Source organism: Ostrinia furnacalis, unplaced genomic scaffold (genome assembly GCF_004193835.3).
Source record: "Ostrinia furnacalis isolate ACB-3 unplaced genomic scaffold, ASM419383v2 OfSCF3663, whole genome shotgun sequence".
Classification (NCBI taxonomy): domain Eukaryota; kingdom Metazoa; phylum Arthropoda; class Insecta; order Lepidoptera; family Crambidae; genus Ostrinia; species Ostrinia furnacalis.
The window spans coordinates 101,784-228,778 of record NW_021133902.1 but is presented as its reverse complement, the minus strand read 5'-3'; the positions used below and the strand labels follow the sequence as shown (position 1 = coordinate 228,778).

Genomic DNA, 126,995 nt, shown 5'->3' with positions numbered 1-126,995 from the left:
CTAGACACCGGAATTTCTGTTCACAGTAGTAGGGAAAAGGGTTGGCGAAGAACAAAAAATGTGTCTTATTTCCTTACAGTTAAGTACCATTTTAAACATGTTTATCTTCATCAACTAAAATGTTGCCAAGTCAAAGCATCAGACAAGTATGTATTACCAGGCCTGTTCATCTCCGCGAGTTTACATCGAAAACAAAACACGCACGATGGCCCACCTACAGGATACTATTCGACAAGGCCTCACATACGAGCGAACATTGACTCACGCACGCGTATTCTTGTGTATGATGGAAGAAAATAAAGATAATGGTGTACTAAATACTGTGCAGTATTTAACTGCCTAAATAACAATAAAAACGTAGTATGTACTTTTTTAAGTTGCCTCAAGACACTGAGAGGTAAATAAGTAGTTAATATTATTCATGATAATTCATGCTAAATCATGTATTTCCTCCGCCATTTTCCGCAGTTTGGCACCTCACGTCACATCATTTTACCGAAGTCAGCCCTATAGCTTCGGCGCATGCCGATCACTGACGTTTGTCAACAAAATGGTGCTTGACTCTTGAGTCAGGCTGAATTACACCATATTGTTATTGATATTGAGCATACATTTTTTTAAATACCTTCGCGAAGTAAAACTTCTGTACGTAGTACTTATTATTATTCTGTGGTATTACCTAAAATGCCACCTAGTTTAGCTTGATGCGCCGGTCGTTAGTTTTTCACTTTCAGGAAATATGTTACCTAATAAAGTATTAGGTATTGCTTATTAAAAGCAAATTTAAATAAAATGGTTAAAACCAAAAATATATAACTATAAGAGAATGTTCGTATCTACGAGAGAAAAGAAAATGTTCATACAATAGATAAGAGAACTTTCGTCCTTCAGAAAATTTTAGAGCAAAACTAGTCATAAAAATTAGTTGGAAATATGTTTTTAACGGCCCACTATTTCTTTGATATGATTTATATCAGTAAAGCTAAAATGAAAGTAATTTCCCACCTTTTCTTCGATATATTCTTAATATTAGCGAAAATTCCATATCAAATGGAATAATAATATTGTACACACGAGAGATTGATTGCCCTCGCTCTATTTAACTCGACAGGCTTCCCTGGCCAGAAGGTTACCCCGTAAGTTGATATCTATATTTTCGGCTACAGCTTTCTCTCTCGCCCACGCCGAGATTCTGGCATTAGCGAGAGTGACAGATGGAATCGAAAAATCGGAAATCGCATTGAAGAGTAGTCCCCCGGGATAGGTGGAACTCTAATAACTCCCAACTGACGGCGCCGGATTGACGCAAACACGAATACATCTAAAAAAAGAACAATCTGACTCAAGTACTCAATCTAATCGATTTCTAGATTGGAAGGTTACCTAATACTTATACCAACCAAAGAAGAAAAAGTAGTTAGCATCGATATTTATAAAAGTTTTTACGATATTGTGCCTTGTAGACCTGTTCCCCCTTATTACAAAAAAATAAACCGGGGGCGAATACTGGTTTAAAATGACATTTCCATACTAAATGTCAATTTATACCAGAGTCTAACTTTTTGTAATAAAGGGGGTTGAGTTTAAACCTCGTCATTTAAATTAATAATAAATTATGGTATAGTAATTATAAAAGTGTTTGAATTAAAATAAAATACTTGTAATGTCTATAAATTATGGTGTAATGCGTCGTAGCGCTGCTAACGCTACGATTCGTAGTCGTAGTCAATTGTAGCACGGCTCTACATTGCGCATGATTCACTTCACTTAACTTTTCTTCACTGTTGTTATTACTTTGAAAGTACTATTAAATAAATAGTTGTTTTAAAATATAAATATTCGTTTCAGCTGCTTAAAACTGAAAATCACAAAAAAAACATATAAACATAGATAAATAAATTATTAAGCTGACTGTTGAGTATTTCTGTTTGTATTTAAATAAAATGTTGTTTTTGTGGTGCAAAATAATATTTTTTTCTTTAATAGGAAACGAAAAGCCGAGAGAGAACAGCTATTAATTTTCTTCATTTTCTTCATTATAAAGTAGAACTCGTCTAAAATTGAACAACAAATATAAATGTCCGACTCGCTCCGAACTTCTGATCCTAATGTATTGTAATTAATTCGGAAAGTCAAAGCATCTGCCTGAATGCAATGCAGCCAAATGCATACAACTTGTATTTATACACTAAGTTTTACAAGCAAGCATACTGCACAAAATCATTAAAATGCAGAACCTACGTTATTAAAACTTCTCTAAAGTCTGTATTTCTAGGCATGCAAAGTTTAACAATACGTACTATCAGACTCAGACCAATTTGGGTGAATAAAGGTTTGATGTTCTATAAAGGACAGAAAAATGGGACCTGAACCCGACCTGAATGACCTGACCTACGTCATTGAAAATCTTTGTATTCATGTCATATTATTACTACGGGTTTATCGGCAAGTTTATTTTTATTAGAATGTCAGATGAACTGAAAACCTTTAACTTTGGTGTAAACTAAATATTTTTTTCATTTAAATGATACAATATTACATTTACATTACTTTGAAATTATAACACAAAGTTAAATAAGTACTTCCAAAAAGCCTTTCGGCGAGCCGTATTTGTATACCTAAGTACATTAATATTCGTTTACCTGTTTCGTCTCAGGCAAAACATACTTAGGCGTATTTCTTCCAGAGCCAATAACGTGAAAACATGATTTCATTTAACTCGGCCTTGGAGACGTTATTTCGATTATCCTTTGATCTTCCATCCCGGCTCCATGGCTGGTGCTCGAGCGAGCCCGCGAGTCTCGATTCGTCGGGAGTAATCGAATTAAGGGGTAGGCTCATAGAGCACGGGTTGGTGAGCGATGGGCCGAGTGATGGCGCGTTTAAACGCTCGGCGCGCATGATCGATCACCGAGCGAACGCATGGTGCTTTCAACTTGTAACAATAATCTTCAAAGACGGTTACAGCCAGCCGAATAATCGATTTGACGATATGCGTTTGATAAAAGTTTGACCTAGTATGGAGACTGGAGATCAACTCGGAAACTGATGGAAACTGTACTGGATTGGGTTCATGTAATATACGGCTTCTGCGGTGAAAAGGTTCAACTAACATTTATACATAGTTTTCTCAAATAATTTTTCGTACGTTAGGCGGGTTTTATTTCAGAAAACAGATAATTAAAAAGGAATGACGTAGCATTTGTTGACACGTTATTGCATGTGTGAACGTCTGCAATCGCCAACACATGTAAGTGCGCCGCTCGTGTCGACTTCTTATTTCGCTCTGCCCGACGAACCGCATAAATTACCGCTTTCCTGCGACTCGTTGAATGTTTCTTTTATTTTTACTTTTTGTGTTAAGACCGCCGGCTTAATTTATGGCGGGCCACAATGTAAAACTACAAGGATTCCTTTCGCGTTGTTTCACTGACGTAAGTTCACGTCACCATCCCAAAATTGGAGTAAGCCTATAAAGCCGTATTAATAGTTAAAGCTCAAGGGCTATGTCATCATAATAAAATGCAAATTGACACAGATTTAATCCGGACTTATACCGCTGAGCCCAATAACTGTTAATAATCCGGACGGGTGGCGCCTGCCCCGCGTTCCGATCCCGACCCGACCGCTCACATAATGACAACATTTAGCTTTGCTAATTTTCTATTTTAGTTTGCCGTGCCGTGATACAGCTATGGCAACGTGTTCGTGGACTTTTTTTTAAATATTTGGAATTGGGAAACAGGGTTGCCTATTAGTATGTAAAAACATTCCAATCTATCAATGGTAGAGTTTATTAGTAGCCTTTCTAACATTTTTTGTTCTAAATTATTAATGTAAGGTACCTTACCTACATGCCAGATCTATCTGCCAGTCAGTGTGATTTCAATGTTAAAGTAGGTACTTCTATATGGTCTACATCTGAACACTAATCTTACTACGGTTACGACGTAATTTAATACAAGAAATATTGCATTCTAGGAAGAGTTTATTAATTTAATTAATGCCATTTCAATATCATACGTAAGGTAACATTTTGGTTAAATACTACAGAATATTTGACTTGCCATCGCGGGCTAAGCCGTGACGTCGGGAAGGGGTTAGAAAAAATTAAATGTAAATGAATACGTTATCTTGGATGGAGGATTACGTTCTTTAATCCTATTAGCCCGACTCGTTAATAAGCCCGGCATAACATCTCATGCAGCAATTATTCAAATCACTGCTTATAGTTTCAAATTAACTTTTCTAAATGGATCCCGAATGGGAGCGGTCTCTGTGTATGTTTATTTAACGTGCAAGTTATTTAGTTAGAAAGTGGGCCGCCTCCGTATCGGGTATATAAGCCTGCTAATTAAACTTTTTTAATCTGAGCAGTGGGAGCAAGGTGTCGACGGCTCGAGGCCACTCGCTCTCATCGCGATAGCTCTTTCTCGATTTAAGGATCTCGGGCAAGCCCTCTGATAAGCCCCAGATTTAGCGTTGAGCGAATTTGTTCGGGTAATTTACTTTCCGAGTTGTGAAGACAATAAAAGTTGGCTGAGGCTTTACTTTTGAGTAGCTTTATTTGTTTGTATAATGAAGACTTATTACACAAGTGAGATGTTTCTTCTGGTAACAAAGAACATAAATAACTCAAGGATGATCACTGGCACTGATAAAGTTACAGGCAATTTAAAGCGAGTCGCTTGCCAGCATATAACTGAAATAGGATACCTGTGCTGGTAATGTTGATTTATGGTTTTAATTGAATACATACCAGAACGCAACCATGAATACGGTAAGAATTCAAGGAACTTTACAATGACATCATACTTAATTTATGTAACGTATGTATGTAGGCAAGTATGACGGCAAGGATTAAAACTGCTTAAGTTGTGAACACACTTACCTACATAGGTAATTGTTAACTGCCAAACAGTAACATAGAACTTTTGATTGCTGCGAAACTAGAAAATAATAGCTAACCAAGCAATATCTACGTTTGTTCCAGTCCGAAACCGTAATACGAATAGCAGAACAAATAAAATAACAAACAAATAGCTTACATGAGTTTCGCATTACTAAAACGGTTGATTGATGATTTATTCAGTGGACCATGATAGCAGAACATGATACTTAGTTATCGACCAATCAATAACAGATATTAATATACCGAACTAGTAACTTAACTCTGACAGATATGTAATAACTTAAACTTAGTTACATGTCGTGTAAACGTGGAGGGAAACATGAACGTTAATTGAATAATAACTAAGGCGCAATTCGCGCATGTACCTCAAGTCGGGGTGCGTCAGATTTCGTCAATGACGTATCTACTAACTATACAGGGTGCAAAGTTATAGTAAGGTGTGCATAAAATCAAAAAGGGAACTTAGATTAACCTTTTTGATCGAAAATCAAAAGGTTATATAACTACATCCATTTTTCATTGCACTTTGACATAATGCGCCAAAGTGCTAAAGCAGTTGTAGCTATAGGTGCGAAAAGTTTAAATACATAAAATATAATTCCCTTATTGTGGTGTATGAAACTACGCATAGAAGTAATAAACGGTCTTATCATCTAGATATTAAGACCTATTAAAGCATAAAAAGAAGAATATTAGTTCATTCACTGGGTATACTTTTGTAATGTATAAGTACTTAGTGTTATCAAACTGTCACTTCCACCCTGTATGCCACGCCGTTGGAGATGCTTGTCACGCCGATCGCGACTGTCATCCAGGCTCATCCATCAACCCTTCCGACCCGTAGTAGGTATAAAAATACTAAGCACATGATATTACACGAGCATGCGTCCCACTATCCATTGATCTTCACTGCCAATATCTCCATTGAGATTTTCTGTAATAAACTTGAAGGGATATTCCTAAGTAAGTATACTATAACTAGCTTTATAGGAAAATGTCAAAGCTTCAACATTTTTATGCTCTATTTGGTTAACAATATAGGGCAACCTATAACATCATATGTTATGAACGTCAGAATAAAATGGCTCCTTATCTTTTAGAGCTAACAGCACTTCTAAATCCAACTAGTGCGAGAAGAAGGCGCCAATACAAATAGTCACTACTAGTGTGCTACTAGTTGCACTTAGCAAACAAGTAAGTGAACCAATTAATTGTATACTTAACTGACCTCGCATTCTTTTTAGTGTCTTGATAATGTAGTCTAGAACTTATAAAAAACAGTTTATAGATAAGTAGGTATAGTTCATAGATTTACACAGATACAACGTGATCTCCTTTTAAGTTAAATTATCAATAGTTAAACTTATACAAATTGATAACTATGTAATTTTATGGATTGATGATAGTATTATTCAATAAAAATGATAATTTCGTTCAAAACGCTGAATAATTTCCCTCGATAGGTAATCTTAATGAAATCTAAAACACAATACATTACAGAGCTATGTTTATTTACTTGACAGTATTAAGAAGTAAATAATAAGAGTTCATGGCCAATATTACCTATACCCAGCAATAAAGTGCGAACAACATCGGGTTCAAAAGGTTTCCTCAGGTTGCCTTCGGTGGATAAATATATTTCTCTACTTGCAAACAGCATAAATTACCCTCGCCAATAGTGCCTACCTTCGTCTGCTGATTCCAATTCCTTTTCTGTGATTGTGTCCGTTTGTATCTAGATCCTTCGTAGGTGTATTTATGGCTTTGCATTATTAGTAATGCATAATATTCGTAGCTAAACGACTTCAGAATAACCATCAATTACAGTCTACCCAATAGACACTTTTCTATTCGGTGAAATAACAAACTGTCGAGTAGTTTTGTGAGTGGAGGAAAAAAGCGCTGCAGTGCAGTGCTTTCCAAGCGACTACTTTCGGCTTGGTCAGCAGCTAGAAAACTTTGGGGAAAATGAGAATGCCTTATGGCATTAAGTTCGCCTAATGTTAATATTTTTGGCATTGAAGTATAAATAAATAAATAAATAAATGTTTAGCAAGCGGAGTGGTGGTGGGGCGACAGTCACGTGATGTTCCGTGCGCTCACCCATGGATAACTGCCAATAACGGTGTTCCACCCTGCCATTAATGTATATTCTACTCTAACTCTGCATCGACTGCAGCCGCATTTATTTAAAACAGCCCCTTTTACTGTAATTACTGCTACGTTTGGCTCACGAGGCACACGACATTCATATATAGCTATATATAATCTGATTTTGCAATGCATATTACGTCCTTTAACTGCTTTCAATCCTGGTATCAACCCTGAATAGTTAAACACAGTAATTTACGAGTAATTTCAAAAGCCAAACGTTCAACATTATACGTCGAGTGCAATGCTCGAACTGGCTGCATGATATAAGCCCCAGTATACCAGATTGGTCAGCTAAAATACAAATCTCTTTTTATATCCTGAGTCGTCTACAAAAAGCGATTCGCAATAGTAATAAAAGTCGAAGAAAAATGCATTGAAAAAAGCCGGCAATAAAAATTACGCGAGTATCTGACGAAGTTTAAAAGTTACGGTATCGATCAGCAATAAAATATAGGGTTGGTCGTAAAGAAGCCAGTATTTTGACTAGCAGAGTCGAATGTTTGTATGTAGCTGTTCGCTTCCTGCAATAAATCAGCCCTGAGTGTGGGAAAATAGTCGGAGCGGAAGATGCGGTCCGCAAGTGGGCATCGCCGATACCGCTGGCCGCATCTCGAGCTCGCATTTACATACGTAAGCCCGTAAATGGTTTGTTACATTTAATTTTGCAAAATACAAACGCTCCTTTATTCAGCATTCACCGCAGCGGGCGCGCCGTCTGCCACTACTTGAATTTTAACTAATACGCACGCGCCCTCAACTTTTTATTCTTACTAGAAACTTTTCGAGTGCTCTTGTAGCCGAGGGTACCGAAATGAATTATTATTCTGTCTCATGAAAAAAATCACTTCCCCAAGTAATGAAAACTCGAGCTGATGCGCTCGAGAGGTACAACTCCGGTCCGGCGGATATTACGGCAATATATTTCAATTACACATAAGAAAAAGAACAAGTCGTTTGAAGTAGCTGAAAGGCCAGATTACAGTCGTGGAGGAAATAATAAGGAAGACCTCGCTAACGAGCCAGGGACGGCAACTTTTAGAAAAGAAAACGTGTGGGGAGAGATGATTCTCAAGGGTGATTAAATTCCATAAGTCTTATTTTTCAAGGTACAAGACAACCTTCGTTAATTATTTAGGGAAACAAATAGCTGGGAAGTTTTATATGCGGACCCTTATTTTGTGAGATGGAGAATCAAAAGGTAGGGACGATCTGCCTCCCTGCTTGTTAATCTGATTTATTTATAATACATAATTACATTGCTAAATTCGCTCATCTATTTTACACCTTAATATGGTAAATACTACTACTGGTATATAACAATGTTAGTTTCAAATCTTCATTAATCTAATGCTGGCCTGTATAGGTGTAGGGGCCGCGCGGACGCACGCGAAGATTTGTGCGACCCGCCGGAATTTAATTACTCGCGCGCGCGGTATAACGACGCAAAAATATTTATGTTTATTGTTGCAGATAATGCCCGATGAGACCGCACGTGACCGGGGCCCGCTCGCCGGACTCACCGATTAATATTTACGCTTACTTCCACGATTATAATTAAGCTCGGTAACAATAATGACATAAAAACATCTTAGGCATCAGACTAAGGCATTGGTTTTGAGTTAAACACCACCAGAACATGAATAGGCTTGAACGCCTTAGGTAAATCAAGAAATGCAAAGCCCAAGTCTTCGTTTTCCTACAGCATGTAGAGTCAAACTGATTGGGAAGAATTCATTTTTTATTTCACGAAGTTTGTCAAAAACTTGAATTTAACTTTACAACTTTTTAAGCGATTTATCCACTCAAGTTTTTACCGTATGCTTGGTCATTATTCTTATAGTAATACAAATTTAGAATTTGAAGATTAGTCCTTAAACAGTGAGGAAAAATGTGTGGAAAACTCTCTTCCTCGCGGTTTCTCAATTTAGAATCTCTAGTTATAGCTCATGATGGTGGTTATAAAATGTCTACACTAAGGAAAGGGTAACATTTTCAAAGGAGTTCAACAACTTTGAAAATCAAACAAAATTCCTGGTACCTACTCATATTTATTTTCAGCGTCGACAATTACGGTCATTCGAAGTCGAGCGTGATGTTTCCAGTCCATTTGTCGTAATAGCGCTGCTTTTATAACCGAAGCGTAATGAAACTCGTTTAAATATCACAAAAGTGGTCGGATTACGGCGCTCGAGCACTTTATACTGCTTAATTACTGCCCTCGACAGAAATAATTGGGAACTTGGGATTACAACCGGACTTTACTAGCGAATAACGCTTTTTTGGAGACTTAAGACGTTACCAAAACGACTATGCAACAAGAAGAAAGTTGACTTAGTTGCGCTGACCTAAATTAAAAAGATAAACTTTTTAATTTAGGTCAGCGCAACTAAGGTGCTTTTTATGGTTGTCTTTTTTGTAGTTATAATTTTATTTATCTAGTATTATTTACTTTTTTTCAAGTCCTCCTACTACTTATTTAAATTTTTAATAACATTCAGGCAGCTTGAAGTCAGTCCCGCGACTTGGGAGTTTAAAAGTGTATTAGACGTATGCAATGTAGCAAACGTTCCAAACAGTTTTATCTTCAGCGAAAACTAAAGTTTATCGGATGACGGCACTATCAAAATTACTCGGAATCTGTTAGATTTGCTATGAATACAAACAATGGGTTAGCCGAACTAAAATCGCAGTAAGCTGAGAGTCCGACAATCGACTGGAACGGAACTCATTGGGCATTGTTCGTTAACTGGTCGGGAACAAATCAGAGCTCATGATTAAGGATTCCGTATGTACAGCATCTGCATTTTGAATCGGGCTTCGTTTTCGTTATGAATCACTAACTGCGTTGATGCTTATTTGCTTTGACGGCCATTCCGATTTGTGAGCAGTATCAATTGTTATGCGATTCGGCGTTTTAGCAGTTTCATTGTTGGCACTGGATGTATTTCTGTTGAACAAGCGACTGGTTTCAGTACTTAATCACAGTAAATGCGGTAAATTAAAGGCAATCGATTGATCGCGTTTAAGAACCTTAGAATTAGTTTTTGTGCATACATAGTTATTTTGCAACTCTATGCTCTCATTTCAAAAAGAGACTTACCTATGTAGGTCTAAAGTAAAAACATAGAATCTATCTATACACAAGATACAGAAAGAACCTAGCGTTAAGAGCCATTTTACATTTTCGTGCGAATTTCTAAGATTTTGGAAGCATGAATTACTATCTTAAGCAACACCCAGAGATTATTTAATAACTGCGAAAGACAGGTCGATCCTTGTTGTTGACCTTAAACATAATGATGTGTAGATTTTATATCAAAAAATATAATCATTTAACAAAATTAATTTTCTTAGAATATTTTAATTCTATTAGAACCATTTTCCACTTCATCGCAGAAGAAGTCGCGGGCAAAAAGCTAGTTAGTTAGTTTTGCAGGGCAATCGAATACCGCACTTAGCCTCAAAAGCTAGTATGAAATATGTAGTATTGCCCGCGGCTTCACCCGCTTGAAATTTAGTTTGTCACAGATCGTCATAAATTATAGCCTATACATTGTAATTGAGCGTCGCTGTCGCTGGCGACAGGGTCTTCTGGTTCAGGGTTCATGGCGTAGGTCTCAGGCAAAATGAAATCCACTCGTAGAAATTAATAAACTCAGTGTATTCACGAAAATAATTACACACAGCACTAGAGTCGTATCGGAACTGAGTGAACCAAAGGTCTTGCGATAGGAACGTCCGACCCGAGTGATAGTTGAACACAGACTGCCTAGTACTGCTGTACTGTACTGTAAAGTTTCATCAAAATCTGTTCAGTAGTTTTTGCGTGAAAGTGTAACAAACATCCAGACATCCACACAAACTTTCGTATTTATAATATTAGTAAGACTAGTAAAAAGTAAGATAGTAAGATGAATTATTTTAGTTATTTGTTTACTTATAATAATATTTATTTATTTATTTCTTAGCTCTGTCTGATAATGGATCTGGAGAAGATGCAATGGCCACCTCCGTAACAAAACAATAGAACCCTATGGAGTTAAGGCTTGTGTGATTCGCCTTGACGAATATTTCGTATCCAGGGTCCGATGATGGAGCTGTAAGGGGGCAGATTTTTTTTTTCACTATGTGACTGTCTTTATTTTGTACTTAATATATTTTACATATTATACCTATTCGTGTTTCATTATTTGTATCCAGGGTCCGATGATGGAGCTGTAAGGGGGCAGATTTATTTTTCACTATGTGACTGTCTTTATTTTGTACTTAATATATATTTTACATATTATACCTATTCGTGTTTCATTATGAATCGAAATATAAAAGACTTAATAAACTCTATTAAAAATTTAAATTAATTAATCAAGTTTGAATACCTCATTCTACCTTAAAAATAATAACTTAAATCAAGTCTTAATACGGTCACGGCTCAAGATTTTTTTGTCCATTTCAGCGTTTTTTTTACTCTTTTGACGTTGCGTTGACAGCTTTTACCTAAATTCGCGCGGAATATTTTTGTGAAATGGCTCTTAAAGGTCATAGATATAGTATATAATAATTATAATAATTTTCTTTACCTTTATTATATTTTTTCGTTTATAGACAACGTATTATTATTGTCAAAAATTACAACTACTTTTCACCGGTCTTGGTGACTGGGTAATCCAATATTGTGAGATGAATTTCAGTCACTTCTTAGAATACGTTGGACTGTGTGTACTGTGCCTATACCTAATGTAGGTAAGTCTGATGGAAATAATATTTAGTTTAAAGAGTCTATACCATTTAACTTCTTCACATACTACCTATGTCTTCTCATTTATAGAAGGAATATTACTTTCTTAATTACTTAGGAAATTGGTTGTCTTTGAAACTTGAAGTAAATATAGGTATGCTTATTAAAACTTAGGTATGTAGATCTTGCACAGAGCTTAATATCTAAACATTTACTAGAATTTTTCGCAACACTTACTGGATTTCACATTTCGAAAGGTAATCAGGGATATAATTTTCTGAGAACTTGCTAATTATGTGTGTTTCGAATCGGGCGCGCTAATCGAATCACTACGTGATTAGCCTCCAGTCTAGAGTGAGGGCGCTTGCTTTTTGCTTTCACTGAGAAAATTTGTAACTAAGAGGTTTAATTTTAACTGCTCTACATTTTATTTCTTGCGCAAAATAATTTAGGTTAAGATGAATTTTAGATTGTGATATAGTTTCACAATTTGAATAAGTATTAGATCTTATTTGATCAGTGTTATTTACCTAAAAGCTAGCTAAAATAACTAAAAACACTTATATTTCAAGTCAACTGCAGTCACATATTTCTACATTAAATAGTTAAATTCACCAAAAAAATACTCATCTAAAATGTAGAAAACGCAATTCCTAAATGCCTCATATAAAATCAGCGCAAACAGAAACGTTGGCTAGTGTTACTGTATAAAACATGGGAAAAGAATTAATGGGCAAAGTTGTTCCTGGCTTGGGCAGCTAACTGATTAATTCCCGGATCACCACCAGATATTAGCTCCGCGGATATGAGATTGCTAATCCCACTAATGCACTAGACAAATATCGTGCTCCGGAGCCGGCTCACTTGCATTCAAACGATTTTCGAAGGTATTTCGGTAAACAGAGCGCAACTTCGACAGTTTTGCACTGAATTGTTTGGTTACTGAGGCAATTGACTGTTTGGAAAATTTCGAAGCTTGAAATAGAGGCCAAAATATGTTTTCGGCAGTTTTAAAACAAATGAATGACTAATCTGCTAGCGATCGGTTCCAAACATTCACAAAAGTCAAAATCAATCATTTTAGCGTTTCAGTAATGAAATTAACTCACGTCGACAACAGATAATTGATCACTGAAACTAATACTTTTGGTTGTTCTGAGAATATAATTTTATGTTGTCTATAATAATGATTAGTATGAAAGAATATTCCTAGAAAATATTGTTCATTACTTATCATATTAATGTAAGTAGCTAAGTTATAGAGAGACAGCTTTATACTAATCGCATCAATATTTTCTAAATCACGTATGCAAGAACACTATGACCTGAGAAAGTAGGTAAATATTTACCAATGTTTACAGTCTGCTGTACATCTACATATCTTTGTTGAAAAATAGCACTTATCAGGAGTATATAAGATGCTTTCTGTACATGACCTCTTGTAACCTACAATCTTGATAGAGTGGCTGTGAGTTTCCAATATCGGTCTTTTTTCAAGCCCGAAATTACCGAGAAGTTTTCAGACGAATCCCGGGATTTTCGGATTACGGACTAGTTAATGCTAAAATTAATATAAAAATATAACAATTTTATGTAATCTAAACATTATGTCAAATTAATTGGGACATAAAATATCATTAAAATTGTTAAACAACCTCAATGGCACGTAATAATTATGACAAGGTTAAATAAATGTTGATCGATAACTAGAGCTTGTTAAACCCAATTATGAAACTTTGTATGTAGGTAGGTTTATAGACACGGTTCTACACGACATGAAAAACTTATTTTTTTGCTATTTCAGCTTCACTGCTGAAAATAGTGTGATTATGTAAGTAGGTAAGTAGGCAAATTGAGGTAAATACGACGAAGTGGTATTGGTGATTTCAATAATGCATGTTGTTTTCGAAGTTTTCCAAGTAGATAAAATTGTTTACTTACGTGCTCCACTTCTATTGATATTGTTTGCTGAATTAAATAACTGTACCTATGATTTTGCGCATTGTAGAAACCTATAAAGAAGTAAGTAATGTTGTTATGAAAATTATATTTCATATTTGTACGTATGTATATTACATTATAACTTATATTAGGTACACCGGTTTTCACAAAAAAAAACCTCCGTCAATTTTCATGAAACGTTAAGATCTACAATTTTAAATTATTAATAGATATCATAAAAAGATATCCGTCCCAAAGCTTTCAATTCTAAATTAATTACTTACTTAACTTTTATATGTTCCAAATGAAAATCAATCCCAATTTAGATACATTATCGGGCGTTTAAAGTAAAAAGTATCAGTCATAGGACCCTCACGCACAAGTGCAGTCCATTCATTCGGCGGATGGATTAATTTCCGCCGCGAGATCGCTCCAAAGGGAAATGCGATTGGAACAAAATACGGGCCGGGGTGGGCCCGACTGATATTTCATTTTATGTCCGTTATGTCTGGAAGGGTTAAAAGCTATTCTATGTCAACTAAACGGTTTGATTGAACACACTGTTGTACAGTTGGAAATTGATTTGTGAAAAAGTGCTACGATAGACTACAATCATTTCAGTCCGCAAGATTATTTTTCGGAATGAAATTTTTCAGTTGCGAAACGAAACTATTTTTTGTAATTGGAAACTTTTCGCATGTTAGTTCGGAGTTCGGACCTAGATTTTAAAAATTGTTGCGCGGCCGTTTGTTTCTATCACAGGCACGAAATTTTCATCCAATCTTTGCCAATTGGAAGTTGTTCGGCGGAGATTGTGTTGGATGCCAAAAAGATAATAAGAATACTCTCTTAGCGGGCGGCGATTGCGATTTTCACAGGAGAACTTTTCTTTTTGTGCTGACCACAAGTTGGTTACAAAGACGAATTTAAGCTAACTTCCGCCTGCCTCGATGTTCCTATTTCTAAAATAAGAAACAAAGGTTGTGTAACGTTTTTAGAGCCGGAAACCTCACGTTATTTTTATTATTCAAATCATACCCTGAGTAAAATTTATTGGAATGGATTTTGGCAATGAATACGCAATATTTGTTGAGTGTAAGAGGAAAATAAAGGTTATTTTGATATTAGGGTGCAATTGTAATACGATTGGTATTGTTTTGCAAGAACGGGGCGGCATCATAACAAGTCCTCGCGTATTCCGGCCGGGCCTATTGCCCTCTGAGATTCCTCTTTACTGCTGCGGCACGGGGCCAAACGCAGCCCGAATTATTACTAACATTCTCTTATTATTTTCGGCGTTCAAATCAAAACATATTTTCAGGAACTGTAAAACTTTTTACTGCTTTACTTTGCATCCTAAACTATGGTTCGTTTTAACGTCAGGTAGTATTCTTAGTTAAGGGTTCGACTCTATCGCGCGCACAAAAATTCAATTCAATTTCCTGAGTCACGTCGATTTTCTAAATTTATGTGCACGAGTTTATGATGCATTTTACGATGGCCTCTCGGTCAAACACGCGACTCTAAGGTTTATGGTACTCACGCAGGGTTTATAACGCGAACTAAAATAAAGGTTATTACACAGAAAAACTTAAACATGATTCCTACCCTTGAATAAGCCTCAATAACTGGAAACTCGTGAAAGTATTTATTGCTCGGGGTATCTTATTTGTATAATATTATCATTTATTTAGCATCTATTGAGGAGAAGCATTAAACAAACCACTCAGTGTTATGGTAATTTGTTGTGTAAAGTTTCTTTAATGGACTAAGTTACAAAAGTATTTACGCAAGGAAAGTCTATTTGAATGGTGTAAACGTAATTTGTGGACAAAGTTGCGCATGTAATGTTTTGCGTCGCCGAAACAACCGCCGGATTTAATTAAACTGTCGCTTGTTGGCGGCTTTAACTCTATTTTATGCTATTGCCCAAGAGGGATCATCATTTTTCAATTTTAAAAAATCAAGCTTTAAAACTAAGTACCTACTTTCAAAGTTTTTAAACGGGTGCAGTTTCATTAGTAACTTCACTGCATGAGCTATAAGTACTAACGTATCTATCATATTTGCATTGACTACTCCGCAATAAATAAATTCATGAAACTCTATGACGTTGCGCTAATCAACCAACACTCTTTATTGTAGGTAAATAACATCCATGACCATTAAATACTATTGTCATTGTATATTCAAGCAAAGCTATCTAACTTAATAACTAAGTGAGATATTAGACAAATGATGATATCCAGCGCTTTAAAGCGCCTCAAGCGAGCCCTTCGCTCCACTCTGTTGAACACTGGCAGCCAGCGCGTCTTGGACACGACATAATTGGGTGCCTGAGAGCCTGAGAGATTGGAAATATTCCACTACGTATATAATCTACTTTCATATGTTTAACGCTGCGGATTTTTTTTGTCGTTTACATGGTTTGAGATATTAATTTTTTTGTCATTCGTGTTAAAGTCGGCATCTAAGTTAATACTCAGTATTTCAATGAAAAATTTTGAAATGAAACTTTACAATATCAACATTTATTGTTCAATAAAAATATTTTTGAAAATTACGATAGGCACTTTTTTGATTTCTCAAATTACAACCACTTCCGCTACATGGCCGTCTTTGTCCTGAAAAAGAATAAACATTTTATATTTCTATATCGCTGTGATAAAAGTTTATCACACAGACTATTTCGAAAAAATATCACCAAAATGATACATTACTATTGCGGTAATCTTGACGCTTGTAGGCAACTGACCGCTGTACCTACAAGCAGTGGAGATAATTACAGCACTGGAGATATTACACCTTAATCCAAAGCAAAGATGACAGCCGAGCCAAGTCGTAAGAAGGACTTCCATTAATAAATTATTAGCCTCCCCGAGTGCTTAGTGCACCTAATCATAATCTAGGCTCCTGTACAAAAAGTGAGATGCGATTCTTAAGGGGGCGTCCATAAATTACGTGAGACTTTTAGGGGGGGGAGGGGGTCAACGAAAACCTCACTAAATCTCACGTGGGGGAGAGGGGGGGTCTCGGAAAATATCACGTAATTTTTCCCGCAAGAAATAGAGTAAAATTGCCAGAAAAATGATTTTTTTATGATGATAATGACAATGTATTCTAAACCGTCTAATCAAATTAAACTAAAAATGCCTCCATCTGCATTTGTGAACACTAAAGATCCCTGTGCTAAAGATGCAGAATAAATGTCGAAATTAACAAAATTCGAAATTAAAAAAAAACGTCATCGGCATCGCTATTGCGTAAAAAATTGGCCAAGTGCGTGTAGTGTCACGCGCAGCACGGGTTCCGTAGTTGTCTGTCGTTACCACAATATATATCAGAAGCAAGCCATTACTTCATCTAAAGTCACTTTTCATATTTTCTTCAAAGGATTTTTTACTGGTTAAGAAATTTTATAATACATGAGTCAAATGACTATTACTTTTAAACTAAGTAATGTATCTTAACCGTTATAGTTTTCCTTGAACAAATTCATCCTCATTTTACATGCAGGGGAGCTCCCTAGAAAAAAATTTTTTTTTCATAATTTTATTTTACCGTTTTGTCGGCGTGTTTAATATATCACAAATACATACCTTCACAAAATTACAGCTCCCCAGTGCCAATAGTTTCCAAGCGAAACCTCGGATAGACAGACAGACCTAGCGAAACTATAAGGGTTCCTTGTCAGGACTACGGAACCCTAAAAAATGACATTACATTACATACGTATGAGAATATTATGTATTCGTAGTTATAGTAACCAATAGTCAAATTTGACAGATATCAAATGACAAGTGGTTAAATAACAGAAAAAATGTTTTTATAACAATGTTTAACTTGACTTTTAGTAGATTTTTTAACTATTAGTTTACATTTTATTAATATTTAACCATTAGTAGCAAAATTCAACAATTAGTTATTTTAACTATGAATCAAAAAACTGGTCCTAGGTTGAAGCAATTGCTTATCTTACTAAACGACGGGAAGCTACGGAACCCTGCACTACGCGTGGCACGACGACACTGGGTTACTGATTTTTTCATATAAATGTAATAGAATCGAAGCATAGACATTGCAAAATAGGCATTTTATTAAATATCACGTGAGACTAGGGGNGAACCCTGCACTACGCGTGGCACGACGACACTGGGTTACTGATTTTTTCATATAAATGTAATAGAATCGAAGCATAGACATTGCAAAATAGGCATTTTATTAAATATCACGTGAGACTAGGGGGGTGGGGGAGGGGGTCAGGCAAAATCTCACCAAATCTCACCAAGGGGGGCGGGGGGGTTGAAAAATGGCCAAAATTGTCTCACGTAATTTATGGACGCCCCCTAACGCTAAAGAACTTTATTAACCAAAAAGTTTTTACTCACTGTCACCTGTGTTGTTGTGTCTTCAAAATATCTAATCGGTTCATAATGCCGCCTCTTTGCACCGGCTATAACGAATTCGTTAGTTGGCGGCGTGACTGTCGTTTTTGGGTTGGAGAGCTTATACTTGTCTTCATAATAAGACACAAGCTTCATCATGAGCACATCCCTTAAAGCTGCTTTTTGCGTGTTCAGGTTATCTTGAATTTAAAGAAAAACATGATCAAATCTAGTACGGCTAAACCAATGGTTTATGTAAATAATTCATTCATTAAATTAGGTCCTAGAAGAAAATATTTTTTATAATCATAATAATTAGTTATTATTGTGACTTACTAACATCACGTCCTGTGGGATCCAGTCTATTCCGTACTGTAGTGCTGATACGTAGCGGTCTCAAGTTCCGTTTTAACACTTCACTCGGTTTCTTCTCATCTTTTCGGTGGTATACGACTCTTCCCATATCTTTCACAAACCTCATGAAGTCCCCCGAAAATGGAATTGGATTATTATCGAAATAAGGCTGGCAAAAATAATAACCGAAATTATTCAAACACTTTAAAGTTTATTATTTGTGAATTTGGAGATAAATAATTGTGATTGATACCTGCGCAACTGCATCGTCACTTAATTGCGATAAGACTGATATGAACAATAGGAAGTGGCGACACAATATGCTTCGCATGAGAACCCAGTTACACATTTACCATTGAAAGGAATCAAGCTGCATACTAAACAAAGTCAACTGATAAGCAGTTTCGCAAGCGTCTTTTTACTGCGATAGCGAATGTGTACGTCCAATTTTTTCTATTTATTTGTATCGTAGTGGATGTGGTATGAAAATATTGTCGACATAGTGCAACTGAATTTCAAAGTTCATTCTTCAGTTTATTCAGGGCTTGTATTTCAGTTGGTCCTATTTTAGTTCAGCTCGACTGAACCTAACGACGTTTGACTTCCAATCTCGGTCCTAATGGGAAAATACGTCTAAGTGCAGCTTGTTTAAAATAATTCAGTTTCAATCTCGTTCGGAACCCGATATCCTTTCAAGGAAGTGAATAAAAGTGAAACGGCATGGCAGAGATCCGCGGCTCGGGGAGCTTATCGTGACGTCGGGTCGTCGGTGTCCTGTGACTAAATGCAGGCGAAGTCGAGGCAGAATCTGAGCGTAGGTTTAATGGTTTCGCGTTGATCCTGTGCGAGGCGGGAGCGCAGTTACACGGCTAGATTTATTAGTTCAATTACCCTAGCCTGTTCCTGCTCCGCTTGCTTGAGCGCAGACGCCAACAAGTAAATTTCGCTCAGGTTGTAAACGTTTCGTTGCTTTTTTGTACCTTCTTGACACTTTAATTCCCTGAAATGTAACGAATTTTTTCGATGAAAAAAAAAACATTTCCTATTACCGTTACTTTTGTGCAAGGTTCATCATTAGAGTGTCTTCCAATGCGCCAGCTGGTAGTGTTAAGTTTGGGAAAGAGAAAACTTTTTTTCAGTGGAATCCGTGACCTAGACTTGTACAAACGACTGCTGAAAATCTGAAAAAGCGATGTACTCTTTGCCTCTATCCCATCCCTAGAGAGACCAATCCTGAATCGAAGGCCTCTAAACTGTCGTTAGACATAAAATGGGATTCAATAGGTACTATAAATTAAACTACAAAACCCTAACCTCAAGTTTGCTGATTTCTACTTGGCCATTGTTCTAAACGCTTTATCTTTCCTTTGTATACGTATACCGACCGTTAATACAAGTCAACTTGAAATAGTTGTTAGCAACTATCCGCTTCCTCCTATAGTAATACGTACTTGATAGGTACGTGTAGCGTTGTTCATCAGACGTCTACCTGTGTGATATACTAGCGCAATCACAAGCGAGCCACTCCTGAGCAACATGCATGATGATAGCATTATACACTCGGAATGCGTGCCGCAACTACGGCGGTATGGCAACCACAAACGCAGGCGGAGCGGAGAGCGGTAAGCGGAGCGGGGCCGCGGGCGGCGACCGCACTCTCCCCCTGTCGATACAACTTGGCCAACTTTCAAATTTGTGGGTTGGCGCTTTCAGAGCTCATCCCTACTTAGTTGAACATACAAATTGGGCAATCCACGTATGCATATGTAAGCGGTAATCAAATTTTAGTGCGGAAATTTTGCTATTGTGCAGCCTTATGCCGGATCCGATTTATTATAATTTATTATTTATTAATCGGTCGGTTGTGAGTCGTAGAAATGAAAGCCAAATGTTTTTATTCACTTCTCGTTAAAACATGGTAATCAATTTAGTAATGTATTGTTATCTTATGTTGGAAAACTTGGAAAGTCATTCTGACGTCATCATCAAAACAGGAAAGGACATCATCCATTTTGGTCCAAAATCAAAAGTGCCGGCCAAAAAATAAAAGTGCTGTATTCTGTTAGAATACGTCCGCCTTAGCATTAATTACTATGGCACCAAAGCTGTAGCACCACTGTGCATCGTAGTATTTGAGTTCTAAAAATATATGAAACGACTGACTTTGATCTCAAATACTACGACGTACAGTGGTGCTACAGCTTTGGTGTCATAGTAACAAATGCTAAGGCGGACGTATTCTGTCAGAATACAGCACATTTTTTTTANACTGACTTTGATCTCAAATACTACGACGTACAGTGGTGCTACAGCTTTGGTGTCATAGTAACAAATGCTAAGGCGGACGTATTCTGTCAGAATACAGCACATTTTTTTTATTGGCCGACACTTTTGATTTTGAACAAAAAATGTATGAATAGTCGATGACTTTTAGATCTCAAATACTCGACGCACAGTGGAGCTACGGCTTTAGTGCCATAGTAACAAATGCTAAGGCAGATGTATTCTGTCAGAATACAGCACTTTTTTTTGTTGGCCGGCACTTTTGATTTTGGACCAAAAATATATGAAACGTGGATGATGTCCTTTCTTATGTGAATTAAGTTTTCTCATTGGACATAATAATTTTATTAAGTTAACGTTACTAATCCACGTTTTATTCTGTTGAAATATTCCGCATTTTTTAACTTTGGGCGATGATAAAACTAAGATTTGAGATCAATCCGGTTACCTTTTATATTCGTGGGATCACAGTGGCAGTAAAGGAAGAAAAGCCCATAAATTACGCATAAAATAAACATGACCTCGTCGAAAACAATGTTAAGGCGAAGTCGTATATTTGCCTCTGCAAAAATATGTGTAAAGGTGGTTGCTAAACAATTCAGGTCAGCAACTCGTTATATTGATGGAACGGGTCCGAATGCGCGATAGTGTTCGCGGCCGGTCGCCGATGGCCGCCCGCGCTCATGAATATTGTAGAAGCACGCGCGCTCGGTGGATCCTCCAGATTCCGTGCTTGTATCCGTAGCTTTATGTCTACCTTTTATATTCCTTTGTATGCATGCTGTAAATACACCTCGATCCGGGACCTCCGACTTTTTGCTCGCGTCAAAAAACAACAGGAGCAACACTAGCGAACTTGTTCGTGGAATCAAGTTTAGCGTGAGTGATCTCCAATTAGCAAGTTTTTTTACAATACCGTAGCGTGTTCAACTGCAGTTAATATTTCGCGTTTACGACTTAATTTTTTGCATTTGCTGTTTTAAAAAAATAATTACTACTGGAGAAATACGTCGAATTGTTAGTTAATAATCAGAAATAATTGACTTCCCGGTTTTTAAGTGTAAATGCTGACTTATATATTTTTGTGAGTCCGCAGTGAGTTTTAAATAAGCGTACGGGGTCGTAAATAAGGAATGCAAATTGTACGTAACTCGAGCAATCAGTTCGGTATTTTTTTATGCCTACCATAAAAAGGTAATAGATGGAAATTCAGGATTTGAAGAATTACCCGTGTCCGGGCGGCGTGTGTCGGCGGTAGATTTATTATTCCGACTGAGGCGATCGAGGCGGCTGCGTCCTCGGACATCGAGACGGGGACTTATAGGATCATTCGAAAATCATCGTTCGAAAACAAATTGAAACTGCAGTAGAGCGACGATTATCTCAATTAATAGGGCGACTTGAATGTTATGGAATTCAGCGGATGATTAAATTAAAAACTCAAAATTTTATTTATCCATAAAGAAACTCACTCTCTTATATTTTTTTCAGACAATCACCTGAAGTGGTCGTTCAGCTAATTGATACTCAACTTTTCATAATATTATTTCAGATTTTTTCAATTGTAACATACCTGTCTTCTTACCTACTAATGCTGAAACATACTTACTTATAAGGGTTGATAAGTACGATTCATGGTAGATATTTAAGGTTTAATCGTCGTTAAAATCATCGTGCATATTTTTGGAATTTTTATTGGTATTCTTACTTTATGTGCAAAATAATGTAAAATTTAAACTCTAACCACGCAAATGTGAAAAAGCGTGGTAAATATAAACTTTCAACTCTCTGTTTATCCAAATGCAAAAGCATTTAATGTACGACTGTTGACAAATTATTCAGCTTCGCAAAGCTCCCAACGGTTTGTAGTGAAACTATTTCCAGCTAAGACTGGGTGTCGTTACACGCCGTCCGTCCGGCTGTCCAGTAAAATTTAATTGCAGTATATCAATGACGCTGCCCTAGCCGCAGCCTTGTGTCAAATTGTTAGCAGTTTACGCTCCTGCGAGCAGTAGTTTATGTAACGCAATCATAAACTTTAGTTACACTGTCGGTGGTTGGTATTTGGTCTTAATCACCATTTGAATTAGATCAAAATAAGGTTTGTTATACAGTTCATCATGACGTTGCCTAGATAAAAGATGTGATTTTGGAACCCAAAACGTGACAATATGGTTGACGATGCTTCTTCATTATCTTAGCTAACGCACACTCCAATTATAAAATCGCGTTTTACCATTTTCTAGAAATTATTAATTAATAACAAAATCTCCAGGCATAATAGTCTTACTCGTAATTCTGTTAACGTACGGATCAATAAACTGGAGGTTATTTATTCTCCACTGCATCTCTAATTTATTAATCGAAGGCCGACGGAGGATCGAATTTTCACTCCAATTAAATTCAAAACCCGCTTTCCTTTACCCAGAACACGTAACCACCAACTCATATTTTAGATTTAGAAGCACCAAAAGCGTTAGCCATCCAATATGTTAAATATAGTGCGGCCAAACACGAGTAGTATTCATGTAAAACCCGGCAACCAATATGTGCATGTAAGTTAAACATATTTCGCGGATATTGGCAGTCAATTTCGTGCAAATCGCTGACGCAAACACCTCCATCCACTCGAGCGTGGTGGGCGGGCGGCTGAAAGATGCTCTGTCAGAGGTTGACAGCCGCCATTTGTCGGGGTGCATCGGTCATTCGTCTCGGCACACCTCCGATATAACACGCGGCGGTGAGCTGCAACTGGCGGACACGTCAACCTTAACTCACTGTTTCGATAGACACAGAGATCTTTAAAGGGTTCTGAGGGACTACGACTAAGGTCAATGAAAACAGTGGCGATGTATTAGTCATTTATCATCATAATTAGGGTCATTTAGTCCCACACAGGAACACGACCCTCTTTTATAGACCAGAGACATACTGGCCAGACAGGTTGGGAAGATTTGCCATTTGTAGTTCCAAAAAAAATACAGCTTCACAAAGCAACTAGAAAATACATGTTAAGTATATTGTTTTCTCCAGTTTTCTCAAACACCCTTCTTAGTTTGTGTGGTAGAGTTCTATTAAGCTGGAAAGAATTAAACCGAAACCAATTTGTTCCTAAAGGTTAGATAGGGATTAATCTCCCGTCGAAGTCCCATGGGTTGCGAGTAATTAACGAAATCCCTTTTACCTTGACCGCAAGTTCTTGATGAAAACAATGCAATAATACCTACCATCAGAATTACGTAACATTAGTAGTAAGAGCTGTATTTTGTTGATAGAACACATAAAAACAATAATAATATTCTTTCCAGACCCGAAGCAAAGGTACGTATAGAAGAAAGATGGAAACCGATATTCCAAAAAAAAGATATTAGTTACCTACTATAGTTACGATTTAAATTCGATTTAACTTGGTGCGAGAACTCGCGTTTAAAACACAGAACTCGGAATAAGAAAGCCTAGCGAACCCAGACCTAACCTCATGTTTATGTATAAAGTTTTTGCGGTGCTTTTACCAAAACGATATTTGAAGAACAAACAAAAGGGATTAAAGTGCGTTCTGTAATTTTGTTGCTAAGAGCCGAAGGAAAACGTGGCGCTATGCGTGGCACATGTCATCCATTGTAGGGTGATTGTCTGAGATATTAGCGTTACAATCAATCACTGGTGTGGCCGTGACATGTACGTAATTAGTAGGGAAACCTACTGGCGCGTCCTTATTCTGGGTCACCGTGATCTTGCTTGGTAGGTTTTCAGGATTGCTATAGTTATTTATATCAAAAAGTCAAGTATCAATCAACTGAGTTCAATTAAACATCATCTTAATACAAATAAATGTTTACAATACATACGTTCAAAGCCGTATAGATATTTAAGCTAACATATAAATATGTATTTTCACTGAATTAGTGTCACTTTTAATGTTGCCAACAATTTTATAGTTATTTCCTTGAAGTACCTACTAATTAGAACTTCTGCGAAAATAATAAGTTTTCAGCTTTAATCTGTCAGCAAAGTAAACTTATATTTCGTTCTTAGAATCTATATTTTCCTGTTATTTTTGCTTAGTAACATGAGAAACAGTTTTGAGTTAAGTGAAAGATTGTTCTTTGTTTACAATGAGGGGAAAATTTTTTGTGTTAGAAAATTAGACATATTTGTGATAGGTATACAGAATACACCGAGATATCAAAAACTTTTGACCCTTTAAACCTATCATTCAAGCTACTTGTAGCAACATTAAATTATTAATAGAATTCCTTGATTTATCTAGAGATACTAGTTATACGAAGAACGATAATTTCTGTCGTGAAAATTAACCTTGTATATATCTCGTAGTCTTGTATAATCCGGTTATGTAGAGAGCCTAATATGACCAAACTAACTATCTACATAAACGAAGTTCGATCTAAATAAAGTTTGATGTCTAATATGTAGTACAATTTCTGTAACAAGTCTAATAACTACTCGTAGGTATAATCGTAATCGAGTTCGAGATTGATCCAATTAAAGTATTAGCAAATAATCTCGGTACTGAACAGAATAATTCGTGACGCAACAACACCCTAAGGATCTGCGATCTGACAGCGCGACGTTGACGTTTAGTTAACGTTAGGGCGCGGACACACAGCTCTTTATAAGTATACTACTCCCTATATAGGATTTTTTTGGTTTTTACAGGAACAGTGGGTAGAGAAAACAATATTTCTGAACTATATTAACCCGTAAAAAAACTTTTACACTTATCCACTTGGAACACCACCAAACAACCGACTTCAATAAAGGAGGAGTTCTCATTTTGGTTGAATGTTTTTTGCTTGTGAACGTGCTGTCATATGACATGAAACATAATATCTGTCTTATCCTAATACTCATGAAAATTGGAAAACGCATGACTTGGATTTTTTTCTGAGCAAATCGTGGTTCTCGAAATAAATAATCTAACAACATCTCCACTCCATCTTTAGACACAACACGTACACTTATTTCTAAAAGGAACCTCTCATATCGATCTCATATCCGATTCGCAGAAGTTGTAATAAATATTTCAGTGGTCTAGTGCTAAAAACCACTTGTCTCAGACTCAAAGGTCCCGGGTTTGACACCCAGTGTAGTCATTCCACATTTTCTATTCGGGTGACTCTAACTCCACCTAACTATACATATAAATAAACTTTTATATTAGAAAATATGAAGCTGCTCAAATTACACATCGAGCAACGGGCAGGCGTTAGTGAGTTAATAACGGGTATAACAGAATAATCCGTCTCGAATGAAGGGTCGCAGCATGCCCGCTGACAGCGGCGCGACGTCGAAGTGACGTGACGCCTCTTAGCATTCCCATCTCTATTACTTTGCTAATGAAATTGCTGACATATTTATTGCCTTATGCATGAAATTATAGAGTTCATTTGGAGTGACAAAAAGTAATTTGATGATTCATATTGCCGGGATACAGCTTTTCTCTAGGCCATAATATGTCAGTAGTATTTTAATTCTAAATATTGACACTTGTTTTCATTGTCTACCTAAACTGCTAGCTAAACGTATAAAATATTGAAATAAAAGAGAGTAATAAAGAGAGAGATGCGACTCTTAACGCTAAAAATAAATTATAGAGAGTACCTGAGTGTTATTATGAATGTAACAATGTAAAAATGTTAAATAAACAACTTGAAAAAATCGAACTGCCAAAGCGACTCTATTCGCTAAGAAAATTTTAATAACGAGTGTAAAAATGCCTCTGTAAAAGTTGTCTAAAAGCAAACTGTCATTCAGATACTAAAAATATTTAAGCTTCAAATAATTTTAACATGACAATATTTATTTTTAGTAAGTTTAAATTGAAAAGCGATTGTTTGAAGTGAAGTTTGACAGATCGCTCGCCGCCGCCGCGAGCCGGCAACGAGATAATCTAAGGTATTAATTACAGAATAAGTGCCGCAATGGAGCCGAAGTAATTTCGCAAAGCCATTTTAATATTGTTGCTTTCTATCTTAATAATTCGCAAAAGTACTTCGCGAAGATAATAGGGTTCGCAGATCGTGAATCTTCTTAATTACCAACAATGTTGAAATTAAGCTTTTAATGAGTTTTAATTAACAAGTTTTGGAACGTTGCGTGAAAATACATAACGATTGTTGCGAGATACTGTTCCCGCTAATATTTACGCCGTAAATTGCGTACAAACCGGCAATTTCGGCAATATTTGTAGCTGAACAACTTTATAGCGTAGATAATACAAACATGGCAAATTGATTACATACCTCTAAAGTTTGTATTATGTTTGATAAGTTTTAAGAGAAACAATCGACCCAACGATTTACGATCTTTATCTTTCCAGTAATCACCGTTTTTGTTGGAAAGTTTAATATAGCGCTCAGTGGATTCAATGAATTTGGGAAATAGAATAATAAGTAAAAATTGATATTGACTTCAAAGTAAATAAAAACCGAGTGAAATTAAATGCAAAAAATGTAATGGAACAGCTTTTACACGTAATTTAGTACTACCCTCTTTTATGTTCTAGTTCACAGAGTTACTTTGATTTTGTATGGTGTTTTTGCCCTACCTATTATAAAATGGCAAATAATTAAAAAACAACATAATTATTCAGTTATTCTTTATTATAATATAGTGCTATAGAATACCGAAAATAAACCCAACTAACATACCTACTCAAAGTTACTGATCGTCTGTACCAGCTTGTATTCGACTGCCCCACATTTCCGAATGTGCGTCAGTCAATCAGACTGCAAATCCCCGGATTAAATAATACTAAATCTACATAACGTGCCATAAATTTGTCATTTTGGCGTAATAGAGATAACAATCGAGTCCGTCAGCGCGCGGAGCCAGCCAACATCGAATGTGGGTCGCGGCAGGAGCCAAGTGGCTGCAGGTGCTTTGGAAAATAACACTTTAGGGGCTTTTGATCAATAATAACTCTTTATTAACTTAGTATTTTGTAAGTTATATTTGAACTGTTTCTTATTTATCATTTTTGCGTAATTAAGTTACTTAATAATCGAGTCCGTCACCGCACGGAGCCAGCTAACAGCCGAAATATGTTGGTCGCAGCAAGAGCCAAGTGGCTGCAGGTGCTTTGGAAAATAACACTTTCGATCTATCTATTACTAAGTAGGTACCAACCCTAAGTAGGTATATTATTTTTTTATTTCTTAATTAACACTGCAGCACTGCAGTAAAGTAATTAAGTACATAATGTGGATTTCGGCAGGAACCAAACGACTGCATCTGCTCAAGTAAGTATTCTTCTTCAAATGGTCACATGATTCAAATAAAGCACCTATCTATAAGTATGATAAAGTTTAACAATAGTTCTGAAGACAATTTCCTGGATGGAACAACTAATTCGAATTAGATTCGAGAGTCGCGGCAGGAATCAAGCGACTTCAGGCGCTCCAACACTTCTAAGCCTCATCTTAGTTCAATAACTTTACATTACTTAGTTAGTGCTATGTCCTCTTAACTGTGCGGCTCATAGATATTAACAATAGCAATAACTAAGACAATTGAGCCGCCAGCCGGAGCCGAGCCAACAATCGAATGTGGGTCGCCGTAGGAGCCAAGCTGCAGGTGCAGATGGTACGGTACTTGTTAGGCTCATCTAGATCAAAATACTACACTAAAAGTCTTATAAAAGAAATTGTTGACTTATCGCCCGTGCTTTGCACGGGTACAATGTATAATACTTATTTTAAAAACTTCCTCTTGAATCACTCTATCTAATAAAAAAAACCGCATCAAAATCTGTTGCGTAGTTTTAAAGATATAAGCATAAGGACAGACAGAGCAAAGCGTCTTTGTTTTATACTAGGTACATGTAATGATTGCACATAAGAGAATAGCAGTTGTTTCCTAGCCTATTATTTTTAACGAAATTTTGAACGTCAATTTTTCTATTTATTTTCACAATTAAAAACGATTTAAAAAACATATTGAAGTTTTATGTCTAGCGAAAGTTAATGTTCCTGCCGTTTATATTTTCAACACCTGCATCACATTTTCGTCCGAAAGCATAAGCATAAACAGTATTGATCGATTACCCCGACATCCCTAGAATGCGATGAATATGGACAAATTAGTAGCAATTTGCGTCGGAACGTACCGGTCGTTTCGAACCAAATGTGAATATCAAATGAGTATTTAAGCTACCCATTTGGATCACTCTCAGCCAATGCCAATCATTTCAAAATTGATGTTCGCGGTTTCGCTTGATGATTGTTAATTACTCGTGCTATTTTAAATGACAGACGACTTCGGCTTTAGATCGGTCTTTATTGATAGCACTTAAAATTTCAATGACTATTTAATGTGACCTCGTTTTATTGGACGCAGTGCATTATATTATAGATTGATTGTAGAATGAAGTGAATGTGCATTAGGGAGGTTTTTTATTAGGAATCTTTTTATATTTAGATACCTACATCAGGCCTGGCTCACTCCGCGCGGTACATCCGATAATTACCTACAGCGAAGCGCCCCGCCGGCGGGTATTATTATATCAGTCGAGTGTCACGCGCGTGCTCGTCAGGACGCTGGCGTGCGTTGTAGTATGATTATAATTCTATGATCGAAGTATTATTTAAAAATGGACATAAAGAGAAATAAATATTGTGCGGCGTTCGGGTGTTTAAATTTGAAAAGTAATCTACCGGATTTATATTTTTTTTTCGCTTCCCAAAGATGCTGAAAGGTATATTGGCCATGTAGGTAATCAATAATTCTTAGGATAGTATAGGAACCTAACCTACTATGACTACTGCTCAGAATGCGTTCGTTCGTTTCAGCCAAATGACGTCCACTGCTGGACAAAGGCCTCCCAAGGTTTTCCATAATGAATGCATACTTACCTACGTATACGTACCTCATTACAAATAAGTAGATTAATTTTATTTTTTCACTAGACAGCAACCCTAACAGCGTAAGAAGAGTTCAGAGGCACGCGATAGAAAGAGACAAAACTTGTAGGTGAATAAAATTGTAGGTACGTAGTGCTGTGCGAGCTGAATTCCACTGTATCGCGTCGTAGCAAGACTCGCATTTATTTAAATCGTCTTGCGGAGTAATCCTTCTGTACCTATACTATTACATATTCTGTGCCTACATGTAAAAAGAATCTTAATAAAAGGTTTAAATTGGACGTCCCTACTGAAGGAAAGTTACAGCGTCTTATAACAAATGCGTGTCAGTGCAAATGTGTTTCGGCGGTCCGGGAAAACTAACAACGAAGCAGGAGGTTAAGGGGATGCCCTACAACGTCTTGATTATGTCCTCGGCAGATTGAATACATCCGTGCTCGCGACAACGGTCTTATTGTTATTCACCCCTGCGTCGCTCGGTGACAAACTATTTAGGCAAGTGTCGCCACCCTTAACGGTTCGCCTGATTGTTTCTACCCGGGGAATTCCTCCGAAACGTTAACCTTTTCACCACAGATACTTGAGCTGGCCGAAAGTACACTCCTGGGCCTTACAAATAGACCAACATCCAAACATAACTTAATGGCCATTTATCCAAACCCAAATCAAAACATAACGGCTATAAATATAAATGACGCCACAAACAGACGACACGAAAACAAAGAGGAAAATATTTCTCTGGCGACAAATTCTGCGAGATATCGAAGATGCTTATAAGAAATATACGTCATCTGAGATTTGTTGCCGAGAAATTGTTTCTGTCTTTCCCGTTGCTGCCATACATTTCCACCATGTTATTAAAATTTTCATATGCTTCACTGTGATCTTGCTATTACGTGCTTGCCTGTCTGTACAAAAATGGAATAAAAAGTGTAGCTATATGCTAAAAACTTTAACTTCTGTACTAAGTATTTTGTTAAATATTAATAGGGTCTACTCTGTTCTTTTTACCCGACTGCGCCAGAAGGAGGGTTATTTTATTGATTAAAATAACATGTTACAGATTTCACTGAACCAATTCCAAGAGGATATCTCATTAAGTATATCAAATTGCGAAACACTAGTGAAAATAAAAGGTAATACGAGTACATAGACGAGCTGTAAACTTGATTACGGGATTGAAAGAAACAACAAACAACGGAAGAAAAATCAAGGGAGAAGGAGCTGTTTACACTCGTCCTTACTCAAATCCGAGAATAAATCCGAAGAAACGGACAAACTTAACTTTTCCATTTTACAAAATCCAAAAGTTATGCTATTATCCTTTTATACTTTTGGGGTAAAGTAATGGCAAATCGATGCGACTGTCATGAAACCTCATAATTTGTTTACATTATGACGACGTCTATAGACTAAGAAAGGCTTTTTTTGGTAAAATAATGTCTATAAAATATGTGCAAGGGTTTATGTTTTTTGATATTATTGATATTATTAACACTACAAGCTTTTAACGGGTAATCATTAATGTCACTCTAAATTATAACATTTCAGAACATATTTGGGTTATTTTCTTCATGTTGTTTTTATTTTCAGAAGGTGACTTAGCTTTCTGTTTTTGGTTTGTGGAATTTTGTGAAATTCAGACTATCTATCCTAGATTATGGACTATCTAAAAACTTTTTTATGACTTAAATAAATTTTTTTTTATTATAAATATAACTCCACTCTATCAAGAGTGTAACGACTGAGAAGAAGAAGAATAGTATTACACGTAGGTGACGTCACATGTTTATTGAAGTGATCCCAGCCTGTTGACCTAGAGACGGCTAAGAGCGGCGCACGTGCAGTGCAAACACTCCGCCGGCGTGATTGCAGCGCGGGCTATGTGCCCGAAATAACCAATCTTTCTCTATTTCTAGGGTTCTGGGAGAACACCTGGAAGCAATTACCTAAAATGTATCTAATATATAGGTAGGATAGACCTAGTGAAATCTTGATAAGTACTCATATTGTTTAGGAACCATCAATATTTAACGTTGACATTGGAAAAGAAAGCTATATGTTCAAGTTTAAGTTAACTTATAGTACCTCTTAAGTATAGTTGTAAGAGGGCTGCATTTTGAACTGTAATAAGACCACGATAATATATAAATCACGGAACCAAGCTCCGTAAAATCCAGTCGCACTTGTCCGGATTTCAGGTGACATCTTATTTTACGGAGCACCATATTTCTCCTCGTACGTTCAAAGTGACACACACGCTTGTAATAATGTCAACCGAAATAAATATATGCGAAAGTCATCAAGTTACCTTCATATAAAAAATGGGAAATCCGACGGGACTTTTCTCAAATGAAGGTATTTGCACGCGTGACTTATTTAAATGGGGATTGTGAAATCGGGTAAAAAGATTCCAGCTCAATTGCGTAGTACGAGGGCCACGGAACATACGTCAGATAGAAGAGTCATAAGTAGAGCATTTGAACCAGAACTACGTATCTTGGTATATTTATATCAAAACTAAATATCCTTTTGACACACTTTTGTATTTAAATGCGAGTTATTGTCATAAATATTATATTTTCAGGGAAAAGGGCCTAAGTTTTGACTAGAAGATACCTACCTACCTAGCTAGGTATTTAGTGTGAAATTAAAATCAAATATTTGTTTCTACAAAGTAAAATCTTCTTTATAAAGTATCAAATAGTTAAATTCTAAATAACTTTCTTTCAACAAATTGTCGTTTCCACTGTTATCTTTGTAACAAGGCACCGCGCAGAGTAGATCGGCGGGCGGTGGCGGCGCGGAGTCGCCTGCGCCCTCCAACTTTGACAGTTTATATGACCCGTGTAATGGCGCCTTAAACTAAATAAAGCTTTGCATTTGGCTCGTGTATCGCGAACGCTGCTCTCTCTTAGCTTTGTCTCGACGAGATTAGAACTTCGCCCGCTCTATCTAGAGCGCTACTACACTGTTGAAACTGTATTCAATAGTTTGCTTTTACGCACGTTTGAGCTTTGAACTTTTCGTAGCAGCATGAGATTTGAGGTAATAAAAGAAGATTTAAAGTTTAAAGCTATCACGAGCTGGCGTTCGATAGAATCTTTTAGTTTATTAAATCCTTTCAATTGATCAGGGACAATGGTGCATATTTTAATGTCAAGATTTTATTTGAATCGTCAAGGTTCAACTAACAAAGCTTTATACTGACTAATAAAGGTGAAGTGTTCTTTGGAGTTGGAGGAGACACATTTCATTGTAAGATGGCGGCATGTCAGACACCGACTAACACTGGATTGTTTATGCCTCTAGAACATGAGATAGTGATGTACCTAAAGTCTCTTTTTGAGTAGGACACCCACATTGATTGAAGAAGAATTCTGTTTAAAAAAATATCAATCACAATAGACAGTCATTAAAATGGCTTAATTGCCAGTTAGCAAAACACACGATCGAAATATCTCTCCAGTCTCTACCTGCATCGCTCATCTCGGCCGAGTACACACATCGGGTAAGGCCAGCACACACTGTAGTCGCAGGCTACGGCACTACGCAACTGTTCGCCGGCAGCTCAGCCTACGGTCATGAATGCAAATTCATCAGGATACTGCCCATCGAAATAGCTAAAATAATGCTAATTTCAATGAAACGCGTTTTATATGCAAAATTATGTCCTACCCTCCGATATGAAGTTTATTGATTAGAGCTATTGAGACATGTTTTCAGTTTCTATTGTAGCCTTTAAGAACATGTTTACGAAACTTGAACTTTCGCGTTTATCAACGCGACATTTTTATAAGAGTTAGGTACATTTTGTACTCACAGTTTGACGTTTCGGCTGTACTTAAAATCCGTGTTTCTCTATTTTATGATTACGAAACGAGTTATGCTTAATCATTTGTATTTTAATAAATGTCATAACTTTACCTAATATAAAAGCAATTTCATCCATCCAAGCTGCAGATGTGACTGACTTGAGGTTGTAATTAATGATGCGCAGTCTTAAGGCTAATAATGATCATGTTTCGGAAATGTCGTAAGTAGATTATATTGCGATTTAAAGCAAAGCAAAAATCTATCTAAAAATAAACGCATAGATAAGTATTATTGACTAAGTTATATTACTAAAATTATTTAAAGTAGGTTATTTATTGAATAAATTAACTTAAATTCGACTTTGATAATGAGTTGGACTAAAAGCGTTTTCTCGTACTTGTAACATTCATATTTGTAAATAATTTATTTTATTAAAGCCTATTAATTTAATTTATTATACAGCCAAAATAAAATATTTTACCTGCTTATACCCCGATTAAGATAATGAAGCTTTATGCACTCTTACGGTTCTCGCCGCAATGCGCCGCAGTAGATCCTTGAACCAATGTATGACTATACCTGCCCGAAGCATACCATAAGCTGTACGAAAGGGCAAGGTTGAGTTAAACTCACGGTTGAGCACACCCTCAATGAACTAGCTGAACGGATTGACTTGTTTCATTGTACTCTGGGTGAATTCACAAAGATGACGCTTTTTAATATATGTTACTCTTAGGTTTATTTGTATATTTTCATTTAATTTACTTATATTACTATTGTTACGTTCCTGTCATATTTCGCTTGTCTATTGTATTGGATTTCTGTAAAAATAGGCTTAAGCTTGGAAATAAATAAATAAATAACTAAACTCATTACAATATACAAAATATCCATAGTAGATTGTAATTATTTCTGTTAAAAAAACGATTCTTTTGGTTTCGCGGAGCAATTTTTCCGGGAATGCGCACCGGGGTGAGTGTGTAATAATAAAATTTGTCTTTCTCAGTACTTGACACATTACACGACTATCCTATGTGTGTTCTACCCTACAAGAACGCAAAATGTTTCTTGACCTAGTTTTGTTCTTCGTAGGTACAGGTATGTAAGGTAGAGTATGTCCTTTTGTAATAAAAGTACCCCCTCACCTCGTTTACTCTTCTTAAATAAATAATAATATACTTATGCCTAATTGAACATCAAACGGCCAATTTATTTTTCTTACCGCTTTCATTCGGGGAATGCTTAGCCTTTGACTTTCGGTTGTCGCTACGTAGAAAACAGAACAATTTACGATTCCCCCCACCACCGGATGCTGGCGAGCAAACATGAGATTATGATGTGTAAGAAAACAACAATGTTTATCATAAACATGTTTGTACCAGCTTCCTTCATTTGTACAGTAACACAAACACGTGTAATGATGATGAAAATTGTATCCGCGGGGGGCAAATCAACATTACTGTTACAAGTATTTTAATAAAATTAGGGGTGACTAACTTCATATTATTAAATTTGCTCATCGTGGTTAGAAAATAACTTTGCAAGCCTTTTGACGTGTATGCGAAGACAAGGGTTATGGTGGTCTAAGCAAAATCGAATGCCAAGATGATAATTTATCGTATTATTTTTGTATGGTATTATGACACTTTTCCTGACACAAAGAATTTTCATATCATACTTACTCGTGATTATGGTAGAAATCTTTGCGACTCTAGTGAGTTTTAAGTAAAATAAAAGAATCTTTATTACCAGAAATAGAACCAGCTACGTAAGATCCTCTTTTAAGTTAAAGTTGCTATTGAAATAAAGCGGGCCATTCATCTCACCTCCGCGTCTGTGCGTCGCTCACCACTTGGTTAAATGGCGCGTGAATGGCACTGCATGCATGCTCCTCGACTGTCTGAGATTCCGAACTAAAAATACCAACCACGTTCCACGCCATGCAAAATTTAGAGCAGCGTTAATAATAATGGAGATGCTAAAAAAGCATGGATGCACTTAAGGAGTTTTACTTGAACAATAACTATTTTAATATGGGACAGTCGTGACATAACTATTTCAAATTCTAATTATTTATTGCTACTACACACGTTACATTAGGATCTTCAAAAATCATGATTTGTTTTTGCAAAAGTGTCACTAAAACGAGTTAAATTGTAAAATACAAATAAGAGAACTCATTTTGTAGGCAAGCATCTAGCTAGGGCAATGAAAGATAGATTTAGAGATAGATCAATGTAACTTGACATTGGTTAGATAAAGTAACTTGTAAAGTACTGGCACGGATAAGTAACTAAAACTTTCGCAAAATTTTTCCTCCAGCGTAGTTTTCCAAGTTCCCAAAACAGATGTTGTATAAACAGGTACGCTCTGAAGAGCTAGTCCGAACAACTTTTTCAGGTTGTTTAATAAACAAATAAACAGTTTTACCCGCATAAGTACAAATCAATCTAAGGCAGCTCTGTTGCTAACTTCTAAATTAGTTACAAAGTTATAAATAGTGACTAGACTCTTTTCTTTCATATCATGGAACTTGGTTATCAAGCAAGACCAACACAATAGGTTGTAAATACGCTAAACTGTCTTATCAATAACACAATGAATATGAATATTCATATTACAATAGAGACACAATAAAATTTCCGTTAAGGAGATGTTTACCCAATACTTGTTATTCTATTTCAATCAAACTGTTCAGAAGAAGAGAATAGGTAAATTATATTTATTCTATTTCGTTGCGATACAATAAAATAAAAGTGGAACACGAAACCTCACGATAACACAGACACTTTAGGGAAATGAAACGGAAAAGGAATATCCTTGACTTGAATTTTGTGAGACACAAGTGTCAACCCTTTCTCGAAGCCAGCAGGTGTACCACCTCGAAGATAAAAATTAGCTCACTCTCACCACACTCACCTGCATACAAATAAAAATTATTCAATTCTCATTAATAATACAAACACATTATTAAACGCTTTGTTGCTAAGCGCAAAACTCGAGTTCGTGGAAGCTTTTTATAAATAGAAGAAAATTAAATGTCCATTTTCTGTGGGATATCTATGGGGACATTTTAATGAGTTCTAAAGCTCAGTTGTGCTGGTTGGTAATGCTACATAAACTGCCATTTGCAAAACTCATTTATACCTACCATAGTTAAAAATGTACAGTCGTTAATTTCATTAAGATAATTTATCAAAAAAATCCTCAATAAAACATATTTTCCCAGCAGTAAGCGATATGAGAACTCATCTCCCACGAAGAAATAAAATACTCTTCGGTATCTGCGGGAAAAATCTAGGGATACTAACTAGGGCCAAGGAAATTTATGCTGATCATGGGTCAGGATGGATACATCAGCAATTCAGCAGTTTTTCCGATAATTAACTTCATACATCGTGTGAAAAGAGCCATTGATAAAGTTTCGTTGGTTTCGTACCGGCCTCATCTCGTGTATTCTATACCGAGACGCCAATTACGTGTACCTATTGCCGTAATCAAGGAATCGCGAAAGGGTTCCAACGAAGCTCAATCAAACTTTGGCAATCATCACGCCTATCTAATCTCCAGGGTAACAATGTGGCTGGGATTGGATCCTCCGCGGGCCACACTAACTACCGCCTTATTTATGGGTAATGATAACAAGCCCAATAGCCCGGGCCATGTTTGCTGCCCTTTTATTGAGGTCACATTATTATTCTGCTACGGTCATGTTTATCACGGATGTTGATGTGTAAGGCATGAAAGCGGAATGGCGGAGGTAAAATTAAATGGACTCAGTATGAATGGTGGCTGCGGCATCTTTACGTTCGTCTGAATTATTGGTTATAACTTTGATGAATAAGATAGAGCTATTTCAGTTGTCATTTGTAGTATTGATACTTATCAATGCTTAGAATATTTATTCAATCATCCATTTAAATATTATGTAACTTCAACAATGAATCATGTATGTATAGACTTAAATTGGGTATTCTATTTGGTATGACAGTATAAAGACATTATAATATTATTTTATACGAAGAATATTAGACACCCAATGCCCGAGCCCATAATACTTATTCTTTTATAAGAAAAACATCAGCATAGCTTAGTAGGCTTTCAATATTTACTCTCGCGGCTCTTACTTTAAGAAGATTTTTCTATTGTGTGCTGACATTGCTAACCTCCAAAGTTAAGAGTTCCAAAGCTTTTAAGCAAGCTTTAACTTTAAATTCACTTCGTAACGCAATATTGGAATCTTTTGATCGTTTTCAGTCAGTCACTTACGCTCGATACAATTCACGGACACTATATTGGCCGGCATTATTTGACGTACAAAAGTGCAAATAAAAACTGCGACTGTTGACCGGCTCGCACCGCGGACGATAGTCGCACCACGGCACGGTTGGCTCACCTGCCTCGGACCGCTATTGCCACGATATTTAAGCTAGTTACCTCGAGTAGACTGATTTTTTTTCAGTTACCATTGACCGCTCCAACTTCGCATTTGTTTTTTGCGGCTTTTAATTCAGCCAGCGATGTTTCATTGTTTCTTTTTCTTCTCGTTCCCTCTATGCTAGGAATCGCTTTCATTGATGACATGGCTGATGATGTGATTCCATCTGAACTTCTAGGTATAAGTAGATACATTCGTGACAAATTAAATTTTGTTATCAATTTGCTAATGGTATATCCATGTGACTTCATTTTGATTTATTTTGAACTCGATGAAATAAAACACAAAAGGAAAATTACTTACTCGTACCTACATTTTAGATCAAATTACAGATTCTTTTGTCTTACTGAAAAATGTTTACCTTTTTGATCAGCTTTACATAAATCAAGCATGACAATAAGCCGGATATCACAGAACTATTTGTTATACATATATAATGCAATCGATATGTTTCTAAGCTTCGCGCTTGTGGCCACACATCACTACTCTATAGACAGTGCACGTAACATAGTAGACAGTTTTTAATTTCCGGCGGCCTCAGCGCCGCCGCGAAAAAGTGTTAATTGCTAGTGCATCGGTGTTGCCGGAGATATGAACGGATCTAAAAACTATTACTGTTTGCCAACAATGGATCAATATTGTTTTAACTGCGCGCACGCGTTGACTCCATTTCGGGAGTGGAAATTGGTTTCAGTTGAGCTAACTATGCGAGATATGGACTGATTTTTAATACTCGCGCTTCGGCAATTGAAAGTTGCTCAAAGCTGGAATGTACTCGTAGTATCGGTGTTGGCTTGATGATGATGATCCAATCTCTATAAAGGACTGTTTTACTCATTTACACAAGGTTCCTATTTCATTAGAACCTTATTTACAGACGTACGTAGTCAACAATACAATCTAAGTCTGGTAGTTCTCAAAACTTTTTCGTCTTTCTCTAATAAGATTTCTACTTTTAGCCTTTGACACTTCGACTCTAGCGTAAGTAGGTAAAGGTAAAAGAAGGGATTTTTCAAGACAAAAGTCACCGAGCTGGAGTCAACATAGATACTATCTGACACAGCTGTTGGTACTCGTACATGAACTATGTATGCATTGTATAAGCAGTCTAGGTATAATAAAGGACTCGTGCAGTCATCGCTATCATTTGCATAGCCGCGGGCGTCCATTTACATGAGATATTCCATCAATTACCAACCGATTCGACTGAGAAAGGATTTACTGTCTATATTGGTGAGAACGTAATGAGCTCGGAAGCATTTATATGGCAATTCAATTCTGGCAGTATTTATGACCACGTCGTCATCCTGACTTTAAAAAGTAAGTATTAAATTCAGGTTTACGACTCAAAATTCTGACTCGAACGTCAGAGAAGAGACCTTTGGTGGGAGAAAATAGGATTGGAAAAGATTTGTCAGTGAATTCAGTTTTCACGCTTCCGACGGGTGTCTCCGAGACCCCCAATGGTCCCGAAACTCGTATTTATACCAGTAAATACGCGAATTGCATATTTAACTAGAGCTAACTGCAGTTAACGGTAACTGACGCGGAACAAGTCAGTGAAGTCTGTGAAAACAAGGAGATCCTTATTGAATTATTCATGGGCTGGATAAATAAATCGACCCACAATCAAACCAGTTGGTGAACGTTTAATTGAATTGTGATGTCGTACACAAAGAAAGGGGTTGTGTGAAAAGTTGCCAGTCCAAACTACACCAATACAGCATTAGGATTGGACGGGGAATAGAAACTCTTAATGGCGTTTAGCTAAACGACTGGGTAAGTCGTTTAGAGCAAAATGAGAGCCCTTTTTCTTCAAGTTATTTTTATACCTGAGGGATTAACAAGACAACATCTTAATTTGATCGTCTGGAATATTTCAATTGTGTAAAAATGGACCATTGAACCGCGCCAATGTACTTAAATATTTTTGCAATCAACAAAGCGGATGCTCTAGTAGTTTGAATAAACTTAACTTATAACTAATAAAAAAATGGAGATCACTGAAAAAACAATATTAGTTGTTGTATTATATTTTTATCTTATTTACAAAATTACGTAACTTTATGAGACCTAATTTGCTCTACATTTTTGTAGATTTTCGTAGCTAGCAACAAATATACAATTACGTGTCTGATCCATAATGAAGAAAATTCATTTTTGTACGCTAATTTGTAAAACAAACCCGAACCAATACTGATTGATCGAACCAGTCAAAAAGAGCCACGAAGTCTATTGTGAAGAATAAGGAAAGATAATTTAAAAGTAATCCCCCTTCATGAATGAAAGAGTGGCTCACCAGATGGTTATATTATGAAAATTTGTAACTAATGGAGCCTGTCCACCAGACGACGGTAGAAAGATGACACAACAACGCTCCCGGGGGATCCCAGGATAACACTCCTGTAAAAAAGGCTAACATTAATATTCCCCCTCGGGCTAGTGTTAGTTGCTTTCAACTAAAGTGGGCGTCCCTGGAATTGGACGAGTCAGACAAAAGAAATTAACTTTTTATTAGGCTAGCCTCTTAGCTTGTATAAGTGTTAGATATTACCTTCTTAAATTTTATCGTCTAGGATTACTTTTTTATTTAATGCTGCAAATATTTTTATTTCAAGTTCTATTTTATTAATCTAGATGATCTAGATCTAGAAACTGATCTAGCTACACCATTTTGGAATATTTAAACTTGTATACTGATTCCCGATACATAATATGTAGGTACCATATCGTTGTAACACGTACAGTGTAATATGATTGAATATTGGAAAAGCCAAACAATGATACATGAGACAGTCACCGAAACAGTCGAAATTCCGTAACTCGCTAATAGATTGCGGCGCGGGCCGGCACTTTATTGCCCTGAAAATGTACACTTTTAACTCCGCTCAAAATTCCCGGCAATATTCGGAATATTGGTTCGCGCGATAACGTCAAAAACTAGTGTGGTGCAAGCCTTAGAGAATGTTTACGAAGTAAGAGGCATTGTGGACGAAAAACGACGCCCTAAACTGTAGCTCCTAATAAAGGGAAACATAAAAAGCGGAAAGCCCAAATATTTCTCGCCAATTGATAGGTACAGCCGTAAAGTAGGAGCGCCAACAGCAGATTTATTGGGCGCCCGCCGAGTGCGTGCTTTAATAAAAAAATCACAAAGGTAATTCGCGCGACAAGTTATTACTGGGCTAGAAATATATACGACTCTCATATCCTCATATGAATAAGCGGGCGCCACTTTAGTGCTGTGCTGTACTATTATTTATTGTTCTTTTGTTTCACTTAATTGTTAATGCAGATCTAGATACCAGTAGAGGACTATGTAGTATTTTTGGATAGCTAATAAAAAAAATCTACCAGGTATATTCAGTATGAATTTTTTAGTAGGTAAAATAGGTGTTTATTTTAGACTCCTTCCGCGGAGCACAGTCTTACTCAGGTATAAAATAATTTGATTATGTTCTTTACTAGAGGTAGGTAGATCTCTAGCATGTTCAATGTTTCAAGCGAAAGTATGATGTATTTATCAATGAATTTAAAAAAAAATTCTATTCTATATTTCAGTAGTGAGTATCTAAATTTTACTTTGAAACGTACTGTCACCCACCTCCTAGCATCATATTCAAATTATCAGGTAAAAATATTTACAAATGTTAAACTGAAAAATAAAAGTTCATAACGACTTACACAGTACCTACTGCGAAAATGTAAAAGTAACGACCAAAATGAATTTAAAACCAGGGTCTTAATGTGTTTTGTTGTGATAGTATAATTTTGGCGAGCGGCGAAACACAGTGATAAAACATGTCGACCGGCGCACAGCATGGCGACATATCTTCATTAGATGACCCGTAATGTGACACCAGGGAAATATGCCGCGTCCGACCAGTTGCCGGGCCACCAATCCGTCATCCTCGCTTCTAAACAATTTGCTAAAACATAGCTACGAGCACTTTACACTTTAACCGCTACTAATAGAAGCCCTCAAAGGAGAATAATAGACCCACGCTGAAAGGGCAAGGATCAACATCAAAACAAATCTTTGAATCGCTCTGTTAAATTTCAATTGTTCGCACGTCATCAATGTTTTCCATTACTTATATTACTACTACACCGTGCTACTACTCACGAAGGCGAGTGAGCTTTACTTTTATGTGTACGTGTAGGTACGTACATGCACTTAACGATAATGTAATGTTTGTCAAAGCTTTTGAAAAACAAAAAATAGCGAGCCACCACACATGTACCTAAAGCTTACTCGCCTTCGTCAATTGCAACAACTAGGTATAATACTAAGGCTGGGTTGCACCATCTTACTTTAACTTTGACAAACGTAAAAAATCTGTCAAACTCTATACAAAAACACCGGTTATCGTTATAGTTACAGTCAAAGTTAGGTGGTGCAACTCAGCCTAAGCCGGTAGCTTGAAAAAAATCAAGCTTTAAAGAAGTTTAGCTGTTTTTTCTACTGACCCCAGACTTCTTGGCTATGTTTTCTTCACAACGGGTAAAAGTTAGAGCTCTTTTGTTTAATTGACGGCTCCTTATTAGCTCCTGTTACAACTTCAGCTCTAATGTACTTCTTAAGGTAAAAGGTGATTCATTGGCATTTTTTACTGAATACCTACTTACTATTATGTACTTGCAAATAATAGAATACTACCTAAAGTCTACATAATGATCGCTTCAGTGATTCTAGGCTAGGAAGTAAAGCACAATATGTTAAGTTTTGGCCGGATTCGCAGTTGGCAGAAGACCGGGGAGATCGAGATAATGTCACCATAACAGATTATATCTTGGCACAGCAGTCCTCGTGCGATTCAAGACATCACACGCATTTATACGAGTCCATTGTTTGAACGGAACATTAAAATATGTGAGTTTGTTCCCATTTCGAGCTCATTCGAGAGCTTGAGTTCCGACACTATTCTGCAAACAATAGAATAAAATATTTTCCGGAATGTAACGTGTTATACAGCAGGAATATAGTTAGATCTGAAATAAAATGTAAATTAGTTTGTACCGGCAAAGCAGTAAGTTCTGGGTAGGTACTTTCTCTTCAGTTGTGCTTGCATCAGATTTTAATGAATGCCACTTATAGGAGTCCTAAGACGCTCTTAATAAATCTCTTACCACCAATATAAAATATAAACGATACCTAACCATAAAGAACTTAACGACAGGTAACGTTAACCGAAGAAGATAAACAGCATTTATGTCGTATTTCAGACCGGTCCTACATTTATTTTCAAAATGGAACACCTTGTAGCCGTGTTTTGTTTTACAGTCATTTGTTTCGCAAACTATCAAATCAAACACGGAACACGGCTCACCGTCGGAGAGCGAGAAAGCCACCTGCGCAATCCGTCCCTGTATGGGTAATTGAAGTAATAAATCCGGGCGGACGGCAAATCACGACTTATTGCCGCCACTTGCCGTACGATACGACAATTAAGCCGCTCTAATGCCAACTTTACCTTCCACTTGTCGAATAGTTACTAGGAAATTAATATCCCTTAGAAACACCTTGCAGGCTCGTAACTTAGGTTATAACGAAATCTATGTTACAATGGTAAATCAATTTGTCAAAGCTCTTTTATTTAGAAACTAGCTTTTGCCCGCGGCCTCGCCCGCGTTATATTCAGTTTGTGATCATGTTATTTCTGATCTATAAATATGAAAAAGATTTGTTCAGTATTTTTTGCGTGAAAGAGTTACAAACATCCATTACATCCCAAGAAACTTTCACATTTACCTGTTATTAAGATGTAGGTAAGTATGAATACTATGATTTTGGAAAATAACTAGACCTAGCATTCCCACCATAATGAGCATAATGTTACACGAATGCCACGTTAACATTTAGTTATGACGTCATAGAGTGTCACAAAATGGGTGTAGGTAAATAATAGTGTTATCCCTGCTGGCCAGTGACATCGACACGGAACGGGGTCACACCTGCCGGCCATTGTTCAGTGTCCATTATATTCAAGATTAAATAAGGCCGCGTCCCGAAAGTTGTCCGTTAGTTCGTTGTAATCTTGTTAAGGGGAAGTTCAATTGAAATGCTTTTACGAACCTATTTCATATTTACGACTTGTCTGCTAATCTAATTGTCTTTACTTACATAATTTAGGGTAGGTATTTGATAAATTATTAACTAAAGGTAATCTTACTAATATTATAAACGCGAAAGTTTGTATGGATGTCTGGATGTTTGTTACTCTTTCACGCAAAAACTACTGAACGGAATTTAATGAAACTTTACAGTATTATTGTTTAAGGTATGCCAAATAAATACTCACATTTTATTTTAAGCTTTGTACCTACACAATCAAGTCAACATGAACAAAAAAATACTCACTAAAAATTCAACTTCATTCCATTTCTGTAAAACAATAATTTCGAATACCATCAATAAGAGCACCCCTTTATTACAAAGTCGTTAGTTCCGGACGTAGTCGGTGAGCAGACCGCTTTTAATTGAGGCTATAAAATCCTCGTATAGGCTAAGAAACATTTATTTTGTTAGCAAGATGTATTTTGAACTAAAGAACGCCCCCTTAAGTGCAAAGATGCTAGTTTCAGGTATATAGTCCGTGGGCAGACCGCGTATAATTGAGGCTGTAAAATCATTGTAGGTAAGTATAGACTGAAGAACATTTATTTCGTTAGCAAGATATATTCGGAACTAAAAAGCGCCCCCATAAGTCCAAAGAGGCATAGTTTCAGGTGTAGTCGGTGGGCAGACCGCGTATAATTGAGGCTGTAAAATCATTGTAGGTAAGTATAGACTGAAGAACATTTATTTCGTTGTGAAGATGTATTTGGAACCAAAGAGCGCCCCCTTAAGTGCAAAGATGCTAGGTTCATGTGTAGTCGTTGGGCAGACCGCATATAACTATTTAATCCTCGTAGGTATTAGACCTACAAATACTGAAAGACTAGAGGTACTGAAAAGTATTTATTTCGTTAGCAAGATATATTCGGAACTAAAAAGCGCCAAGACGCTAGTTTCAGGTGTAGTCGGTGGGCAGATCGCGTATATTAGAGGCTATAAAATTCTCGTAGGTATTAGACCTATTGATACTGAAAGACTAGAGGTACAAAGGTAGAGGTACTGAAAAGCATTTATTTCGTTGTGAAGATGTATTTGGAAGTAAGTGCAAAGACGTTAGTTTCAGGTGTAGTCGTTGGGCAGACCGCGTATAACTATTTAATCCTTGTAGGTATTAGACCTACTGGTACTGAAAGACTAGCATAGCTGGGCACCGTTAATCAAATAATTAACTTCGTTAATCGTTAAACCGTTAATAAAAAAATTAACTTCGTTAAACGTTAAAACGTTACATTCAGCAAGATTTAACGCAAGTTAACGTTAATCGTTAATCCGTTAACACATGATAATAAAACTAATATTATACCATAAAAGCTGATTTTTATATAACACATTAGGGCAATAATTAGAAGTAGTTTCCTCATCAGCCAGACAGTTTTGACAGTTCCAACTCCTTGCCAGACAGTTTTTTTAGGATAGCTGCCAAAGCAACGATGACCCAATCTTCATAATCCACCAACATTCTAACCCTGGGAGCATACGCTGACAAACTCAGCTTTTATAAAATGACGTAGGTCTGGCGTTCACCAGCTCTTAGTCTATAGTATCTCAATCTCAGAGCCTTGGTTCAATTACAATACAATTTAGCACCAAAATGCTCGAAAAGACAAATCCAACAAACCCAAACTCCATAAGTTTCCACAGTTTCGTTTAGGAATTCCTATGACCACCTCCTGACTCCATCATCAGGACCCTGGACATCATCTAGTACTAAAGTGCTCGAAAAGACAAATCCCACGAACCCAAATTCGATGCGATGCCGCCGTTTCATTTAGGAGTTCCTATGGCCACCTCCTGACCTTTGATTGGCACTTTAAACTTTAATAATTTGCAAACAGATCCCTAAATGGAAAAATAGTCTTGAAAATCCCTAAGCCATTTTAAAAGACCTATCCAACGATACCCCACACGATGGGGTTACATGTAGGGGAGCTCCCCTACATGTAAAGTGGGGATGATTTTAATTTTACCCTAAAAAATTACTGTTTTGTCGACGTGATTAATAAACGCATACCTTCACAAAATTACAGCTCTCTATAATAGTGCCAATAGTTTCCAAGCAAAACCTCGGACAGACAGACAGACAGACATATCGAAACTATTAAGGGTTCCTTGTAAGGACTACGGAACCCTAAAATATAGCATTTTTATATCGTTTCGTTCTGGTTACAAAAACTGTTGTTTTGGGTTCTGGAAGTTCTGGAAGCCCGAACATACTTGTCAGAACGCGTTTTTCTAGTGTTTTCCAGCGTGCCTGCTGTATCTTTTTGGTAAATAGTAGGTACTGGATTAACGATTAACGGACTTAGGATAATTTAACGGAAGTTAACGAGTCCGTTAACATTTTTCAAAGTTAACTTAAAAGTTAATTCGTTAATAGAAATGTTAACTTCGTTAATTAACGATTAACGGATTAACGAGTTAATGCCCAGCTATGAAGACTAGAGGTACTGAAAAGCATTTATTACGTTAGCAAGATGTATTCGGAAGTAAAGAGCGCCCCCTTAAGTGCAAAGACGCTAGTTTCAGGTGTAGTCGTTGGGTAGACCGCGTATAACTATTTAATCCTCGTAGGTATTAGACCTACTGGTACTGAAAGACTAGAGGTACAAAGATAGAGGTACTAAAAAGCATTTATTTCATTAGCAAGATGTATTCGGAACTAAAGAGCGCCCCCTTAAGTGCAAAGACGCTAGTTTCAGGTGTAGTCGGTGGGCAGACCGCGTATAATTGAGGCAATAAATCGCGCGGGCGACTTATGCCGCCGCCGGCTGCCGAGACGCGACAATTAAATCTCGCTGACTCATGGAATCCCACTAATTACTTACCATAGGCCCACGATCAGCGTTTGTTACACGACAACATATTACAGATAAGTATTATCCTATTGTTTTTACAGTAACTGTGCTTTCTCAGCTTTCGAACTGTTCAAGTCTGGTGTAGCAACGAAAGTAGAGATGGGAAAAATTAAGAGAAAATGAAGTTGAAAACCCAAATATGACTTCCTAAAGTAAGAAATAAAGACTTCTTGGGCCACTTTGAATCAACTTTCACTCTAATGCAATCAAATTGAAGGAATATAAATGTTCTAAACGTGTTATAAAGGGGATTTACTGGTAGTCTTAGAAGGAACTCGTACATCAAATTTTGAAATAAATGAAAAGATACGCATAAAGGCATGCGAGCGCTATAAACTGACTTTATTTTCGGGTGCTGCCGTCATTAAGCCTATGAGGAGTCGTAACCCCTTGATGTCGCTCGTAACTTGTTTATAGTAACGCCTTAAATTAGAGGCCGTAGGTATGCATAAATTACGTCCACGCCAAAGTACCTAATCACTGTGGGAAGCTATGGGATTAAGCGAGACTGCTTTCGATTTTGTTTTATTCAGCGCAATAAAGATTTAGCATTTCCATTCGTACTCCAGAGGGTTATTTACCTTACTCGATACGTGAAATCCGCACCCTTTTGTCCTAGATCTCTCTGTGAGGGAAAAACAAGGCTTTATTGGCTCCGCGCACCTTCGTCAGTGTCAATTAAAGGTACGCACCGCGGAGGTGGGCCACGCTCAAATTAGAAATTATGAATTGACAGGCTGAAATCATTAGCAACACATTAGCGTTAAAACTTATTTATATAGTACCAGGTAACTGTGATATTTTATTGGATGCCCATTTCTAAAGATATTATTATAACCGTGACATAAAGTTGTACGCTATATTTCTATTGCTTCACAAAGACTTCAAATAACAATAAAAACGTAAAGTTAGTACACAATAAGAGTGTTACCTATGTAGATAGAGTAGGTACCTTTATCTACTACGTCAGATGTACCTGCTCCGCAACATTCTTCCTTCGGCGAATTTCAACGGGTAATTAAGAAGTAACTTATACTTTTTCTTTTTATTATCGCAATGGACTTTTTAAATACTATTTTATTTATTTTCTCACGACGGGGTTTTCTTCAGGAGAGGCACTTGAGAGAATATAAGTGTTTAAACACTCCTTAAGGAGGCTTGTTTTGATAAGGTACCAATTACGCTGTCTGAGCATGATATATTTCGAAAAAGATTTTATTTCACAGAAAAACATTATAAAGGGTCTTAGTAAATAAACCTTTTTATATAAGAGCCTGTTGACTTTTCTTTACACCTTTAATAAAAAAAATTAAGTGTTTAGGGAAAATTAATACTCTCATTGAAAATGAAACGAAATCAAATATGTAATATGTACTATAAACGATATACATAAGTACCTACTTAAATTGTCCCTAATTTTCACGGTGTGCTATTTTCAATTTTATTGCTTACCTTCTGGTCAACCTTCACACACCCCCAGCAATTTGGGTTTCCAAATACCGAGTTAAGGGTATACAAATTTTAATAGCCAATATAGTTGATAATGTTCCTTTGTATTTATCCAGAAAGTTAAAGGTCTCAAATAGAATATAATACACCGAGGGTGTTCAACGGTTGTGACCTTCCTTTAACATTTAGATTTCGCTTTGATAGTCAAGTGTTTGTTATAATGTAAAAGCTGCCGTAAGGCTTTTTGGAATGAATAAAATAAACAGATAATATCAGAAATTAAACAGTCGTCGCCGTTTTAGAAAATAATTTTAAGTTTATTTTATGTTTTATTTGTCTTGGATGTTAAATAAGAGTACTTAAATAAAATAAAAGCTTAATTCTGCCATTTAAATCTCCTCTTTTAATCAGTTTAATTTTAAACATAATTTTTGAATTATCTTAGCTTTTAGAGTCGCTTTTAAACATATTTTAGTCAAATCTCGTTAAAATGTCCGGATAATTTGAACCCTAAATTTTCTTGAATAGCTAACCTTATGTGCCCTAATACCATGGTAAAGGCTTCAATTTTAATTAAAAGGTTGAATTTCACTTATAAGTGTTCAACGTTTTCTAAAATTAGTAACAACCGAAATTAGTTTGAGTATCGTCACACTTTAACGTAAACGAATAACTTTAGCTAATATCGTTAAACGTAAAGGGAGAAATCGCATTTTTTTTATCTTGTAGCAAGTTCGAGAACATTTAATTTTAACTAATTGCTATGATTTGAGATTGAATTTTCGATTATGAGTACCTACTTATCTAGAACGAATAGAATTCAGAAAAGAACCATATCAAATTGGCTTTCTTTTTCGCGTTTATTGAATTGAAAATAGAGATACTTAGGTACAGTCGACAGCAGAATAATATTTAATAGAATAGAATAGAATAGAAATAAAAAATTTTTATTGACACAGTAAAAAAAGACACAATACAAAAAAACAACAAAAACACATAAATGTAGGCTATTAAAACAAGTGGTGAGAAAAAACTGTGCCAATAGGCACCCGCTCGGCATTTATCGTGACATGCTCAAAAGGGCAAGTCACGAAGCTGGTCTTCCGCGGACGCCCTTGCTTATTGCGCAACCCTTGGAGAAGACACCGTCTAAAAATAATGTAACCGTAAATTATAATTAGTGAAAGTTCGATGTCTCTCCAAGGGGCACGCAACGCAGGGTTGTGTGTATAATTCGGTTACAGTACGCATCAAGAATAAAAAAAATACAAATAACTTATCAAAAGATTTAAGACAATAAATGGCTACAAAATATTCCCTATTACAACTGCGTAAGACACTACAGTGTTAACTTGATGACTAAGTGTTCCGATAACGGCGCATAAAACTAACTGCACTAAAAGCTCTTTTTTGCAATAAAAATGACTCAACTCAAAAATGGAGTCTTCCTGTTACTTAGCCAACTTTCAGCTTGGTCCACGGGCCAAGTCACTGGATTGAATTTTTAAATATTTTTTCTTCCAATAACTGGATAACTAACCAGGGTAAAAATGGGCCGTCACTGGAAGACTCTAAAAATGTATGTATAGTCTGATTTGCCGTCGTCTGTACTCTATGTTCAACGAAGTGGTAGAAACAACACGTGTACACGCGTCCCGTGTACCGTAAGATAGAGAGGGCCGGTCCGGTTCCGGTTTCCGGCGGTCCCGCCGATTCAATTTGGCCCGGCCGCGACAAACTCCATTGATTGTTTCGATATTCCGGGCACAAACGACCACCTCGGGCTCTCGGAAAGACGTGATTTAACATAATTCGCTACGTAATTATTGTACTGAAAATAGCTCGAGCTAGTTCAGTTCAGTTTAAAGTAAAAATACGATATTGTATGAACTTGCTAGACAAAGGTGAAGAGTTCACAGGGCACGTTTTCTTATATAAATTAATACAAATAACTCTAGATACAGCTTGCAATCAGATTACCAGAACGACGATCCAACGATAAATGTTTATTTGATTAAAAATTTCTATTGCAAGAAACATAATAAAAGTCTGCCTCACATCCGCTAACAGAATTCAGTAATTTTGCTTGCTTTCTAATACAAATAACTTTTCAGGTGAACGTCGGTCTACAAATAGTAAAAGTTTGTAGCTACGTAAGAGCATACGTGCAAAGCGTAATAAGCATGTAAAGTTTACTATGAAATAGCTGAGTGCCAGCGCCTTCTGCGTACCAATGCGTTTTCCATAACTCCACATTATATAGTTTATTTTATTTCCGGCGAGGAACAAGTTGTTCCCCCACATACGCTTGCTTTCCGCCGGCGCCGAAGAAGCACAATAGACATAGCCTCAGTGATTTAGTTTTATTGTCATGCACCCTCCATTCAATCTGGACCATGTTATTCAAGAAGACGTAAAATATGCGCTTTAATGTCACTTTAGATGTAATTAACCTCAAATATATGGCCAGAACTATTTTCACAGATAATTTAGATGTCGATAGCCGTTCCGGCTGGAAACCGTGACGAGGTAAGATAAACGGTAATAAGAAACACTCACGTGAGTGCGGGCGATTTGCCCTTCTTGAAATGTGCCTTCTAGCTGGCAGGCTCTTTTCACTGGCAATTTCATAGACGCCACCCTATTATTATGGGTGCTATAAACCTGGTCGACCTCAGTGAGTTAAACAGACGATGGAAACTCTCAAATTAGGTGCTTCGTGCCATATTATTGTTTTGCGAGGTCGGCGAATGTTTGGAGCTATTTTGATAAAAAAAATTAAGGGTCTCGATTAGATTGTTAGGGATAAATTCGGTACAAAGGTTATTCGATACAGTATCGTATCGAACCTTCATAAAATTGTTGCGCCGAAATCATAAAACGATCTGTTCTGGCGATGGATCGGCGCTGTTAACCCATATCGCGTGACGGCCTCCGCCGAGAGACGATCTTTCGCGGGAACGTGACCGAAGTGAGCCAATAAAATCTCTCGGAATCTGTCGGACGCTCGCGGGACGCGGACGTGACGAGGGGCGACAGATCACAACTACCGCAAACCGTGATGCCGATACAAACTCGTGAGAAAACTTACGTTTCGTGATAACAGAATAGGAGGGACGTAAATAGCTTAGAGGTATAAGGCATTTTTTTAAATATTCGTTGATATTCCAGAACAATTCTTACGAAGAAAAACGTTGGAAAAGTTTCATGTAACCTACAGTAAAAAATTCAGGAAATCTGAACATACATTTTTCTATTAACTTAAAGATAGGCTGTCTAAACAAAAGTCTGTGGAAAACCATAATTTGAAGTTCTCCAAATTATATAGAGAACTAGCGGCCGCCCGCGACTTCGTACGCGTGGATCCCGTTTTACCCCCTTCATCTATCTTACGCGGTTTAGATTTTTTCATACAAATTTTTTTCCCGCTAACTCCCGTTCCCGTGGGAATTTTGCAATATCCTTGTAACTAAGCTTTACGTTTACTAAGGTACCTGCATGCCAAATTTCAAGCGTCTAACTTAAGCGGTTTAGATTTTTGATACAAAAGGATTTTCCCGCTAATTCCCGTTCGCGTGGGAATTTGGGGAATTCCTTTCTTAGTGCACCTCTATGGTACCTAAGCTACGTCCCTTCCAAATTTCAAGTACCTACGTTTAGCCGTGTAGGCTGTGCGCTAATATGTCAGTCAGTCTTTTGCTGAAAAAATGTGTTACTAATTTTATTTTTGAAAATACTGTTCCCCTGCACCCCATACATAACTACTACATTAAAGAAGTATCTTTTATTGGGGTTAAAAATGTATGTTTACATCAGTAAGTACAATAACCGCGACGTAAATCTGCTATCGGGACGCGGGTGACAGTTCGATAGAGGAAAACAATAAAACTAAATCATCAGGAAGTTATCTATCTGCGCCCGGAAAGCTAGCATGTGCCCCGAACGCGGGGTGAAATGCTCAATGAGGCGGCGCCAATCTATTTACGCGTTTTATAACTTTGTTTGTTCTAAAAATTATACTTATTTACTAACTGGATAAGCAAAACATTTTTACTACCTTTTCAAAATTAGTTCTCTAACTTACCATTCATGAAATCAAATCAAAAATATATTTTGTTTAAACTAATTAAATTAGTTCTTGCAAATCGTCAAATGGTCATAAGGAGCCTTCACATGTCTCATTATTTTTCTGCCCTAACAATGCGTCGAGACAAACATTTGGCAAGCGCTGAAAAGAAGCACCGCAAGTCGCAACAAACGCAGTCACCATCTAACATAGAGCTTAAAACATCATAGGTATCCGCAATATTCTAAGCTATATATGATTTAACATTTTAGATCGTAGATGAGGCAAAACTTTTAAATCGATGCTATATTAAAACGTCCTCGCTGTGCAGTGTCAACCGACCTTATAGGTTAGTAGAGTAATCTGAAAGTAATAAAGTTATAAAAACAGCGATAAAAATTATCTAAAATGTCGCAAATCGTGAGCCTGATATTTATGGAGGGTGACATTCTCCAAATTACCCATCCCATTAATTTTCCATTAGCGATAATTGAGGTCGGATTTTAGGCGAAGAAGTGTCTTTAGCATCTTTATCAGACAACGGAAATATTGAATTAGTGACACCTGTTGTTTTGACTTTAAGCCGAATTGACTACCTGCTACCATGTACTCATTACCAGATGGTAATTAGAAAATATAAACTTAATGTGACAAAATAAAACCCTCAATGTCAAAAAGGACCCAACCTCAAACCTAAGTGTATACCTGCTAGCTAGTGCATAGTGTTAGTTTTCAGGCATGATGTAACAATAACACAAAAAAAATACAATAATAAACAATAATCAACTTTATGTTATCCTACTCCCTCGGCTACTGATATCCGGGTACGTAACGTCAGCACAGAAACGAGCGGGTCAGCTTTAATTATTATCCGGATTAATAGTTACCAGATAAGAACCGTTATTTCTTCCCGGCATTAATTAATAACGCGGGTCGGTTTTCGACGATAACTTAATCCAATGTTGGCCCCCTCGTCTACTCGCAATATGATAATTGTCGGATGATGAAATGTGACTTCTAACGTTACCTGCTATTTTATCCGCGTTTATATTGCAAGTTGCTTTATCTGCACTTTTTATTTCGTTATAAATTAATATCATGTTTATGTAAAAGCTGTGCTTGACAAACAGGATGCGATACTTGCAGTGGTCTTTAATAAAGCCTGGAAAGTGCTTGAAGCTTAGCTTCAAATTTATGTGCGAGTAGGTACTAAAATGAAAGCTTTTCAAAACAGCGTAAAAGTGCATTACTTACTCTAAACCTGTCTGTGATAAGTCAGTGACTGCTAAATCTATATATCTATATATATAAAAGAAAGTCGTGTTAGTTACTTCGCTTATAACTCAAGAACGGCTGAACCGATTTAGCTGAAAATTGGCAAGGAGGTAGTTTAGAGCCAGGAGAAGGACATAGGATACTTTTTATCCCGTTATTTATTGCCATTAAGGCGGAACAAAGTTCGCCGGGTCAGCTAGTAGTTAATAAATTAGAAGATGGCTAGATAGATTAGATTAATTAATAAGATTTAAAGATTCGGATACTTTATTGTCTCCGACTACTGTTACCTATTTCATATTAATTTTAAGCCTACCTAGGTAATTCATAACAAAATGTCTCCCAATCATAACTGTACAAAAGTGTCATTTACCAAATCCTATACAATCATTGATATGATAACATCACGTCAAAGTTTACGTAGCTTACGTTGTTTACCTAATTACGGAAAATGAACTAAACTAACGCAAATAGTTGTTTACCTGATTATGCCGTGTAACTTTTTTGCTCAAACATGTCGTTACCGCAAGAAAATTACACGACCTGATGACATGCTATGTAGTTACGGATCAACTTCGCAATTGGATTATATTGTGACTATAATTGGATTTTTACTGCTGGTTTTTCCAGCAACGACAAACATGCGAAAACTGCACACAAGGTAGTGCTATGGCACAAGTGAATTATGGCGATTATGGATTAGGCAAGTTATAAATGCTCTCTAGGCCTTACTTACCTAATCTTTGAATCCTTCAAGGTCCGCGAATCTAGACACAATAGATATAATCAATTGTTATGGCATTAATGTATGCCGTCTGGGACTTTAAAGGTTAAATAACGCTACTTAGCTTTGAAAAACTTGTTTAATTAAATATCTGAATAAATTATAGAAAGACAGAACGTCTTTCAAAATAGTTAATTCCTGAATTTCAAAATGTTCTCAAGAATATTTTAAAAATAACTGTGTGCTTACCATGAGTTTACGTTACGTGTGCTCGCTAGCGACTGCGTAAAAAAATGACATTAATTGTATGACATATTGTGCAGCGCCCCTAGCGGCTACTTTCAAGAAACAAAACCTCCATAGAGATTTTTGACGTTTTCGCTAGCGAGCACACCTAACGTAAACTCATGGTAGGTACACTGTACCTCTAGTAGGAAAAACTTTCGAGTTCGTTTCGTTGCGTATTCAAAGTGTCATCGAAAAATTTTGTATGAAAAATTAAACAGCGCCCCCTAGGGCGGCTATAATATAGGGGGCGCTGTTTAATTTTTCATACAAAATTTTTCGATGACACTTTGAATACGCAACGAAACGAACTCGAAAGTTTTTCCTACTAGAGGTACTGAATAGTTGAAGTTTTACGTCAAAAGATTGATTTTACTTTAAACATTTTACAACTGGCGACTTTCGCAGTTTGTCCCATATTTTCAAATTGGAAAGCAATTATCACCCATTCCCCGTTTGTACATCGTTTGCTGTTGCTTCTAATAAAATGTGGACAATGCACACCTATGACTCGTGAATTTCAATTCCTCCCCGTCATCTCCCTAATTGCCAATCGTCCGGCACACAGCGGCATGCCTGAACAGCCTTTCAATGAACCTTATCGTATAGAAACATGAAAAGTTATACTCGTAATATACGACCGGTATCTTTAAAGTGACCTCCAATGCCAATTCATTTTCACGGTCAAAACTAAGTACCTAACAACTAAAAAAGCTCAGACTTACTAATAAATTCACTTTCAGCAGTCTTTACAAAAGCTTCGAGTAAACAAGCAGGTGCTCCCAAAGGTCTCGTTTCGTATTAATTAACGAACACTGTGCTACCAATTAATCTTCGAGCAGCGAGGTCCCCACTATTAAAGCTGATTCTAATCAAATTATCTTCACCGAAATAGACAATCAGAGTCGATTGGAAAGCAGGAGACCTGAAATAAAACGGCCACGGGGCGAAGCCTTTGCGTCTCTAATTCAATTTGTTGAGCAAGACGGCGCGAGAGCAACTTGTCCCTACACTAGGCCGAAACAAGTCTCGATGTAATCCCTCAAATCCAAATTAGATTTTCTTTCAGTGCCTCCCACTATTCACGGGTTTCCGGGATCGGCGTCGCGCGCGCCCCTTTCGATCCTAGCCCGACGCGCGGCGCACCTAATTGGAAAAATGTAAAGCGAGAAATCCTCCTGTCTCATATTCTAAAGTACCTACTCAAAATAAGAAATAGACATGAAGATTGCTATCGCAGCTGCAACCAATATTATTTTGAAGTTAGAAAAAGGAAAACATTTTCATTTCAACATAACAAATGAACGCACTAAAACATAAATTCGTAACGCAACGAATTCACGTGTTCGTGGCAACTATACTATAAATCGTCATTGAACAAATTTTAATAGCGCACGAAAAATAAAAGGCGGCATTGTAACAAGAAGAAACAATAAAATAAAGCGGCGCGATGGTAATGAATAGGCTGTACAAATATTGGGCCAGATTTAACAGGGTGTAAGTCGATAGCCGGGCAGGCGACGTCGCGTGCCCGGCGCCCGTACCGGTGCACGCACTGGCCGATTTAGACATCACTTACATTACACTACACTCGTATACACCAAATATTTCATTAACGAATGTACTTACTCATTTTAATTGGGTTATCGTTATCGTCACACCCATTTGTGTTAGCGATATTGTGGCCTTTTTAATAAATAACAACGCTGGCTAATCGCGGAAGGCTTAGCTTATGCTAATCGAGCAAAGGATGAATGTCGACGCAAACGATCAAAGGAATATAAACTTAGCAAGCGTATAAGACAGTCACAGTGTCACAAATATCCTTAAAAGTCAATAAATATCTACAATTTTGTTTGTATTGAATTAACGGGTCTAACAACTTTCACATAATTGGCCAAATAACATAGTTTTCCAATAGAAGAATCGAAATTACATTCGCGTAAATCGAAATTAGAAAGCTATTCAGTGTGCATTGTTCGCAAATGAATTTCCATCGCCTCGCCACATAACGAGTTCTCTTGTAAATACGGGTCGTGTGACGTGCATCCCTCAAAGAATTAAATTGAATATGAAAGGAAATTACATAGCCTCGTATCGACTCCCGTCTCTTGTTCCAATCGAATTTCCTCTGAAAACAATGCCGAAACGGAAATTAAACCGACATGTGAAAATAACTGCGATCTTGCAAATGGACCCAGATTTATGACAAAGCCAGCTAGCTACTAATAAAAATCCACCCTCTGAGCAATAGGCATGTAAAATGAATTTTTTGTAGAGCGATTATTTTTTTCATTTTACTGTTCATTCCTTTTTGTGTTATTAATTTGTAAGGCATTTTATAAATATAAGTATCGTAATACAATGACGTATGTATTCACATTCATACTTTAATTTTCAATTAGATTTCCTGATATTTTCTATAAATGCAACTTTATCGCATCTAAATTAACAACATTTGGAACAGTTCGTTTCAGTCAATTATGTCGTCTACTGCTGGACAAATACCATGCACCATTTTGACATAAATCTTGAACATTTTATTTTACACATTATTTTTGTAGCATTAAAAATATTTCTTCTTACTCAGACGCTGAAGGATGCGTCAAAACTCGGGTTTCCTCGTGTTTACACAAGATTTTGTTGAGCAGCTAAGTGATTGTAAGTGGCAGCGCGCTGGCGCCGCACCGGAAGTCGTTCCCACGTGATGGCCGCCGGAAGTGACGCCGGATCGCGTTCCTTCGTTATGTCGCCTCACTATCGCCCTCCAGAGCCTTTTATCCTGCATCGACGAGGTGAGCTCTACCTCTTTAGTGTCTGCACTATCTCAGTAAAATATCTTGATACTGACAACTGCTAACACTTTGATTCTATCATTATAATTAAGTTAGTATACAAATATAATAATTGTGGTGTCTTAATTTAATTAATCACAACTTCCTTACAGTTTATAAATATCAATAATAAAAGATCAAGCTTTGCGAACGTAGAAGATACCTATCTTTCTGAAATTGGAATCAGCAAATGAAAATTTTTACGTGAAAATAAAAGTTTCAGACTTCATGAACTTTTATGATGTCATTCAAAGTTTGTTTTAAAAAGCCACTAAAAGCAGTAACAATAATCTTAAATACACACAAAAATAATACATAGACAGTTTCATTGTTTTGAAGACCAGTCTTTGTTGGACGCCCAAAGTGTCAGTTCGCGAGACATCATTGTTATAAGCTCAGCGGCGACTCGAAAATTAAGTAGTTGGCACTGACAAAATGTTGAGTAATATGGGTTGAAGTGCGTCGTTGTTTTTGTAATGCCTTTTCTTATGACTGGCCCTAACGATTATATCCCCCATTGTGAGATCCGCCGCGCTGCCAAGAACGAAAGAGCTAAACTTACAAAAGTTCCGACTTGTTCAAATGGGCGGCTTTTGTTGGAGACCGACTTATTGTTCGGGACAGATTGCCGGGGATCAGCACGACTCTCGTCTCAAATTTTAGTGGACACACACGTGTCAGCTTTTAGCTGAAAAACGTTTTATTAAGTGCTGACTGAACTCGAGCGTTATTTGATTTGATTTTGCGCGTATGGAGTATTAAACCGTGAATTGAAGTGACTTTTATCATAACATTCCAACAAACTTTTGGAGTTTTATTGGATATCTGTTGTGATTGGAAAATGCCTGTAGTTTATTGCTTAATTTTTTTTTTTTTTATCCACAACGAGGAAGCTCTTGGCCTGTATCTCACCTGATGGTAAGTGATGATCAGGCCGAAGGTGGAAGCGAGCTTCACCCGGAATTCTCAACCACGGAGGAACTGGCTATCTTACCTCTAACTGCCGGAACACAACAATGCTGTTAACATTGTTGTTATGGCGACAGACTTAGGTAAGATGGTGGTAGCTAGCCAGGCGGACTTAGAACAAGCCCTACCACCAACCAAACCGAACAGAAAAATCTGCCCCCACTGGGAATCGAACCCGGGACCTCTGCGTCTGAAGCAGGTAGTCTTACCACTAGACCACAGAGGCGGTTGTTCTTCAATTCAATTCCTTCCTGCCTTTGATTCTAGTATTACGTATTCGAATATTTTGATTGAAATATAAATAGAACATCAGAATGTCCTTGCTTAGATCATCCTTGTTTAAACTTCCGGATATTGTCGTGCCGGTTCGGACGGGGCAGACCGGGCGTCGCGACCGGTCGCCCGCCGACACGGCCCGGCAACTCCGAGGCAGACAATCCTCCAACTTTATAGCTCTCTTGTTTCTGTATCACGGGAGACTGTTAACAATAACAGACGTACTCGAACACCGGGGAGAGCAAGTGGTAGGCGCCGGTTCTAATAACGCTGCCAAAAGTCGACAGGCTTTCTAAAGAAATACAATAAACTAGTTTTCATAAAATCTATTTCAGGGAATTTTCTTTTGAATTCAGAATGTTTGCGTTGACAATACATCAAAAGTTTTAGGCCGAGTTGCACCATCTTACTTTAACTTTGACAAACTTCAAAAATCTGTTAAACTCCATACAAAAAGCACCGGTTATTGTCAATGTTACGGTTAAAATAAGATGGTGCAACTCAGCCTTAGTAATTTGCTTTGAGATAATGTGACCTAGGTAGTACTATTTCTTCGAAATATCAAAAAAGAAAAAATACACACATATACCTATTTAATTTGTCTGTCAAAGCTTTAATACAAAAAATATAATAAACGACCTTAATTGTTCTATGTAAGCAAATATAGGCACGAGTTCTTGAAATATTTTTATTATTTTTGTAAAGTATAGAAATACAGAAGCAAAATTACTTCGTGTCATATAAAGGGTAACTAAAAGCCTTTTATTTTTGCTTATAAAGAAAGTCATGTCGCATTACTCCGAAACGTGTAGCAATATATTTAGTAATAACGAAATAATATGTTTTGTGAGATAGAATTCATATTTCATAAGCACTCATACGCATAAGATATTGCAGGGAAAGTGGTGCTTTCCCTTTATTTCGCAGTAAAGATAAGGGGCACGGCCGATAGGAGGGTAGCCGGCTGGCGGCTCAAGCAGACTCCTCCAGATTCGCTCTCGAGCATTCGCGCCACATAATATTTCACGGCGCGAGTGAATTTTATATGCATGAAGACAACGAGATTTTGTTCGGACATATGGAGGCACTTTATCAACAGCTATATTTCGCAAACTTAATTTGACACTATCTAAAGCTATGTCGACTGTCGACAGTGTCGACGCACATAGATATGGAGGAAGACATAAATACACTTAATAACACTAATCCCAACACATTCACTGCAAACTATTTCAATCAAAATGTCTATAGACTCGAGCGAAACTTCGTCTTTTGTACAAATATTTGATGAATGCTCAAACTTGAGTGTTGCTATAAAGTGAGCGTATTAAATGTTATTACTAATTCAATAGTTCGCCAGCATCTGTAAGCGCGATGCTATAAAAACCTCATTCGGCGAAGTTTAATGATCACATCTCCGACACGTCGTGAAGCCGCAGTATAGGACACTTGCGAGATTATTAAGGGGGCTAAGATTAAATACAATATTTCATCTTAATGACGTAATTTGCTACACTCCTCCTGTTACAAAAACATTCTTCTAAATCTGACAAGATCGTATTAACATAACCGCTTTGTTAAATGGAGTCAAGATAATTTGTGGACGAAGTTCGGCCTGTAATACCTCGCAAATTGCCGGATAAGACTGTGTGAGACAACTGTTAGTTTTAATTAAACTGCTGGTTGCGCTCGCTGGGAGTCCTCGGAATGAGAAAATTATTCTAATCTTATAAGCCTGTCGGTGTCCCAGAACTCGAGTCGAAATTAATATAATGCGGGTCGGCCCGTTCCGCGTACGATGTAACACATTCGCGGCTGAGGTTGCGAGTCGCGACTGATCTCTTCAAGACGCAAAACTTCGAAATAAGTTCGTATTCAAGATTCTTTGGGGTCGTGTCGAACGAAATAAGCGGTCTTTAGCGTCGTTGGTTTAGTTAAGGCGATTTGTGGCACATTAGCGACGTCTGCGTCTATCCAATTTAGAAAGTTTAAGGTGGGGCAAAGCGGGCGGCAGCAGATAATCTTCCGTATCAATTTAGAGGAAAAGTGGCGGAGTGCCTTGGGAGCAGTGTTTCATTAGACGGAGGCCGATCGGAGCGGGCACCTGTGCCGCGGTCCGTGCACGGACCTAAGCGACTAAAAATTGTTAAGATACCACATGGGTCTAGAAATGAAATTTATTTGCTGCAACGTATTTGAAAAACTGAACTTTTATAAAAGTAGAAAAAAACCAATAACGTTGTATTCAAGAATCTATTTTATCGAACAAAGACTTCAGTAAGTGTCTGTATACCACTTGAATAGCAAAAGAAGAACTTAAAGTTTCCGTTCCCAGGGTTGTATAGTTTACCTGAAACGTACTAAATAATGTCAAGGGTCTTATTGTTGCAGTGAAATTGGTAGATAGGCGGCATTGTTTCATGTTGCATTAATTTAAGTATCGGGTGATTGTCTACCAGCCACGCTATGCAGAATTATTGCTAGCGTAGTTTAGTGAGTCGGACCGCTTGTCAAACTTTAGTAATTTAACTTCAAAACAGGTTCCTGTCGGTACACCAGCCCGAACATTTGTTCAACCACATTCAGAGCCTTGTGTGACAATAACAGCAAAAAGACATTGATTGGGATAATGTTGCTTTGATTTTTACTTTACTTTTTGACCTAAGATACTGTAAAACAGCGCGCATTGCCGTGGTTATAAAGAAAAAACATTTATTCTACATCTTGATATAGCCAGCCAGTCCCCTGACCAAAATTGTGTAAGATAACTTTGGCTTTTTGTTGTTTCCCATACGAGTGTATTCAGCTAACTGTTCAGTTTAGCGCGGAGCGGCTTTGTTGTAACGCTCGAAGAGAAGAGTAAAAACGGCTACATGGCCGAACCTTTTGTTGTAAGCCACCGGGTGTGAATTGATAATGGTTGTACAACGTATTTGTTATGTTTTGTTACGGCTCCTAGCCGTACAAAGAGCGAGGCATCCCGAATGTCATACGCAAGGAACTTTTTAAAGGCAACCTTTTATTTTTATGACGCACCGTTCTGAATATCTACGGCGTAAGAGTCTCATTAACTTTTTTTAACCTGTTGTAAGATGGGACGGGAGACCTCTGAATAGATGTACTTATCAAAATTTTAATGAGTTTGTATTTTACCTACTAACTCTGGTTAAGTATCATAAAGATTTATGCAGGACGTATCTTATTTAGAATTCATCAAGATCTGTAGTAGAGTCGGCAAAAAGTTTGGTATACTTTCGGTAAGTATACTTTCATTTAAATTAGTTATGAAATTAATCGATAATTAAATAAGTAAGAAATGAAATATTCAAAGATCATGAAAAATTTAAAGATTGCTATTCTAAAACAACACTTAAAACTGGATCCCAAGAAAGATGGTCTAAATATTGAAATATTAACAATTACAGACCTCAATCTAATATTTCATTGTCGTTTCATAAAACCACCATATCAGTCAGTCAGCTGGTACCAAATCAGGCGCTATAATACAGGTTTTTACGACGTGTGTATCTTCACGACCGAGCTAGTATAAATAAATCCTCACATGGAACCGAAAATTATATAAACACGTGCTAGATCTGGAATTCACGACCTTACAGAAGTGAGACGAGATACTTAACCCTGAGGTACTTTATTTTTCTTGAAAATTTAGATCCTGAAGTAAGGGAAGTAAGGTGCTTTAGTTTTTGGGCTGGAATATAGTAGTTTTATAACTAGAGGAACTGTTATCTTAGTGCCCAGGTAGGTCTAATTAGGAAACGCGATCCTAAAATACCATGACATTATCGCAAATATCAATTAGAGTACACTCATACAGTCCGCGGTTACCTGCGCGCTAAATCATGTGAAACAATACGCGCCGCCAGAGGTGCGGTCGCGTAAATTCGTTTTACGCAGGCGTGCGTCCGCGCGCCGACTAATTACAACATAAATTCTGATACTAATCCCTTCTTTTTAATACGAAACTCCTGTTCCGTATTGTCTTCAATCCTCATTAAATTTCCACATCCACATCCTTTATGTTTTTGGGCCAGTCGTAAACTCGCTGATTTGGTAGAGCCATGGTATGTGCACTACATTCTCTATCACTTCATATACGTTGGTATTATTAATATTACATAGAAACAAGTTTTTTTTAGTGCAATATTACTCGTACATATTAGCATGTAATAATTGGGATTGTCAGATATTCCCACTCTGACATGAAGTCTACGCTCTCTAGTAGGGTACGCTCAGAACCTTCCAGCCTTCCCTCCTCAGAGCATTAAACCCTTTCCTCAAACGTATCACCCATATATTTTTAATAGAAACACGGATAAAATCAACCGAAAATACCGAAATACGTGTGCAGGTGCTCTCGGGCCGCACATAAGTATGACCGTCAATATGTAAGTGGAGCAGTTTAATGCGCCGCGCTTTATATTCAGCCCACATCCACGCTGCGTTATTGCAGCCGACGCGATTTACGACACCCTCATTTTTAAAATAAAGCTATTCCTTCTAAAATATTGTCATCTACTTTAAATATTTCACTTTATGCGTCCCATAGGCGACGTTAAAAAAATTCAGCCGGATAATCTGAATGAATGGTTCAATGGATTCCCGATTTAATATCACCCCTTGGTGCTGTTTTCTTTAATGTTTCGGGAAAATTGTTTTTGTCATTGAGCTTACAGGTGAAGGTGAATTTTGTAGGTCATTAAGTATAATGTATTTTGTTGGCGCATTGAATCTTTCCACGACAAATTAATAGGAATCATAATATGTTGTGTTGTGATTTATAAACAGTGTAGGCGTTGGTTCTTGGGAGAGCCCAAAACATTCTTCTTACAATCGAAAATATTGTCTGGGTGAATGTAATAAATAACATAATAATAAATAGCAATAAAAGAAATGGGATCATATTACGATGTAAGGTATAATCATGACGAATGGATTTTTCCTGTCGTGTTTTCAGGAATACTTCATGTTTAAGTCAAACTTTTCCGAAGCTAAGAAAGCCTACTAGCTTAATTCTTAATCCGTGTTATTTAGACACTATACCAATAACAAAGGACATGGCATTCTTACCAAAATAGTTTTATTTTTATACTAATTGCCTTTTTGTAAGTACGAAAATTATGCGACTGTTAACCCCTACAACGCCAGCTCCTTCTGTAATTAACTTAAATTATTATATTTTAAATAAAATAATTGTTAAACCATGTAGCTAGAATATTTATAATTTATTTCTCTGTAAACCTTAATTTAGTCCTTAAGTGAATGAAACCATATCACGAGTTGATGACTCAATATTCACTTCTCGCTAAATCTAGTAAGTTTGTAATTAACCGAGTTACCCTTAAATACCAATTAAAACGTACCCACTTTCTTTACCCATGCATTGTAACGTGCATTATGTACGAGCTCCTAATTAATATACACGCATAGGTAAAACCTAGTTGCTAATTAACAAGAATGCTGTGAAATCACGATTTGTCACGTAGATTTTAATGTTTTAATTCTGTTTACTTGTTTTGTTTATGGCCGGCCGACAGGTGGCGCTTCCCACGGAGCAATTAACGAGGGCCTGGAAGGGGTAGCTCTTGAACCTCAAAAAGGAAGGGCGCAAAAACATTGATGTGTTCACAGCCATTATTTTGTTCTTTGCCGCTTTACCTACGGTCGTAAAATATATTTAGAGAGCGTGGGCTGAAGGCAGTGTAAGTTTTATAGCCATAAAGGTAGGCAGGTACAGCCTAGAATGTACTTACGTTGTAATAAGATTTTACTTTTTTAGCTAGATGGAACGACGACTGGCAAAAGTTCACTGGGTGTGACAATCCCAAGATTTTTTAAAGGACGCGTATTGGGGGAAACCTATTCCAGCAGTGGACTGCTGTAGTTAGATGGTCTAGGAGTATACTTACTATCAATTTAGTAATTAGAAAAAGTAGGTAGATTCTTACAGCTCCATTAACTAAATCCATTAATCATTCTGAATAAACAACATTATTTTTGATTCTGAAAAAACAAAGGGTGAGAACCCTTTCTTTAGCTTTTTTAACAATCATACCCTCAATAGGGGTTGTTAGGGTTCCGTAGCCAAATGGCAAAAAACGGAACCCTTATAGATTCGTCATGTCTGTCTGTCCGTCCGTATGTCACAGCCATTTTTCCGAAACTATAAGAGCTATACTGTTGAAACTTGGTAAGTAGATGTATTCTGTGAACCGCATTAAGATTTTGATGCAAAAATAAAAAAATAATAATAATGGGCCCCATACTTAGAACTGAAACTCAAAAATTTTTTTTTCATCAAACACATACGTGTGGGGTATCTATGGATAGGTCTTCAAAAATGATATCAAGGTTTCTAAAATATTTTTTTTCTAAACCGAATAGTTTGCGTGACAGACGCTTCCAAAGTGGAAAAAAGTTGGTCCCCCCCCCCCCCTCTAACTTCTAAAATAAGAAAATGAAAAATCTAAAAAAAAACATACATGATGTACATTACTATAAAAACTACCAACGAAAATTGTTTTGAACGAGATCTAGTAAGTAGTTTTTTTTTAATACCTCGTAAATCGTAAACCGCTTATTACCGCGTAATCTTTCATACAAATGAGTTAAATTTAAAAAAAAAATACGGAACCCTTTGTGCGTGAGTCCGACACGCACTTGGCCGGTTTTTTTTTATCTGTCGAGCAAAAAAGCGGCACGGCCGTACCATCCTTTTCTCGAAGCAATTCAGGGAATTTTCGACCGCCTGTAACTTCGTTGTGGATAAAACTAGAAGGCTGAATTTTCATTAGCTATGCAGGCATTGTAAAGACACGGTATATTTAAAATTTCATTCAATTTGAACCAGTAGTTTAAGAATTATAACGGGTCAAAGTTACTTAATTTTGTCACTCACTGACTGACTCACTGACTGACTCACCGATCATCAAAATTCTAAGGCACTTCTAGCAGACCTAGAAGCTTCAAATTTGGAATATAAGTAGTGTTTGGTGTATGAATCAAGGAAAAACTAAAATATTTGGGGGCACGGTAGTGCAACCGCCAAGTCGAGTAAAATTTTTCAATTTCGGTCCAGTTTTCTAGATACATAACTGCTGTCTACAAAATACAAAAAGAAATGAGATTTGGGGGCACGGTAGTGCAACCGCCAAGTCGAGTAAAATTTTTCAATTTCGGTCCAGTTTTCTAGATACATAACTGCCGCATGAAAACACGTGTAAATTAAATTATTTAGTGCGATGGCCAAGTCAATATATTTATGTAAAACGTTAAAGATTTCCTGGCCTGGACTTGGTATTACATGGATCTCACAACTTTTTACCGTAGAACAACTGAGTTGCGAGACTTGGTTTTTTTGACAAGTATTGTTTTTGATGGGATTTATCTTTTCTTTTGAAACTCCCCAGGGTTACAAAACTTTAAAACTGCAGAAGAGCATCATGCATTTACTTAATATTTAAAAACAGTGGCGATCAACTCCACTTACACAAGGGCCGTGGATTTTTGTATACTACTGCGATTATAAAATTAAGATTAGTTTCTTCCCAGCCATTAACTTAAATGAGAGTCTAACTTTTTAGAAGGCCAATTCTCATGCATAAAATTTAATGAATCCCCAGCGTGCAGTTACACATAAAAACAAAGTCGAGATTAACCCTGCGTGTCGTGAATATCTCTGCCGTCTATAAGCTAAAAGGCCGCTAAATGACATTTGGTCATTTTTCACTTTTTTAATGTAATGGTAATAAAAAAAAATTCTCTATCGATCTGTCTAGGAACGGTTATTCTATCTTTTACCGTTCTCGAGATATTTTTTTTTCAAAAGGCAGCTAAATGCAAAAAACAAAAACCTTACATCGCTTAAAGGTCGTTAAACGGCACAACTAGATTAGAAGGCAGCTATACTACTTTAACGTTTGGATCGATTGAACATTTTTATTATCAATGCTTAGCTATAAAACAGTTATTATTCAACAGTTAACTAAAAGGTAGCAAAAGTATTTTTGCGGCTTTTTAGCTTGATTACGTCGGAGTATAATACCTGGCATAATACTTAACTAAAAGGCGGTTATACGCTCTTACCGAACTAAAAAGCAGTTAAAATAATTTTGCGGCCTTTAAGCGTTGTAGTGTTACTACTTTTACAATTAAAATACTATTATAGAAAGCCTTATTAGACCGTACGTAAAGTAAAATAAATATTTTCTTCTGTGTCTTGCATAACAAAAAAGCCATTAAATAACAAAACATCGCTAAAAAGCCGCAAACTATCCATCTCGCTTGTAAGTATAGTTCACTTTGTGATACCGGACTATTATGTATTCTGTGATACCGGACCAAATTTTAGTATGTTCTTAAGTATGTCTGTCGGAGCCCATCTGTAAAACGTCTGGTCCCGGAGAAAAGACATCATCAAAACGGCAGCTGCAACATTTTGATAAATGCAAAGGATTCTGATTCTATGAACCTTACATGCATGTGGGGGGTGTCAAATGATACCTTAACTGTTTTATAAAGGTATGATACGCAATATCAACTAAATAGTACAATAATGAAAATATTTCAAATTAAATGAAAATTACAGCTATAAAAACCAATATTTTTAAATATAGCATCGAAACTATACACGATAGACAAAAAATACATGTGGCAGACATAACAAGCTACTCATTAGCTATCCAAAGAATAAAACTGTGACTCGATCAAATTGAAAATGTCTTAGTTACATCGTTGTTAGTAAGGCGCTCCCTCTACTTCATGCGCGTGTAGTTTGTTAGTTTTAACTACTTTCAGTGGGAAATAAGACGAGTGAATGACAATATTGTATGTTTATAAAACTTATAAGAAAGAAGAAATGCCACAGTATTGAAATGGATATAATTAAAAAAAAACATTAATAAAATCGATTGAAAATACAAAAATAAATCAGTTTTTCCTCGAAATCGACAATAAAATAAACTTACTAGTAACCACCGTTTATATTTTGTAATAAATAATTTAAAACTTTGCTTTGGATTAATAAGTAAATATTTGTATCTAAGCCAAGTACCTACCTAAGCTTATAGGAGTCTTTATTTAGTTACATAATAGGCCAGTCAATGTCGACATCAAAACATCGTAAACACGCTTTTTTACAGTATTTATGATGTTGTTAGGTCCCTTTAGAGTTTTTACCTTTATTTGCAACAATGCGTCAAAATGTAACTTTGGCGCTTTCTTCACTGTTTTGGGGAAACTACCACAAGAGAGCGTTTTGTCGATATCGTTGCTTCATATTTTACTAAATTTAATAAAGTTTGCCACCGTTTGAAGTTCATTCCAATGCTCTTAGTCAATTTTTTTGGAGATACAGCAAGTCAAAGATGGGAAATAATTTATAATACTGAATAATTCAGGCGCTTATTTCAGTTATTTTAAATATGAAAAATGTTTCCAGGTGTCTTTGTTTAATAGTTTTGTAAAGTCAATTAAATTTTCTACAATTTGAGCTTAATCTAGCATTCTAGAACCTTAAAGATATGCCTTGTCAGAGATGAGAATTTTTTTCGAAAGTGAACATTCTCAGCACGGTCATTTGCATAAATCATGAGAGAGAAGTTGAAGAAAATATAATTACTTTTCATTTGATTTCAATAATATGGTATTTCTAGGTTTCATAGAAACATAAGTTTGCTCAAGAATGAAAACAGTAATAATGATAAAAACAGTGTACTGAATAATGTTGGTAATATATTTAAATTTAAATTTAAGAAACATAAAATACTATCATTCACTCGTCTCCTTTCCCACTGAAATTAGTTGAAACTAATAGAGTACAGCTGTCTGGAGTAGAGAGCGCCTCACTGACAACTATATAACTAAGACATTTTGAATTTGATTGAGTTAAAAAAAACCTGAATAGATAATGAGTTGCTCGTTATGTGTGCTTTACATATTTTCTGTCTATTATTTATAGTTTCGAGACTGTTAATTGAAAATATGGACTTGAGATTTTATTTTGATAAATATTTTCGTAATTGTAATTCAGCTGAGGTTATTACACATATTACAGCATTATACACCACTTAATTACATTTAATTTGATACCCCACACATGCAAATAAGGTTGTTAGAACTAGAATAAAGGCAATTTTTTAAATTTTACCCTAAGAGAATGGACTATTTTATTTTGTAATCACCATTCCCGATAGTTTTGTGGAAAAAAAGAACTTTTCTTTGCAAAAACTTAGTTTGATTTTATAAGTTAACGTTTAATTTTGCAGGATTCGAAAAATACAGATGTGGATAGTGCTAGCCTAAAAAGCAGTTATATGAAAAAGTTTAGTAATTAACTGCCTTTAAGTTATGCATAACTGTATTAAAAGTTGTTAAAAAATTTTGGAAGAGAAGTTAAGCGATATCTACTTGGCTAAAAGGCGGCTATGTGTAATTAGCCGCTTTTTTGTTATGGATATGTTAATAACTTCCTGTCTTTTCTGGCAGTTATTAATAAATCCATAACTTAAAAGCAGTTATGATTCTTTAGCCGCCATTTAGTTCTGCACACTTGAAGCAAGCCTTAAAATTTTACAAGGTTAGAAAGGAAAATGTGTAGGTATATTTATTGAATTAATTATTAATATTTTACAAAATCAACTTACTTCATGGGAAAGTTGAAAAAAATACCTTTTTTTTTGGTATATGACAACATGACAAAATGTTTATAGATACTGAGCAGCATCGGTTTGAAAATTTTGCCGCTTTTTTCTGCTCTAGCTCAAAATTAGATTTTGTCATTTAGCGGCCTTTTAGCTTATAGACGGCAGATCTGCATCGAGGAGCTGCAGCCGCTAAGTTAGCGCATGCAGCGGGACTGGCCGTAACTCCGCACGCAACATTAACCCGCGCCGGCCGCGACAGAGGTTACGCCGCGATACGCCTCTGGAATGGACATCTTACCCATAACTTGCAAGTAGGTATACCTAACATTAAAGCCTTCATTAACTCTAAATGATTTGGGCACTTTGATGAACTTTTCAGCGGCTTTTGAAGAAGACTTTAACAAGTCCCAAATTGGTACAATGATTGGTATAATTCTTCGGCACAATGATTGGTATAATATCATAACGAATATTACACTAAAAGTCATGAATGTATTTCATTTTCTGCAAATAGGCTTTTGAAAACCGCTTTTCAGTCTATAGTCTATAGTATAGACTGAAAATTGTAAACCTCAAATGTTTGTGATTTTGTAAATCATGGTAAGAATGAAAAAGCTGTAAATACTAGTTACATTGAAAGAGCTGAAATTATGTCACGTTGGTATTGAATCCAACAGCGTTACTCTTATTTGATACATAGATGTCCGGCCAGCGGCAGCAGCAATGAGTATTGACGCACGCCTCCCGCGGGAAATCTGTCTAGGATACCACTAGAATTTAATCAGTTAAAATATTGGAAAAATAACTGGCAGTTGTCACGTTGCTGTTATTTATTACGAGTAGCTGTATTTTTTCAAGTGACACAAGAAAATCGAGTTACAATTTAAAATAGTAATGAGGAGTAAGTACCTACTATTTTATTTTTCAGGTTTCACAGGACGTAAGCTAGTAGACACAAAATTCAATTAGATACTTTCTTCATTTCTTTTGAAATAATTGACAATTATTTTTTAACTTAAACAAAAGCCACATCTATTTAATGTATGTTTAGGTCCCGTGCTATGCTGCACATATACCTACTCCGAATTCTGTTTAGCAATTTTAGTCACAATCTCTGCTTCTTTACACAAGTTTAATAACACATTTACTCAAAGACATTTCTAGAACATACGTAATTAACTTTCAAATTAACATTCCGTACAATATTTAAATCCAATACAAATTCAAATTAATCTGCCGTACATACCTACGTATTATAATTAGATTTGTATGTAAGTTCATTAAAGGCAGGTATGAGAGCGATCGCGCCTTTGCAGTTAATGTTGTCTTAATTTATTCAGAAGCGGAACGGGATCCAGCCCGATCCTTAACAAGATACATTAAGAAAATTAACGCTTGACTCGCTTCTCTTTTGAGACAAAATTCCTTGATTGGCCTGCTTACGTAAGAGAAATTTAATTATCACGCGTGATGTGAATAATGAAACGTATCGGGCATTAGCAAAGATTTAAATCCGGTAATTTCTGGGAGCAGCTAGTGTAACGAAACAGTGGAGTCCCGACGGGCTATCGTTTAAACTAAGTGCCTATAATTCGCAAGAGTTTACCCTCTGCTTCCCGCGGGAATCGCGCTCCGATGCTCTGAAATATTTCTGACGCACGTTCAAAACTACACGCGTTTATTTATTTCCATTTATCGTCTATCCACTATGATAAAAAGAAAGACCAGGATAACTAAAAAAGAGGTGTACCTATGTTCTGTGTGGTAAGTATTTTTAAAATTCGCTTCATTTGACTGTTAAATCAATCTATACTTATAATAAATCTGTAGAGAAGTCAATTCTGTACATGAAATATATTTTCAAAATAACTATCAGGGGGTGATTAGTAATCGATACTGATGCCAAAAATGCAATCAGTAAAAATTTTGTCTGTCTGTATGTATGTTCCTTATAGAAACAAAAACTACTCGACGGATTTTAACGAAACTTGGTACAATTATTCTTCATACTCCTGGGCAGGTTATAGTATACTTAGGAATTCCCACGGGAACGGGAATTAGCGGGAAAATCCTTTTGTGTGAAAAATCTAAACCGCTTAAGTTAGACGCTTGAAAGGCATGCAGGTATCTTAGTAAACTTTAAGCTTAGTTACAACAGAATATTGCAAAATTCCCACAGTTACGGGAGTTAGCGGGAAAAAACATTTGTATGAAAAAATCTAAACCGCGTAAGATAGATGAAGGGGGTAAAACGGGATCCACGCGTACGAAGTCGCGGGCGGCCGCTAGTAATACATAACTTCATAGAGTTCATGTAACTTCTCTACATTTCATGATGAGCGATAATGTTACATTGGCACAAAGTTATAGATAGATAATTAATGAATGTACCTACTTCACTTTTAATAAATTATAAATATAATTTTGTAAAATTTCAAGTTCTGTAATATTTTTCACCGAAGTTGAGTCTATAGTGGTGATGGCCACTCAGATAGAATTTTCGGAGAGGTGACCAAAATGAATTTTGTTTTCAGATGCTTATTAAAATTGAAAAACTTAATACAACAACGGAACAAAAAATTTCAGCTTCCACTCAACAAGTTTTTCGAATCACTGACCGGAGCGATTGTATCATTGAAACTCAAACACCGCATCGGTGGAATGTATAAAGTTGCTGTCTCGAGCAGCGTTTGGACTTGCGGAACATAGTATACTAAGTTAGTACTAGGTGGTTGGTTTCGTGTTGGTTCAGCTCAGTCTGTTCAGACGACTTCTTATTTTGTTGAGATAGTACTTTGTACAATCAAGTATGTATTTTTACAAAGATATTGGTAGTACACTCGTATTTTTAGGTAGAGCAAGGTAGGAAAGCTTATGGCATTGTAGGTTTACAGACTGTAAAAAGTTTTCAATTGGTCATAGGTACATTATGAAGAGAGTATGAAGAGGATTTTAACGCTCATCAGCTAAGATGAATTTCCAAACAAATCATGACTCCATTTGCTCAACACCAATAAAAACATATTATGAATTTGATAGTAAATAAATACATACAAGTTATATCAATAACCGCCGTACACTCGCCGTAGCCGGATAAAACGCCCAGCCGCCAGACTACCTACATTTTTATTTGATTTCTATCGGTCACAGTAAATGGCTGGTGGGGTGACGAACAAACGGGTGAAATGGCAGTTAATAGGGGTAGGTACGCGTATAGAGAATAGACGCTGCAGGGGCAGGGGCTACATGGTTTTATTGGCGTCACTAATGAGTTGCTAATTGAATTTAACGCGCGGAGCCGCGCGGCCGGCCGGTGCGACCGCCGAGCGCTTGGCTAGCCGTGTATTCAAATTCGCACTAACAAGAACTAAATTGTTGGGTTCAATTTGAACTTAATGGAACCAAATATGTACTATAATTTTAATGCCTGATAAATGATTATGTATTTAGTCAAATAAAAACCATTGGTCTTGTCTAGCTTGTCTTGCCTAATCATCAATGATGTAGATAGGTTCTACGTGAAAACAAGACGCTGAGTAAACAACAAAGCAATAAAAGTGACTACGGATGCCGCGTTACGTTAAAAGAACATTGCCACGTGTAGGTACTGCGACACACATCAATATGCAGTGGAGTCAGCGACGACGTAAGGGTGTCCCTGGCTTTATTGTCTTGTTACTTCAGCCTGCAACGGTTCGGCTGCAGGTGGCTGGAGGAACCAAACGACGCACTATATTATTCATAGCCTCGGCGCACTAATAACGCCCAGTCAAAACACCGCTGCCATATATCTGATCGCTTCCATTAACTTAATGTAGCACATAAAACCTTTGTGTCTTCGGTTTATGACGATGCGGTCGCTCGCTCAAAGAAACTTCCCCAGGGCCAACAAATGAGGGAAACTTTTGATTCCCCCAAACGTAACCAATCTTTGTTCAGAAAATAGCTCTGCTTTTTGTCTAATCAAATTATGACAAAGCTTGTTCGGAAGTTTGAGATAGTTATTGGAATTGTTGTATGTCGCGTACAGATAATATGGAGTGGCACGCAATGTAAAGTCAGGCTCCGGCTTAACTGGCAGCTTCTCTACAACAAAGTTACGAATCCGGGAAGAAATAACACACTTTGAAGTTAGCGAATTCAATCGCTGGGAGACGTGAACTTTACACAATTGTTTTCTTTCTCAAAGTGTAGCACTTGGACGAATTCAGCGGCAGGTGAGTGGCCGACGTTCTTTTTTCTTTGATAGTCAATTTGATTTTCGACGAAGGTGAAGTCCCAGACGGCTTTTTAAGGTTTTTTATAAATTTTATTCTAACTCTACACAAGTTTAAATTAAAATAAATGAAGACAAAATAGTTACGGTCATCAAAGTAAAGATTCAAGGATCTTTCAGCCGTCAGTGACTGAAAACAATTTATTATCATATCTGAGAACTGAAAAACTTTAGGCTACAATCACAAACAAAATAATCCGTTGGAAAACCTTCCCTTTTCAACAATAAGTCCTACCTACTGCTAAAAGCTAACATCTACTTATACCAAAGCGTGCATGGTGTGGTACCAAGTGCTTAGCCTTACAGATAGTGCTTTTAACATCTAACGGATGTGTCCCAATCGGGTGCCAAGAGCCAATGGAAAATAAAGCTCAACTATCTTTGGTTCACATAATAGAAGCACTATACCTAAAATGTAAGAACTTTTTAAATAAAGCAGTGCTTTATTAGGCCATTTTTATCACTATGTTCAACGTGGAAGGAATAAATAACTTAGATAATATTACCTAATAGCATTTAATCGAAGAAAGATGACTGTAATAATAAATAAATAAATAAAATATTTATTTTCATGAAAAGCTAGGTACAATACAAGGCAGCAGTAGTTATTGCACTAGACTCGCAGACCTGTATCGCAATAACTATAAGTATAATACTTATTTATAGTCTTCTTTTGTCTGAATTAACAAGTATTTGTTGTGAATTGCATTTGTTTAAGGAAAGAGACAATGTAGAGACCTGTTTACGTTTTCAGTTACTAAAATGTCACAAATTGGCAATAGGGAGCCCTGCCGCTCTATTCGGCATTAAGTGTCGACTCTCTAGTATCCGCCCATAAAAGTTTTATAGTTATTGCTGTCAGTTTGTAATGCATACGAGATTCAGTCACATGCAAAATAGCTAAGCAAACAATTGTATGAGCGAGCGCTATGTTTCAGTGCCAAGAAATAATCTCTTACGTGACATTAACATACATCATGTACAGAGCAGCTGCCAAAACTGTCTGCCAGCCCCGCTACTTACCAACTAAAACAATATTACTTAGCCGAGTTATCCGACCGCGGGAAACTTTCAAATTTACTTTTACCGTATTTTACACTGATACGTTACGACGTTTTGTAATAAAATCCTTTACAGCGTCTTGCTGAAACATTATTCTAAATAAGTAACTTTGAGCTTTTGTACTTACGCAACTTTATCCACGTAGATTTTATTTAATCAAAAGCAGTTTTTGTGTAAGTATGTTACAGACACCCATGCTGCTTACAAACTTTCCAATGTAGTATTATAGGAAGTTATGCGCTATATTTCATACGATATGGAGGCTCTACCATTCAGATATTAATCCCAATTCAAATCGCATTTGAACCAAAACCCCCTATGAAATCGTCCAAAGCTAACGTAGAGCTATTAGCCGTCGATAAGTAAAGGTGTGCATTCCGTTAGTATTGTGGTATCGACACGGATTAGTGCCGCGCAAATCTCTATTTTAGTGGCGGGATCGTGCCCACCCGAACTGGGCCAATTAGAGCTTATGCGCACTAATCTCGCTGTCGGTGTGGGTACACTGGGTAAGTATTATATCGCCCACAACGCCCTGCAGACATTCCGACTACGATCTTATTGTAAGCTACGCTGCATATTGGGAAGCTGGTTGTAACTTTTCATGAGTCGTGATTGGATCATATCAAATACCTAGGTCTGCTGATTCAGTTCACAAAGTTTACCTACTAGTGTACAAGTAATATAGTGACACGAACAAGTGATAAGTATAGGTACGTCGTAGCAGGTGTGTGATTAAACAAACTGGATACTGGATGCATTTGTTTCGTACAAAAATAAAATATTACTGACTTAGACCATAAAAGGCTGAGAGAGTGAAAAATAATATGATATTATTGAAAAGAAACTTTTACACGAACAACAACGCAAAATTTAATTTTACAGTTTACTAAAAATTAATTGAAGCTTAGGGCTAAATTGAAGTGTTTTTATTAGAAAAGTTGTGATCGCTCAATTTATAAATGCGCGTCCCCTTTGACTCATAGATAGGTTATCGCCTATCGGCCAGTTATCACTTACATTATTGCTGACAAATCTGGAATCAAAATATTTTTATAGAGAAGGGGTGACACACTATGATGGGGTTGATCTCTGCTAGACGGTTAGATGCGGATCATAAACCACGGGTTAGTTGTTACTGCCGTGGAGAGGAAACAGAAAAGAAATGCTATTTTGAAAACATTTGGCATCTTTTGTCCTGAAAGTAAAATTGCGTCTTTGACCATTTCTGGGTTGTTATTGTTATTTTTATGTGCTTTTCATTAACTGAGAGAGAATGTATTTACGGACATAAAGCTTTAATTAAAACATGTAAGTTAATGTGAGCTTAAAGTGTAAGATACTAAAATTAATTTTGCTACGTGGAGTATCCTACTACGACATACCTACCTTTAAACAACTTTTTGTTTTGGAATGCAAACCCGCCAAATATTTTCGAAAAAAAAAAACAGATAACAATATCTACATCGAATGTTCGGATGCGACCGTAACCTGTGCCGTAACCCATAAATCGGAAGGTAAGTATGTAAGCCCGCTTATGTTCATATTTTATTGTGGCCGCGCTACGCCCGCGCCCCGGCTAATTTACTAGTTATCTTCGGTAATCGCTTCGCGGAAACTCCGTCAATTGTCTTCGAAAAACACAGATAATTTATGTTTACATCGACTAGTAGTCTACTAGTATGTAAGCCCGACATATTCGTGTTGCGGCCGCGCTTGAATACGCTCCTGCTAATTTTGCTAGTTATCGTCGGTAAACTCCGTCAATTGTCTTCGAAAAACGCAGATATGTAATTTATGTTTACATCGACTAGTCGGATGCGACCATAACCCATAAATCGGAAGGTATGTAAGCCCGATATATTCGTGTTGCGGCCGCGCTTGAATACGCCCCTGCTAATTTGCTAGTTATCGTCGGTTAACTCCGTCAATTGTCTTCGAAAAACACAGATAATTTATGTTTACATCGACTAGTCGGATGCGACCATAACCCATAAATCGGAAGGTATGTAAGCCCGATATATTCGTGTTGCGGCCGCGCTTGAATACGCCCCGCTAATTCGCATGTAATCGTCGGTAATCGCCACGCGGACACTAGCCAATAAAACTCCAGCCAGTTAAGCACCCTCGCGATAGCCTGTTTAGCGTTGCGGATTTTAATTATGCAATTAATTAACCGTTAATAAAACAACATTTAGGCCCTCTAACAAGCTAATAAAGTACCTATTGACAAAACAGTAGCACTTGGTTCGAATTTACATAACAATTTGTTGCCGGCTACGGAATCTAGGGCATTCTAAAATAACGTTATAAAGCTAATAAAAGAGAAGTTTAAGTCTACATTTATTTACGGGCTGGAACAAACAAAATTTCAGGAAGCAGAGTTCCGTTTTTCCGACTCTACAAAAAGTATATTCCTTTGAAGACCCAGTGTTTAGAATATTACTAGGTATTTGACTATTTGGTTCGAATGTCTACGTAGTAACTCTCTAAAGAAAGCTAACAATAATATAAATTAAGGCTTACGCCTACGCAATTCTACTCAAAGTAAATCTCCAATCCGTTCGCGCCTACGAAAGGTGCATTACCGAAAGAAAATAAGGTAGTGGCTTATTTACCAACTAAATAGGCAACGTAATTATCCCCTGGATCCCGGGCCAATTCCACTGTTTAAGAAAGATAAACGAGGAAAAGAAAACTATTCCGACGAAGCTTGTAACTTTGCTCGGATCACAATGGTCTGGTGATTACTGCCGTCTATCTAGCAAGTGCAATTTTAATCTTACAAAAGCGGAGACAGGAAAATCTAGGTGTTGTCAAGAATTATTTTAATGGTGCCAGTCACAAATTAGGAGAGGGAGATGTGAATGTCAAGGGTGAAAATTTTATTAACTTGCTTTTACTTCTTTATATTTCAAGATTTTCAGAAAGATAAATCATACCAACAAAATTAACTACTCGACTACATCTTAACTCTGAATGTAGGTATCTCTTCGTACCTATTCATCAATCTATTTCCCCCAGGGGATTCAATGATTCAATCACGACTAACATTGTCGTTCGAATGTAGAGCCATAATAAAATTGTAAAGGTACAGTAGTTTTACATGATGAAAAACAATCATTTACCATTCATAAAAACTTTCGTGTTAAAAATGTTAAAAACAGTTATGTAAGTGTTCCTCGTTATGAGTTTGTGAAGCTAATTTTAATTAAGTAATTTGTTAGCGACAAGCGTGTCACTTCACAAGCAACCAATCCATTTTTATTGAGTTCATTTTCCCCGGCGGGATCATAAAAGTGATAAAGGCATGCAGGCGCTTCAACGCGAGCGCAGAGTACACCTAATATTCATGCTCCACAAAGATCTTACGACGGGAATAGAAATGCCATTGTTGAAGATGGCGCCCGGAAGCCTCCGCGAGCCACTCCGGCCGCCGCGCGGTGCGTGCGTGATAACTCTCTAAATATTCCACTTTATTGTGCTCGTTGTCATGTGAAGAAGTTATGTCAGGAGGCGGGCCTGAATAATTTACCCGGGCGGCGGCGGATGTACCATTTATCCAAATTGTCGTCTCCGGTATAGAAGCAAGGGTGGGAGTTAAAAATGAACGAGCTGTCAGTTCCGAGTCGGGTTCGCACCGATTCGCCCCGGCAAAAGTAACACTATACGTAAAAGGGTCCTATTTATGTTTGCCTTTCTGTGTCACAGTCAATTCAGCAAGGCGACTCGCCTTTGTAGGACCGGGCTTAGATTTATTTTTATTTTATTTATTCCTAGTTCCGCCGCATACATCATTCGACTCTACAAAACAGGTTTATACATCAGCTCGATTCAGGTAACTTGGCTGATGAATGTGATAAGTAGAGTAGGTGTATCAGAATAATTTATATCATAGCTTTACTTATGCATGTAGGATTGAGTTGAGTTTGTGCCTAAATGGTTTCGAACAAGCTTATCGTCATAATTATTAATAGTTGTAGGCTAAAGGAAAGTCATAACATTACTGAACCAGTTTTCCTTTAACAGAAAATTAAATGTTTTCTTCAAAACCTTGGGTACGTGAGCTTTATTAGCCTCAGTGGAAACGACTCATAATTATAGCAATATTTGAATTGCCTTTTTCCATAAACAACAATCGCATGTTGGCAGACTATTTCAATGCGGCAAAATGATTATTTTGATGTCTTTTCGACGCGAGGCGCAGGCGCCCGCCCAGCGGGTTAACCGCCTATCTACTTAAATATCAAAGTTACATTAAGTACGGCTATTTTACCATGATAATAAATAGCTGTTTGTTTCCATAACATTCACCTTGAAGCCTCAAAACCTATTAATAGTTGTTGGCAGGAAAATTATTTCCTCTAATAAACTAATCGTTAATCGAACGACGCAATGTTTGGAAACGTAGATTTTCATGATTTCAATTAAACACTTTGTACAATAAAAAAACTGATTCCTATTTGAACATGAGTGCACAACTTTAAAGGTAAGAAGTATTTAATGCCGGCTTTTAATACAAAGCTGTGTGATAAAATGTAATTTTCTTATAAGGGAAACTGAATAACAAAATACATGGACCCAGTCGTGTTGAATACCGGACTCGTAGTAACAAGAGGATAACACTATTGCACCGACATAAAATTGAAGGACCAGGTAAATCAAATAATAAGGGAAAATTCCATTATCGTTCCGTTTCAAATGGCCGAACATTTCTCGCGAAAAGGATTTTCAGTCAATTCTTACGCGCGTTTGTACCTACCTAGAGCTAGAGCGATACCTGTACAAAAGTAGTGAAATCAATCTAGAATCTAGATGGAGAGAAAAACAGATTGATTTTAACAGATTTTTTGTTTTGTAGTAGGTACTTAGATACTTAGTATACTATGCATAACTGCAATACGAGTTTGTTTATCTTGTAAAGAGACATAATAATATTATTACAAGCTGGGGGGGACGTGGTAGAGGTAAGAGATACGGAGAGTCAAAACGTTGTGTAATTCGTTTTAGATTAACTTTTAAGTAGGTAGATACTTACTCTTACCTATTTATTTAAATTACCACTATAAGTATATAGTGATACAAAAAATGAATTGATTTGATTTAAAAATAATAAACATTAAGGAGGCCGCGTACCGGAAAACGCAGCGTGAGACGTCCACTTACAAGGTGGACCGACGACATCATAAGGGTAGCAGGAAAGCGCTGGACGCAGGCCGCTACCAATCGATCAACATGGAAAGCATTGGGAGAGGCCTATGTTCAGCAGTGGACGTCCTATGGCTGAAATGATGATGATGAAACATTACACAGTACTTTTTAACTATTACTCTGAAATAATAAGTCCTACCCAAGTTGTCTGTAATCTATACTATAATTAAATCTGTAGAGAGGTCAATTCTGTACATGAAATATATTTTCAAAATAACTATCAGGGGGTGATTATTAGATGATCAAACGAACTTACCAAGTGAAGTTCGATCTGAATTATCCTGTTTTCGCCGAAGAGATTTATTTTACCGAGTAGTACCCCTGTACGACAAGCCTATCCGCACACAATATTCAGCGTAGTAGTAGTAAAAAACAAAAGAGCGGGCAACCCCACCCCTACCACGCTGTGGGCTCGGTGTCCGAGCGGTCTCATTATATTTAGAGAAGAGATGACATTGACGTTTACCTCCAGGGAAGAAGATATAGAAATCTTCGGGTTGGGAGGGACCTTAAATCTCTTCGGCGAAAACAGGATAATTCAGATCGAACTTCACTTGGTAAGTTCGTTTGATCATCTAATTATCCTGCTTTCGCCTCCGAGATTTATTTTACCGTGTAGATGTTTAGAGCATGGATCAATGTCCATGTTAAATGGTTAAGAGAGTAAATGTCAATGTACTAAATACATAATAAAGCAATATTTTTGTATTATAATCGTATTGCATCACTTATTCATAACAATAACAAGTATCACGGTCTCAACAAGATTTTGTTCATTATAGAGTATTATTATATACATTTATTTGTACTTCTATTAACTGTTAAGTACGACTACTGATTGTAAAAAGTTGCCAAGACAGTTGACAGAGCATCCTGTCTATCCAGCACACTGGCTAATTGAAAAAATGGCTACTGGTTAACATCGCGCGTTAACTTGGAGCTAAAAATGGGTCAAAGTTACGCGTCGTGTCACAACGCTTATAATAAAAATGTACGAGCACTTACACAAAATAGTTGTTACAACCAACCTTGTGTTGGGTCTAATTCTCGTCACTACACTGCACAACTTAAAATAATTACGTTTTTTGTCGGTAAAAACGTCCTGGTGACGTCACTTAAGCATTTTTCTTATACTGCGTGCGGTCGTTGCGCGTGCGCACAAAGGAATGAGACCGCTCGGACACCGAGCCCACAGCGTGGTAGGGGTGGGGTTGCCCGCTCTTTTGTTTTTTACTACTACTACGCTGAATATTGTGTGCGGATAGGCTTGTCGTACAGGGGTACTACTCGGTAAAATAAATCTCGGAGGCGAAAGCAGGATAAGTGATCGATACTGATGCCAAAAATGCAATCAGTAAAATTTTTGTCTGTCTGTCTGTATGTTCCTTATAGAAACAAAAAGTAGGTACTCGACGGATTTTAACGAAACATGGTACTATTATTATTCATACTCCTGGGCAGGTTATAGTATACTTAGGAGCAGAGAAGTAAAGGGAAATTTTTGGGGAAACGGGAGAAGTAACTCCATTTTTTAAGCTTCCGTCGCGTGTGCAGCCTTAATGGTTAAATTTGGAAGGGACGTAGCTTAGGTACTTTGATTAAGTACTTTAATTTGGCATGCAGGTACCTAGTAAACTTAAAGCTTAGTTACAACAGGATATTGCAAAATTCCCACGGGAACGGGAGTTAGCGGGAAAAAACGTTTGTATGAAAAAATCTAAAACGCGTAAGATAGATGAAGGGGGTAAAACGGGATTCACGCGTACGAAGTCGCGGGCGGCCGCTAGTAATAAATAAGTAATTTGAATATGACATTCGTGGTGGAGCAGAGAGTAATTAGGTATAAGTCATCATCACTTACCAATGACATGTTGCGTGAACTTGCGTGTAGTCGACCACCCTGTATATTTCTTGCAGTATAAAAGGCCAACAACGCATCCTTGAAAGAATCAACCTGTATACCTACTCGTACTCCAGTAATCAATCTGTCAGTAGCGTTAGTGAATCCGGTTGGCACTAAATTATGCAAACGGTGGAGCAAGTGCGATTCGTTATTACCTGTCTCTCTGAGTGGTGCCTTCGTTGCCTACTGTCCGTAAAGTTAACATGATGTTCACCGTGAATAATGTAGTGTTACTACAATATTGTTTGACGGCTGCCTGACTTGTTCGGTATTAGAACTATGTATGTTACTTACTTGGTACAGTCAGCGTCAAATAAATATTTGATGACACCCAAAGTAGCCAAAAAGTTCACAACATGATGATCACATCATGAGGTTTTGTTGTCAACTTTCTGGCTATTTTTGGTGTCACGAACTATTTGACCCTGACTGTACCAGTGAGTCCTCGAGGTGTTTAGATGGTGAAAACTGTCCTATCTGCACTACAAAAATCTCACGAGCTTCACGCGCCACAGTCTTCGATATGTATAAAATATATATTTTTAAAGAAGCGTATTAAATAGTAGGTACCTACTTACTTACCAGAACAACCGCATTTTCGAAAAAATAAGGCAAGTTTATTACGAGTACAAGGTATAATACATAATGTGTTCATCTTTATTGCACTGTCAAATTGGGCGAGGATTGCCCTATTATGCCTAGGGCTTACCTACTCTCGAATCTCGATGCTAGTATCAGGGTCTAGACCCTCATCCATGAAATTGGTTTAAGCGTGGGTTTTTCACCTATTTTAGTGAGACTAGCGCACCATGTATTACTCGGTATACAACGATGTTTGTAACTAAGACTAGGCGCAGACCACCGATTTTTAGTTGGCCGATAGTTGTGCCCGATTTTAAAATGTATGAAGAATCGGCCAAATTAAATCGGTGTAACGTGCGCACTTCCATACATACCCATACTGATCAACTGCCCGGTCAGCATGGTGGCTTACGCCGACGACGTCACCATATTGATCGAGGCAAACTCGAGGGCTGCCATTGAAGCAGCGGCCGCCGAGACCCTAAGTCTGGTGACCGACTGGGGCGTCCGGAACAGACTGGGCTTTTCCCCTGCCAAGTCATCCACGATGACGATCAGGGGAAAACTCCAGAGACCCCCGGTCATTCGCTTTGAGGGTGCCTCGATCCGATCAGTGAACGCCACAACCGTGCTAGGAGTGGTAATCGACAGCGGTCTCCTGTTTACGATGCATGCGCAAGGGATCGTAGATCGCGCGGCCAAATGCTTCGGGAAGATGTCGCGCGTGTCGGCGTCTTCCTGGGGCATTCGATATCATGGCCTACGTATCTTGTACCAGGGCACTTTCGTTGCAACCCTTACGTATGCATCGGCTTGCTGGCACGAGCGCCTTCGGGTGCAATCCGTATGCGGCACCCTTCTCCGGGGGCAGCGGCCTGCACTGGTGCTACTGACCAAAGCCTATCGGTCGGTCAGCACAGCCGCGCTCCCGGTGCTTGCCGGCGTACTACCCGCGGACCTCGAGGTGATCCGGGCTGGCAGCACGGAGGTGGCACGCCAGACCGCGGCCAGGGACGAGATGAGCAGGCGAAAACGCGAAATTTTGGAGTCAGTCGTGCATACTTGGCAGACCAGGTGGGAGGGAGAGACGAAGGGTCGGGAGCTCCATCAGTTTTTCCCCGACGTGTCTGGGAGACTCAGCATGCGCTGGGTCGAACCAGATTATGTGACTTCCCAGGTTCTTACGGGGCACGGCTGCTTTAACAAGCGGCTGTGCAACATGGGGTTGAGGGACAGTGCGAGCTGCGATTGCGGTGAGCTCGAGGAGGACCGTCACCACATACTGTGGGATTGTCCCCTATATAGGGACATACGCGAGGAGCTGCTGCAGGGAGTCGTGCTGGAGACACACGGCCCCGCTTGGTACCCCGATCTAGTTGCGTCAGAGGCGAACTTCAAACGGCTCAAGGCGTTCGCGTACAAGTGGCATGTGAGGAGGACAGCACCGGACAGTTCGGCGCCATAGGGTGCCACCTGTATTGTGATAGTCGCAGCCCCAGAACGGGGAGAGTAGCGCATAGGGACAAGGATATAGATCAAAGAATTTGTAGGGAGTCAAGCGTTGCGCGCGGCAGAGTGCAACCTGCTACGGCAGACGCAGTTCCGCGCGCATCTCCCGCGATTCGGCCAGTTATAACCGCAAGGTTGGCATGGCCATGGGTGGTGGTGGGTTGATCAACTGCCCGATTAAACTATCAGCCGACGAAAAATCCACGGTCTGCGCCTAGGCTAAAGCGTATCGAGTTCCGAACCTACGGGAGGGTAGTTGAGAATCACTCAGAAAATGATATCTTTTTCTTTTTGATAAGGAAGAACTAAGCAATAAATGAAAAATATTTCAATATTTCGTGTGTTAAGTTTTTATTAAATCTAAATAGTTAATACATAAAGGCACCTGCAGCGATAGAAACTAAAGCCTATTCATGAAAATTATCTTGCAGTTCTTCGTCATTTGTATTCTTCTAGCAATACTAAAACCAACTAAAATTAATCACAAATAAAATGTAATTGTGACATAAAAATAATTATTTCTCATTCATCACAAATAAATGTTTAGTTTGACAAATCAAGTGCATTCATTTAATTAAATGTTAAAAGGAAGTCAATAAATTGACTCCTGTTGTGATTACGTGAAGCAAAATAGTATACGTTCAAACCAGTTGAAGTTTAATGTTTATTCAACACGATCTGACAAGCTCTCATCGTATTAGACGTTATAACGATAAGCTGGATATAAGATAACTCCGGTGCTTAGCATGGGCGACGATCGGGTCCGCGACGACGCGGCGCCGACTTGAGGATGTTGTCCACACGTAAGATGACCTCAGCGGCTTCGGACGCTGAGAGCAGAACCTGGCGCTTCACTACGTAGGACTCGGTGATGCCTAGTGTCTTCATGTCGCCCACGCGGCCGTTCTCCATGTCTGATAAAGGAGATTAGATTGTTAGCTACGGGTAACGACTTAAACATATCTAAAGAGAAATCGATAGCATGTATAAAATTTAGTTGCTTATAAAATTACATCACTAAAATAGTCCCATAGTGTTCTCGTCCTGCTCGTGGCTGGCCCGCAGACGCGCGACTAGCTCGGCGCTGTCATAACCAGCGTTGTCGGCCACGGCGCTATGGCGACGGCTCAGTCACCGCCTGTCTGACGTGTGACGTAGTAACAACAGAGCACTGACCTACTCCCATGGTGTCCCCATGCCACGGCAAAGGCTTCAGTCGCCTACCGACGATTGACATAACAACCAGACCACTGACCTACTCCTATGGTGTCCCCATCCCACGGCCAAGGTTTCAGTCGCCACCTACTGTCTGACGTGTGACGTAGTAACAGACCACTGACCTGGTCCAAAAGTCGTCTCGTCCTGCATCGCCTCCTATAGACTGACGTGTGACGTAGCACCCAGACCACTGACCTAGTCCCATGGTGGTCTCGCCCTGCGTCGCCTCCTATAGACTGACGTGTGACGTAATAACCACACCACTGACTGACCTAGTCCCATAGTGTTCTCGCCCTGCGCGTGGCTGGCCCGCAGACGCACCACGAGCTCGGCGCTGTCGTAGCGACGTAACAACCAGACCACTGACCTAGTGTCATGGTATCAGCGTCACCATCCCACAAAGGCTTCAGTCACGTAGTCTGACGTGTGACGTAGCAACCACTGACCTAGTCCCATAGTGTTCTCACCCTGCGCGTGGCTGGCCCGCAGACGCGCGACTAGCTCGGCGCTGTCGTAACCAGGGTTGTCGGCCACGGCGGACGACAGCCGGCGCAGCGCCACGGCGAAGGCTCAGACGCCGCCTCCTTAGCGTGTGACGTAGTAACAGAGCGAGCACTAACTTAGGCCCTTGGTGTCCCCATCTCACGGCCAAGGTCTCCTATTGTTTCACGCGTGACGTAGTAATCAGACACTGACCTAGCCCCATGGTGGTCTCGCCCTGTGTCGCCTCCTATAGTATGACGTGTGACGTAGTAACCACTGACCTAGTCCCATAGTATTCTCGCCCTGCGCGTGGCTGGCCCGCAGACGCGCGACGAGCTCGGCGCTGTCATAACCAGCGTTGTCGGCCACGGCAGACGGCAGTCGGCGTAGCGCCACGGCGAAAGCTTCGGTCGCCGCCGCTTCTTTGCCTGGAGTACGCGCGGCCGCCTTCGATACGGCTTCGGCCATTAACATCTCGCTGGCACCTAGAACAATTTGTTGAAGTTGTAGATTTGGCAAGATCGAAATTGGAACTTCTTTGAGAGAGAATTATGTCATACAAGTATTTACAGTTTAGAATTCATATTAATTTATCATGCTCACTCAAAGTGAGCATTAACAATAGGAACTACAACAAAAAAGACAGACAGCATTGCCCCTAACTTTAAAAACAGTAAACATAACTAAATACACAACTACATGCGGTAGATCTATGACACTGGATGCGGGCAGCGCAGGACAGGTCTTCGGAGAATTACTTGGGGGCCGTTTTCGTCTAGCAGCAAATTATGTACTATAGTTTGATAACTTGATAAGTGTATTACATTATTTAAGAAAGTGTCCACTCACCTCCGCCATAGACAACTTTGGGCTCCTTCACAGTGGCGGCGAGCACGCACAATGCATCGTGCAGCGAACGCTCGGCCTCGTCGATGACCTGCTGCGTGGCGCCGCGGATGACCACGGTGCACGCCGAACCAAGCTCGACGCCGGAGAAACGGATCAGGCACTCGTCTCCGATCAGCACCTGCATTTGTTTATGTAATTTAGTCATCTTCTTTTGTCTTTCTTAAAAAACTGACGTCATAAGCCACTTTTAAAACTTTAAAAGCCACCATGAGCCTAGGTGCGCGCAGATCAGCGATGTTTAGTTGGCCGATAGTTGGGTATGGAAATGCGCACACTACACTGATTTGGTATCGGCCGATTCTTCATACAAATTGGAAATTGATCAAACTATCGGCCAACTGAAAGTCGGTGGTCTGCGCTTAGGCTAAAAGTCACCATAAATGTTTACTATAACTCAACAATAGGTACACAAGTGCCAACATCAGTTTTATAGGACCAATGCAGAATCATAAAAATCAAGCTTACAATGTACTAGGCAAACTGGAAATAAATACACAAAATTGACAAGTCTTGACTCTTGCAGTTTCTCATATAGCTGTTATATGACAAACTGCAAGAGTAAAGAGTTCACATAAGGTGTCTGTCTACTATGTATTGTGAAGTTTATTTAAGTCTGAATTAATAAATGAGCTACTAAATTTCTTAAGTTAAATGTAGTGTAACTGTAATATTGCAATATTACATTACCTGCTCAATAACTTTGCAGTGGCCCAACTTGACTTTGTCTGGTGAGTCGAATGTGGAGACAATTTCACCACCAGTGACAAGAGCCAGCCTTTCAATGCCGTCAAAGTCTGCGTGTTCAATAGCCATTACACCAGCATCGGCAAAAAGCTGCTCGGGGTAGTTGTAGATCAGTTGTCTGGAAGGAAGAAGTAAAATAAAGATCATAATTTAATCCATTTTTACCTGTTTTTATTTGACTATTGATATCAAATGAATATTAAATGAGAGTAACCCACCTGTTAATAAATACATTACATTTGTGTGCCAAGATTTTGTTTACTTTTTCTTTCATTTTCTCTTTCTCAGCAACTTCAAGCTCAGCGATTTTAGCCATAGAGTCAACCTTGATTGTGGAGCCGAATACTTTGATTTTGTCTGTGTCCATGGGAGTGTTGGCAATCAGAATATTTGCATTCTCAACGCGTTTCGGTTGATGTACACCAACCTATTTAAAAAAAATATATAGTAAAAGTTTGTGTACTTTTCTATCAACAAGAAAAACAAAAGATATTTTTCTTTACCTTCTTATTGAGTAGAAAACCTTCATCCAAGAATGACTCTTCCAATAAACCACCAGATATTTTAATGATTTGAATAGCCTTGAGGTTGCCAGACCCCTTGAGCCTCAGAACTGCATCGACTGCCAGCTTAGTGAAGTGCCTAAAAAGTCAAATCAAACATGAAACATGTTTATAAGAACAACAAAATATTTTCTCGTTCAAAAGCTCTCCTAATAAATAATCATCCCATGATAATAATTTATTAATGCAATAACTTACTCTTTGTGGTTTGACAAGATCTTTGAGCTTAATGTGGTGCGAGCAATGTTTTCCAAGTCAGCTCGGAGAGCAGCATCATTGAAGTTTTTGTTGTGATCAAAACTGGCTTCCGCCAGAGCCTGCTTAGCGGCATCTACCGCAATGCGCCATCCAGCAATAATGGTTTGAGGGTGCAGCTTCTGTTCAATAAGTTTTTCAGCTTCGCGGAGTAATTCTGCAGCTGAAAACCAAAATTGAGGTTTTAGACTCAATAATCAAGAAGACCTTTTCATTTCCCGACGTGGTTTAGTAAATACTATATAATTATAATAATATACCTAATACTGTTACTGAAGTAGTTCCATCTCCAACTTCATCGTCCTGAACTTTAGCCATGTCTACTAAAATTTTGGCAGCAGGATTATCAACACCAATGGACTTTAAGATAGTGGCACCGTCATTTGTGACTTCAACCTGAAATAAATAATTCACAAATTAGAAAATGCCTTTGAGGTTATGTTTGTTACATTCTTCTATTACTTAGATGTACACAAATGGTAATATTTATAACATTTTTTTCCATTTAATTACACACCTGGCCCGAATTTCTGCCACAAGAAACCAAGATTTTATCCATTCCTTTGGGGCCCAAGGTGCTTTTGACCAAATCACCAATAGCGATTGCCCCAATAAAGCTGGACATACGGGCTACTTCAGCTTTTTCTTCTTCTGCTTCATTTTTCAAAATTCTTATCGGGTTTAGCGAAACCTGAAGATGAATCATTCAGTTAGTAAGTCACATGTGCAACAGTATACGGGCCGACACCAGTAACATTATTTACTGAAAAAGGAGAAGTTTCTAGTTTTTCGGACTTTTGACTGCAGTTTGACTATAGATCAATGAATAAATTTTCATTAATTACTAACCATTTTGATGTTTAATTATATAAAGTACACGAATATTGAATATTTCTTGAAGCCGAACACAAACTCCGGCAGCCAAAAAATTTTATGTCAAAAAAAGCACGGGGTGGAAACGCCATAGAGTTTGACAGCTCCATAGAGAGTGAATTTTTTTTACAGTTCCGAGAGGAAGTGACTTTTTTTATAGTTGTTCTTTGTATGCGACAATGGTCTTTTGCGTGTCTGGAATCAAGTTAGTAAACAATTTCGAATTACAACTCAACTTTTATTTATGAATTATTTTATTGAATCTATTGCATTCTATAAATGAAATGATTATTTAAAAGTATATTAATTAAAAGTTGTAATAATTTTCACTATAATCCCTTTAGTTCCGTCTCAAGTCTACAACTGTGACATTATTAAAAAAATAAACGTCAAAAATTTTCATCGAAAAAACGTGTTTTTCTTTAAACAAATTTTATCTAATTAAAATCATTAATTTCTCAATCATTATTAATAAGAATTACATGTGCATGGATTGCCTGTTGGATTGATGTTTGTTCAAGAAGAAATTTCTCTCAAGTAAGATATCCACTCGAGAAAGGTTATTGCAGCTTGCAGCAATGTTTTATCAAGTATTGAACCACACTAAGGATTAATTCTTCATTACAATATCATTCATAACTCCATTTAAATCAATGAAAACTAAATATGGATCGTTTTATGGAGTAACAACATACTTTGGAGTTTGGACCCAAAATACAATACACGTAGGTACATTGCAGGCATAGATTGCAGGACACAGTGAATGATACGTGTTTTATACAGTGAATCTAAGTACCTATTTGTTTCAGATTAATATCGAACTTCGAACTTATAAGGTGTTAAGCTGTAATTACAATAAAAGTGCTTGCTATGGAATCACCGGTGCTGCTCATTATTGTCAACTGTTACTTAAAATCCAGATGAACCAACCTTTACTTCCTATTCAAATAAGTTTAGAAGAAACCTTTATAAGCAATAAAACCAGACCAAGAATGCTTGATCACAAACGATGAACTCATTTCATTTGCAGGTTATGCCATGACATAAATGCATTAAATTAGGAAGATCTGTATTGGATGAATTACCCAGATAACTATTAAAACAACTTCTGTTGATAAGAACATTTGGTAAGTACCTTTAAAATTTAAAACACCCTCAAAATTATTCTAAACCTATCCTCTGACGCTTTTCGACTAGGATCAAATAGAAAGATCTAAAAGTTAATTATTTAATTACAGATTGGTGGAATCCAGATTCTGTGAATGTACATGTAATTGATTGACAAGTACACATTTGACAAGGTAAATTAATTTTATTTAACAAAGTAGTGCAAATCTAGAAACAAAACAGACAGTAGGTAGGTATGGTAGATAAGACAGATCACTTGTTTATCTGCTGTACTCTTTATAATATTAGTGTAGAATGTAGATGATGTGGGAGATTACAGTCTTACGGTGACATGTGCATCTTTTTGCTCTAAATTTACAAATATTTTATAATTACGTATCTTAAATAATTATTATATCAATTAAAAAAATAAGTTCAATTTTAACTTCTACCCTTCTGCCTCTACCTTCGCACTCACAGCTTTCTGCATAACCCAGGGGTCGACTGGCTGAGAATGCTCAAATAGCATTAAGTCCACCTTTTGTACTATTTTATTGTGCTATAAAGTTTTATAATTAATAATATTTATATTTTACAGGTGGTGAGAAACGTGTAGATCTGGCCTGCTTACAGTGGCTATTGGATTGGACAGAACCAAAGTGAGAGTAAACGTGTGAATTTATGGAGAACATTAAACTATTTTACTATAAGTCATAACGCAACTTATTTTGTATGAGTTACATACAAATGTCAAGCCGTGAGTAAAAACTGAAACAATGTACTGTAATCACAATAGTAACTGTAATCTTTTAAAATCCAATAGTTTTAATACTTATTGATATACAAAATATTTCATGTTATATTTCATCAATAAAGTTTCATTTGATACTTCAATAGTTTTATTTTTAACCGCAATACATGAAAAGGAACGGATCATAAAAAAGTATGACAGGTATATTTAATCTGTGGGCGGCAAACGCCATATTGTATTCAGCGCCACCTACTGGACAATCTAGCTCGGTACCAGTTTGTTTATCGTTCAACCAATACTAGGGCCGTTTCCTATCTGTCTTTAGACATACTCTCTAATCTGTGAAAAAAAGCAAGAGCTAGCAAACAAAGACAAAGAGTTATGCCATAGAGTATTAAGAAATGTAGTGGTGCGGTACAGCGAGCTAATCAAAGAGCTAATTGTAGCTCAATCCAATGTGCAATGTTCGGTCCGAGCGCGAGCGGTGCTGTATCCACAAACGTGTTCGTGATGCATTTGACGTTCGTTTGAGACTTGAGAGAAAGTAAATTTCTGTCACGTCAGCTTTTACGTAAAGACGCTGTTGCGCTGTTGCGCTCCGCTTACATTTCAGCATCTTTTGAATTAGCTGTCATAAGTTAACTCTAAACGATACCGCGATACGCATTTGTAAAAAGCTGATTATCGTTCGTCGTCCAATCGCAATGCAGTTGAAAATTTTTAGCGCAATCGGGGCCCAGTGAGCTATAAGGTGAGCTATAGGTGTACCAGAATCTCATGGCAAACAAAAATATTGGAAAAGTGTCTTTTTCATATGGCAATTGTCTATGGTTTAATTGTCACCTGTCAAAGAAAATTATGAAATCTGTCAGTCGCTGCAAAAATTTTGTAATCTCTTCTTTACTATTTGTTATTTTTGTGAAAAAGTCGAAAAAGCTCAAGCAAGTCATATTGTTTTCAATGTGAATTGTAAAATAAGGCATAATTCAAAGTCAATCTTTGATTCTAAACGCGCCGTCGAGTTGACAGTGAGTTGGACTGAAATGTTTGATACATTTAGCTTATTACCCAACTGCGTCAGAAGGAGGGTTATGTTTTTTTATTCTTACTTAGTAGCTGCTTTATCGATGTTTTCAGGTATATCTCACAAATTGGTGCAGAGGAATTGTCAAAATGTTATGACCATGTAAAGAAAATTGAAAAAGATTTCATCAAGCAAGATTGAATAATGGAGAAGTTTCTAATTTTTTTCTTTTAAATAAACTTGAAATAAATATAAGTAAAACTAATAATTATTGTGAAAGAATCATGAAAATATATCTACAAATAAATAAGTTACAGGGCCCTAAAGTTGCGCATAACTATTCACGACGTTTTGATTGGTGTATTCACGCACGACAGTCATTTGGGGTACAAACAGTAAATCACCCCTGATCCAGTGCTGTTGACAGATCCATATTTTTTTAAAATCTATTTCTATTTTTTTAAGTCACTCAAGATTCTTTCTTAGTAAAATTTTGTAACCTTTTTTTAAATATACCAGACCTGGCCATTTATACAAAAAGAACGGCACCGCCTGTTCCAATTCCACGCCAAAATAAGTATGTAGGTAATTTAAATAATTAATTTCACAGACATTTAATGATCGATTTAAAAAAAAAACTTTACCGTCTTTTTAGTTTTGGTATATCTCTTTATCTTGATCATCTATTGAAGAACAAGAAATGCAAGTGGAGTTCTTAAAATCGTTTTCTAGTTCTGAATGAAGTGATAAAAGTATGGTGCATAATAAAATTAGTTACTTTAAGTAATATACGATTTATTTATAACAACATTCTTCATACACATACCTACCTAAAATGTATATTCGTACTTCATGTTCATTAATATTAAAGTCATAAAAGTAAAAAATTAAATAGTATCAAGATCGTTTATTCCAATTTCCCCAGTATTGCTCTCAACAAAGTTTATTTTCCCTATTTGCCATGAGATTCTGGTACACCTATATCACAAAATAGCATAGCATAGACAATAACCGTGTGTGAGTGACGTCTAGTGTTGCCAATTCAGACGTTTTCCCTCCAATCTAAGGGGAAAATAAATGGGATGGATGTTTAGGATTTTTTTGAGACTCCATATTTTTTCAAAATACTTCATCTTTACACCGAGCCTTCACACACTCACACAGTTTCACTCTGTCGTTAATTGTATATTTTTAAGAAAGTTATGTGATTCTTTCCAACTAGTGGATTAATATTAGACTTTTCAATAAATTAATAAATAAAAATATCAATAAAAAACAATTCATTTTGTTTTTTGAGATATAGTGTCCGACCGAAACTAGTTTTACGACCGAAACCGAAAACGAATTTCGGCAACGGTGTCTATTTCGGCCGAAACCGAAACCGAAACCGAAACTTCCTTACAAGGCTCATATTTTGAGGGAAAAATAAAGAAAACGTTATTATAATCAGTCTTTATTGTTTTCTCTTTAAATTGCATTAAAATTGAACTTATAAAGCGCCTTTTCACTCTAAAAGGTATCAAATTATGTATTAAAAAAGAAAAAGAAGGAATTATAGTCTAGATTTTTTTTAATTACTCGCAATATACAGGACATCTACATAACCCGTCCCACACTTAATAATGTCTCAAAACAAAATTGGTAGTACGTAAGTTAGTATCTACTGTACTTGCCACTTGGATACCTTGGTGATAAATTATACTAAAATGAACTTTGAAACTCTGAATCCATAATATTATCACCATGAAATGCACTATATGTATAGTCATTACTAACTACCTAACTAATATTTGTTTACGTACAGCATTTGCAAACCAAAAAAAAATTATAGGTTATATTTAACTTTATTATAGTTTTATCAGTCATATTGAATGTTTTTGTTTTATGTTTACGACCCGCTCTTATGTTATAACGAGATAAAACTTACCAAATTCAAAATAAATCACTCGAAAACTCGCCACCACAACAAAACAAAAAAAACTAACAGCAAACAAACAAGCGAGCGAATCACGACATGCGACATTGGCTCTGATCGGATCACGACATTGGCACGGAAACTCCCGAATGGACATTCGGTTTCGGTCGTAGTTTCGGCAAGTTTGCCGCCGAAAACGAAACTAAACCGAAACTCGTGTTTTTACCGAAACTCAACCGAAAACGAAACCGAAACCGAACATTCAGTCGGACACTATTGAGATATTTTTTAAAATATAGCGGGATTTTAGGGGGTTTTAGTATAGTTTTAGGGATTAATATTTTTATGTTGGCCACACTGGTGACGTCATTTCATGTGTCATTCTAATTGCCAATTTATTGCTCGCCATTATTTTTCTGTTCCTTACTTTTTCTTTGTTTTGTGTTGTAGATTTTCATAAATTTGTAATTTTTATTTAACTACCAAAATGGAAGAACAAGGAGGAAGTTCTGCACCAAGAGTGAGTGACAAACGTTTGGCACAAACCCAGGCAAAAGTAGATGAAGTTGTTGGTATTATGCGTGTCAATGTCGAGAAAGTTTTAGAAAGAGATCAGAAGTTATCAGAACTGGATAATCGAGCAGATGCCTTACAGCACGGGGCAGCGCAGTTTGAACAACAGGCTGGGAAACTGAAACGAAAATATTGGTGGCAAAACTTGAAGATGATGTTGATCATTGGTGCTATAGGTGCAGTCCTGCTTATCATAATCATTGTGTACGCTACCTCTGGGGGCTCGGGCACTGCTGCAGCGCCGCCGGCAGTAACCGAATCCAACAATGCCGGTCGATAATCACATGATGTATACTACAATTAAGCGGGAATATGCCTAAACTTCAAAGTTACTATTTACTGTATCTACAAAGGTGAATCTGTACCTACTTATTAATGCAGACCAAATTATGACTGAAATATTTTTTTAACATGAGATTATTGATAACGCACAATTTTCTATATTCCATTTTGATACATTTTTGATAGGTACATGTATGAAAGTGTTTATTGATACTAAAGCATAGCACTATTTTTGAAAGAATACTTTATTAAAATTGAAATATTGCGATTTAACTAATTCAGATTCTAAAATCTTTCATAGATTCTCTGTAAAGTGGCCAACTGATTGTACAGTTTAATGTATTTTGTGATAAGTAGTATTAATAAATATAAACAGAGCTTATTTATTGGCCAGATTAACCCGAAGAACTGATATTTACAAATTTTTAGACAGTGTAATTATCATAACACCATTTGTTGCTACTTGATGTTAATGTTATAAAAATATGTATTACTAATAATTGATGTTACAAAATTTCTGCTGTTGTATTTATAAACTGTTTATTGCACAATGTATAAAATATGTTATAGCACAATATGTAGTTAAGTTTATCATTGGTACACTATGTTTCCATATTTAAACATTAATTAATGGGAAAGGTTTTAAAATAGTTATCAATATTTTATCCTCATTTTAATTGCATTTTCATTTTACATAGGCACAAGTTTGGGTGAATCTTTATAGGGACCAACAATTTTGCCTTTGTACAGCACAAGTTCCATACAGTTTAATTTAGTTCATAGTTAATTTCACAATACAGTTGTTGAAACGATTATTATAAAATAATATTGGTTATCCTAGTTGTTTTGTATTACTTAAGATAATAAATATTATGTATTCTTCATTTATGTTTCGTTTCATTTCATTTCATGTTGTACCTAATAAATGTAATGCATAAATGTACATTAGTCATTTTTCAATGTACAAAGCTTATCTTATCAGTAATTTGTGTTGAGCAAGATATACATGAACTGGCATATTTACCAAGAACAATACAATACATATATTTCAATGAGATAAATAGTAAAAGAAGTATTGAGATAATAGAGGGACTCAAATAGCTGTGTATCCTGTGCCATAGAATTGTTGCCCTATAGTTTTTCATTAAGTAGGTAAGGGTTTTCCTGCCCATTATAAATTCGTCTTTCCTTCCCTAGAATACAAGGAAGGCACATTAAATAATCGAAGTGTAACTGATACATGTAGGGGAACCTGTTGTACTTAGGCCAGTTTTTCGAATTTTGATTTTTTGAAAAATAATGGTGATAGTTAAACTTGTCTAGTGCAGTTATGTTTAAAGATCATTTAATTAACTACATAATTCATTCATAAAATTGTGTATAATTCAAAAAATTTGGGCATACTAGCTGCTAGAAAAAAAAAGGGAAAACTGTCCTAGGTACAACAAACCAGATGTACCTTGGACCGTGTACATTGTACCTATTTAAATTTAAATAAATGCTTATATTCGCTTCAATTTATTAATTTTCTGTTAAATTATTATTTGAAATACCAATTATTACAGTTATTAGCAACAATATCTAAGTAAAAGTATTTTTTAAAAAAGATCCTCATCCATATTTTTTGTACTAATTATTTTTCACAATTTTTTGGCAACAAATCACTTAAGTTTAAGCCGGCTCTCCAGTCCATGTTTAGCCTTACACAACCGACAAAAATATGACAATATTCAACATTTTTTCTAGAAAATTTTGTTGAATGTTGATATGTTATGTCGTGTAGGACAAAATACGCGCTGGAGTGGCTTTAACTTGCAATCTAGTTTTTTTTATTTCTTATCATTTAACATAAATTCTAGCAAAATGTCCATTAAAACCGCTTTATCAACAAAAGTAATCTTAAAAAGTCATATGAAGATACATTAAACGTAAATTTAAAAAACATTAGAAATTAAAAAATATATATCAAAAACAGACTTTAAATTGCTATTTTGAGGTCTTCTGGGCATTGTATCTATAACAGTATAATATGTTTCTTTTATTACAATAAAATTCTCATTAAAATGTAATGAAAATCAGTGACCAAGGTACATCGCTAGTTGGGTGGTCAAGGTACAACATTGCGACTACTTCACTTAATAAGCATAATAAACCCACTTCCATTTGAGCTTAGGATCAGAAACTCATATCGTCCAGTAGCTAGATATATAAAGATTATGTTCTAACTATAACCGTTTTGTCAAACATGCAACATTTTTCATAAATTGACATGAAGTAAACCTCCAAAAACTCACTGCGTCAGTGTAAAATATTAAATTACCATTTTTTCTTGTACTTGCACGGCGTCGGCGAATCTTAGCTAACTTCACGTTAATGTTGACAAATAACGTATGTAATACCCTAGACAACTTTTCATAAAACCGCATAATTTAAAAAATATATACAATTGTTTTAGGTACAACTCTGTCCAAGGTTCAACAGGTTCCCCTACCTATGTACCACATTGAAAAGCATTGTTGTGTGCGTGACGTAGCAGCCAATAAGTAGGTAGGTAGGAGGAAGTTATGGAAGGTATTCGCGCTTACGCAGTCTCAGTATACGCCTACGCGGTAGTATCTATCGTTTTACTTTATATGGTGATCCAGCATAGGAAGTGATATGTTTGCAAAATTTTAATTATGATGTAATGTAGATAATTTTATAGGCAAATTCTTTTTCATATAATTTTCATATTTGAAATATTTACTTTAACATTAACTATTAATTATTGGCATTCTAACGGTGTTGGTAGATATCAGAGCCCCGATTACGGTAACTTTTAACGTCTACAATCCAGACACGCTTCTCGATTCTGCGATACGATTGGTCGTTCAACAGCGTACGTCAGCTGTTTTGACCAATCGTATCGCAGAATCAGAAACGCGTCTGGATTGTAGACGTTATAAAAGTTACCGTAATCGGGGCTCTGGGTACCTACTTACTAGCTCTATCTATAACCCGTAGCGTAATCATGGTTTAAAAAAAAATTGAACCGACCAAGAATCGAACTTGGGGCCATACATAAATTGTCTTCTTCTTCTTTGCTTTATGGCGATGAACTTGTGTTAATATTGTCCTAATACACAGGTAGGTCTATTACTCTGATTTAACTTACTTATAATTTTATGTTCCGATTTCGACCGACCGTGTGAACATGTAAGGTGAGCTCGAAGCACATCTACGAGTAATATTAAATGTCATCGAAACTTTAGAGGCTTTCTTCCGCGTAGGAAATACGCTAGCATGAGGTAGGCCTGCCTACCTGTTCCGCTCTGCTTGAACTCGACACCGTTCGGCCGGGATGCCAAATGTGTCTTTATTGACCGACTTAGTCACACTTTGTTATTTGAATGAGCCTATTAAACAACTCCAACGCCCTAACAGATTAACACGAATCCTAACATAGATATTATTAAAAGAGCGCTTTATAAGTAGTGTTTAACCGCCCGTGTGGTCTAGTACCTAAGTAGTAAGACGTCTTAGGCCGTAAGGTCGCGGGTTTGATTCCCAGGGCGGGATTTTTTTTTCTGCTGCGTTTGATAAGTAGTAGGTGGTGGGTGGGGCTTGTTCTAAGTCCACCTAATTAGCTACCAGACCACCATCTTCCTAAATATGGCGTCGTATCAACATTATGTACCTATCAGCAATGTTGTGTTCAGGCAGTTGGAGGGTAGATAGCCAATTTTTCTGTGGTTGTGGCTGAGGGAGGATTATGCACGAAAGCTCGCTCGCTCCACCCTAGGCCTGGTCAGATTCCTCCAGGTGATAGCTTCATTGTGGTGTGGGTTGTGTAAACTGTTTATTTCCAGCCTGTGCCAGTAGGTAGGTCTACCTACCTATCTTTAGTAGCTAACGAAGTACTAAGTAGGTAAGTATCACATCAGGCATACAAAACAAAACCTCCTTTGTTGTTATCTACCTACTTATCTTGCCGTAAATTCATAGGGCTTGTATCAACCTACTCGTACCATCTGACTTTCTATTTTACCTTAGTAGGTAGTATTTTACCTTACCTAAGTAGAAAGTAGGCTGGTGGAGGCCATCATTCATTTGGTATCTGTAGGGAGACTAGGGAGCTATGATACTTAACTAGGTTTCTCGACCAGAAACTGGCCCAGTTTATTTATATTCATTAACAGTGTATCAGGCATCGTGATGCCTTGGTTGCAGACGTTGTTACTTCGATACAAACTCAAAACAACAAACCTAAGCTCAGGAAAGCCACCTTTTTCGTCCCGTATCCGTTATAAATACGGTATTATCTCCAAAACTCGAGTATTGATTCAGAAACCTCATCAACAATTTTGTCTAGTTCATTTGCTTGAATTTGCACATTTGCAGAGGCGTCACGTGCTAATACATTCCTACCAAGTCAGGTTACTTACATCATCACACGTTCGGCCGATGCGTTCCTTATTCGCGTGGTCATTCACCCACTCCGATTGCCTCCAAATAAGTTTTTATCTTAGGTTTTATAATTATAAAAAACCTGTCAATGAGAATATTTGAACTGTCACAAAAAGCGGAGTAGGTGTCTTATCTGTTTTTCATTGTAACAGCCACCCAGCTTCCCATCAAGGCGGGAAGTGAACGACCTCGTAGTTTATCGCTTTCATCAGCATTCCGGTCGGACTGTGCCGTGCTGGAGCTATAATGGAAGTCGTGGGCACGTTTGTGTGGCAAAACTCAATAATATTAGGTGTAAAATGATACCCAGATCAGTCCATCTCTAGTCCGTTATTGGGTCCGGTCTGGTCTGATGATTTTAGATGCCTTATGTATTTTTCGAATTAAATTTAGGCATAAATAAGCAAAATTATTTAGACTCTTACTTAGGTAAATAAATATCAAGGAGCTTCGACCTGAAACTTGGTAAAAGAAAGCATAAAAGTGTAATGTACAAGGCTACAAGACAACACATTTTTTCCCGTAATATGTAGTTCAGTGTCCCACTGAAAATTTCATGACCTTTGGCGACATGATCGGGGTCAGCTCGTGGCACCAGCGAGTCGTGTGAAGCGGCGCAGCGACGCCTGCGCCTGCCTCGGGACCAAGATTCATATCACTAGTTTACGAGCAATAAACTCCGATGCATTGTAATGAAACAAGCGAGCTACATGTCAAGCTAGACTATTATTTATTGGTCAAATTGCCTGAGTGATTTAGGATCCGCTCAATGGTGATATATGTGTGTGTAGTCTACTGAGTTTTGATCGATCATCGGAATAGGAAAAAAAATTAAAGCCTTTAAAAAAAGCTTGTAGCTTTATTCTGAAATGCAGTTGTACTAAAACGAAAAAAATAATTGTATGCTAGGTTTAAATTAATAATTTCGAAAGCTTGTATCGCGCATGGAATTTATCATCTTTTTTCTGTTTGCGCTACAAGCTTTCGAAATTATTAATTTAAACCTAGCATACAATTATTTTTTTCGTTTTAGTACAACTGCATTTCAGAATAAAGTTTGTTTTTAAAAAAGTTTTTTTTAATATAATAATTTTATTTTACACTTTTTAGTTGTATCTCAATCTTAGAGCCCTGGAGATCATCTAGCACTAAAGTGCTCGAAAAGACAAATCCAACGAACCCAAACTCAATGAGGTTCCGCCGTTTCGTTTAGGAGTTCCTATGGCCACCTCCTGACTCCATCATCAGACCAGCTCAATGGTACCATAACATTGCATTGTCATCGTACTTACATAAGTATGCCAAATTTCAGCTCTATCGGTTGAGGAGAAGTGGTCTTTTAAATTCAGTTGCAAGATTTGTCCCACACACACTAACAAGTGAAGTCAATATAAAGCTTGTAAAAAACGTATCAAAGAGGTCCAAATCCTGTTGTAGCCGAATGAATAAGTAAGTAGAGACTCTCCCACTCTTAGGCCCAGAACAGACAGTGAAACGCAACTGCAACGAAACTGCAACTGCTAGTTACTTTTGAGTTGCATCTAAGTTTCTGCCATAGCGTCCGTTGAGAGACCACACATGACGCGACCAGTTTGAAACTTTCAGTTTCAGTTTCATTCATCAGAATCATCAGAAAGTTGCAGTTTCGTTGCAGTTGCGTTTCACCGTCTGTTCTGGGCCTTAACGTTGAACTCTACCGCTCTTGGTTCGATTCCTAGGTGGGACATAGGTATTTATGAAGACTTTCCAGACTACTGAGTACTTAGGTATGAAGAAGAATAACGGCACGTTTTATTATAATTCTTTGAACATTTATCCTTTTTATCACTTGTGGAATAAACACTAACCTACGTGGGCGCTATCTAAATAGTCCATGTTTAATATTCTAATTATAGCTAGCTAACATGCAAATGGAAATTGCAACACGAACAGGCAACCAGTGTGTTCAGTGGTTAACCCCGTTGAATAGACAGCTATTTTTACATCATTCACATACTCGTAAAGCCAAAAATACCTTTGGCGTTCACCAAACGTTAAATTTCCTGCCGGTTGAAAGAGATCCGACAGTTACAAATGGTGCATTAAGCGTCCATGGGGTTAAAGCTTAAAGCATCTTAGGGGACAAAGTTCGAAGTTGTTACGTAAGTTCCAGGGTGGAAGTGGGTCGAACAAAAGCTGTAGGGCGTATCCTAAAACAAGTTTTGTGTTGGTCTCTCTCTATGACTTCGATATTCGAAAGTAGGTTTCGACTCTTGACTATTTATCGATAGGTACCTACCTATTTGAAATTTACCCCTATCCGTTTTATGGAAGCACAATGCACAGGCAAACGTTACCTAACTACTTAGTTACTGGGCATAGGTTCAGTTTGTTGAAAAATGAAAATAACGGGAACATTTTTACCTACATTGAGGGTTTCATAATATCCTAAGTATTCCTGATGTTTTGAAACTTTTGGGAATCGTATAGTACTTAATCTTACATACTTTTTAAGCGACTTGGAATTCGACTGCTTAAAAATAAATGTCTCTCTTGCTTTAAAAGTCTGTAGAAGCTGTTAACTTTCGTAGTTAACTATGATCTGGGGGCACGGCAGTGCCCCCACCAAGTCGAGCAAAAAAGCGGCACAGCCGTACCATCCTTTTCTCGAAGCAATTCAGGCCATTTTCGACCCCCTGTATCATCGTTGGGGATAAAACTAGAAGACTGAATTTTCAGTATCCATGCAGGCATTGTAAAGACACGGTATATTTAAAATTTCATTCAATTTGAACCAGTAGTTTAAGAATTATAACGGGTCAAAGTTTCTTAATTTTGTCACTCACTGACTGACTGACTCACCGATCATCAAAATTCTAAGGCACTTCTAGCAGACCTAGATGCTTCAAATTTGGAATATAAGTAGTGTTTGGTGTATGAATCAAGGAAAAACTAAAATATTTGGGGGCACGGTAGTGCAACCGCTAAGTCTAGCAAAATTTTTCAATTTCGGTCCAGTTTTATAAATATTTAACTACTTACTTAAATAACTTTGTAATACCATATAAATATAAAGGCGCACGGTAGTGTCCCCGCCAAGTCGAGTAAAATTTTTCAATTTTGGTCCAGTTTTCTAGATACATAATTGCTGTCTACAAAATACAAAAAGAAATGAGATCCCATCAAAAACAATACTTGTCAAAAAAACCAAGTCTCGCAACTCAGTTGTTCTACGGTAAAAAGTTGTGGGATCCATGTAATACCAAGTCCAGGCCAGGAAATCTTTAACGTTTTACATAAATTATTGACTTGGCCATCGCATGAAAACACGTGTAAATTAAATTATTTAGTGCGATGGCCAAGTCAATAATTTATGTAAAACGTTAAAGATTTCCTGGCCTGGACTTGGTATTACATGGATCTCACAACTTTTTACCGTAGAACAACTGAGTTGCGAGACTTGGTTTTTTGACAAGTATTGTTTTTGATGGGATTAGGATATTCACTTATTAAGATCTATATTTCAATGTTATTCATAAAAGAAAAAGAAAAACGTACCATGTGTAATGTATTGCAGTATTATGTTACATAATAGGTATGAGGTATTGCAATTATTTTACATTTAATTAAACCTGTGATTAAACCTATTTTAGTAAGTAGGTAATCGAATCGACATTGTATTTTTCCTGTTAGCGATTGTTATAGCGATATCGTATACGTATACTTAATACCTAAGTTTTATAACTCACAGCACAGGTAAGTACCTATATGTTTAGGTAATAAATAATACTTTATAATAAACAAATATAAGAATTATAAATGAATACCACCTACTTATTTTACACGCACGCAGACCAGATGCGCTGAAATCTACATCACATGAAAAGGGCAATTACATTTTTTTTTGTAAATTACATAATAATTTAGTTACATTACGGTCACAATCATCATACCCATACAAAACGATTTATTAATATTGCGTGGAGATTGAACCCACGAACTCAGGTATGGTAGATAAGTATAGTCCGATACGCAAACCACTGCAACTTGGCCAAACATATTATTTTATTATACAATGTACCTATCTATGTAACGAGACATTAATATTTGTCGGATAAAAAAAATAATTTGAATTTGGAATAAGTATTTTTTCTTACATTATTTCGATACCTTAAACTTACTTATGTCGCACGCGCGGTGTAGGTAGACGCCTCAGGCACTTCATGTTTATTATTTTCAAGTATGACTCGACATACACCCTTATTTAGTTCTACATTATGTACAGCTCCAATCTAACCGTAGGTTTGGATGGTGTTATAATTCTTAAAAATAAACGATTGCTTACGAAAGTCTTGTCATTGCGTAGGAGGAACAAAAAGGAAGCATGAGTAAGTTTCCTGAAATTACCCATCTCTATACTAATTTACTCGAGGTTTGACCAACTCACGAGGATCTGACTAGATTAGTAGTTTTTGTAACGCACATGTTTCAGAAGTGAGTCACCAATCAAGGTTTCCTGGTCAAGTCTGGTCACAGATTAGACGAAATTGCACTGCGCTCATTCTCAATGATACAACACACAAACATTAGAAAAAACCGGTTCAACTTCGAAGGTCGGTTCGTTGGAATTCAAACACCTTGAACCTATTGTTTTCAATTGTATGTAGAATGATAAATTAAGTAATTTGTCCAATTCTGGTAACTTCTGCTAAATAAGTAATGGTTGTAAGGCCGACCTTTTGTTTTTATTCATAGTCACAGTTCTGAATAATCTGACAGATGTCTTAGCGGTGAGTTACACCACCAATTGAATATACACATGACAAATGAGTAACAGCACTCGACAGAAATAACGCAATGAATAAGACATTCATATTTAGGGTGATGTTGAAGTCCAACACCATAAGCAGAAAAGGTAGTCAGCGAAATGATTCATCAATTAAATTACGTAGTGGTTGCCGGCATCAAGAGAGTCGGCGTCGCGGGTATCTCGGCGAGGATAATCGACTTGGAATGAGCGAGAAGCAAAGTGTGGGCCGATGCCGAGTGACGCCGAGCGAGTCTGCGACGGCGTTCGAACGTGAGGCTATTTAAAACTGTGCGCAGGCCCCCTGGCGCCGAGTCTCGACTAATGATCAGTGCTGCCTTGTCTACCGTCGAGTGCGTAACAACACCGTGAACCGTGTTTACACAAGAACTATTCCGCCAGTGTTTGTTTAGTTTCAGCAGTTTCAACACTTTACATACGTGAAAATGGCTGACAGTGGTCTCAAGAGGAACATCCCCATCAAACTAGGTGACTTTTCTGTCATCGACACCGAATTCTCAAGCATCAGAGAAAGATTCGATGCTGAAATGAGGAAAATGGAAGAGGAAATGAGCAAATTCAGATCAGAACTCATGAACAGAGAAAGCAATAACTTCTTCAAGAGCACAACAAGGTATTTATTTTGAGCTTTTAAAAGTTTTGTAAAGTTTGTTATTACCTTTAAATTAATAAAATAATGAAAATTATCCCGCATTAACTAAAGTTAACAGGTTTTGATTTGATTAACTCTACTTAACCTTACCAGATAAATCTGATTGGATTAACTTATAAGATATAAGTAGGTAGAAGAACATAGCATTTGACAAAATTCGAACATAAAACAACTCAACGTGGTTGAAAGGCATGCCTGAAAAGTAATCAATATTTTTTACCAACTGAACGAACGTCATCGCCTACAAGTCAAGATTTCTCAATATAACAAGTACAGTTATTATACTTATTGAGTCAAGTTAAGTCGCAGTTATGTATAAGTTGCATTATTATTCCGATCGCAGCGGTTACGTTACCGGCCCTGTTTTCCTAAAAGGGAATCTTGAATTAATGAGCGTGAGGGTTTCGCAAGAGTGTCGCCCACTTCGGGCGACCTCGGAGGTGACTCCACGAAAGTTTATTCAAAACCCATTATTCGGGATCATTCCGCGGAACGGCATCTACTGCAGACATCTCAGTCGCGTCCATTTAAAGCGTGCAGCGATACGTAAGCCCGCGTCGGGATGATGTCATAAATAGAAATAGCGTCCGCAGCGCCGGCTCTGAGCGAGAACGTTTTGTTGCTAAAACACAGGAATGTGTGAAATTGTAAACACAATGTACAGCGTTTTACATCAACGTTACGCAATCTCCGTGAATTTATTGCCGCTGCCATGCTAACATATCACACTGCTGCGTATTATTTGAAAGCACCCACAATGTTTCACAGAAAGTTCGAAACCTTTCTACTTACAAGTTGCAACATTTTCATAAAACACGTGCAACGAATTGCTGCATTCCACTTTTGAGAATCCTTGTAGGTAGGCAGGCCTTCGCGAAAACAGGTTTACGATTATTTTATCAGCCATGGTGGGTGGTTAAAAGTTATGTTCGTGCGCGCTGAAAGCAATGTTTACAGTATGTGTACATGACCCAGTTGGAAAGAGCTGGTAATGTTTCAGGCACGAGCAGACAGGTGACGCAATCGTCACCAGTATCTATGTGCTTAGGGTTAAATAACAGTGTTAGGCGCCGGTCAATGCTAAACATTATGTGCCAAGCAAACCAATTGGAATATGACGAGAAAAGTAAACACCATGAATGAATGTCGTCATCAAATGCTTTTAGGATATTGCTCAGCAACTCTAGTGTGGGCATTTGGTGACTGGTCCGCCCATACTCTTGCAGGGTACTTGTGATTCTGAATGTGTGGGTGGAACATGATTTAGAAACAAGTGACTGTACATATTAGGCAAAGCAGCTGTTGACACAGACAAAGAAGTTAACGAGACCAAAGCGTTTTGGACAAATATGTATAATCACTCTCTGCTGTGTACTTTGACGTCATAAACTACGTATTGTTTGCATAATTAAAGAGTCTCGGCAGGCATGTTCATTTATTATGTGGGTGCTAAACAATACACGATTTAAATTATTATATTTGGCTTTGAAATTATTGTACTCGTTACATACCTATCACATAGAATATACGAGGGCTGCACTAAAAGTATCGGGAATGGAATAGTTCCACTGTTCCAGTCATATTAAAATCTATTTAATTGCAAACTCCAGGGTTTTAAAAATCGTATACCATTTATTTATTTAAAAAAAGATTCTCGGTCGTATCACAAGGTCTTGTCAAACTTGTTTAGTCGTTGAGAAAATGGAATTGACTCGAGAAAATTCAAGAGCGATGATTTATTATGACTTTTGAAGTGGTTTAACACAAAAACAGTGTGTTGACCGGATGATTTCTGCATTTGGTAATGAAGCCCCATCCAAAACCACAATTTATCGCTGGTTTATTGAATTTCAACGTGGACGTGTCAAGCTCAGTGATGATCCCCGTCAAGGTCGTCCAAAAACTGCAGTCACCTAAGAAAACGTTGATGCTGTGCGTAAGCTGATTGAAGAAGATCGACATGTGATATACCGCGAAATTCAGGCAACTTTAGACATTGGCATGAGTCAAATACAAATAATCTTGCATGAACAATTAGGTGTAAAAAAGTTGTTTTCCCGATGGATACCGCATTCGCTCTGTGAAGAGCAAAAAGCGGCTCGCGTTACTTGGTGCGTCAGAACTCTCGGGAGATTACATGCAGGATCCTCAAATGCTGTATACAACATCGTATCAGGTGACGAATCATGGATATACGCGTACGAACCCGAAACAAAAAACCAGTCACGAGTTTGGGTGTTCGAAAATGAATTAAAGCCAACAAAAATTTTTCGTTCACGGAGTGTTGCAAAAAAATGGTGGCCACGTTTGTCTCCAAAACCAGCCATGTTGCGACTATTCCTCTTGGGGGACAAAGAACGGTTAATGCAGATTAGTATGCTAGCATTTGTTTGCCACAGGTCGTTTCTGAACTCCGTAAAGAGAACTGCAACCGCCGCATCATCCTCCATCACGACAATGCGAGTTCTCACACCGCGCACTGAACAAAAGAGTTTTTAGAGCAAGAAAACATTGAATTATTAGTCCATCTGCCGTACAGCCCCGACCTAAGCCCTAATGATTTCTATACATTCCCTAAAATTAAGAATAAATTGCGTGGTCAGAGATTTTCATCACCTGAAGAAGCTGTGGAAGCCTACAAAACGGCCATTTTGGAGACCCAAACTTCCGAATGCAATGGTTGCTTCAATGATTGGTTTCGTGTATGGAAAAATGTGTCAATGTTCGCGGTGAATACTTTAAAAAGCAATAAATACATTTTTAAATAGTAACGTTGTTTCACTTCCTTGATTCCCGAAATTTTCAGTGCCGCCCTCGTAATTTATATTGTTTATTATACATACAAATTGTAAGGCATACAACTTCAAATGACTGCTTACAAATAAATATGTAGGTATATTTTGAATATTAAATATTTTTTCAAATTCACGCAATATTTTTATTTATCATGCATTATAATTAAATAATTGAATAAATAAATACTTTAGTATTTATGGATTATTAATGTAGGTAATTGCTTAAATTAACGTATTCTAGTAATAATTTATTCTAGTAGTAATTATTTATTATTCACATTAGGTACCAATTAAATTATTATAAAATACGTTTCTACTGTTTGATTAATATGATTTAAATTGAATTAATAACAGTAATTTCATTGCCTAAAACTAATGCAAATAAGATAATTAAAATACTCGGCTTTACATTTTGGTATCAACTTTTAATTCCTATAATCAATAAACAACAAATTGGCCAATATAAGAGCTTTATAAAACTAACAACAAATATTGCTTTTTGCATGTCTTACAATTTCGAATCTGTTTCCTCCGGAGGAGTAACCAAGTCATCAGAGAGGTAAATCTAAAAGTATCGATGCACTTCAGTAATCGTATATTATATCCTATAATATTATCTGCATGTATTTGTGTATTAGTGCTGATGTTTATTTAGCATTTGATATGTAACTATCCGCTTCTTATATGTAATTATCTAAAAATTACTAATCACTATTTTATAACTAACGTATCTTTATTTTTTGAAACTGCGGTGATGGGTAGGTAGTGGGTTAGGTAAATTATATTTATTTAAAGAAATAAAATGTCCATGTTTATGACTGCAGCATTGAGCTGTAAGGAAAATAAATAAACCGATTTTACGATCAATATCTGTAGAAGTCTGCTGCAAACGAAATTGCAGTATTTTTCAGGTTACATTGAATTTCTTGGCGCGGCTGTTTACTGGTTTTAAATCGCTCATGATATCACATTTATTCTTACACAAAAGAATGCAATGACACAAAAAATGAAGGTACATTTGAAAGTTCTCATTTTATACCTGCGTGCGAATAAAATTGCAGGTATACAGCTACGGTATTCATATAACTACAGACTTAAACGTGAGACAGTTAATTCTTGGATTTATTTATTTTCTCACGTGCACATTTAAGACTTAAATTATATGACACCAAGAGAACTAAGTAGGTAGTTAAATGCTTATCTAGAGGACGTTTGCAAATGCAAATTATCTTTTTTTATATGTCTGCCTGCTGTATCTGTCGTTTACTTTAGAAATGCGGCCAAAATACAATTTCTTCTTACAGTTATTTAGTAAAATATTTTGAAATTGGAAAACATACTCATTTCACCCTTGAATGCCAAAAATTAATTGATGAGTGCAATAGTAACATTTATTTGAAATGTAGAGTTGTTTTTCATGATTGAAACACGAATAAAGTAGAAAATACATGGCATTTTGCCTGCTACTGACAATTTAGGTGACCTTTCGCGAACGATAAGTACATAATCGGTAACAAATTACATTGGTAAGTAATGCCCACCTACTATGATATCGATGAGCTCATTTGTTGACACTGGCCTTGTATCTCATTCATGGGCATGACATCAGCTGTTGTATGATAAATCTATTGCAGATGCGGAAATATTTGCAAATCTATACAAATCCATCGAAATATCAATGCATAAAACATGCAAAGATTGCGAAAATCGAGTTTGCCCGTTAGATTTTATGGCCATCCTTATTTATAGAAGATAAAATGTAAATTCGGATTCCACTTCTATTGGGGCTTTCCATCCAAACTGTTTATGCTAAATAAAACACACTCTTGAATACATATTTAAGTAGTTAGGCACAATTATTAATCCAGTTAAAAATGAGTTTCACTGTAGTTGGCAGGTTTCAATCAATTCTGTTATGATTTCACTGTCTAGACCGACGGCGTGTCGTTCAGCCACAGCATTTAGTGAGGCTTGCGCAAACCAATTAAACTTTAATGCATCATAAACATGGACTTTAGCGTTTTGCATGTCAGTATGTGTATGTAAAATACCTTCTCATTATTTTTTGCAAAGAGCAATTTGTATGTTATGTTTAGGAATTTTATGAACATAATAAAAACTGTATACAAAAAATAAACTCGAACTGCTATTTGAAATTATTACTTGGTTTACTGTAATTTTTGCAATGGAATGGCGTATATTTCGTAGTAATGTACAGTGTTCGTAAAAGGATTGAATATTTCGAGGGTTGAAATCATGAAAAATGCATGCATGAAGTGTTAAATCACGATCTTTCACTTATAATTTAATAACGTCGGTATTATGCAATACTTCTTAAACACAAACTGAAGAATAACATGTTCTAACAATATGTAATCTCACGATGCACAAAAATAAATGTCTTATGTATAATCTCAAGGTGAAACCGTCTTGAGTTCACGAAGTGCAAGAAAATGTGATTAGCACTGGGGTTATTAGCAATAACTAATTAAATTTAATACTCGTACAATGTTATGTGACAGGATTTAAGCTCATGTTCATATTAGCTTGTCAAGATTTGATCTTTACCAAATTATGTTAAGCGTTAGATAATGATTTTGTAACATTATTCATTAGTAAAATTAATGTGATAATTATTGCAGCGATATTTATCTATTAATAGTTTATCAACAAAAATTTTGCCAGTCAAATATGAACACGAGCCGAAATCCGTTCGGTGTTCCGCAGGTTCTATTGTATGTCCAATACTGTAACCTATTGGTATGTATTATAAATTGCCATTTATGATATCTTCAGCTCCACTACATCGTCACAACACAGCGACAGCAGACAGTTGGCAGAGCCCAGCCACTGGGACAGCCTGAACTCCCCCCTGATCCAGGATGAGGGTGACGGCAAATCACTAAAACTCCGTTTCGACGTCAGCCAGTACACACCCGAAGAAATCGTCGTCAAGACCGTTGACAACAAACTATTGGTGAGTTTATCGAGATCATTTTAGTCTATAAACAAAATAACCATGAACTCGTTAATTAATTGAAGAAGATAATAATTGTTATCTTGGTGTAAGTAGATTAATTAAAACAAAAAATGCGAAAATAACGCGCCAAAAACGGATGTTTACGTGTTTTGGTTTAAAGTTAATAAACGCTCAGTACATTTAATTTAAAAACGAAACACAACCCCTACTTTGACGATAAAATGTCACCTTTTTACTATGTCGACACAGTCGCTATTCAGTTTCGTTTCGGTCTAATGAAGATTAATTATCCGCAAAAAATAATGAATCTATTTATAAGTATACGTAATTGTAAAAAAATATTGGCTCAAACTTGCCGGCGCCGGCAAAATGCCAAGCAACGTTCACAATCGCTTTTGTGTACGCAGTTTCGATTTTTATTGGGGTTGACGAATGTCTGTTCAGACATGCAAAAATGTTGGGCGCAGGCGATTAGAATCCGTATAATGGAGGTCGCGATTGTGTTTTATTTTAGCGATTATAATAATCAATATTCTTGGCCATTTTACACTGCACCATTTAGTCCCAAACTAAAGCTTGTACAGGCACGAAGTGAATGGATACTTTTTCGTTGGAGTTTTAAGTTAATTGCAATGGAATACTTTGCATTGTGCATTTATTTGCTCGTGACTGTATTATGGTTACCAGACAACGGATAAAGACATACTAAAATACTTTTTTTTACCTTTTTCCAGGTGCACGCGAAACACGAGGAGAAGTCTGACACAAAGTCCGTCTACAGAGAGTACAACCGCGAGTTCCTGCTGCCCAAAGGCACCAACCCTGAGGCCATCAAGTCCTCGCTGTCCCGGGACGGAGTGCTCACCGTGGAGGCGCCTCTCCCTCAGCTCGCCATCACCGATAGGAACATCCCCATCCAGAAACACTGAGCCACTCACCAGCGAACACGGCCGCAGCTATTCCATACTGTTAATAATTTATTTTAATTTACGTCTTATTATTACTGTAAGGAGTATTCGCGATATTCTCATCTTTATCTAGAATCTTATAGAGAATCTCAAAATTGATTAACACTTATTTGTTATTGGTCAATTACTGAGCTATTTCATCATTCATTGTAGAGCACAGTTGCGTCTCGCACTGTTCACGTTGAATGTTGCTTTAGTGACATTGCTTTCACTGTGATTGTTAGGAGTTTGTGCATTCATTAATGCATTTCCCGATATTATTTTGGATATTCCGTTTGTAGGAAAGGATTTAGAAAAATTAGTAATATATCATGTGATTGTTTCGTTAAGAACACGAGATGTTAATAGATAAAACGAATGGCCTAAGAGCTTACAACGTGTTCATTGATATTATATTGTGCAATTTGTATTTGGTGTGAAAAGTAATTATTCGTAAAATTGGCTATGACAACGACGATTGGAAGTGTCTTAATTGTAGGTAAATATTAAGCCCATTTTTGCTTAACACAACCTGCTGCCAGCAGCGATAACAGCCTGTTTCGATACACAAATTTAACAGCTTTTAACTTGATACACATTTATATTTTAGTACAAACAGTTGTTACGAACGTTTTAAATGTCAATAAAACATAAAAAACCAAGCTACTGTTATTATTTAAAACATCCAGCGATTAACGGTATATCTACCTCACCGACGGTTAGAACGATTTGGAATAATAAATAAGTCCTAAAATATGCAACATAAACGCTGTAGGTAGGTAACAAAATTTAAATAACATGACATTTAATCTGGCTGAAGTTTAATCATGAATTTTTGAAAGTCATTGCAGATTAAATGCAAAGTAATAAAAAACTAAATTATACAAAGAAATAAACATGTAATGATTGTTCATACAAAAGAATTTGTTACCTACTTACTTTTTGTTACAAAGTTAATCACTTGTTCACTCAACAGTCCGAAAACCCAAAATAAGTAAATAATGTACCTAACGATTACAACAAAGATAAAAAGTATAATTATGGACACAGGCACCCAATTAACAAGTAAAGAAATAGAAAGTATACTTACCCACAATAGGTACCTATCTACTATAGAAATCAATAGGACGAAGCTCACGAAGGAGAAATACAACTTTTTGGATGTAAGCTATTATCCAACTGTTTTTCGACACACGTCAAAGCAGGTATATTTATTCAGAACTATCCGTAACAGTCTATACAGGGTGAAGGTACTGTTAATACTGTAGATAGATTTTACTCCAAGAAAATATTCTATTATATTTTGATTCCCGGGTGTGGCAAGCGAATTTTTGGAAATCGTCGAGTTAAANTCCATACGTAAGCCGTGGTCGGCGTTTAGGCAAGGTTCGATGTCCGAAAGTGAGCCATTGGTCATTGGTTGAGTGAGATTCGTAGTTCGAGAGTATGCCAGGGTCATCGGGAAGGGAAGCATCGAGGACCATGGTCAAAAAAATAAAGTCGTCAAAAGGGAAACTTATACAACACTCTTCTGCTTTTATTTTGGCAAAGACTTGGTTTTGAGAAATAAACAACACTCACGATGAAAAATACAAAACAAAGCGAATGACAGGACAGATAACAGCTGTGACAATATTTTCAGTGTTGCCATGCTAATAATGTGGTGATGAATAAAAATAATCGATATAAAAATCGATAGTATTTTTTGATGACTCGAAATAAGGTGTATAATAAGGTGTGTGTGAAATAAGGTTTCATTTAGTTATTTAAATATTTTTGGTAGTGTTATTGGAATATTAAAAACGTTTTAAAAATGTCATTTTAATGAATACGTATTTAAAAAAATACTACTTGTCATAGTCGAAAAACAATCGATATGAATCGATTCTTACCGATAAGATTCATTTTGGCAACACTGAATTGAGTGTTAAAGACAGGAAGTTGTAATTATCACTTAAAGTACTATTTAAAAAGGATTTTTATAAAGGCAAATTGATACAAAGTTACACTAAGTGAATACTTTAAAAATTGATTAAAAATTTTTGGCAAATTCATATTTTCATTAGCAGCTTGTCCACGCCAGGCCAGAAATGAACATTGTCCTTTGCTATCCACAGTATTATGAGTACTTTCCCTTCAGGTGGCATTACAACATTCCACCCTATATATACTACACATACGACGCCCATCAACCGTAACTATCGCTATACAACAATACCTGCTAAATACCAATGGCCATTGTTTCCCAAGTGGATTACGAAACAAAGGGTCGGATACTACTGCAATTAGAACTAAGCGAGTAGCTACTACGATGTTTGAAAGTGAAACTAGATAATACATACAGGGTGTTTTTATGGTTGATCAAACAAAAAGGATTGATTCTACTTGTCAAACGCAACAACGGACCGAAGATAACAAACAAATTCCATACAAATTGTCATCAACCATCAGTCAGTATGGAGACGTTTCATCAATTAGTTAATTCGGATATTGGTCCTGTGTGAAAAGCAATTTTATTCGAGTAATACAATCATTCCTTTTATTTGAGCAAGTCTAAAAAACATTCTGTATAAAGAGAACTAAATAGTACCTATTTAGGATTTTTGCTTTAAAGCGATACTTGAATCTACGATCTCCCGTGCCTTGCGACTTTTTTTGACCAACCGTTTGAGTGTGAAGGTTAAACAAGAGCATAACTAAAGCAAGTCTGAAAGACTTCGATTCAATGGATCAGAATTAATAGTGTAAAATATTTGAGACTAATTGAAATTGCACAACCAATGACGATTAATGAAATAATACAAAACAACAATAATAACATTGAGGCGACAATAGCTGAACAGTTTCGGTAGTTGTCGGATTGGACCATCGATTCGATACTCAATTATTGCATGACCATTGACCGTCAATGGAGGAGCACTAGGTATATGTAGTAGCGATCTTCATCAGTGAGGGACCGAGGAAGAAGAATTTACCATCAATGTCTCTAGTATGATCCCCGTCGGCTGCTGAAAATTTTGGGGCTCTAGGAATATTGCTTGAGATTTCAACTGACTGATATGAAAACTACAAAAAAGCCACATAGCTTCAGCTTGATGTGCCGTTTTTCGTACAAATTCGTAAGAAAAACGGGAATGCTGTATTAACATTTCAATTAAGACAAGACAAATAACTTTATAGTTATGGAAATACTCGTGGGTCTGTAAATTAAGGCCAGTAACGATTGTCAATATTTAAAACTTTAAATAGAATAGCATCCACATGAGGTCATCGACAAATTAAATTCATGACTGTCAACGCGTCATTTTTTATGTCGGTGCGCTGACGCTCCTCGCTAATTACGACTGACACGGCCGCATTATTAATAATAGTCGAAATTACTTTGTAGCGACATCATGTAATGAATTTCTAACAAATCTTAATTAACGCCGAAGGGAATCCTGATCCTGTGCCAAATGGATTAGACAAAAATAACTGACAAGGTCGGCTGTTTGATATGTGCAAGCAAACGACAGTCATAATTTTCAATCTCCCGGTTACATCAGTGCGGTGCATCTCGTAAGTTGAATGAATTATTGTCGGAGCGATGGGTGTGGTGAGTAACGAATTGTGCGAATATTAGGTCAAATGAACGCATCGCCAGTTTTAACTGTGACTACAGCGTTCATTATGCTTGAATTTCTGGGAATAACCGTCTGTTGCATTGTTTTTTGTACTTCAAAGCTATTTAAAAGGACTTCAAAGTTAAATTGATGTTTTTATTATACTGTTAATAATGTTCTTGTTTAAGAAGAACAAACTTAGTTACACATAGCTCACAAATAGATTCTTAGCAGGAATATAATGATGCAATGCAGCATCATACAATATTCCTTAATTGGTGCGATCACGATAATAATCTTAATAAATACAGTGTAATTTTTATAATAGATCAAACAACAGAGGTTGACTTTACTGCTCAAATACAACAACTTTTCCAGCAGGTACAATATCTAAAATAAAAATGTTCAGACTCCATACTAAATAAATGACTGATTGCTAATGACAATTTACATATTTATAATATGGAAAGCTTATATTTTTTTTAAATATTTGAACTCCGGTTAATTTGAACAGTAGAAGCAATCCTTTTTGTTAGATCTGGTATAAAAATGACACTCTGTATAAGTCGCTGCTGAAACGCAACTCACGCATCATCGATATGTCTCAAAATCACCCTGACACTTACAATTAATTTAAATTAAAAGTTTATAAAATTTAAATGACAAGATTCTTTTTGAAAAATATAATAGAAAAACAATAACGAGAACAGTACCTATCTATTTCTTTAAAAATGTTGAAATGAAGGTCTTGGCGTGGTACGCTAGCAGTCCCAGAGAGCAGACGAAGAACGCCTCGGTCGCGTAGCCCGCAGCTATCTCCTGCAGAGTCTTCTCTTTGATGAGATCCGCTGGTTGAGGGTTGTTTTTGTTTATCTGAAAGCATTTTATTGTCCTTGATAATGGAAATGGGGAAAGTTATGGGTAAACTTCGCCCGCGTGGAATTTTTAAGTTTTTTATATAACCTATGACACTCAGCAATAATGTGGCTTTCTATTGATGAAATAATTTTTAAAATCGTTTCAAACACACAAACTTTACCTCTTTATAATATTAGTATAGATTCAATGATGTTCAATCATAGGTTTAGTACCTAGTTGTATTCTACTAAGTTGGTATTCTATTTTCTTACGAGGTAAATGGAGAGGGATAGGACTACTTTAAAACTGGCACTTGGGAGGAAGAATGTGTTAGTTACAATAACTCGTGGCTCCGTTTCATTGGGCTCCGAAGGACACCCGACGGGTTTTAGTGGGTAAGTCCCGCCCTTCTGGCGGGGAGAGTCCCACATAACCCACTGGCCGTCATCATTCGCAAAGCATTTGCCGACGTAAATAAGTGCACAGCGCTATGTTGTAATTTCAGGTATTATTACGGCTTGTGACTGATTGCGATTAGTTACGCTTTAGGCCTCATTAATACAAAGGTGCCGTTTTTCATTTTAGATGTAAGGGCAGGTAATATTAGACTGGAAACCACTGGAAAATTGCAAAATACGGGCAAGAAAATGAGGAGATAAGTACCTTAGTAAGCACATTTTTAATAACTTTAACCTCGCGTCTAATACTATTGATGTTGGTCAACATCTTTTTGGCAGCAGTCTTCATTTTGAGAAGGAGCGGTGAGTCGGGAGGCTCAAATTTAATTTGATTTTGAATCTTGTTGTATTCCCGTAGGACATATTGTAGAGTAGCGTCCAAAACATAAATTTGCTGTAGGTGGGAGCCCAATGATGTTAGGCAGTCTATTACACTGAAAATAAGTAGTTGTAAATTAATTTGTGATGTGCGTGGGAGTTGATGCAAGTGATAGATATATTATGACATCAAAATTAAAGCTTCCGTTGCTTAAAATGCGAACATCGAATTCGTGACATAATATGATGTAATCCTACCAATTTGGTAGCAAACAGAATATTAAATACGGATTGGAGAACACATAGGGATGATGACTGGGTAATGAAATCGAAATTCTATTTAGTCCGTTAGACAGATAATAAAAAAATTGTGGACACATATTTTTTAATTTTTTTCATAATAGAATAATTAATTACAGTATATTGAGTTGAAATTTCGCGTGACGTCACTTTTGAGTAAAAAATCTACTCAAGCGTGACGTAACGCGCCATTTCAACTCGATGTAGCACTGTTATTATAATAATGAAAGAAAATAAAAAATATGAGTCTAATATTTTTTAATTATCTGTCTGACGGACAAATAATTGAAATTTTGTCATCTAGCCTATTCAGTTTATAGTACAAGCAACAACTAAAACTTGTTACAACATTACCGGTGTTACAACTCGATTTGAGTTAACTGCGCACCTGGCAGACGTGACGTCACATCGACGCTCTGGTACGGACGAAGCGAACGCGGGGAGGTGTTCGGTAAGTGGGAGGGATAGTCGCATTCCAGCAAGGTGCGCAGTTAGCTTAATCGGGTTGTAAGAATCTATGTTTTATATTACAACTAGCGGCCGCCAGCGACTTCGTACGCGTGAATCCCGTTTTTCCCGCTAATTCCCGTTCCCGTGGGAATTGCGGGAATTCCTTTCTTAGTGCACCTCTACGGTACCTAAGCTACGTCCCTGCCAAATTTCAAGTGCCTACGTTTAGCCGTTTAGGCTGTGCGTTGATCTGTCAGTCAGTCAGTCAGTTTCTCCTTTTATATATTTAGAAATGTACATTTTTTTAAATACTCACGTAAAATGTTCAACTTTGCGCGCATATAAACCAGAAACAGCATTTAGCTTCCAGCCTCTTACATGAAAATTGTGCAGACCTATCCTCAATCTTTGGCGTTCGTATGGCATGTCAACGCCTAGTTTGATCATGTCATGTTCTTCCATGAGCAAAAAGGTTTTCAAATCCATTCCACTGGCTTCAATCAATGGTGTTAACCTTTCACAGCTCATTCCATAGAGAAGATGTCTGATTTCACAAGCATAATTTGGCCTGTAATGGGAAGAGATATAGCCTTAATTTTTGAATAAAAAACTTATGAGAACACACATAAAATTTTAAGAGAAGATCAAAATCTATACAGGATGTCTCAAAAATACTTCGCCAGATGCACATTGGAGATAGCTATAGACTTTATAGTAAAAGCTCTATTTTATATGTATTGGGTATATAATAGTAATGGGTAGTAAAATTAGTATAGTTAGGGTATTTTAATGATTCAATTTACTTAAAATACTTGCAATTTTTAGAACACTGGCACTGTTTAGTAAGTGAAGAATTAAATTATACAATGTGACCCATTGGTGAGTGATCAAACAAAAAGGATTGATTCAACTGCTCAAATGCAACAACTTATCCCAAGAATCCTTTTGTTTGATCACCTACCAATGGGTCACATTGTATTTAAAGAAATAAAAATACAAGTGTTGTTCACATACTTATCTCCTTTTTTAATTCCTGGGTAAAAATCAAACCAGGACCTAATATGATCGATGTCTGTACTGCAATATTCAACTACATCAGACGTGTCCTTTTGCATGTGTTTATTAAAAATTTCAATGACATTTACATGGTCATGTGACATAGCAATATCCAAAGCTGTCCGACTTGATTTGTCAACTTCGGTAAGCCTTGCACCGTTAGCTATAAGCATTTCTAAGATTTCAGGCTGATTATGGTGAGCTGCCCAGAATAATGCCTGTGGAAAACTTTTTAAGGTGAGATTTGGTCTATTAGCACTACTGTTTAGCGTATTTAGTACCTGTGCACCCACGTTTTTTAAGCAACAGATGCAATGCTAAACCATGTTACAAACGCAAACAAACTGCTCTGTAGGAAATACGCGCGCATTTAAAAAACGTGGTGTTCACAGGCTGTAACAGCCCTTGTGCAAAACTTAATGAGAAGGCAGGAACATATGAAATTAATGGTCACTAAACTACCCAATGGATGCTATGGTATTATAACTAACCCCTTTAGCACTTTATTAAATGTATTAACAGTTAAAGGGGCAAAAATTACTCAATAAAATTGGCAGTGAATTTTTTTTTACGTTTGCACTATTTCAAATACAATATAAAATTAACTGCTTCTTGCAATGCAGCATAATATGGATAAATATAAAGAAAAATTTAATTCTAAGACTGCGGCGCTGGGGGTGAAGTATTTTTTATTTTGTAAATAGTTTTTATAATTAGTAATTTTTTAATTTTAGTTTTTAAGTCATTTTAAGTTAATGTAAGTATTATTATAAAATTTATTCTCGAATAAAAACATGAAAACAGAGCTCAGCTGCCACAGATTGTGTATCTAAGTTTTAAAGTGAACCAACATTAAATTCCATGAAATGAATCACCGAATTGAGTGCTTTTCTTGCCTTGACAAAACGTGCCTTTATTCTAGCAGCTAAACAATAACTATCAACTTCAAACAATGTTTTATGCAAACAATTTTTTTTACTACTATTAAGCAAACATTTCTACTGTACTTACTGTCCAACCTTGTTGGTCTCTCATTTCTATGTTGACGTTTTCTCCTAGTAATTTTTCAACTACTGCAACAAACCCGCTACCTATGGCACGCATGAGTGGAGTTTGTCCGTACTTATCACCAATATTCAGGATACAACCTTTATCTATTAATCTAGTTATTATGTAATAAATTGTGTCTTTATTTGCGCTACTATTTGAGCAAGCTGCCATAACAGGAGTGACGGAATCTGAAACACATCATTTCTAGAATCAAATATTGTTAGACTTGAATATAAAACAGATATAATTATTTTATATGCAACAATACTTTATTAATTATAAAAACTGAATTTTTATTAATTATCATGTCATCTTTATTTATGAAAGGCTAGCTCCACACTCTCATTTTCTTACCAGCATGTAAGTTAGGGTCAGCGCCTTTTTCTAATAAGAGATCCACAATTTTGTCCTGTCCGTGGAAGCAGGCGTGCATTAATGGAGTCCATCCACTATCCAACTTTAAGTTCACATTATTGTGCAAATCTGAAATTATTTAGTGTAAAAATTATCAAAAATTGCTGTTTTAAGAGTGTGTTCAAAGAATCCCAACTAATATTATAAATGCGAAAGTAACTCTGTCTGTCTGTCTGTCTGTTACGCTTTCCCGCTTAAACCTCGCAACCGATTTTGATGAAATTTGGCATAGAGATAGTTTGAGTCCCGGGAAAGAACATAGGATAGTTTTTATCCCGGTTTTTGAAACAGGGACGCGCGCGATAAAGTTTTTCTGTGACAGACAAAATTCCACGCGGGCGAAGCCGCGGGCGGAATTCATAATATAAATGGAAATTACGTACCACAAGTGACGATTTTCTCAACTTCTTTGACATTCCCATTGATAATAGCGGTTTGTAAGGTATTTTCAATAGTTTTACGTACACTTACTTGTGGCACATGATATTTCCTTGCCTGAAAAATGAGTACAAGTCTAGGTCATGAATGAACCCCTGGATTTACTTACTTCTCAATTTAATCACACAATATCAACCGGTAAGTATGTGATAGATGTTAGGAAATGTGTATTGGAAGTACGGAATATTACAAATCTAATGGCTTTATAAAGTAAATCATACCATTAAAGTATTTGGACAAATCTTTGAATTAGTAATGTTATTAGAATATTATTATTATACGTGATCGTGCATATTTCGAGCTAGGTACTGTTTCAACAGAATCAGATGAAAGTTAAATGAACAATTCAGTAAAATCAGCAATTTGGTAGACTTGAACGTTACGAACCGGCTTTTCATAGAATCCATAATCATCACTGTCCGAGTCTTCATCCGATAATCCTGCAGGTCTAAAATTTGCCATGATGTTATTCTATTTACTAAAGAAATGGAATTTATATTTTTGAGTTTATTTTCAAACATTCCAGCTTTCTTCAATTTCACTCATCACTGACATAGAGAAAAGTCACAGATATGATCTGTGAGAAAAGTAATACATAGGAAATAGAGAACCCTCTCTGTCAAATTTTTGAGCCTACTAATTGATAGCCTGGTGTTAAATTCCCTGTACTTAACCTACGTACGTAACCAATACGTAACGCTCACATACATACATAGTACACGCACACATACATACATAAAGTCCACGCACACATACACACAGTTCACGCACACATAGGCCCTCATAACCTTCAAAGAATTATTGTTTTTATGATGTACAATGTAGAATTTTTTCAAATCCATTATTTTGAAAATATTTATCTTTATGGTGTACGTATTTTCAAAACAATGTATTTGGAAAAATTCTACATTGCACATGGAAATGCAAATAAGTAAACAAAAACTTTTGAATTTAATAATTTTACTTTATTTATGAACACACATAATATTATACACCAAAAGCGTCTTTTCGCAAAGTTTTCAACACTAAACACAGAACACAGCACATTGAGAAAACTCAGATCACTTGTGAACATAACAGAAAGTTTCTTCGCGATTCACGAAGGAACGAACAAAACTCCGATGAACCAGAACAGCAGCAGGTACGAAGGAATGAACTTGAATTTGACTCGACTCTTCAATACTTTAATAGGGCCACAGAACTCATAAACGATGGCTAAGAAAACAATAATGCATTCAATTCAACCTAACAAAAACAACACCGGCCATTTTGGAGGAAAAACAAAGTTGCCATATGTTAAATAGTAATTTCTACTACTCTATTATGTAAATTATAACAAAAATGTCAATGTTCAGTTTTAAATTAAAACAAATTAATTTCATTTAAAAAAAGTTTTCACATTGTAATTAACAATATTCTCAAATATATTTTAATTAAGAAAAAAATGAAAATATGAAGGAAACAGGAGCAGCGACATCTAGAGCGTTTTAGGGTAGTTAAAAAGTATTTGAATTTATTCACCGATGTCGCTGTTTGGAAGCAAGTTTCACTTCGATGACCGTTGTATGGAAGTTTCTTCACCCTGATCACTGACATCAACTGACATCAGACATGACATTGTCACATTTGGTTGTTGTTGACAATTGTCAATTGACAATATCGGTTTAAAAAGAACCAATCACATTCGATTTAGTGAAAAGCCGTCCAATGACGTGCTTGAATTAATTAGACAAATTTTGAACACCAATGAAATCAAAGCAGGCAATTTGACAAGTAGATTCCATAGACAAACTATTGGTGACAACTTGATTTTTTTCACAGAAGTGCAAAGAAAGCGTTGGAACAGACGAATGTGCTTACATGTTGAACACAAAAGATGGCGCTACTATAATCTCAGTTTGATCAGTTTTTCAACTTTAAATTTATTGTTTCAACTAAGGTAGGTACCAGACTATATTTTTTTCAATGCGTAAGCGTAGCAAAATTTAAAGAGCCTGCTGCTAATGTAAATCCTGGATTAAGTATTAGCCTATTCTAATTCATGGACTTGGTTGAAAAAACCTGAAAATTCTATTGATTTAGATGCACAGCTTCTGAAGCCAGGAAACGTAAACAATTGTTTTATAGCAGACCTACATTAAAGCCATGTTTATGGCTGTGATATATCCGGCCAGCTGGCTGAGAAGAGAACATCATGTGACTTTCGTCGGAGAAGCCCTTGGACACTTCCATGGTAGAATCAACAGCCTAATTTTACTGTGCTAACCTGAGCATTTTATATGTTAGCACTTTAGTATGAATTCTCGATAAAATAATTAACTAATTTTTTTTTATTAAATACTAAGTACAGTGGTTCCCAAAGTTGTCTGGGCTACGACTCATCTAATACAAGTTCCCAAACTCGGGATCCACCTTTAAGAAATTTCACCCGCTGCCCAGTGGTTGGATCGGTAGGGTGGTGTGTCGAGATCGTTAGTCGTTCTACAGGCAGGGCCCACTCAATGTTCGCCGTTCGCTCCACCCATAGTTTGGGAAACCGTGCCTAAATAGGTATTTAATTTAAGTACATTATGTAACTCATTAAAAGTTTAGTGTACCTACCTACCCACATAGAGCTTACGTTTCTGTATAGCTGCGCTTTACTTACAAGCTTCTAGGATGTACTACTAAGTACTTACATGTCGCTACAAACGGTTCCTAAAGGAAAATCTCACATTTCCACTTGTTAAAAAGCCGTTCTTTTTAAAAGCTATTCCCACGACGATGAGCTGCATGCATATCTTATTTATTAGCAAAGCTATTTTAATTCCCAATCAAACTCATCTTGCGAGTGCCAAAAAGCTATTATACAGTGTTGTCGGTGGGTTGGTAGGTACACTTTGTACGGTCTACGGTGGCAAGGCGTCACTTCCGCAAGAACTTCGCTTAACGCTAATTAAAGGGAGGCATTAATTCGAGTGGCCCATTACGAGGCGAGCCAATTTCATTTTCTTGTGAATTAAAGCTGAGTAAAGAAATGTCTAATTACATAGTGTTTTCTGTTCCGTAAACTGTTAACCATTTTCGTGAAAATGATAAATATAAAATGATCGTCTTAACTATATTGCCTTGTTCTTAGAATTTAATTGTTTACTTACCTATGGAGTCGTAAGGTAGATATAGGAAGATAAACAAATGGTTATCTTATGTAACAAGCAAAACTTTATTTCCAACCATTAAATTCCTTCATAGTTAAGTAGTTAATCAATGTAATCATATTCATCAGCAATTAACAAATTCGACGTCACATAAGCAGAAGAGAGAGAGAGAGAGAGAGTTTGTAGTCCATCCACGACTGTTTTACCTACCTTTTAAAATAAGAAACAATTAAATTTTGTGGCTTTTAACATGATTCTATTAATACCTACGTTGCTCTAGTTACCTTAACTTATTAGGTACCCAGATATCGTTATTTGTAGTTAATGATGCTCAAAGAAAATAATTCTGGCTGCCACTTAATTTGAAGAACACCGAGTAAGAAGTCTGAAGTGGTGTTCTCGAGCTTGGAAGTCATTCTCCGCGTCGGAAGGTAAGGATAATAGGCAACAGTTCCAATTAGGCGACGAGGGCGTTTGTTAACATTTAATTAACGTCAGGGAGCCATTGTGTCGTCGGCGGGCTCCAGGCCGGCTCCGCTGCTGCGCCTTGATGAGCCACAGTCACACCGTTTCGCATTACAGCCCAATCTGTCGTCTAGCCGCAAACAACAATTGCATTGTTCGTCATACATCGCCGCCCTTGTACCACCTTTTGTATCGGCTTCAGCTTCAGCACAGCAAACGATAGCGAAACTACAATGCCGCAACGCAACGAAGTCCCAGTTGAGTCGTAACGGTAGACGGGGAGATGCTCGCAGGTGTCGCTTGCTAATGATGCGAATATGCCATGGCGCCTCAGGGGCTGACATGGCGAACTCTCATTGGTGCTTCTTCAAACATCCTTCCTCTGCATATACATTTAATAGGCGCCTTTGTGACTTATTCATGCGGAAGCTTTGAGCTGCAATAACAATGCATGAAAAGAAAATTAATAATATTTTCAAAATTTACTCATTGAAGTGTGTTTTTGTCTCTACAAAAGATTTCAGTATCATCAATTTATCAAACGTCTGTGATACCGGTCACTAACAAGGGAAATCTCTGTAGTTGGGTCTCTAGGGCGGACACTATCAGTATGAGTGTGCGTTTCGTAAGTAGCGAATATAATTGGATCGTAATTTTTTATTTGGAGTCAAAGAAAACGTTTTCGAATGTAATAAGGATTTTTCTCATAGCGACGCAGAAGGTAAGAGATTTGATTTATAGCAGCGGGCCGGCTGAGCCGCGCTGACCGGCCGCTCGCCGCCCGCCCGGACGCGTTATTAAACTTTTCCCCATATTAAACATTCCGGAGACGAATACATTTTATTGTTGCCTCGGACCGACGTCAGAGGCCCCTACAAAGCGAAACTCAAAGACGGCAATTGCGAAATAAATTGAAAGCAATTTGATATTGCGTTGTAAGTAATAGCCGTCAGGGAGCCCGCAAGTCTGTGGAAGACATTTTGTATGCAATTTAGAAAACTTTCAACGGGTCATTTGATTGTGGCTTTTTGGTCGGATGCTGGGGTCTGTTGTGGTTAGCTGCTGATTGATGACTTATTGTGATTTACTGGATAGGTGGTTGCTCTGTCGAGCATTTTGCCCTATTTTTCTGCTCACATAAGGACAAAGAAACGTTATGGAAAGTTCGGTATTGGTATTTTATTGTATTTGCTAAGTTAATAGGTAAATCTGCTCTACAAAAACGCAGTTTAATGATAATTTCATAGAAGAGCGTCGACAGTTTTCAGATGGGCATTTCTACTGTACGGTGTATTTTTTCTCAATTCGGTGCTAAAATTTATATTTAGTTTTTTAAGTAGTTTCAATACAAAAAAATAAATGTTACTCCATTCTGAATGTAAAAATAGCATTGTCACTAAATATTGTGAAGTGGTTTATGAGAAATGTTAAGCATCGAATTGAGAGAGCTCCGAATTGAGAAAATGAACACGGAATTGANTCGATCGGTCGTCCCCGTAGAAATGCCCAGATTCTTTACACAGATTTTCTAATTTTCTTTTAAGAATTATTTTTAATTACAATTTAACCCACTTTTAAGACATCACGTTGATCTGTTCTCAGCCGTTGTTTATGAGTATGTTGATACGCAGTCGAGGGCCACGGTTGGGCGGGCAGGCTATCCGCGACTCGAAGAGCGATCATATTAATTCCACCCTTAATTGTTTTTTCGTACCGTCCATCTCGCGGCGTCTTCATCAGTCGGCGGTCTAATCCGAAATCTCATTTCCGACGAATAATTGTAGGAAATAGACCGGGCCTCCCTTGCGTCGCACTGGAAAAATCCGATGCGGTTTAAGGTTTTAAGTCGCGGTTTAATGAAGAAACAGTATCAGTAATAACGGTTCTAAGGAGGTTCTTAAGAGCAGGATATTTTTTACAAGAATTTTGATGCATCAAATTCGTATATATCAATAAGTATTAGAATAATAAATGGTTCAAATATAGGCCAGGTCTGGATTATCTAAATTACTTGTTTACTTCTGGAAAATGTACTTATGAGACTCACACCAAAGCTGTTTTATTTATGGCTCTACAATACCCCACTGTGCATAAAATTCTGCTTATGTGAGTAGTATAGATTTTTATAAAATTGATGAATCAAAGTCTGGACTACCTAAACCTAGACTCTAGGTACTCGTCGGTTAAATCAAGTCATGAAAGGCAATGGATGCTCAATCGACAATAATAAAAAATGCAATCATCAATCAAGAATTCAAGATCGATTCAAGCTCTCTTTTCAGAGGCCATCACACCCTAAAATATAAAATATCCTTGTCGCAATATTGAAAATAAAATAAGCACATAATAAATCTTTTTGCTACCAAATTAAATTCCCTAGACTCTACAGTTCAAAGGGTTCTTACAGTATTGCAAATGGCTTCTGCAGCTCTAATAATATGTGCTGAATGACTTTCAGCAGCGTTGGCGTTTGATTAATTCATTTTTCTGATAAAGCCTGCTCCGTTATCGCTGAAGTAGGTAGCAATATAATAAAAGGATCGTAGCTTCCAGACGCTTTTGCGGCAAGAAGTTACTGTTATCACAATCAGCAAGATCCCGCATTACGATAGCCTGTTTACCATAAACCAAATTTTACGAGGGACGACGAAACACATGCAGCAAATTATATAGATCCTGTAAATACATGAGAGGAGCTCTTTGTATAAGTTACGGAGGTGGAGTCAACGCTAAGTGATTGGTTTGGACATTATCTTGTGTTTGCTGATTTGTGCAGAGCCTTCTAGACTCCTTTGATTCAATGGAAGTGATTGGGGATAGTTATCAAAATCGTATGAATACCATTCGTTAATAGAAAATTGTTATTTTATTTCGGAATCTAAAAACTAAGTTCTTTAGTACTAATATAGAAACTTTTATTTCTATTAATACTTAATATAGAGTTGTTGCTTGACCCTTCTGTTGCATGCAAGTCAGAGGTCTTCGTTAAGTTGGGTAGAATTTTAATAGTTAATATTGAAACCATATAAAATATGATTTCAATAAAGATTGAAATAGCGTAGACATAGCTAGGGAACAATTTTATTATAGCTCAGTTACCTTAGTGTGTGTGGGCTTACCTCAGTTGGTTGGCTCTGAAACTTCAAACGCTTAATTTATTTTAATAATGC

The 126,995-nt window shown here is 37.0% G+C and overlaps 5 protein-coding genes, 1 long non-coding RNA gene and 1 other non-coding gene across 12 annotated transcripts; 3 read left to right on the top strand and 4 right to left on the bottom strand.

The window, feature by feature from the left end:
• Window positions 1–16,278: 16,278 nt before the first annotated feature.
• On the bottom strand, window positions 16,279–82,460 carry LOC114358075 (uncharacterized). The gene is made up of 5 exons (XM_028311948.1): window positions 82,447–82,460; window positions 19,373–19,481; window positions 18,464–18,650; window positions 18,131–18,327; window positions 16,279–16,366 (listed from the first exon to the last, which is right to left on the bottom strand). Exons 1-5 carry the CDS (start codon window positions 82,458–82,460, stop codon window positions 16,328–16,330), a joined length of 546 nt encoding a protein of 181 aa, XP_028167749.1. The 3' UTR covers window positions 16,279–16,327.
• Window positions 58,630–58,701, bottom strand: TRNAL-CAG (transfer RNA leucine (anticodon CAG)). The gene has a single exon. It is a non-coding gene; the product is annotated as a tRNA-Leu (tRNA).
• A 1,829-nt stretch (window positions 82,461–84,289) lies between the features above and the next one.
• On the bottom strand, window positions 84,290–88,994 carry CCT2 (chaperonin containing TCP1 subunit 2). The gene is made up of 10 exons (XM_028311960.1): window positions 88,977–88,994; window positions 88,645–88,818; window positions 88,388–88,523; window positions 88,071–88,290; window positions 87,813–87,951; window positions 87,528–87,736; window positions 87,253–87,427; window positions 86,506–86,683; window positions 85,938–86,141; window positions 84,290–84,869 (listed from the first exon to the last, which is right to left on the bottom strand). The coding sequence occupies exons 1-10, from the start codon at window positions 88,977–88,979 to the stop codon at window positions 84,697–84,699; spliced, it is 1,611 nt and encodes a 536-aa protein (XP_028167761.1). The 5' UTR covers window positions 88,980–88,994; the 3' UTR covers window positions 84,290–84,696.
• A 402-nt stretch (window positions 88,995–89,396) lies between these two features.
• LOC114358085 (uncharacterized) lies at window positions 89,397–90,879 on the top strand. Of its 5 annotated transcripts, XR_003656358.1 has the most exons (5): window positions 89,397–89,725; window positions 89,810–89,836; window positions 90,031–90,127; window positions 90,239–90,301; window positions 90,706–90,879. It is a non-coding gene; the product is annotated as an uncharacterized LOC114358085 (long non-coding RNA). The 5 variants fall into 5 exon arrangements; XR_003656359.1 differs by lacking the exon at window positions 89,810–89,836 and having other exon boundaries at window positions 89,397–89,537; XR_003656356.1 differs by having other exon boundaries at window positions 89,810–90,127.
• Window positions 90,880–94,154: 3,275 nt separating this feature from the next.
• On the top strand, window positions 94,155–95,534 carry LOC114358086 (synaptobrevin-1). The gene has a single exon (XM_028311961.1). It carries the CDS (start codon window positions 94,285–94,287, stop codon window positions 94,648–94,650), a length of 366 nt encoding a protein of 121 aa, XP_028167762.1. The 5' UTR covers window positions 94,155–94,284; the 3' UTR covers window positions 94,651–95,534.
• Window positions 95,535–104,094: 8,560 nt separating this feature from the next.
• Window positions 104,095–111,941, top strand: Hsp21.4 (heat shock protein hsp21.4). Of its 2 annotated transcripts, XM_028311954.1 has the most exons (4): window positions 104,149–104,518; window positions 107,858–107,911; window positions 110,149–110,329; window positions 111,067–111,941. In XM_028311954.1, the coding sequence occupies exons 1-4, from the start codon at window positions 104,331–104,333 to the stop codon at window positions 111,259–111,261; spliced, it is 618 nt and encodes a 205-aa protein (XP_028167755.1). In that variant the 5' UTR covers window positions 104,149–104,330; the 3' UTR covers window positions 111,262–111,941. The 2 variants fall into 2 exon arrangements, with proteins under 2 accessions (XP_028167756.1, XP_028167755.1); XM_028311955.1 differs by lacking the exon at window positions 107,858–107,911 and having other exon boundaries at window positions 104,095–104,518.
• Window positions 111,942–115,540: 3,599 nt separating this feature from the next.
• Window positions 115,541–120,771, bottom strand: Gasz (ankyrin repeat, SAM and basic leucine zipper domain-containing protein 1). The gene is made up of 8 exons (XM_028311971.1): window positions 120,611–120,771; window positions 120,169–120,280; window positions 119,726–119,854; window positions 119,333–119,559; window positions 118,280–118,539; window positions 117,582–117,833; window positions 116,403–116,631; window positions 115,541–115,754 (listed from the first exon to the last, which is right to left on the bottom strand). Exons 1-8 carry the CDS (start codon window positions 120,683–120,685, stop codon window positions 115,599–115,601), a joined length of 1,440 nt encoding a protein of 479 aa, XP_028167772.1. The 5' UTR covers window positions 120,686–120,771; the 3' UTR covers window positions 115,541–115,598.
• Between the last annotated feature and the right edge of the window lie 6,224 nt (window positions 120,772–126,995).

Excerpts from the sequence above, each read along its gene's own strand:
- LOC114358086 (XM_028311961.1), top strand. The coding sequence starts at position 94,285 with ATGGAAGAACAAGGAGGAAGTTCTGCACCAAGAGTGAGTGACAAACGT.
- Hsp21.4 (XM_028311954.1), top strand. The coding sequence starts at position 104,331 with ATGGCTGACAGTGGTCTCAAGAGGAACATCCCCATCAAACTAGGTGAC. Across the intron at positions 104,519-107,857 it reads TTCTTCAAGAGCACAACAAG|GTCTTACAATTTCGAATCTG; the intron begins GTATTTATTTTG and ends TGCTTTTTGCAT. Across the intron at positions 110,330-111,066 it reads CCGTTGACAACAAACTATTG|GTGCACGCGAAACACGAGGA; the intron begins GTGAGTTTATCG and ends ACCTTTTTCCAG.
- CCT2 (XM_028311960.1), bottom strand. Across the intron at positions 88,291-88,387 it reads TACTTCAGTAACAGTATTAG|CTGCAGAATTACTCCGCGAA; the intron begins GTATATTATTAT and ends TTTGGTTTTCAG. Across the intron at positions 87,952-88,070 it reads ATCTTGTCAAACCACAAAGA|GCACTTCACTAAGCTGGCAG; the intron begins GTAAGTTATTGC and ends TTGACTTTTTAG.
- LOC114358075 (XM_028311948.1), bottom strand. Across the intron at positions 18,651-19,372 it reads CGGAGCAGGAACAGGCTAGG|CCTTATTTCGATAATAATCC; the intron begins GTAATTGAACTA and ends TATTTTTGCCAG. Across the intron at positions 18,328-18,463 it reads TCCCACAGGACGTGATGTTA|ATAACCTGAACACGCAAAAA; the intron begins GTAAGTCACAAT and ends TTTAAATTCAAG.
- Gasz (XM_028311971.1), bottom strand. The coding sequence starts at position 120,685 with ATGGCAAATTTTAGACCTGCAGGATTATCGGATGAAGACTCGGACAGT. Across the intron at positions 119,855-120,168 it reads TGAGAAAATCGTCACTTGTG|ATTTGCACAATAATGTGAAC; the intron begins GTACGTAATTTC and ends AAATAATTTCAG. Across the intron at positions 118,540-119,332 it reads GAGACCAACAAGGTTGGACA|GCATTATTCTGGGCAGCTCA; the intron begins GTAAGTACAGTA and ends AGTTTTCCACAG.